This window comes from Pelodiscus sinensis, chromosome 4, assembly GCF_049634645.1.
Source record: "Pelodiscus sinensis isolate JC-2024 chromosome 4, ASM4963464v1, whole genome shotgun sequence".
NCBI classification, from domain to species: Eukaryota; Metazoa; Chordata; order Testudines; family Trionychidae; genus Pelodiscus; species Pelodiscus sinensis.
In genome coordinates this window covers 126851928-126968846 of record NC_134714.1, presented here as the reverse complement: position 1 = coordinate 126968846, position 116919 = coordinate 126851928, and the positions used below count along the sequence as shown (strand labels likewise).

The 116919-nt window shown below is 56.0% G+C and overlaps 6 protein-coding genes and 1 pseudogene across 8 annotated transcripts; 2 read left to right on the top strand and 5 right to left on the bottom strand.

Moving 5' to 3' along the window:
* Nucleotides 1-10382: 10382 nt before the first annotated feature.
* On the top strand, nt 10383-34551 carry CARNS1 (carnosine synthase 1). The gene is made up of 10 exons (XM_075928525.1): nt 10383-10573; nt 17775-17793; nt 18835-19087; nt 19729-19818; nt 22294-22781; nt 23100-23298; nt 24169-24254; nt 25909-26140; nt 28366-28637; nt 31308-34551. The coding sequence occupies exons 2-10, from the start codon at nt 17791-17793 to the stop codon at nt 32541-32543; spliced, it is 2859 nt and encodes a 952-aa protein (XP_075784640.1). The 5' UTR covers nt 10383-10573; nt 17775-17790; the 3' UTR covers nt 32544-34551.
* A 9078-nt stretch (nt 34552-43629) lies between these two features.
* RPS6KB2 (ribosomal protein S6 kinase B2) lies at nt 43630-51544 on the top strand. 3 transcript variants are annotated; one of them, XM_075928518.1, is made up of 15 exons: nt 43634-43770; nt 44852-44886; nt 45134-45254; nt 45916-45984; nt 46078-46225; nt 46458-46515; nt 47442-47542; nt 47639-47729; nt 47876-47966; nt 48262-48369; nt 48695-48757; nt 49116-49193; nt 49575-49682; nt 50192-50304; nt 50686-51544. In XM_075928518.1, the coding sequence occupies exons 1-15, from the start codon at nt 43699-43701 to the stop codon at nt 50855-50857; spliced, it is 1428 nt and encodes a 475-aa protein (XP_075784633.1). In that variant the 5' UTR covers nt 43634-43698; the 3' UTR covers nt 50858-51544. The 3 variants fall into 3 exon arrangements, with proteins under 3 accessions (XP_075784634.1, XP_075784633.1, XP_075784635.1); XM_075928519.1 differs by lacking the exon at nt 49116-49193 and having other exon boundaries at nt 43630-43770; XM_075928520.1 differs by lacking the exons at nt 43634-43770; nt 44852-44886; nt 45134-45254; ... (1 more) ...; nt 46078-46225; nt 46458-46515 and adding an exon at nt 46652-46916.
* Nucleotides 51545-51803: 259 nt separating this feature from the next.
* Nucleotides 51804-69267, bottom strand: PTPRCAP (protein tyrosine phosphatase receptor type C associated protein). The gene is made up of 2 exons (XM_075928522.1): nt 69080-69267; nt 51804-52774 (listed from the first exon to the last, which is right to left on the bottom strand). The coding sequence occupies exons 1-2, from the start codon at nt 69080-69082 to the stop codon at nt 52172-52174; spliced, it is 606 nt and encodes a 201-aa protein (XP_075784637.1). The 5' UTR covers nt 69083-69267; the 3' UTR covers nt 51804-52171.
* A 1365-nt stretch (nt 69268-70632) lies between these two features.
* On the bottom strand, nt 70633-80139 carry CORO1B (coronin 1B). Its single transcript, XM_075928517.1, has 11 exons — nt 79997-80139; nt 77384-77586; nt 76786-76908; nt 76387-76516; nt 74575-74756; nt 73983-74102; nt 73410-73514; nt 73068-73213; nt 72749-72806; nt 72166-72444; nt 70633-71586 (listed from the first exon to the last, which is right to left on the bottom strand). The coding sequence occupies exons 2-11, from the start codon at nt 77582-77584 to the stop codon at nt 71461-71463; spliced, it is 1470 nt and encodes a 489-aa protein (XP_075784632.1). The 5' UTR covers nt 77585-77586; nt 79997-80139; the 3' UTR covers nt 70633-71460.
* A 150-nt stretch (nt 80140-80289) lies between these two features.
* On the bottom strand, nt 80290-88550 carry LOC102461810 (putative G-protein coupled receptor 152). Its single transcript, XM_014576622.3, has 2 exons — nt 88450-88550; nt 80290-83419 (listed from the first exon to the last, which is right to left on the bottom strand). Exon 2 carries the CDS (start codon nt 83385-83387, stop codon nt 82425-82427), a length of 963 nt encoding a protein of 320 aa, XP_014432108.2. The 5' UTR covers nt 83388-83419; nt 88450-88550; the 3' UTR covers nt 80290-82424.
* Nucleotides 88551-96971: 8421 nt separating this feature from the next.
* Nucleotides 96972-103264, bottom strand: LOC142829015 (coronin-1B-like; annotated as a pseudogene).
* A 1114-nt stretch (nt 103265-104378) lies between these two features.
* LOC112546840 (putative G-protein coupled receptor 152) lies at nt 104379-106914 on the bottom strand. Its single transcript, XM_025187819.2, has one exon. It carries the CDS (start codon nt 106883-106885, stop codon nt 105923-105925), a length of 963 nt encoding a protein of 320 aa, XP_025043604.2. The 5' UTR covers nt 106886-106914; the 3' UTR covers nt 104379-105922.
* Nucleotides 106915-116919: the final 10005 nt, after the last annotated feature.

Here is a 116919-nt window from a genome sequence, read left to right as displayed (position 1 = left end):
TTTGTCCATTATTTAACTGTACTGTAGTGTCCAGGAAGTGGATTTCTCATGTGGACTGGTCCAGGCTGAGGCTGATGGTGGGGTGGAAGTTGTTGAAATCCTTGTGGAATTCTTCAAGAGTCTCTTTTCCGTGGGTTCATGATGACGATGTCATCGATGTAGCGTAAGTACAGTAAGAGTGTTAGGGGGCTGAGGAAACGTTGTTCAAGGTCAGCCATAAAGATGTTGGCATATTGTGGTGCCATGCGTGTGCCCATGACTGTGTTGCTGACTTGGAGATAGAAATTGTCTCCGAATCGGAAGTAGTTGTGGGTGAGGAAAAGTCGCAGAGCTCTGTAACTAGGTGTGCAGTGCTGTCATCGGGGATGGTGTTCTTGATGGTCTGTAATCCATCTTCATGTGGAATGTTGGTGTAAAGGGCTTCTACATTCATGGTGGCCAGGATGGTATTTTCAGGAAGATAACTGATGTTTTGAAGTTTCCTCAGGGACTCAATGGTGTCACAGAGGTAGCTAGGAATGCTGGTAGCATAAGGTCTGAGGAAAGAGTCGATATAGCCAGATAATCCTGTTGTAAGTGTGCCAATGCTTGAGATGATGGGCTGTCCAGGATTACCAGGTTTGTGTCTCTTGGGGTATGTCTACACTACCCTCCTAGTTCGAACTAGGAGGGTAATGTATGCATACCGCACTTGCAAATGAAGCCCGGGATTTGAATTTCTCGGGCTTCATTTGCATAAGCAGGGAGCCGCCATTTTTAAATCCCCGCTAGTTCGAACCCCGTGCAGCGTGGCTACCCGGGGCTCGAACTAGGTAGTTCGGACTAGGGTGCCTATTCCGAACTACCAGTACACCCCCCAGGGTGTTTATCCTGCCTGGCTCTGAAAGCCACGCCTCTCCCCTCCAGTCCCGATGCCTTCCCACTGCTGGTGTCTTTCTCCTGAGGATCTGGGTCTCTGATTGCCCCCTGCCCCAGCCCCTTGCAGCAGTGAGCCCTGGGATTAAGGCTGGGAGGGTTTGATGCTTTGCAAAGCACAGGAAGGGGAGAGTGGGGGATATGCTGGGGGAAAGCTCCATAGTCACAGAGAGCTACTCTCGCCTTGGCCTGGGCCGGTGGGGAAGGGGCTGGATTTGTGAAATTCAATTCCCTGTTCTGCTGCTGTCTCCCTGGGGAAAGTCACCTGTTTCCCTAGCACTCCATGCCCAGCTGGCAGCTGCATGCAGTGCCCAGCGCCTGGAGGCTCCTGGTGCTAGTGTTGTACCAAATAAAAGCAAGCAGGATCTTATGAGGGGGATGAGGCAAAAAGTCATATTGATTGTAAAGATAATAATAAAAAAATAAAGAAAAGATAGAAGCAAACAACGTTGTTTAACTACTTAACCCTTATACATATAAACATTCATTCATCCATTCATTCAGGTTCTGTGTAGTTGTTATAGTTACCAGCCTGGAAGTTGCTTGTGACAGGATACTGGCCAGGTATTCTGTACACAAGTGATGGTAGTGGGGAGCGAAGTCCTGATCAGATGCGCATCTGAAGATCCTGGTAGGCTGGCAGCAGAACCTTGGTTCCATAGTTTTTTAGTCCAGTTCTTATAGGAATTTCTTCCTATGCCAGTCTATGGAAATTGCTGCATCATGCTGATGTCTGCCCCAGGCGTCCCCAAGTTAGCCGCTGCTGAAACTGACCAGCGGCTGATTACAGGAAGCCCCAGGCAGAGTTGCTCTGCCCCGGGCTTCCTGGAATCAGCTGCTGATCAGTTTCAGCAGCAGCTGACTTGGGGACGCCTGGGGTTCTTAAGTTGAATCTGTATGTAAGTCAGAACTGGTGTCCAGATTCAGCGGCTGAATCTGGATGCCAGTTCCGACTTACATACAGATTCAACTTAAGAACAAACCTACGGTCCCTATCTTGTACGTAACCCGGGGACTGCCTGTATTCAGTTAATTTGAGGAACACCTCATTACAGGTTTCATAGGAGCCAAACTGAATCTGTGTTTTCTTTTCCCTTTTTCTTTTGGGTTTAGCTTTTCCTGCAGAGAGAGATTTTTTTTTCTTCTTTGCAGGTAGCTAAGTGGAGGTAACTGTCATTACATACTTCCCATAATAGCCAAATTGCTGCTGCATATCCTTTGGCAGCATTAGAAGGTTTGTACATGAGGATATACTGTGCCAATCTATCCTCTAGGTCCAAAATATTACAAACATCTTCAATGGCTTGTCCAGTCCAAAGACTGTGCCCATATCTCTGAAGGATTTGTTGAAAGGGTGTTATTTCTTTATGAAAGGTGAGGTTAGAGCTCCTTCAAACTCTATTCCTCCCTCTGAGACTGCTTTCCCTGGACTTTTCTTAAACATCTTTAATACTTGTGTAGTTTCCTTTATCACCCCTGAACCCTTGCAGCGAGTGACACAGCCTAGACTATCAATTAATAATCGTAGCTTCTTTTTACAGCCTAAATTATTTTAATAATTGTAGCTTCTAGTTACACAGCCTAGATTATTTTAATACAGGCAGTCCCCGGGTTACGTACAAGATAGGGACTGTAGGTTTGTTCTTAAGTTGAATCTGTATGTAAGTCGGAACTGGCGTCCAGATTCAGACACTGCTGAAACTGACCGCCAGTTCTGACTTACATACAGAATCAACTTAAGAACCCCAGGCGTCCCCAAGTCAGCTGCTGCTGAAACTGATCAGCAGCTGATTCCAGGAAGCCCGGGGCAGAGCAACTCTGCCTGGGGCTTCCTGTAGTCAGCGCTGGTCAGTTTCAGCAGAAGCTGACTTGGGGACGCCTGGGGCAGAGCAGCTGGGGTGCTTCTGGGTTGCTCCAGTAGCGCCGCTCCTGGGTGCTACTGGACCAACCTAGCAGCACCCCATCTGCTCTGCCCCAGGCGTCCTGATTCAGCCGCTGCTGAAACTGACCAGCAGCGGCTGAATCAGGACCTGGGGTAGAGCAGATGGGGTGCTGCTAGGTTGGTCCAGTAGTGCCCAGAGCGGGCGCTGCAGGACCAATCGGCAGCACCCCAGCTGCTCTGCCCCAGAGTCCAAAACAAAAGCCTGGTCTGCTGGGGGGGGGGGAGCACACTAGCTGCCCCCCCCTCCCCAGCAGACCAGGGACACGGGGAGCAGAGCCTCTGAGGCTTTGCCAGAGCAAAGCCTCAGAGGCGTGGGGAACCGCCGCTGCTGCCGCTTCAATCTGGGTGCCTGTGGTCTGCTGGGGACCGTCCCCAGCAGACCACAGGCTCCCGGACTGAAGCCGCAGCCGTGGGGGGGTCCCGCGCCTCTGAGGCTTTGCCAGAGCAAAGCCTCAGAGGCGCGGGAACCCGCCCGGTGCCCCTGGTCTGCTGGAGACGGTCTCCAGCAGACCAGGGGCACCGAAGCAGCTTACGAACGGGGCTTTCTCGCCCCGACTTTCGGGGCGAGAAAGCCCCGTTCGTAAGTGCGGATCCGACGTAAGTCGGATCCGCGTAAGTCGGGGACTGCCTGTAGTCGTAGCTTCTATTTACAGCCTAAATTATTTCAATAATTCTAGCTTCTCTTTATTATGAGCTCTTTTGTGAAGCCTCTACCCTCTGGAGGTCAGCAGGCTTTGATTAACCAAAAAAAAAAAAAAAAAGAGAAAAAAAATAGAACTGCTCTCTGTAGAGTCAGCTGTGTGCACACTAATGTCCACAATACCTGAGGCTCTTTACCAATATTCCCTCTTTCGCATTCTCCACCAAAATGTTCTTACACTACCCTCCTAGTTCGAACTAGCGGGGTAATGTAGGCATACTGCACTTGCAAATGAAGCCCGGGATTTGAATTTCCCGGGCTTCATTTGTATAAGCGGGGAGCCGCCATTTTTAAAACCCCGCTGGTTCGAACCCCGTGCAGCGCGGCTACACGGGGCACGAACTAGGTAGTTCGAACTAGGCTTCCTATTCCGAACTACCGTTACTCCTCGTGGAATGAGGCGTAACGGGAGTTCGAACTAGGAAGCCTAGTTCGAACTACCTAGTTCGTGCCCCGTGTAGCCGCGCTGCACGGGGTTCGAACCAGCGGGGTTTTAAAAATGGCGGCTCCCCGCTTGTACAAATGAAACCCGGGAAATTCAAATCCCGGGCTTCATTTGCAAGTGCGGTATGCATACATTACCCCGCTAGTTCGAACTAGGAGGGTAGTGTAGACATACCCTTAGTGGCTTGACAATGCATTGTTACAATGTATCTCTGCAATGTCAATTTCAAGCAGCCCCTTGCACAAGCTTGAGCATGCCCTGGAGCACAGAGGGGGGGCTGTTTCTGGCTACATAGGATTATATTCTTAACAGTTCTAAGTTACATGACCTAATACATTATATTCTAAAGGGACAATAATAATAATAAATCTAAACATTTAACAATCTTAACAAATAATAATAATAAGAAGAATTAATAATAAATCTAAACACTTTAAGTTATGGGGAACAAATTATGGGGAGTCACTTCCATTTGGAGGAACCATTTTCAGTACATTAATATGTTATCCCTACATACTCCCCCTTTTGACACTACGATATCTGGTATACTCGTAGTGTCACTTTCTATTTAATTTGTTTAAGAGAAGGTATTGTGAGGCAACATGTGTTTGTGATTGTAATGTAACAAATATTCTCTTTATCCAGGTCAGGTGACTTTGCCCAGAGCGAGAGAAAATAGTGATTTTATCCAGGGCAGCTTGGGCAACAGTCTGAAACCCAATTAACAGTGCATGAATGTATGTACACTCATCCCACATAGTGTAGGCATCTTTGCATCTAGCCCTGAAAACAAAATTGGTGGTGTGCCTCAGTTTCCCTTTTCACACCACACACCAATTTTGGATTCCCCTTTCTCAGGTGAGAACCTCCAACACTAATTACAAGTATAAACAGTAAAATACCAGTCACAAAGCTTTTGAACATACAATGTGTCCTTGGGTACATTTCTTAACCATTTCCAGGGTTTTGGTACAAAATCCTGCACATTGAACATTGTTACATTCTTAGTAACTGCAGTACTGCGGTTATGAAAGTTAGCATAAGTAGCAGGAACAAATCCATCCCAAATGTACGCTGACAATTTTGGGTTTTTAGGTTGAAAAATCTGCAGCCTTCCTTGGCCACATAGGTCTTGCCCCATTGCCCTGTGGTTTCAAATGCAAAACTCCCTCTTCCAAAGACAAAAGGCCTGACTGGGTGTGCCTCCCCTGGGAACACTCCTGTCCCAAACACACTGACTTCCTAGCAAGCTGGTCATACCCAGTCACTTGGTTGCCAGACTGCTCCAATTCCCTGGCTGATTCTGCCTCTTCTGAAACAACCCTCAGTCCCTCTGAGATCTCTCCACAGCCGTCCACACTGGGTTTCTTTAAATACAGTTAAAATGTTTAATGCTTATTGAACCTTTCCTGCCTAGTGCAGTATCATCTTTAACACAGTATACTAGTCAGTCAGACAGACAGACATGAGACAAACACAAAACATTCTTTGTTGCAACAATACATCCATGGTGTTGTAGGGTATTTAGCTGGTACCAGCTTGTCCTGATTTTCTGAAAGACAAAAAAAAAAAAAAATAAACAAAAAAAACCCATACTTCTACCCCTTTTGGGGTGGCATTATTTACATACTTTCTCTTTTACAAATATGTTTTTATTCCTTTCTGCTTACACTTACTCCTATAGTTAAATATTTTTGTTTTGTAGGCAAAACAGGTTTCAATGGTTTTTACCCCTTCTTGTGGGTGAATTACCCCACTGTGTAATTATTAAATTTAGGAGGTGTACTTTAGTTTTCCTCTTATACAGCAGACTAAGTTAGTAAGTTTCTGCTGTGTTAGGTTTATGAATAGAGAGTAGCCAAGAAGCATTATTACTATAATGCTGGGAGGGTTTTAAGTGTGAGATGTGTTTCCAATGATTATTTTAACATTTTAAAGGTTTTTCTTTTTTTTAAAAGAAAATCATGTACATATTACAGGGTTACTTATGAACATTAGCATCAAATAACAAGTAGCCCTGTGGATCTTACCAATAGGTGTTTAAGTATCCTGTGATAGCATGCCTTTTATTTAGACAACTTAGCTTTGAGGCCAGTGTGTTCAAAACCATTTTGAAATCTTTCCATATGCAGACCCCTTTTTGTTCTGATCTCAGGTAGTTTGCTAATCAAACTATCTATTTACCTGCAAACCTTTTTTGTGCTGCCAGCTAGGGCATTTGCACCACAGACACTTTCTGGCTTGCTTTTAGATTAAAAGCTGTTTGTAGCTTTGTCTTAAAAAGGGACACAATAACTTTTGCCAGAGATTTACAGTTTTGAGTTTTTACTTTAAGTCCTGCTCTCTCTCACAGCAACCTGAAAAGGAAATTACATCCTGTTGTGGCTCCTGGAGCCCTCCCAGGATTTTAATTTGTTTGCAGTTTTTACCTCCTTCTACAATATACATTGCATGTCACAGGAAAATGTGCATTCTTTGTTTATAATGTTATTTAGCCATATTAATTTTTGCATCGGGTGTAACTATTTCTTTTATGCTCACTGAGTTTTCCTATACTTTTATTAAACAACTTGGTATGAAATGGCTTTACTGAAAACAAAACAAACCAATTTGTTTTAAGCATACAAAACAGTTTACTAACCTACAAAACAGGAGTTCTGGATCTTAAAACCCTTACCTACTATTTACATTGTATTTACACACAGATACATGCATATATTCTCTGAATATTTCTAACACTATTTTTACATACCTGTACAAAGATTACATTCACTTTTATTCATTTGGGGGTAGTTAAGTTCCCAATAGAACCCCCTTGAAGTTCTTTAGTTAAATTTGCCTGGATTATTTACAGACACTCTTTTGGAAAAGGGCCCATTTTTCCTTCAGAATGGCTGCAAAGAAACCAAGAAATCTTTTCCTATAACATTTTAGCATTTTCACAACTGCTCAATTCCTTCCATACTCTGTAGAGTTAACTTCTGCTTGTCTGGGCCTGATCCTGTTTTTCTTGCTGAATGGCCCTTTTCCATGGACACAGACTTTGTCCCATTACCAGTTTAGCAAGGAGGGTGGCCTTGTTCACTAAACCCCACACCTCCTGGTCCTTTTTCTTAAGCATATCCCTGAAAACTTTGAGAGTGCTACTTTAACTCTCAGTACTCATCCTTAAGGGAATCTAGCTGTGTCTGGGTACTGAGGGACAGACATTTCCACCTTTTTGCTTCTGCAGCAGAGGCTTTTACATTTTGCAGTTTCATATCTGAATTCTTATACAGGCAGTCCCCGAGTTACGCGGATCCGACTTACGTCAGATCCGCACATACGAACGGGGATTTTCTCACCCCAGAGGACTGGAGCCACCCGCCTCCTCCGGGGCGAGAAAAGCTGCTCCCTGTCTCCCTGGTCTGCTGCCAGGGAGACGGGGAGCAAAGCGGCCCAGGACCCGGGGCCGGACCCGCGGCCGCTTCCAGATCAGCTGGAAGCACCGCGGGTCCAGCCCCGGGTCCTGCGCCGCTTTGCTCAGCGTCTCTCTGGTCTGCAGACCAGGGAGACACTGAACAAAGCCGCGCAGGACCCGGGGCCGGACCCCCGGCGCTTCCAGCTGATCTGGAAGCGCAGCGGGTCCAGCCCGGGTCCTCTGCCGCTTTGCTCTGCGTCTCTCTGGTCTGCTGGGGGGGACGCAGCTAGTGCCCCCATCAGCAGACCAGGGAGATGTGGAGCAAAGCCCGGGGCCTGTGGTAGAGCAGGTGGGGCGCTGCCGGTTGGTCCCACAGCACCGCTCCTTGGCGCTACTGGACCAACCCGGCAGCACCCCAGCTACTCTTCCCCAGGGGTCCTGATTCAGCCCCTGCTGATCAGTTTCAGCAGTGGATGAATCAGGACGCCTGGGGCAGAGCAGCTGGGGTGCTGCTGGGTTGGTCCAGTAGCGCCGAGGAGTGGCCGCGCTACTGGACCAACCCAGCAGCACGAGCTGCTCTGCCCCAGGCATCCCCAAGTTAGCCGCTGCTGAAACTGACCAGCGGCTGATTACAGGAAGCCCCAGGCAGAGTTGCTCTGCCCCGGGCTTCCTGGAATCAGCTGCTGATCAGTTTCAGCAGCAGCTGACTTGGGGACGCCTGGGGTTCTTAAGTTGAATCTGTATTTAAGTCAGAACTGGTGTCCAGATTCAGCGGCTGAATCTGGATGCCAGTTCCGACTTACATACAGATTCAACTTAAGAACAAACCTACAGTCCCTATCTTGTACGTAACCCGGGGACTGCCTCTATTCAGTTAATTTGAGGAACACCTCATTACAGGTTTCATAGGAGCCAAACTGAATCTGTGTTTTCTTTTCCCTTTTTCTTTTGGGTTTAGCTTTTCCTGCAGAGAGAGATTTTTTTTTCTTCTTTGCAGGTAGCTAAGTGGAGGTAACTGTCATTACATACCTCCCATAATAGCCAAATTGCTGCTGCATATCCTTTGGCAGCATTAGAAGGTTTGTACATGAGGATATACTGTGCCAATCTATCCTCTAGGTCCAAAATATTACAAACATCTTCAATGGCTTGTCCAGTCCAAAGACTGTGCCCATATCTCTGAAGGATTTGTTGAAAGGGTGTTATTTCTTTATGAAAGGTGAGGTTAGAGCTCCTTCAAACTCTATTCCTCCCTCTGAGACTGCTTTCCCTGGACTTTTCTTAAACATCTTTAATACTTGTGTAGTTTCCTTTATCACCCCTGAACCCTTGCAGCGAGTGACACAGCCTAGACTATCAATTAATAATCGTAGCTTCTTTTTACAGCCTAAATTATTTTAATAATTGTAGCTTCTAGTTACACAGCCTAGATTATTTTAATAGTCGTAGCTTCTATTTACTGCCTAAATTATTTCAATAATTCTAGCTTCTCTTTATTATGAGCTCTTTTGTGAAGCCTCTACCCTCTGGAGGTCAGCAGGCTTTGATTAACCAAAAAAAAAAAAAAAAAAGAGAAAAAAAATAGAACTGCTCTCTGTAGAGTCAGCTGTGTGCACACTAATGTCCACAATACCTGAGGCTCTTTACCAATATTCCCCCTTTCGCATTCTCCACCAAAATGTTCTTACACTACCCTCCTAGATTGAACTAGCGGGGTAATGTAGGCAAACCGCACTTGCAAATGAAGCCCGGGATTTGAATTTCCCGGGCTTCATTTGTAGAAGCGGGGAGCCGCCATTTTTAAAACCCCACTGGTTCGAACCTCGTGCAGCGCGGCTACACGGGGCACGAACTAGGTAGTTCGAACTAGGCTTCCTATTCCGAAATACCGTTACTCCTCGTGGAATGAGGAGTAACGGTAGTTCGAACTAGGAAGCCTAGTTCGAACTACCTAGTTCGTGCCCCGTGTAGCCGCGCTGCACGGGGTTCGAACCAGCGGGGTTTTAAAAATGGCGGCTCCCCGCTTGTACAAATGAAGCCCGGGAAATTCAAATCCCGGGCTTCATTTGCAAGTGCGGTATGCCTACATTACCCCGCTAGTTCGAACTAGGAGGGTAGTGTAGACATACCCTTAGTGGCTTGACAATGCATTGTTACAATGTATCTCTGCAATGTCAATTTCAAGCAGCCCCTTGCACAAGCTTGAGCATGCCCTGGAGCACAGAGGGGGGGGCTGTTTCTGGCTACATAGGATTATATTCTTAACAGTTCTAAGTTACATGACCTAATACATTATATTCCAAAGGGACAATAATAATAATAAATCTAAACATTTAACAATCTTAACAAATAATAATAATAAGAAGAATTAATAATAATAATAATAATAAATCTAAACACTTTAAGTTGTGGGGAACAAATTATGGGGAGTCACTTCCATTTGGAGGAATCATTTTCAATACATTAATGTGCTATCCCTACACTAGAAGGGGACAGAGGACCTTAGGACAAGTCTGGTCGTTTCCAGGTTGGGGGGAGGGGGATTTTGCACAGAAGAAGGGGAAAGGCACAGCAAGCCCCTCAACTCTTCTTCCCTGGGGATCACACTCCCAGCAGTCCCCAGACGTGCAGAATCCATGTCCCTCACCCACGTGCTGCCCCGGACTCCTGCCTCCCTTTTGCACTCGTTCCCAGGGACTCACATGCTGCCCCCTTGCACACTCATTCCCAGGAACACACACTGCCCCCTTGCACACTCATTCCCAGGAACACACACTGCCCCCTTGCACACGTGTTCCCAGGAACTCACACACTGCCCCCTTGCACATTCGTTCCCAGGGACTCACACACTGCCCCCTTGCACACTCATTCCCAGGAACACACACTGCCCCCTTGCACACGTGTTCCCAGGAACTCACACTTTGTCCCTTGCACGCGCGGTTCCCTGCCGGCCCCGCACCCCCAGGCTCACAGCCCCCGCTCCCTGGCACTAGCAGCCGCGGCCCTGGACACTGGTTCCCCAGCCCGGCCGGGCGCGGCGCACTGGGCATGCCCCGGCTGGGTTTCTATATAAAGCCGCCTGCCTTAATCCCGGGACATTCCCGGCCGCCTCTTTCTTACCCGGCGCCTGCCAGAAGCTACCGAGCGGGACCCGCGGCTGCACCGGGGAAGGTCTGAGCCTCCGGCCGGGCCCGCTTTGTCCGCGGATGGCGAGGCGGGGGCGCTGGGCGGGGGGTTGCGGAGGGGATGGGGGGCGCTGGGATGCGGGGGCGGGGGCGTTGGCTGGAGGTTCAGGGGAGCCGCTGGGGGCGGAGGTGGCTCGTGGTAGCTCTCGGGGGCCGCCCCGCCCCGCTGACCCCCTCCCACAGGCACCAGTCGCCTGGCTGGAGGGGTTGGGGGCGGGGGGCTGCCGGGAGGGGAGTGTCGAGGGTCCCTACACGGGGTGGGAGCTGCGGGGGCCGCTGGGAGGGGTCTGGGTGAGGGCCGGGGGGACGCGGGGTCCGGGGGGGGGGGGGGACGCGGGGTGGGGAGCTACTGGGGGGTCGGGGCTGTGCGGAGCCGGGAGATGCTGCGTTGGGTTTCCACACTTTCCACAACCCGCCGCGCTGCGCCCCTGGCCAGGCTGTGGGGAGGGGGGGAGGCCTGCTGGGGGCCGCAGTCTCAGGCAGAATCCATGCTAATTCGAACTAACGCGTCTAGAACTAAAAACTAGTTCGAACTAGCGTTTTGCTAATTCGAACTAGCAAGTCCACATTAAGTGGACCCTGAACCGGGGTTAAGGCTGGCCGGAAGCAGTGCCGGCAGGGCATCAGAGGAGGACTTAGAGCGTGGAGCTGCTGTCTCAGGCTAGCCGAGGGCTGCGCTTAAAGGGTCCCGACCCCCACCCCGGACAGACAGTTCTCAGGGGTGCCCCGCTTGCAAAGCAGTCCTGGCTTGGATTGCCCGGAGTACCCACACTGGGCACATCACAGCACTCGGCCATCTGGGGAGAGGGGGCAATCGGGGGGCTGCAGGAGAGCTTCCACCCCCAGAAGCCCGCAGAGCCAGCCCAGTCCTCCCCATCGGGGGCTCGTACCCCATTCCTCCCTCACCTCCTTCCACTTACCCTTCCCTAGCCCCCCTTCTTATTGATGTACAAAATAAAGATAACGTTTCTTCCAACATTGACTCTGTCTTTATTGAACAAAACTGGGGGAGACTGGGAAAAGGAGGTGGGAGAGGGGAAGAGAAAGGCTGGGAGAGGGGAGGGCAACTAACATGATCAGGGGTTGGGAACAGGTCCCATATGAAGAGAGGCTAAAGAGACTGGGACTGTTCAGCTTAGAAAAGAGGAGATGGAGCGGGGACAGGATAGAGGTCTCTAAAAGCAGGGGTTGGGTGGAGAGGGTGCATTCAGAAAAGTTCTTCCTGAGTTCCCATAAAGAAGGACTAGAGGACACCAAAGGAAAGGAATGGGTAGCAGGCTTGAAACTAGTAACAGAAAGTTGTTCTTCACAAAGCAAAGAGTCAACCTGTGGAACTCCGTGCTGCAGGAGGCTGTGAAGGCTACAACTAGAACAGAGTTTAAAGGGAAGTGAGATCAAGTCATGGAGGTTGGGTCCATGGAGTAGTCTTAGCCAGGGGGTAGGAGTGGTGTCCCTGCCCAAAGTTTGTGGAAGACTGGAGAGGGATGGCACGAGACAAATGGCTTGGTCACTGTCTTCGGTCCATCCCCTCCAGGGTCCCTAGGGTTGGCCGCTGTTGGCAGACAGGCTACTGGGCTAGATGGACCTTTGGTCTGACCCAGGACGGCCATTGTAAGCTCAGGGCTCAGGGTCGGGGGTCTCAGCGGACCCCCTTGATTTTCATGCACAACTGCTCCTGGGTGGCCAGGCTGGCAGCTCTCCTGCCCTACACGGACACTTTCCTGTGCCTAGTGCGGAGAACGTGGACGAGGTCCACGATGTCTGCACTAGCCCAGGAAGGTGCCCGCCTCTTGCGGTCCCGGGCAAGCTCCCGGGAGCCGCCAGCCTGGTCCCGGGAAGAGGGGGTGGGCTGGGGGACATCGGGTGGGTGGCTCTGTGCCGTGCCAGGTGCAGGATCTGCTGGCTGGGTGCTGGCAGGCTTGCACCTGGCATGGGCACCGTAGCCAGCCCGTGCCCCTTTAAGGGGTCCGGGGCCGGGAGGGGGGCATAGAGTTTCCCTGGTGTTGGCCAGAGTGGCCACCAGGGAAAGCTGGGGAGGGCTAGCCTCCCACTAGTTCGAATTAAGGGGCTACACACCCCTTAATTCGAACTAGTAAGTTCGAACTAGGCTTAATCCTCGTAAAATGAGGTTTTCCTAGTTCGAACTAAGCGCTCTGCTAGTTCGATTCAAATTCGAACTAGCGGAGCGCTAGTGTAGCGGCTATGAATGTTAGTTCGAACTAACGTCCGTTAGTTCGAACTAACATTGCAGTGTAGACAGACCCTCGGAGAGGCTGGAAGGCAGATGGGCCGTGGGTGGGAAACAAATCAACAGAGCTACCAGCACAGCCCCTTGTCTTGAGCCAGCGTTCCCCAGATGCTGCCAGCTGTGTCCCAGAGTCCCACAGAAGTGCCAGCACTGAGCTGTGTCTTCTCAGATAGTACCCCATGAAATGAGTGGGACGGGTCATGTCTGCCAGGCTGGTTACGCTGGGGGCGGTTCACACTGCTTAGGGCGGTGGTCTCAGGCTCTCTGCAGACTCAGGGAGGCACAGCTGTACTGGTCACGCTGTGTTCCTTGTAAGCCGAGCACTTGGATGGCCACCCAGGAGAGATTCAGGTGCCACCCAGCTGATTAGCAGAGTGCCCACAGCTGGCAGCATGTGTTTCCATTGGTGGTGCACATCTACATGTGTGTCAGTGCACAGAACAACATTTATTCTTCACACAAATGGAAAAAATTAAAGGGAACATTGCTCACACTGGGGAGGTGGGTTGCAGCTCCCAGTTCTTCCATCTGAGTCTCTGTGTAGACTCAGGTAGCTGATGATGTGACTCTTTGGGTCACATTTTAGAGCCTTTCTCCTCACCCTACCAGCAGGAGACTTATCTTCTCAATGAATTTTGGGACACTGGGGAACAATCCCACATTCCTGGTTGATTCTCTGTGCCACGATAGAGTGAGTTCCTGTCTGTGAGAAATACTGCTTTATTTTATGATCCCTAAGCAATCTCCCGTCTGGTGGAGTTGGGGAAATTATTATCGCCCGTTAGGATTATGGAATCAGCCATTTCTTCCTAGCCCTTGGCATCAAGGTTTATGCTAATAACTGAGTCTGTTTTGAAGTCAAGGTTGTAATTTCCAAAGCTGACTAATACCTCTTAACTATCCATCTCCTAAGGAAAATATCCATGGAGTCCTGCAAATCCATGGATATCTGCTTTATATCTGTGGGTATCCGCATCTGTGGATGTCAGTGCGAATATTGGTGGCTCCCATTTGCAGATGCAGATGCAATTTTTGTATCTGTGCAGGGCTCTAACTATCAGAAGTTATGGAACCAAGCCTGGCCTTTGAGCAAGGCGGTTGCCTTGGGCCCCCCACATTCAGGGCCCCACGCTGCCCAGATCCCAGCCTTGCTCACCCAACCGCTTACTCGCTGCCCTGGCTGGGGGCCGTGCGGCTCAGCCAAACACAGCATGCTGCCTTGGGCCCCGCAAACTCTTCGGCCAGGCCTGTATGAAACTTATTCCTGACTTGAGTGTGAATATCTCAAACTCCAGTCTAAACTGGGTTCTCTTTAAAGTGAAGTGTTGGTGCCATTTTGACACCTCTCCTCTTCTCCACACACACACCCCCGCCTCCTCCTTCCCGCCTCCCAGTGTAAATTTTCTTTACAGAACAAACAGCGCTCTTCTAGGTCAACGTATGCGTTGTGTGATGGGAGCATGTATGTGCTCTAGGGATGTAAGATCCCTTTTAATTGGTTAGCTGGTTAAACATAATGTTTACTGTATATGGTTAACTGATTAAAGAGGGACAGGTGGGGGGGTGTTCCAGCCAAGCTGGGGCATGCGTAGGCCAGGCCCACCATGGACAGGGGATGCTCCATCCGGGCTGGTATGCCTTCCACCAGCGTTGGGCCCTGGGGGGCTGAAGCAGCCCCCTGCCAGTGGCAATCAGGGTGGTGCTCCAGCCCCCACTGGTTAATTGGAACTGGACAACATCACCTGGTAAGGTGATGCTTATGGTTAACTGGTTAGACGTTCACATCCCTAGTGTGCTCCAGCTGAGATCAGGGCCCTGTCACACCAAGTGCTGCAGACACAGACTCACACCAAGGCTAGGGCCTGTTGTCACACCAGGCCCTGCACAGACACACAGTGAGACAGTCCCTGCCCTGAAGTGTTTACTATCAAAATGGCCAAAGGCTCATTATTGCTCTGTTGCGGGAAACTGAGGCAGGGCTATGTAAGGGGCTTGCCCAGGGTCATACAGGGAGGCTGCGTGGCAGAACTCAGCATTGGAGCCAGGTGTCCTGCATCCGAACCCCTTCAGCGCAAGCCCCTCCTGCCCCGCTGGAATAATGGGAACTCCAGTTCCACCAGTGCTGTGAGCTGGACCCCAGCCCATCTGCTCCCTCGTGTGGAGACGCTGGGGGGGATTGTAAACAGGGGAAAGGGAGCTCGCTGTATGTCATTGTCCCAGCACTGGGGGATGGGTGAGGGGGGCTTGCTCACTTGCGCCCCGGCAGTGACACCAGGTGGCCTGGGGTTGGTTTGTTTGTAACATGTGGGGCTGGAGTCACAGCTGCTACAAGCAGGCACAGACTCAAGTGGAGTGATGCTGGTTTTGATTACAGCCGGGGACATGGTGGCTGGCTCCATTGACTCCCATGGACTGATGTGGGCTGGCACCAGACCATCACTGGCTCACGGGGTAGGGCAGAAATCAAAGCTGCCCAGGACGCTGATACTAGCGACAGAGGCACCTTCCTGCAGAGCCCCATGTGGGACCCAAGTGTCACCCAGTCAGGCCCCCCTCCCGCAGGGGAGGATACAACCTGCCCAGGAGGGGGCGTCATCGGTCCCAGTGATCCACTTAGCGGTGGTACCCACTCACTGGCCTGCCAGGGACCTCCTGGCAGCACCATGGCGCTTGGCATAGGAGCGGCCGGAACGGAGGGACTGGCACCGCATAGCGCGAGGGGGTGGCATCGGCAGAGGGGCAGACAACAACCAGCTGATGGGAATTCTCCAGCTTAGCAGCCCCTGTCCAGTGCCCATCCTGCCTGCACAGACACTGTGTGGAGGTGCCACGGCCCTGCCTTTTACTCTGATGGAAGCCAGGTGGGGTGGAGCCAGTGCGTGCTGCTTCCCGTGGCCTGAGGGCAATCCTGGCTCATGGGGCACTTTGCCTGAAGCTCGCCACAAAGCCCTGGCCTCTCACAGGCCCCAGGGGGTGGGGAGGGGAACGCAGGGCTTGGCTAGGGACGCACAGCCTTTGCTGCGCTGGCTGACTGGCTGCATATGGGCCCTATAGTGACGATCTCTCTCCCCAGACCTCTCCTGTCCAGTCCCACCAGGGAGGGGCTGCCCCCAGCCTGTCCCTGGGGACGAACTGTCTCTGCCCCTCATTTAATTTCACTTAATCCAGTTTTTCATCCCTGTGCCCAATGATTGTTTTTGGGGGCTGGGAGCCAGGGAATGAGACAGATGGAGGGCGGGAGGGAAGGGCGCCCAGTAAGGAGATTCCCACCCTCCCCTGCCAGAGCTGCACATCCCTGTTAATCCCACAGGGGAGGGGGGCAGAGAAGAGAGGGGTTCACCTCGTGTATGCCTATCCCTGTGCCCCTCTGGGAAGCTCAGGCCTAACCCCCTCTGAGTTCTGCTATGAGCATGGCAAGGGTCTCTCACTAGGTGCTGTGATGCAGCCATCTCTGGGGTGGAGCCTGGCTTTGTGTATATAGGGAATTCCTCACCCCGTGCCAAGATGCTGCTGCTTCTGGGGTGGGGTCTGGAGTGGATTAACCCCTCGCCGTGCGGCTGCACGCCTGTGCGGGAGAGGCAGTGGGAAGACGTCTGAGGAGGCAGAATGGAATTGCCTAGGACACCTCAACTCCTGTCCAAATGGGACCCTTGACGCCAAAGGACAGGGCTGCCGTGTCTGTCCAACAGGCGGCATCTTGTGGCACGGCGCCTCCTAGTGCTGCCCTGGGGTGTGGCGGGTAGCACTGACTGCGAGGGGAGAGCGCCCCCTACTGGGCTCCCCACCTCGCTCTCTGGAGCACAGCACTCCACAGTGTCCCAGCTCCAGTCCAAAGGCCCTGGGCATGGTCCCTGGCAGGTGAAGGGCAGGGACTGGCTGAGAAGAGCCCCCCACAACTGGCCCAGGAGCAGCCCACCTGACCCTCCCCAGTGGGGGCGGAGGAGAGTGGGGAGACGTTTGCCTGGCATCGCTCTGCTGGGCACGGCAGCTGCCGGGGAACAGACCAGACAGGAGGGAGCTGCTGGTGGCCATGGCTCAGGACTCCTGGGTCCTGTGCCCAGCTCAGGGAATGAGGAATGTGCCAGAGATGCAGCCTCTTGCTCTCAAGGCTCCTTCACCCTGTTCCAAGGATAGAGGCCACAGCCCTGCCCCCTGGGGATGATCCTGCTTCACCAGCTGGGTGTGACACCAGCCTCAGACTCCTGGGTTCTTGGGATGCTGGGGTTGGGGGAGCTCTGGTTCCTCAGCTGCATCCCGGGGAGAGTTCAGAGCCAGTGGGGCGGGGAGGGGCCCTGCAGCCCCTGCTGAGCCAGCAAGAGGGGGTTGGGAATTAGCTTAATCCGCCTCTGCCTGAGGCGCTGGGGATGTCGCAGCTCAGTGGCTGTGAGGAGCAGCTGGGACATGGGCCCAGACAGGAAAGCAGCCCCCTGGCCAAAATGCCCCATCACTGACCCTCAGAACAGGGGCAACGTACCCAAAATGCCATGGGGCAGTGTTCCCTGTAAGCTGTATGCTTGTGCGGTTTCTTGGGAAAGATTCAAATGCTGCCTGGCTGATTAGCAGAGCACCCACAGCTAGGGGTTTGTTTCTGCTGGTGGTGCACATCCGCACATGCCTCAGTGCACACAATAACATTTATTCCGCGCATGGATGAAAATCAGAGGGAGCATTGCTGGCGGGGAGGGTCACAGCTCTGCCAATGCCTCTCTTCCCTGATCCATGGCACAGCTGTCCCAGTCCTGGAATTCAGTAGTGGGTGCGGGGGGCTGATGCTGGATCTGCCCCAACTGAGTGGGTGAGGTGCAGTGTATGCTGGGGAGCGGTGAACAGCACATGCAGTTGGCGCCTGCTGGCAATGGGTGACAGGCTGTACCTCATTGTCCATGGAAACATGAGACTGGTCCCAATCTCTCTCTCTCTCTCTCTCTTTCTTTTGCAGCCTCTTTGCTGGCAAGATGGTGAGTTTGTCCCACTCATTTCATTATCAGTGGGAAATAGGTCAATGGAGGGATGATAGGAGTTACTATAGAGAACTTTCTGGGTGTCTGGCTGATGAGTCTTGCCCACATGCTCAGGGTTTAGCTGATCGCCATATTTGGGGTCGGGAAGGAATTTTCCTCCAGGGTAGATTGGCAGAGGCCCTGGAGGTTTTTCGCCTTCCTCTGTAGCATGGGGTACAGATCACAGCTAGAGGATCTCTGCATCTCGGGGTCTTCAAAGTATTTGAAGGCTTCAATATCTGAGATATAGGTGAGAGGATTATTCTAGGAGGGGTGGGTGAGATTTTGTGGCCTGCACTGTGCAGGGGGTCGGACCAGATGATCATAATGGTCCCTTCTGACCCTGGAGTCTATGAGTCTGAGTCTCCCCCAGCCAGCCCCCCTGCCCTTCCCCACGTCACCAGCCACCCCCTCTGGGCCCTCTAGTCCTGACTGGGATCCAGTAACCTTAGCACCATGAGCAACATCAGTCTTCTGGCCCTAGGGCTGCCAGGGCACTGCTGTGGGGAAGCTCACAGCACCGGAGCCCCAGCTGTGCAGGGCCAGGGGGCTGTTGCACAACAGCTCTGGCAAGGCCTTGCGTTGGGTGTGTGGTGGAGAAGAAGACGCGTGGGGGGTGCCAGCGTGAGGCAAAAATCTCTCCCCCCCCACCATCCCTTCGTTTCTGTTCCTACCCTCCCAGCTCACTGACCCTGGTGGATTGCTCTATTTACAGCCTTGCTCCTCAAGCTGCTTAGCTCGGGCTCCACGTGACCCGCCCCCTTTGGGGAGGAGAAGAGATGCTTTGTTTGAAAACCAGCTCCTGCCCTGGCCTCTGCTGCCCCCAGGCAGCTGGCACATGCCTCACCCTGTGGGGATTCACCCCCAGCCAGATCCATAGTGCCCCTAAGTTGGATCCACTTCTTGGGCACGGGCGCTCACCCTCCCAGCACTGCCCCCAGGGAGAGCCGTGCCCTGAAGCACCAGGGCTCGCCCTCCCAGCCCCCATCTCCGTTGCAGCTGTCTCTGGATCAGATCAATGTGGATCAACCCCTGACCCTGAAGGAGCTGGACTGGGCTGAGCAGGGTTCCCTGATGTCTCTCAACCTTCCACGCCCCTCCTGGCGCCAGGATGTGTCTCTGAACTGCAAGTGCTCGCCGGAGGACACCCAGGTGCACGCCTGGACCACCTACTACTACGACCTGCTGCAATGCACCCTGCAGCAGGAGGGGCTGCCAGAGACAGTCGACCGCACCAAGGAGCCCCGAACAGGTGCATGCCAGCTCTCCCAGGGGTGCCACCATTCCTGGGTGGGGGTCACAAGGCTGGGGGCAGAGCCCTCTCCTGTGGCCCCAACCCAGGGGGATCTGGGAGCACAGCGCCCCCTAGTGCTGGGCTGGGAGGTGGGGCATGGCTAGGTGAGGCAAGCAGAGCATAGCGCCCTCTAGTGCTGGGCTGGGAGGTGGGGCGCGTCTAGGTGAGGCAAGCAGCAGCATAGCGCCCCCTAGTGCTGGGCTGGGAAGTGGGGTGTGTCTAGGTGAGGCGAGCAGCAGCATAGCACCCCCTAGTGCTGGACTGGGAGACGGGGCATAGCTAGGTGAGGAGAGCAGCAGCATAGCGCCCCCTAGTGCTGGGCTGGGAGGTGGGGCATGGCTAGGTGAGGTGAGCAGCAGCATAGCGCCCCCTAGTGCTGGGCTGGGAGGTGGGGCATAGCTAGGTGAGGAGAGCAGCAGCATAGCGCCCCCTAGTGCTGGGCTTGTAGACTGGGCACAGCTGAGCTATGGAGGACAGGTGCATGACATCCCTTAGCACCAGGCTGGGAGACGGGGCTGGGTTATGGAGGACAATCACATGGCACCCCTTAGCGCCAGGGTGCAGCGGCAGGACGCTAATTCCTCCCCTGTCTCTCTTAGGGTTCAGCTCAGTGGATGTGACCATCTGCATCTTGGGATCCCCAACCTCGTACCTGTCTGTGCTGCTGGAGGGCAGCTCTCAGTGCCCAGGTGAGGGCCACAGCCTCTATCCCTGCAGTGCCCATGGGCTGCAAGTTTCTCCTGCCCAGGAATGGCTGGGAATTCGGTGCCACTTGCCCTGAATGCCTGGGCTGACGGGCTCAGTTGGGGTCACCCCGGGACAGCTGAGGGGACTGTAATAAAATGTAGAATGTTAGTGTTACCTCAGACACCCCACCCCCAAAGAGACGGGACGGGACCTCACTAGGCCATCTAGCCCAGGCCCCGACACTCAAGGCAGGACTAAGACATAACTAGACGATCCCTGACAGCTGTTTGTCTAAACTGTGCCTGACAATTAGACAGTTTTTCTAATGTCCAACCTAAACTGCCGTTAGTGTGATTTAAGGCTATCGTGTCTTGCTCTATCCAAGAACAATTTTTCACCCTCTTCCTTGCAGCAGTCTTTTATGTACTTGAATTCAGCATATGTTTTAGCATTCCACCCTGGCCACCATCCTCTGATCGTTAAGCCAGCCTGCCAAGCCCCAGTCTTCACTGGGAGCAGAGTTAAGGTTGGGCAGCAGCAGAGCAGTGACTAAATGCAAGCGTTTATTAATTGACTTTCTGACGTGTTTCTTAAGTCTTCCAATTCCTCACTCCAGCTGGAAGAAAAAAAATTGACTTATGGTTTTCTAACAACACCCATTCAAGTGGCTCTATACCATCCACATTCTGGGTTAACAACATTTTTAATCTAGGAATTTCCTTCCTTTTTTGGTTTACAAAAAGGAAACATAAGTCTCTTCATTAGAGCTGTGTGACTAACAAATGTTTCTGTTCGCTGTTGGCTCTGGAAAAACACATTCAAGGAACCAAAATGTAAAAAAAAATGAGTTTGGGGCCCAATGAAACACTTACATATATTACACTTTTCGATTCTGCACGTAAACCAATATGGACAAGTACGCACACACACAGAGTAAGGTACAAAAATCAGTTTAGAAAAACATCACGTACAGAGTGTTTGAGAGGGGAGGAGTTTTAGGGAAATCCATGCAGGAGAGGTATGCAAAAACATCAGGCAGGAAATTTGCTGCTGAGGAGCATCTTGGCTTTGTTAGATGCTTGGCCCCTTAACTGCAATTCGTCAGGGATTTGCCTTTTGCTGGCCCTATGGAAATGCAGCCAAATTTGGTCAGGTTGTCAGCCTTTGAAAAATTGGACTGTGCACAGACTCAGGAAGGATTTGGGCAGCTACGTGCTCTGAGGGCTCTGCCCTCGCTGAGCGCCCCGTCCCCTCTGCTCTGAGAGGAGGCCAAGTGCCAGCTCCACAGAGTGATGGACTTACTCCAGCCTGGGACTGCAGGGGCTGAACAGGACTTCCCCACTCATGGCTGATCCTGGCTGCGGTGGTGCCAGGCACCGGCGCTGAGAGCAGGGGCACTCGGTCTCCTGTGCTCTCAATGACCTGCCTCCCTACCCCCGGGCCCAAGCAGAGAGGGGAGGAGGCCTGAGGAACCAGAGGGTGTCTAGGATCAGAGGGGCTGGAGGGTATGTAGGCCAGAGGAGGGTGGATAAGACAAAGAGCAGTAGGGGAGGGATATGGAGAGGGTTGGATAAAGGTAGACGGGGAGTGTGTGGGACGAACTGCCAGGAAGTGGGTGTGGGGTGTGGGCTGAAGTGACGGTGCAGGAGCGTGTTGGGGGATTGGTGTGTCCAGGAGGGTGGTAGGGTGCAGGAGTGGAGTGGGGCTGCAGGAGCAGGCTGGGGTGGAGGAAGTGTTGCCTCTAAGATTTTCCAACCATGAACGGTGTGAGTTTTGGCTTGTGCACCAATATTGAGGTCATGTGCACTGGTTTGGATGCGTGCCACCGTGGCACCCAATTTATCAACACACACACCTTCCTAGCCACCGGAGCAGAGCTCCTTCCCCCCACCCTGTCATGCAGCAAGTCCCATTCCCACCCTCAGCTGCCAAACCAGGCCCCGGCTCCCTCTGTCACATAGCAGCCAGACCAGGCCTCCCCACCAGCCACATGGCAGGTCCCAGTGGCTCTCCCTCACATGCTGTCTCAGCCGGCCCCACCCGCCGGAGCAGCCGTGCGAGTGCTGCTGTGCAGCTCTCCAGAGGAGGTGGGCGGGGGAAGAATTTTTTGTGCGTGGCTGCACAGGTGCACACCTTAGCGGGAACTCGGGGGGGTCGGGGCAGGAAGTAGGGGGCTGGTGCTCCAGCCCTGCGGAGGAGGTCCACTGGGGTGGGGGAACAACAGGCTTGAGCACCAGCCCGTGCTCCCCAATGCTGGGGGGGGGGCATCCCTTAGCCTCAGGGGCTGGATCCAGGTGAGTTGGGGGATGGATCTGGTCCCCGGGACGTAAGTTCCCCACCCCTGCGTAAAGGAAGGTCAATTCATAGCTGTATAAATCGCAGCTCCCTGCCTTTCTGCTGGCGATGTAATGGAACAGGCTGTCTTCCTCTCTGCTCCCCCATCCTTCACCATCACCCCCTTTCCCTTCTCCCCCCAGGGAACATGCTGCTCTGCCTGTCGCCCAGCTGGCTGGCCAAGGTGCCCTCAGAGCAGCACCCCGGCGAGTCCTCCCTGCTGGTGTCCAAGGCCGTCTCCTTCGAGCTGGGCGGGCGCACCTACCTGGACGAGTTCTCGCCCCCGCGCCGCGTCACCTACTTCCTGGGCTCCTTCGGGCTGTGCAAGGAGCACAGGCAGTCGGTGGGGGAGCTGGCTCGTGACCTGGACTGCCCCACGGGGGGTTCGGGGGAGCTGGCCCGCCTGCTGGAGGACAAGCTGCTGACGCGCCAGTTGCTGGACCAGCGGGCCCGGGTGGGGGTGCCGCCCACACTGGCCTTCACCTTCAAGCGGCCGCGCCCACTGCGGGACGTGACCGACGAGCGCTCTGTCCGCATGGTGGAGCTCAGCGGCAAGGAGGGCCAAGAGAACCTCATCCAGGAGGAGATCGAGGGCTTCCTACAGGGCCGTGCCATGGAGCCCTACAGCCGGGTGAGCCTGCAGGAGAGAAGGGGGGGCCAGGGCCCTGCAGCCAGGTGAACCAGCTGGAGTGGAGCATAGATCCAGCAATGGGAGTGGACCCCCGAGAAGTAGGTGAGCCTGTGGAGGGGGGGGCCCACATCCAGCAGCGGGAATTAAAAGGGGTCCTACATCTGAGGAAGGGGCCCCTCTCGAAGGGAAGATCCAAGGGGAAAGGAGAGATCCTGTGGGTAGGGATCGGGATGGGAGGGGTCCCCCGGGGCAGGGAGGCTCTATTGTGGGGCTGGGTATGGTTGGCCCCACTGAACGGTGCACTGTCACCCCCTGCAGGTAGTGGTGAAGCCTTCGGGCTGGCGCTGGAGCGGGGCCCACGCCGTGACCTTCCACCCCAAGACGGAGGAGGCTGCTGTGCTGCAGGCCATGCTGGTGCTGCTGGAGACCCTGGAAGAGGAGGAGAGTGCCCTGCTGGAGGCCTTCATCCCCACCGCCCGGCTCACCCAACTCGAGTCCCCTGGCAGCTCCTCGCCAAGTAAGGGTATTTCCCGGGCTTCATTTGCATAAGCGGGGAACCGCCATTTTTAAAACCCCGCTGGTTCGAACCCCGTGCAGCGTGGCTACACGGGGTGTACCGGTAGTTCGGAATAGGAATCCTAGTCCGAACTACCTAGTTCGTGCCCCGTGTAGCCGCGCTGCACGGGGTTCGAAACAGCGGGGTATGCCTACATTACCCTCCTAGTTCGAACTAGCGGGGTAGTGTAGACATACCCTTACTTGGGGTCCCCTGGCTGGAGAGGCTCTCGCCTCGTCACCTGCCCCAGCAGCTGCCACGAGGCACGGCGCTCCCCCCCGCCCTGGCCTGGCCTTTGGAGATGGCGCCATGTCGAGATCTGGAGGGAAAAATCAGGATGCAGCTGGTGTTAGCCTGGGACATGGGGAAGGAAGGGGGGCTGCCATATTGGAATTCCCACAATCCCCTGGGCTGGCTGCCACTGCCCTATTGCGCCGGGGGGCACAAGCTGTCGTACTGAAATCCCAGAGTCCCCTGGGGCCGTGGGGGACAGCTGCCGTGTGTTCAGGGAGTGGTGGCCCTACCAGAATCCCTCAGGACAGAGGGCACCACTCTGTGCAGCTGATTTGCATGAATCCCGATGCCATTTCTTTCTCTGCCCCCCCTTGCTGCTGCTTTCCATCTCTTTCTGCTTCCCGCCTCTGCCCTGCTGCGTTCCTCCACCCCTCATTTGTGACTCATCTCTCCCTTCCATGCCTTCCCTTTGTTTTCTCCACCTCGTCTCTTTTTCTCCTCCCCTTTTTATCCTCCACCTCGCGCTCTCTCTGTCCCGTTTCCCCCTCTTTCCTTTCCGGTCCTTCTGACCCTTCCTCCCCACCTCGCCCCTCCCAGGCAGCACATCTCCGAGGCCTGACCTGGCGATCCGGATCTGCACTGTCGTCTGCAGATCCTGGGGTGACCAGCCTCTGCTGAGCAAGGTAACGGGGCACCCGTGAATACGTGCCCCTCAGCCCGCCCTGCCAATGCAGCTGGCTGGGCCCCAAGCCCCATTGTAATCAAGGTGGTCTCCTGGGGATAGGGTAGTATTGCTAATGGTGCTTGCATACCTAGAATTTTGTAGGATGCGCCAACTGCGGGCCTGCTGACGGGGGTGGGGGAGCAGGGGGAACAAATGGGGCAGTTGCCCCAGGACCTGGCAATTCAAAGGGTCCTGGGGCTCCCAACTGCTACTGTGGTGACTGGAGCCCGGGACCTTTAAATCACCACCTGAAGGCTCTAAGGGCCGGGGGTGGGGGCTCGCCCTGGCTCCACCCCTTACACTTGAGGCCACGCCCCTTGCAAACATGTGGCACTGCCCCCCTCTTTGCCCAGGGGCCTCTGGAGGCTGTTGGCGGCCTGGCCAACTGAACCATGGCAGCACCTTGAATGGAGAATGTAGGAAGTGCACAGCTCTCAGATGGTGTCTAGACTACAGGGTTTTGTCGACAAAAGTGGAGGGACAAAATTATACCTACGTCTACACTACCGCCGAATTTTGTCAACAGCGGTAAACCTCATTCTACGAGGAATAACGCCTTTTGTCAGCAGAGTTCTGTCGACAGACGGCGTTATTGCAGCTACACTGTCCTTTATGTCTACACTCTCATGTCGACAAAGTGGCTTGCTTTGTTGACAGAACTGGATGTAGTCTAGATGCTCTTTGTCAACAGTATCTGTCAACAAAGCCTCTGTCAACAAAAGCCTGTAGTCTAGATGTACCCTCACAGTCGTCGTGTGCAGTCAGCACGCACCTCACTTCACGTGCCCTTGCTTTACGTGTGTGTCACCTTAGTAATGCTCGTTAAGAAAACAACTAGGCAGACGGAAACCAGCAGAATCGTAGGCAAGAGTAAATAAAATGTCTTCTGGGCTGCATGTAGAACCCCATGGGCCGCATGCTTTGCCCACCACTGCTCTACCGGGTGCCAGCTCTGGCCAAGCAGGGTGCAACTGGCTGGCTGAGGAGGGCCAGGAATGCGATGTGAGACTTTTCTTCTCAAGGGGGCACCATCTCCAGTCGGGTTCAAGGGTGCGGGGAGTGTCTGGCTCAGGGAGGCAGTGAGTGGGGCATGGGGGTCTTTCCTCTCTAGGGGGTGCTGGCTCCGATCTGACCCAGATGGGCGACTGGCTGGCTCAGGGCAATGGGTAGTTAGAGCGAACTTTACATTGGTTTTTGTACCACATTAGTCATGGATGTCAAATGAATGATGAGCAAAAATGTCATCATGGAAAAACCTCATCACCATTGTTACCTGTGACCTTTGAACCCAGGCCAGGTGGAGGTCAAAGGTCATAAAATCACCTTTGCCCTTCTGTCTGCAATGTGTGCCGCTGACCTTAGGCTGGGGTTATTTTTTGTCTCACGTTTTCCCTCTGTCCACCTTTGCATATGGTACGTTCCATTTCTTGAGCGGGAGGTAAGAACCTCAGCCAATCAGGGCTCGTGGAACAGTGTGGCAAGGGAAGGACTGATTGGCTAGCATGCAGCTTGCTCGCTAGATGACCTCATAGGCAGTTCCAAGTGCATGTGGTGGCAGGGGTGTGTGTGGAGGTGGGGGGTTTTCATGGTGCCTGCTTTTCTCCCTCCCCCAGGTGGTTTGCAGTGTGGGGCGGGCTGATAAGCCCCTGAAGCACCAGGCCACGGTGCCCCAGAGTCTGGAGAGCAGCCTGCGGCAGCAGGGAATGACAGATAAGGCCCAACTTGCGGCCATCCACGCCCAGGTCAAGCATAAGGCTGAGGCCGCTATGACGGCCTTCCTGGAGATGGAGGCGGGGCTGTCAGTGGAACAGCGGGGAGGCCGCCAGGCCCAGACTGACATGATTGGTGAGCTGCCCTGTCAATCATTGCCATTAACTATTTAGGGGAAGTCACAGATTCACAGGGAGAATTCGGAGCAGAGGCTCCTCCTGTTCGTCCTCTGGGAGGGATGGGGCAGAGCTGGCTGTGTTGCCTCAGCCCCATAGAGACCCCTTGCTACAGGCGAAAGGAGCCCTCTGCTGGCCCAGCATAAAGGACCTGGCCCTAGTTTTTTGGCCACGTGGTCTGGTAAAGGATCAGGGTGCTGCTGCCCTTGGTAGAGACAGGGAAGGACGGCACCTTCACAGGGAGGGCTTCCCTGGCCAGCTGGGCTCCTCAGAAAGACCTGTAGCTACTAGGGTTGTCAGATGGTTTCCCAAAAAATACCGAACACACATGCTAAAAATTTGAAGAGCAAAAATAAAATAAAAAAAAAACTCACCCACCGCAACTATGCTTAACACTGAATGGAAACTTTATAATAAAACAATCAACTGCTGCCCCGCCTCCTCCGCCACTCCCTCCGCCCCCACCAGGCTTCCGTCGGGCGCCCAGCCAGAAGAGCAGAAAATACAGGGTATTGCACATGTCCGGTATTTTCTGCATTTTTTTTTACTGGACAGAGGGCACAAAAAAAGAACTGTCCGGTTGAACACCGGACACCTGGCAACCCTAATAGCTACACAGGCATGCCCAGAGCCCAGTATCCCATTGCTGACAGTAACCGCCCACCTTATTATGAACTAGTTGGGCAAGGAGCCCCCTACTTGGTAGTTCTGGAATAAATCACCCATGTGAATCTTTTTAAGGTGTTAGACAGGGAAAAGTCTAACATAATTTGGAATAATTTCTTCAGCTGGGTGAATGTCCAGGCCTCTTTCAAAAGCTCCTGCTAAGCTTTTGGATTCACTGAGATCTTGGGGCAGTGAGTTCCACAGAGCAACTGAGAATAAGTATTTCCTTGTATCAGTTATGGATTTGCCAATTTTCAGGTTCACTGACCTGTTCCTGTATTATGAGAGACTACGTCTACACTATATGAGTTTTGCCAGAAGAGGCAATGTAAATGAAGAATGGATTAGCATTTTCTTGTGCTTCATTTGCATACTCTCTTCCGATCTGCTTTTGCGCAAAACCAAGCAGTGTGGACTTTTCCTTTTTGCGCAAAACCCCCTTTTTTGAGGATGGATATACAAGCAGTGGATATATAAGCAGTGGATATGATATACCTTGACTTTAGTAAAGCTTTTGATTAAAGAATACCATGGTATTCTTTAACTTGCTGATAAGAAGTATGGATTGGATGAATGGATTAGATGATAGATGGAAAGCTGGCTGGATTGTCGGCTCGATGGGTAGTGATCAACAGCCTGATGTCTAGTTGGCAATTGGTATCAAGTGGAATGTCCCTGGGTTGGTCCTGGGGCTAGTTTTGTTCAACATCTCCATTAATGACCTGGATGATGGGTTGGTTTGCACCCTCAGCAAATTCGTGGATGACACTAAACTGTGGCACGAGGGTAGGGATAAGGTCCAGGGTGATATAGACAAGGTGGAGGATTGGGTCAAAAGATTTATGATGAGGTTCAACAAGGACAAGTGCAGAGTCCTGCCCTTAGGCTGGAAGAATCCCAAGCATTGTTACAGGCTGGGGAGTGACTGGCTTAGCAGCAGTTGTGCAGAAAAAGACCTGGGGATTATAGTGGACGAGCAGCTGGATATGACCATGTGCCCTTGTTGCCAAGAAGGGTAATGAAGACCATTAGTAAGAACGTTGCCAGCAGGTTGAGGGAAGTGACTATTCCCCTTTATTCGGCACTGGTGAGGCCACAACTGAAGTGTTTCATCCAGAAAGGATGTGGACAAATTGGAATGGCTTGTCAAGGGAGGTGGTGGAATCTCCGTTGTTAGAGGTTTTTAAGTCCTGGCTTGACAAAGCCCTGGCTGGGATGATTGAGTTGGGGTTGGTCCTGCTTTGAGCGGGGGTTGGACTAGATGACCTCCTGCGGTCTCTTCCATCCCTTCGTTTTTAATATTCTATGAAGTTCTGTGGCCTCTCCTCTACTGGTGGTCAGACTAGATGATCACAGGGATCCCTTTTGACCTTGGAATCCATAAATGTGCTTGATCTAACTCCTCCTGCAATTCCCATGGTCAGGGTCTCTGAATTTGTGTCTTGCTGTCTAGTTGGACCTGGCTGCTATTGTGTGCCCATCCTGGCCATTCCCTGGATTTGGCTATTCCTATTGCAGGCGTGGATTTCCTCCTGACTTCATCAGAGCAGATGCTGCAGCTGGTGGCCCTGGAGATGAATTCTCAGCTGTGCCTGGAGACCTGCGCTCTCTTAGAGTCCATGGGCCAGGCAGTGGGGATGCCGGCAGGCGAGTCCTCGCGCCCCCTGGTGGAGACAATGTTGCGACGTGCGCAGTGCCACATCATGGAGGGGAAGCATGTGTTGGTGATCGGGGCCGGAGGAGTCAGCAAAAAGTTCGTCTGGGAGGCTGCCAGGGCCTACGGGCTAAAAGTAAGATGCAGAAACTGGGCCCTGTGCTGCCCAGCGCAGCCCCCGCCCCCTGCCATGGAGCAAGGCTAAAGGAGATGGCTCTCCATAGCAATGTGTCTGAGCCACCAAGGCATGGCCTGCACTGGGAAAGACAAAGCCAACTGAGGAGAGTGGGAATTCATCCGCACACACTTTCCAGCCGCTGTGGGTGTCCTCTCAGCCTCCTCCCCCAACATCCTAGCTAGCTCCCAGCATCCCAACCACAGAATTGCTTCCCCCTGCATCTCAGCCAGCCCCTTCTGACATATCAGCCATGGGGATATCTCCTGACTACCCGCCCCCACATTCCAAGCACAAAGGGGCTGGCCCTGCATCCCAGTTGAAAAGAAACTGCACCCAACCTCTGCGATGGGGCTGTCCAAGCACAGCCCAGGGGGAGGGGAAAATTCTTATATAATAATAGAGATTGCCTATCTCCTAGAGCTGGAAGGGACCTTGAGTCCAGTCCCCTGCCTTCACAGCAGGACCAAGTACCATCCCTGACAAATTTTTGCTCCAAATCCCTAAATGGCCTCTGGAAGGATTGAACTTACAACCCTAGATTTAGCAGGCCAATGCTCAAACCACTGAGCTATCCCACCCCCCAGGGTAAGGAAGTCCTTCTCCTATGGTGAACCAGGGATTATCTGTGCTGACTCCTTGGCAGAGTAGGTGCTGGGGCTCTGGCAGTGGTACAATATGGAGAGTAATTGGGGGCAGGCTCTGTGGGGTGCTGAACTGGAAAGGACATCTGCCAGAGTATTAACCATGGTTACTTTTATGCAGGTGGCTGCTCCAGCTCTATTTCTTAGGGCTACAGTTCAGACCCTCATTGCTGAGGGGGTGGAAATGCATCATGGGGCACAATGGGGAGCCCTATAACGTCTCTGGATGAGAAAATCACCTTTACTCTGACCCCTGGCTGTCCATCCATCATCGGATCCATTATCAGCCTCGCCTGCAGCCCCAGGGTCACTGGGCCATGTGTGCCTTTCAGAGGCACAAACCCCTCTCAGTTTCAAATCAATGGAACAGTTCATGCAGCCTGCAGCTCTCGCTGTCACTTCCTTTGAGACCATACCCCCCATTGCTCTGCTTGGAGGCAGTCTGGGTACAGGGAAGGGTGGAACTGAGTGTTAGCCAGGGAAGAAGTACTAGGGCAGGGGCTGGGGGAGAGGAGATAAGTGCTTGATCCCAGACAGAAAAAAATTAGGTTCCAGCCCAAATACTGAACTGATGCAAGTACAGTCGGATGGTTGCTGCAGTCGGTGTAATGGAACAGTCTGTATCCCACAGCCCAGCACCAAGCCACTGTGGGAGCCAGGGGCAAGTAGCTTGGCCCATCCTCAGTCCTAGTGGCAGGAGAAGGAAGGGGGAGGTGGGAAATTCTGCCCACAGCCTGGAATGGTAGGACATTCCTACAAAAGTGATCAGCAGTGAAATAGTTAATAGCGTTGCTGTCTTTGGGCTCCAGAGTGGACCCTTCGTGCAAGGGTAATTAAATGTCCACACCGATATCATTAGGATCCAGAGTCAACACGCTCAAGCCTTGATGTTGACAGCTCCTGAAGTTGATGATCTCCTGAGGCCAGCGCAGAGCTGACTCGGCCCACTCCCCAAAAGCCCAGGCACACTGGCTGCGAGGAAGGCACAGCCCCGCATCCCTGCACTGATGCTGCGTGTGGTTTGCTAGGCTGCAGGCACTCCCGTGTACTATCCCAACCCATCTACTCTCTTGGCAGCAGCCCCAAGCTGCTTCTGTGGGGTTTGACCCCCTGTGCCAGGGTGGTGCCCAGCAGCCAGGTTGAGCACCCTTCTGTCTCAGTGCTGGCCCCTTCCCAAAGCTCCTCATACAACTAGAGGCAGACATGAACAGGGGCTTTCTCATGCTTCCCCCTCCCCCCGGGGCCTGAATGGAACGTCCCATCTCCTATTGCCTTGGGATCCAGGAATACCCCATGTGGGGGGCACGAGTCCATCTTCTTGCCACAATGCCTATGACCACACAATCTTCTCTCCCCCCCCGCTTCCATGGGGCCTGGGCGCAAGTGGACCATTCCCAGTGTACTCCATCCCTCCTGGGCACGAGTAGACCATTCCATCTTCTCACCTCACCCCATGACACAAGGGGACCATTCCCCATTCTCCATCCCCCACCCTTCCTGGGTGTCAATTGACTGTTCCATTTTCTCACCACTGAACTGGGCCTGGGCATTAGTGGATCGTCCCATTTCCTGCCTTCTACCGTAGGAGGCCTGGCTGTAAGTCAGTGGACCATTCTGTTTCTGCCCCCCCTCCCCACTCTACACGTGGCACGGGTGTGAGTGAACTATTCCATCTCCTTCCCTGGACACGTGACACACCATCACCTCCCCAGGCCCTTCGGGGGCAGGGGCACACACGGACCCATCCCTCTTTAGACATGTGTGGATCCTTCCTCCTTCTCCCCCATTCCTGAGTTCTGGACACAGTTCGTTTGCATCCTGCTATAGGCTGTGGCTCCATCCTCAAGGACGATCCCATATTTGCAGCTCCTGGAGGGGGGCGTGGAGCCCTTCCTGCCCCAGGCCTTAATAACCCATGTTTGGTCTCTCTCTCCTCTCTACATCTTTTCCCCTATCCCTTCTCTGTGTCCCCCTCCCTCTGCTCCAGATCCACCTGGTGGAGTCGGACCCCAACCACTTTGCCTCGCAGCTGGTGCAGACTTTCATCCACTACGACACCAAGGACCACAAGCGGGACGAGGAGCATGCCCAGAGGCTGGTGGCGCTGGTGCGGGAGCGGGGCCTGCACCTGGACGGCTGCCTCTCCTATTGGGACGACTGCATGGTGCTGACTGCCCTGGTATGTGAGCAGCTGGGCCTGCGCTGTAGCCCGGTGGCCGCCATGCGGGTGGCCAAGCAGAAGAGCCGCACCCACCAACACCTGCTGCGCCGACGCAAGGAAGTCCCACCTGGCTGGGCCTCAGCGGCGCTCTATGCCGTGCCCTGCTGCCACCTGGAGAGCCACGCGGACGTGGAGCGGGCCGCCCGCCACCTCTCCTTCCCCGGGGTCATGAAGCTGGAGTACGGGGCGGGCGCCGTGGGGGTGAAGCTGGTGGAGGACGTGCAGCAGTGTCACCTGCACTTCGAGAAGATCTCCCAGGACTTGCGGGAGGACACCGATCACCCGGGCATTGGGCTGGGCTGGGGCAACGCCATGCTGCTGATGGAGTACATCTCTGGCACAGAGCACGACGTGGACATTGTGATCTATGACGGGCGCATGCTGGCCGCCTTCGTCTCCGACAACGGGCCCACCTGCGTGCCCCGCTTCACCGAGACGGCGGCCAGCATGCCCACCTGCCTGGCACCCGACCGCGAGGCCCAGCTCGTGCGCGCTGCCTACCAGTGCTGCCTGGGCTGCGGCCTCACCGACGGCGTCTTCAACGTGGAGCTCAAGCTGACGGCAGCCGGGCCCAAGCTCATCGAGATCAACCCCCGCATGGGCGGCTTCTACCTGCGCGACTGGATCCAGGCGATCTACGGGGTGGACATCATGCTCGCCTCGGTCATGGTGGCCTGCGGGGTGGCCCCGCGGCTGCCTGCCCGGACCCAGCCCCACACCCACCTGGTGGGCGTCATGTGTGTGGTGTCACAGCATCTGCAGGCCCTCAAGTCCACCGCCAGCGTGGAGACGCTGCAGGCGCTGCACGAGTGCGGCGTCATCCGCCTCAACCTGCTGGAGGACAAGCTCGTCGCCCGGGAGTACGAAGAGCCCTTCTGCAATGTGGCCTGTGCTAGTGCCAGCCGCCAGGAGGCCTGCCTGAAGGTGCTGGGTGTCTGCCAAGTGCTGGGCATCGACTCGCCCCACTACCCCGTCTCCCACTTCCTCTCCCACTTCAAATAGCACCCAGGGAGCCCCCCGGGGAGGGGGCCACCCCCGCTGCCTCTGTCCTGTTCCCCCAACTTCCCCTCGGGCCTGCTGGGCTCAGATCCGGCCCCCTGCCTCCCCTTTCCAGGTGTGACCCCATCAGCTGGGGCACTGGCCTTTGCTTTATGTGGCTCCTCTGTATCCCAGTGGCTTTGGGGGCTTTTCCAGTGCTTGCCCCTTCCCCCCAAAAGGGAGCTCGGTGCCCCCCGGTGTCATTCTCTAGTAGGATCCATGCCTGTGTATGTGTGACGTGGGATTTCATCAGCATGAGGTGAGTCCTACTCCGTTTGGGGCTCCTCAAGCTCCCCCCCCCCCCCCGTTTCAGTTCCCTCCCGTAGCTGCCTCGTTCCCTGCCTGGGATCTGTTCCATTTGTCTCCCGGCCTTGCAGCAGACCTCCCCGACTCCTGCCCCAGCAAGGTGTCCCCCCGCCCCCACCCATTGGCTCCTGCAATCAAGCCAAGCATCCCCAGCAACTGCATGAACTCAGCTCGGGAGCCTGTTCAGCCATGGAGGGAGGGGGCAGAGTGGAAGGATTGAGGATCTGGGCCTTCCACTGTCCACGTGCTCCGTGCTCCCTGCCTTGCGCTCTCCCCTCCCTCCCCGCATGCTCCGCAGCTGCCCTGCCTTACCAAGGCACTGTTTGCTACCCCCTCCCTCCCTGCTCACCCGTAACCCTACAGAAACAAACGACTCTCCGCAATCCCTCTGGCGCTTACCAGCAACCCAACTGCCATACCGCCTGCCCATGTGCTTGTCAGCAATCCTACCCTAACAAAAGCTCAGCATGCAACCCCCCTGCTTTGTCAGCAACCCACCCGGTTACAAACCACCGCATGCAACCCCGCCCATGCTCAGCAGCTCTACAATAACCAACAACTGTGGGCAAAGTCCTAGCCCTGACCGTGTAATAACACACCCGATGCAAACTCCTCCTCAGGAAACCTACTAACCCCCTGCATCCGACACTGATTTGCAGCCCCAGTGTTTGAACTGCTGCAGAGTGAAGGGAGTCCTAGCCATGCTAATGAGCAATAACAGGGCTCCAAAGCAGCCCTATGCTAATGAACCAGCAGACCTGGCCCCAGAGAAGGATAAAGACCATATACTAACAAGCCTGACCCCCCAGGAGCTTGGAAGGATGCTGATGCACAACCCCAGTGCCTCTGAGTGATCCTGCAACAACAAACCAGCATGGAGCTCCAGTGCCTGGGAGTGATCCTACAATAATTAACCGTTGGGCTAATTAGCCCTTAGCACTCCTAAGTGACCCTCTAATAATCAAGCCAGTGCCCTAAGAGACTCCACAATAACAACAAGCCAGTGCACATAGTCCTAGTGTCCCAGAGTGATCCTACAGTAACAAACCAGAAAGCACAGCTGAAATGACCCTGTAATAAGTAAATCAATCTGCAGCGCCATGAGAGACCCTACAATAATATACCAGTGTGCATAGCGCTAGTGTCCCCGAGTAATCCTACAATACCAGAGAGATCTTTCCATAATAACACACCAGTGTGTGCAGCCCCTGTCACCCACTATTAACAAACTAGCAAAAGTAGAAGGAAGCGAGACTCAGAGGTAAAGGATGGTGGGTCAAGTTCTCTTTCTCTTTAAGGGCTCATGGATTCCTTCTGCTTCCTCCCTGACTGATGTCATTGCTGTTACAGCAAGAGATTGTGAGGTCACTGAGGTGATGACATCATCAGTGAGAGAAGGAGCATCTGGAAAGTTGGTGTTTTAAAGGGGCAGAGGCCCTGAACCAGGGAGGAAGGTAGGAGACACGAAGTGACATCACCATGGCGCCTGTATCCATGGCACCCCATGTCAGGGTACCCAAGGATGGGGGCATAAGCAAGCCCGTCCCCCTGTCAACATGGGCTGGAGTGCCTCATGACACTCCCCACCTATGTGTCTTTCTGCCGCCTCTGTAACTGGCAGCAGACAGAGAAAGTAGTCCCACCCCAATAAAATGCCATGTGCAAATATGTGGGTCCCTGAGGCATTATTGGCACCCTGAGCCACAACAGGGTTGGAAGAAGATTCAGCAGCCAAAGAAGAATGGGACGCAGAGCGAGCCAGTAGCTGCAGAGAAATGAGAAGAAATCGCCAGCTGCCTCCCTGTGCTCTTCCTGCAACTCCTGCACCATGGGAGCCACGGTACAGTTCCTCTGGGGCTACCTGGGCCCCAGCTCCCTCCGTCCCAGAGCCTCCTCTTCCTGGGCCTCAACCGGAGGAGCTGCAGCAAAGAAGAGGATTGCCAGCCTTCTCCAGGCCAGCGCTGCCACGAGGGTCACGTGCTTGGCCTTCTGTAGGGCCCTGAATTTCCAGCAGCTTCTGGGGCTGGACAGAGCCTATAGTGCCCTTCCACCTCCTGGGCCGCCCCTCTGTCTCAGCACTCCTCTCAGAGCCCACTCCAAAATCGGGGGCAGCCTGGGATGCCCCAGCTCCAGTGCCATTCTGGACAACGAGCAGGTCACCTGATGCCTTAGGCTCCTTCACCAGGCCCCTTCTCTACCCTCAAGCTTTCCCGGCTCCCTTTGCAGAGGCTAAGACCTTGGCACAGGAGGCACAAACAGCATTTGGGGCCAGGGGAGCATTCAGCCTGTCCAGACCCCTCCCCCCCGGCCCCAAGCTGTTACTCAGAGGGGACTAAGGGAGGACTTCGGGGTTCTGACTCAACTGCCTAATGCACTGGGGTTCTGCCCCAGCTGGGAGTGAAGCTGTTGCTGCCCCAGCTCAGACTGATGGGCCCCTGCAGCTCAATATCCTGGCTCTGATGGGGGCAGGGTGGGAGGACAGTGCAAAGTCTTGCAGTGGAGAACTGGGCTAGTCTCAACTCCCAAGCACTGGCCTTGGATGGGGAGCTACTGCTAGCTCTGGTGTCCGTCTCCCCAGTGCCTGCATGGCACCTAATCCCCACATCTCTGTGCGCCCCAGGCCAGCAAGCAGCTCTGCCTACGTACTTTTGGCCTTCACCAATCACAGGCAGAGAGGCCAGACCATGCCAGTTCCATCTCCATACCCAGGCATTGCCAGGTTCCCCTGGGCATGGGGTCTGCAATGCCATCAGTTCAACTCCGGGGAGCGCCCGCAAGCAGGATGGAAGTGGAGGTGCGGGTATGCAGGGTGGGGGGTGGGGAATCCCAACCTGACCTAATCCCATCCTGCATGATTGCTGCTCTGGGGGTCCCCCCAGCCTGGACCCCTCCTGCATTAGTGTCCTGCCCCGGTGAGTGTTAAGGGCAGGCTGCCTCGACCACATTTGAAGGGGAAGCTCTTAGGCAGCTGTCTCCCCAGCCCTGACCAGCGGGTGGGGAAGGATGTATGGGAGCCTGCTGCTTTGAGAACGCCCTTCACAAGCCAGCAGGGCCATGACAGGAGCAGGGGACCACCCAGCCATCCTGTCCCCTGCTTCCCTGAGGACACCCCTCAAAGGGGCAAGCAGGGTAGATCTGGCTGGTGACACTGCTGATAACAGGACCCAGGCTTGGGAGCTGTGGAACAGAGGCTCCCTAGTCCTGGTGGGGGAGAGGCAGGTGTGGCTGAGATTTGGCTGTGAATTGTAGATTGCTCCTTCCCATCTCAGCTCAGATTCTCCCCCCCCCCCCACCTTCTGCTGCTGAAGCATGGTGCTAGTGGGCACTGCACTGCAGGGAGGGCTCAGCGGGGGGCGCTGTCCACCAAAGTCTGTGCTGACCCCGATGCTCCCGTGTGGCACTGCAATGCAGGGAGCAGGGTGGGGGCGCCGTAGGGGGTGTTCTCCCCAGCAGCATGTGCTGACCCCGATGCTCCCGTGTGGCACTGCAGGCAGGGAGGGGCGGCACGGTGCTCCGGAGAGAGGGAGGGGGCTCAACACCGGATGTTCTTCCCTACTAGTCAGTGCTCAGGCTAGTTCCCACCCTAACATGCCCTGCTCTTTCCCAGCCACAAATCCTCTAAAGGTCAACAGTGCTACTGTGGCATTTCTGCCCTTTCTGACATCAGTGACCTTGTAGCCCTGGCACCAGCATAGCCCTCTTGCCAGGGGCAGCAAACCTCTGGGACCTTGCAGCTCATCTTCCCAGCTGAAGAAAATGGGTGCTGGATTGTGGACAGAGTCTAAGGTAACGTTCTTTATTCGCATATGAGAGTTCTGCATCGGCTCACAGCAACCTGCTTCCATGTGGCTCAGCCCAACAACCCCTGGTTCCCAAGGACCAACTCCGCCTCCAGAAGGCACGCTAGTCCAAGCCCAAGGCAGACGGGAAACTTTCCCACTGCCAAGCCAGCTCCCTCATCCCTAGGCTCACTGCCTACCAGAGCATCACAGAACCTGGAACGACCTACCAACCAGAATGTCTTCCCAAGAGTCAAAACTTGCTCGCATGCTGAATGGTGCCACCTGGTGGCATCGGCTGGAGAGCAAGGCCAGGTCGGAGTCAGTGTCATAACGCAGAGCTGTGAGTGATATGAGCATGCTGGTAATTCTAATCTCCCCATGGCCCACAAGGGAAGGGGATGAGTAGGGGTAACCACAGACTGAGGCCAGAATGGGCCATCTTGCTTAACACCTCTGCCCCAAAACAGTCTCTAGATCATGTATAAGCTGGTTTACAACATACCTTTTAGATAGATTGCGAGTCTTTTAAAAGGGGGCAAATCCACCAGCTTCTCTAGAAAACATCCCTCCTGTGCCAGGGGAAGGGTTAAAGAGAGGAGTACATTCCCCCTGCCTCCACAGGCAGCTGGACCCTCTGCTCTGAACGGTTCTGTTCAGTGGATTCCTGCAGACACCAGTTTTTCTTGCCAGCAGCCCCACAGTATCATGTGGCTGGCTCTCCCGTGCCCTTGCCAGGCTGAGATCCAGTTACAGGCTCTCAGCAGGGAGAGGCAGGAGGAGATAGGTCAGATTAAAGATCAGGGATAGGAAGGAGCCAGTGAGGAAGGGTGCCAGAGGAGGGACAGAGAACAGCACAGAACAAACTGAGCTCTGATCATTCTCCGTGAAATTCTTGGCCAACAAATGGCTAACGGTGCCCTGGGATTAGCAATGCATTCTGGAGCCAGGAAGAGGGACGGGAGATTTCTTGGGCGCTGTGGTCTCCCTGGGAAGATGTGTTATTTTATGAATACTGTACGTTCACCTGCTCGCTCAGCTGCATGTTACTTGCTGTGGTCACAGAGATGGTTCATTCCAAGGGAAGCAAATGCGCATCATCACCCTGGCGAATTGCCAGGAATGTGGCTGCCTTGCAGAGCACGTGCCACCCAGATGCATCTCTAGCCAGCTCCTTAAGATGGTCTGGCTGGATATGGGAGTTCTGGTGACCGCCGGCAATCCTGTCATACCTCCAAAGTTTTTGGCACCCATGAGATCACTGGCATCATAGGAGCACGCTGTGGTAAACACGCCTTGTAATGTGTTTGTCCTCCCTGGTAACATGTCCACACAAGGAAAGCTGCTGCTGGGTTTGATTATGAATCTCCTTCTTGCCCAGTTGTCCTGCCTCTTGACATGGAGCAGCTGATGGAGACAATGAAAACCCCCAACCCTCCTGCTGCTCTTCAGCCTTCCTCAGTGCCCACGTTTCACAGCCGTAGAGCAGAGCTGGCATAGCTGGGGTTCTACAGAGCCACAGCGTTATAGCAAGCGTGGTGTCCCACTGAAGAGCCTGCAACATGGAGGTGGCTGCTATTCTGTGGGCGGCCATGTCTTTCGAGCATCGTGCGGCACTGGCCGTGGCACTGCCCAAGTATTTGTCAGTTGTTACCTGCTCATTGTCCCATCCCAGCAGGTAAATTCTGAGCTGGAGAGAGCCCCTCATTTACCAATACTTAAAAGACAATGCAGAGTACAGCTGCTGGGAAGCCCATGCCCAACCCCCTGGGATTGATTGTTTGGGATGCCTGGGACAGACAATGGAACTTGGCAAGGGGTGACAAATCTGCCTCCGGAAAAGAGAAAGAGATGACAGAGAAATGGACTGCCCCCTGTCTAAGGTTGGGGTGTCTGCTGATGCTAAACCTCATAAAGCTGGTCTCCTCTAAAAAGCTGACTTGGATTAAGGTAAGGTGTGACGGTAAAGTGCAATATCCATGTCTGATCAACTCCCCACGTGGGGGAACCAAGCAGGACCAAATTCAGTTGTTCCAGCACATGAACATTCGCACATGGAGTCCATCAAAGGCAGACCTGTTCCTGATTCATGCCACAGACAAGCCCTTCATCTGGCTATGGGGAGGGCGTGCGTAGCTTTAACCCTTCTCTCTTGTCACGCAGGGTTCCTGCTGTTGAGATGAAGTGGTGCTGTGTTTCGAGAAGGCCGGGTTAGATCCCACAGGCCTGAAGCCAGTTGGGCCTACTGGGAAATCAAAGCTGGTACAGGGGACTACCACCTCATGGCTCTGTTCAGAGGACGGTGCAATTTGACCCCAGGGAATTGGAGGCGAGGGAATAGTGTAGGGTAATGTGTGCAGCCTCAGCAAGGCGGGATGAGCAACCCATTGTTCCTGTGGGTCTATCCTCGTGTCAGCATGGCCCTCCACGTGGCCACTCTGTGTTCCCAGGCAGCGGAATGAACAAAGTCCTTCCAAAGGCTCCCCCCTCCCCGCAGCAAGGGGACTATGCTCAGGGGTCGAAGGAAAGCTGAGGGTAGTAGGGGCGATGGGGAGGGCTGGACGGACAGACCCATTCTCCCCAGCTCTGAGAGTCAGTCAAAGAGAGTGGGAGTCAAGTGGAGCTGGGAGATCCATGATGCTCATAGAGGAAGTCAGTCCCCAAGCCACATGCAGCCCCAAGCTGGGTGTCTTACTGTGGCAGTCTGCGCCCTTTTGTTCACCCCTGTTACAGGACTATGATCAATCTTGTATGACGCACACCTTGTGAGGTCTTGGGATGGCACCCTTGTGGTACAACCTGGGACTGCGGCACCACGGTGCCCCGTTAACTCCCCAGTCTGGGCTGTCTCTCACAATGCTTTGCCAGTGAGAAGCAGCAAACCCCTCCAGGCACTGTGGTTACTCAGTCACCCCCATGTGGAGACCCACACCCAGCTAAATTGCATGGAGGCTGTCCGAGCCAATCACGAATTGCTCGGAGAGAGATATCACTAGTCACCCCAGCCTTGCACCCCAGTAATAGAGCATTTTACACTGCTCAACACTCCCTTGGACTGTGTGAGCTCATTAATTAGTTCACCATTTTCACAAAGGTTGGTTGACATGCACCAGCTCTTGTTAACTTGAGCTGAGATTCTCGGAGCACTTCAACCAAAACCACACTGTTTTAGTTAAAATAGGGAACAGACACATCTCTTCATTGGGGAAGGCAGAGGCCAAGCGATGATATAATTTATTTACTGGAAAGATCCTTACTGAGACATTGTGTACATACTCCTCTGAGGATCTTCTGGGAGAATGGATTCTTCTCGATAGGCATCAGCATGTCTGGTTGGTCCTGATGTAAATCTGTCTTACTAGCTGCTCATTTGTTGCAACTGAAAGGCTGGTATTAGGCATCTTCTGGCCTCACAACATATTCCAGTAGCACACACAGAGCAAAACTTCATACCACCACATACAGTAATGGTAGACATGATTGAAAAGGTTAGTAATGCTCAACAAATTCAAGGCTTAAATTATACTTCATAAGGCACACTTTGTACAAAACATATTACAATCATATCATAGGATATGTCCACACTGCAGAGTTTTTCTGGAAAAAATACACTTATATCCACATTGCTATTATGTTCTTTTGCCAGAAAGCTGACAGTCGAAAGAATGGAGGGGTTTTTCCAACAGCAATAAACCTCTTTCTATGAGGAAGAAGCCTTTCCCCGAAAAAGCTTTTTTGGAAAAAGGCGCGTGTGGAAGAGTGTTTTTTCAAAACAAGGAGCCTCTAGGAAAAAGCACAGGTGCCCTAGTGGCCACTCCATTCACAGTAATCACAACTATCAACGTGGACACTATCTTTCGAAAAAACAGATTGCTTTCTCGTTGTGCTTTTGCTGTGTAGATGCTCTCTTTTGAAAGAAGTTTTTCCAGAAGATTTCTTCCAGAAAAGCTTCTTCCAAAAGAAACTTGCATTCTAGACGTAACCAGTGGTAGATATGGTGGTTCCAGGGTGCTCTTTTGAGATACAGAGCATTACAGGTGTAATTTGAAAACTCATAATTCACTGATCATTATTCTGGTAAAAGGTGCCAGAGTTGATACATTGTATATAAAGTTATAAGATTCTACAGTATGACACTGCTGAGGAATGCTCCAAGTTAGAGAAATAGGCACAGACCAGTTCTACAGAGACAAAAGGCAAACTGTCAGCTCAGCCAGGGGACTGCATAGTCAAATGGAGTATCACCTAGTTAAACCAGCCATTCTTTGGTAGGAAGGAGGGTGTGGGAGAGAAATGTACATCCTGACAAACTGGCTGTCATTTGAACCACAGCTGGGGATGATTCTCAAAGAGGAGGAAAAGATATAAAAATGAGGAACAGAAGCCCCAATCACCTATAAGACGAAAAGAAGTGTCACTGAACTGGGGGAGGGTCCCTGCTGAAGGCATCCAGCCAGACTGCTGTAATGCTATGGTGAGAAAAACCTTTTGCTTTACATTCATGTAGCTTGCTAGGTATTAGTTTGTATTTTGCCTTTTATTATTTTTTGACATGCTTTGACCTTTATGCCTCATTGCTTGTAAATGATAATCTATCTTCCCGTAGTGAATAAACTTATTTTATTGTTTTATCTAAATCAGCATGTGTTTGAAGTGTCTGGGGAACTCTATTTGAGATAAGAGGATTTGAACGTATCACTTTCTATGAATGAAATGTCAGACTTTCTATGAAAGCAATGAGCAGTCCTGTGGCCCCTTAGAGATGAACAAATACATGATATCATGATCTTTTGTGGGTAAAACCCACTTACCCATGAAAGCTCATGATATACTTGTTAACGTCTAAGGTGCCACAGGATTGCTCATTGCTTTTAAAGTTACAGACTAACACAGCTACCCCGAGAATTTAGACCTTCTACAAGCTTGACCGCACAGAAGAAAGAGCTGGACAGTACAAGATGTACATTTTCAGGGAGAAATCTAGGACTGGGAATTTACTGGTGTCAATCTGTACTATAATTCCAGGGTGGCTGGCTAGAAGCCCTCCTGTTATTCAGTGGGGAAAGATTTTACATGCTAGAGGCAGTGTGTGAGCAAGCCAGGAATGGTTGTTCTCATAGCCAAGCAGTATCAAAGGCATCCCATGTTGGAGAGTTGAGGAGAGGACACAGCTGTTCACTATCCAGAAGGTACTGCGTGGAAAGTCTCAGTTATGCCCTGGATCACACAGCCAAGGACCTTGGCCTTTGCCTGGCTAGACTGTGAGGCCGGCAAAGCCACATAGCAGGAGTGCTCAGGCCGCCTGCTGTTGTTGCATGTGGGGAATTGGGTGCTGGGGGACCGTGCACGGGGTAGGGATATCAATGTGTAGACAACTAACTGCACCATTAACCAATAAGCCTATCGCTTATCTGTTAATCCTGTTGACTACAGGCATTCCACACCTCCTTGCTGCCTCTGTACAAGAGGCAGCAAGGGATGGGGAGAGGCGGGTGCTGGTGGCAGTGGGAAACCAGCTTTAAACAGGCTCCCCACAAGCACCAAATCCGCCTGCCCCCCACCCAGTGTTCCTCTGAAGATATTCTATCCATAAGCAGAATGAGTTTTGTCTTGTGCACCAATATTGAGGTCACATGTGCTTATACGGATGTGTGCCACTGTGGCACTCAAGTTATTAAGAAATATTTTATAAATATCTCATAAACCTCTGCCTTTTCCCCTCTGCTACCATTTCTCCCACCTCCTCCTTGCCCCATTTGCTCTCCTGGTGCCTCCTCCCATCCCTCACACCGTCCTCCACTGTCTTAGCTCCTGCCCTTCTCCCTCCCCTAAGCCCTCTTGGGACTTGTCCCACCTCCCCATTCTCTCTGACCCATGCACCTACTCTTCCCTTCCTCCCTATGCCCACCCCTCCTCATCTGTAGTTGCCCATCCTCCTCTCCTAACACCTCCCTCTACCCACCTGCCCTGCCTCTCTCCTCTGCCCGCTCATGCCCATCCCTCCCCTCCACTTTCCTCCCTGTGACTGCCCTTCTGCTTCACCCCCACAATCCTCCTGGCACCTGCACACTCCTGATGCCTCCCCCTTTGCTCACTGCTCCTGCCCTCCCAACACCTGCCCTCCCTTGCCCTCTTCCTCCCTGGTGCCAACCCCCTCACCATCCTCTGCACCCTTGCACATGACTTGCTCCATCCCCTGCCTTCCTCATGTCCACCCCTCTAGTCCTTTCACCCCCTCTTCACCTGGCACCCACTCCTCCCCTCTTGCCCCCACTGCCCCACCTCTCTACCCATCCCCTTTCCTCTCCCAGCATCACCCTGTCCCCTCCCATTTCCCACCCCCACTGACACCTTTCCATCCTCCCTCACCCCTCCTCCTGCCCTTTCCCCTCATGATCTCATCTTGGCCCCCTGGCATTTGTCTCTCCTCCGCCCTGCCCCTTTCTGCTCTTGGCCTGGCCCCTTCCTCTCCTCACCCCCTTCCCCTTAGTTCTCTCCTCACCCCTTTCACCACCTTCTGCCACCCGCACCCCCCTTAGCTCCCTGGTGCTGGGGCGGGGCAGCATGGCCGGCGGCTGCTGCGACTGGAGCGGAGGCCGCGGTGCTATTTTTAGTACCCTGGGCCCGGCCCCGGCGACGCTCCACCCCGGCCCGGCTCCAGCCCCGGCACGTGACATGGGGCGCGGCCACGTGGCGGCAGCTGCCCCGCGTGCCGGGAGTGGAGCCGAGCCGCGGGCCAAGCGGCTCTCCGTCCGCGCCGGCTCCGCCTGCCCCCTCCCCCCCAGAGGTGGGGAGCAGGGGCCGAGGCTCGCGGGAAGTGGGGGGAGGGGGATCTTGGGGTCATGTTTCCCAGAAGCCCCCGCGGCCGGGCCTCTTCCTCTCCCCCCCCCCGGGCACCAGGACTCCATTTCCCAGAAGCGCCTCGTTTCGTGACGTCATCACGCCGCGCCCGGGACGTGGCGGGCGCAGGGTTGTGACGTGAAGCTGGCGGGGCCCGGCCGGGGGGGGGGATTCCCGGGGCCGCCGCCGCCGCCATGGCCGGGGTGTTCGACATCGACCTGGAGACCGAGGAGGGGAGCGACGGGGACGAGCCCGATCTGGGGGCGGTGAGACCCGGGGGGAGGGGGGCAGAGCCTCGGGGCCCCCCAGCCAGTCCCCCTAGGGCCCCCCTAAGCAGCCCCCCTCAACGCCGCCCCCCAGCCAGCCCCCCAGGGCCTCCCTAAGCAGCCCCCCTAAGCAGCCCCCCCAGGGCCTCCCTAAGCAGCCCCCCCAGCCAGTCCCCCCAGGACCCCCCTAAGCAGCCCCCCTAGGGCCCCCCAGCCAGTCCCCCCAGGGCCCCCCTAAGCAGCCCCCCCAGGGCCCTCCTAAGCAGCCCCCCCAGCCAATCCCCCCAGGACCCCCCTAAGCAGCCCCCCTAGGGCCCCCCAGCCAGTCCCCCCAGGGCCCCCCAAGCAGCCCTCCTAAGCAGCCCCCCCAGGGCCCTCCTAAGCAGCCCCCCTAGGGCCCCCCAGCCAGTCCCCCCAGGGCCCTCCTAAGCAGCCCCCCCAGGGCCCCCCAGCCAGTCCCCCCAGGGCCCCCCAAGCAGCCCCCCTAGGGCCCCCCAGCCAGTCCCCCCAGGGCCCCCCTAAGCAGCCCCCCTCAACGCTGCCCCTCAATAACCCTAATCTGCCTCAACCCTGCCCCCGACGGGCCCCCGCCCCCCAGTGTCGAGGCAGCATGTGACTTTCTGGCCCCCCCCCCCCCATGGTTTCCCTGCCCCCCCCCCAGCCGGTCTCTGGGCAGCGCGATGAGCAATGTCCTTGGAAGGCAGCTGCACCCCGCTCCCGGAGCCGCCGCCTCACCTGTGACTAACCCCCTAGCCAAGCCAGCACCTCGCCCTGTCCCCGGGGTGCTGTCACCTGTCATCTCCCCCAGCTGTGCGGCAGCCTGACCCTGGCACCTCCCGGCAGCCAGGCCCCAAACCTGGTGCCACCAACACCTTGGCCCGCTCGGTCAGCCTGGTACGCCCCTCTGCCCCATGCCTAACCCCTGGCTGCCTGTTCCTAGCCCTGGGGTCCCCTTCCACTCCGAGTGCCTGATTCTAGTTCAGGTGTGTCCCTTGGCAGTCTGCCCCAAGCCCTTGTGCCCCCTTGTCCTTGTAGGGGTTGCCCAGTGTGCGCTGGTCTGATTTCCCTTCCTCTGCCCTAGGAGATGGATTTGGAGCTGCGGGGGAGTGGCCTGGAGTAAGTAGTGCAGGGAAGAGGCTGGGTGGGTGCAGGGGCTTTGGACAAATGTCGTTCTTTCTTTGGGGAACTGATGTGTCAAAACAGCCTCCCTGGGGTGGAGGAAGCAGGCACCCAGGGGCCAGAGCCTAGCTTATTCCCTGGGGCTTTGCCCCAGCTGTTTACTGGCCCAGTACGCCAAGTCCCTGGGTGGCTCTTCCTCCCCCTTCCTTGTGGTGTCTCCAGCGTGTGCTCCCTGTTCTTTTAGGCCAGTGGGGCACTACGAAGAGATCGAGATCTCAGAGAGCAGCGTCAATAACGGTCCTGAGCGTATCGGGCCCCACTGTTTCGAGCTGCTGCGTGTCCTGGGCAAGGGTGGCTACGGCAAGGTAGGGAAGGGCCGGGGCATGGGACTGATGGGGCCAGCTAGGGGGCAAGGGTGTGTGCCTCCCTATGCACATGTCAATATTACCCACCTCTACTAGGGGATGCCACTGTGGGACTGACTCACCCCTGTTTCTCTCCTGGACCCTCGCTGGCCAGAAACCTCTATGGAGGAGAATGTAGAGGGTGGCAGGAGGAGAGGGGTGCTGGGATCTTTGCCAGAGCATGTTCTAGGGCTGTGTTGGGGGCATCTTGTCTGATGGAGAGAAATTTCAGTTCTTGAATGTCATCATGGTTCCACTTGGGAGGAGTGGTTCCGACACCTCTTGGCCCTTTTCTTCATGGACCTTGCTCCTTAGCTGGTCTACCTCTCCCAGGATGCACCATTAACTCAGGTCTTGCAGAGGAGAGGTGATGTAATGTGACTCTTGCATGGCCATAGTACATCCTGGGAAATGGAGTCTGGTTGGGGTGCTTGGTTTATAGAGGGACTACCTCATGTGAGACCTCCTGGCTGCATTTCTGCATCCTGTTGTTTCTATTGGGGCATCTCCTCCCAGATGGTCCCCTGAGTTGCTGGACAAAGCTGCCTTCCTGCTATTGGCACTGCTCTGGGGGTGCAGCTGTACAGCCACCTGCCCTAATGGACCCTCTCTTGCCTCGCAGGTGTTCCAGGTGCGGAAGGTGCAGGGAACCAACGCCGGGAATATCTTTGCCATGAAAGTCCTGAAGAAGGTAACAAGTTGGCCAGGCCGTCCTGGTGCTGAGCTCAGAGGCACCCCCTGCTGGCAACCTACTCCCCCCTCTCTCTCCCTCCCCACCCTCCAGGCCAAGATCGCCTGCAACGCCAAGGACACAGCTCACACCAAGGCTGAGAGGAACATCCTGGAGGCCATCAAACACCCCTTCATCGTGGACCTGATCTATGCCTTCCAGACGGGTGGCAAGCTTTACCTCATCCTGGAGTGCTTGAGTGGTACGGACCAGGGCTGGCTTGGTGGGGTGGGGATCGACCCTGTTAAGGGCCTGGGGGGGACCAGGCTGCATGTGAGGGACCCTGTGAGCACGATATTCTCTCAGACTGTTGTCGTGTCATCGGCCTGCAATCTGCCCCTACTCTCCTGACCCCTCTGGGTGGGGGGTATGTGGGGCAGGATGCAGGACCTGTGTGGGGGTGGCACTCAGGGACCTCTGTTTTGGCTCCGCAGGTGGAGAGCTCTTCATGCAGCTGGAGCGTGAGGGCATTTTCCTGGAGGACACGGCCTGGTCAGTGTCTGGTGTAGCCGGGAGCCACCTTCCTGCTGCGTTGTGATTGTTTTTGTAGCCTTCCGCTCTCCAGCCCGGTGCCCCTCCCACCCTCGCAGTGTTGGTCAAAGTCTGTGGGGAAAGGAGCCGCTCTCCTTCTGCAAACACACCCGGGGCTGGGGCCCTTGAGAGGGAATGCTGAGCGGGTGCCCAGTGCCGAGCCGTGTTGAAAGCCAGCGGGGGCCTCCTTCGCTGGAGAACCAGGGCAGAGCCAACCTGCTGGCATCCGAGGGAGGCAGGGCTGGTGTGCAGCAGGGAGCAGAGGCTGGTCGGAATACGTGGGAACTGGCATGGCTCAGTGTCCCATGTTGTGTGCACTGCCACAGGCAGCCCGGGGCTCACCATGATCCGCTGGCCCCATGGTCAGTAGGGCAGTCCTTAGCTACACGTTGCCACGGGTTCACAGGGCAGCCTGTCTCCTCTGGGGGGGACAGTTAGGGGCTGGGAGGAGCATGGGGGTCCCATCAAGGGAGGCAGGTGGATGGGAGCTGGAGGGAGCGCAGAGCAAAGGGTGGGTAGTGATGGGCCTGGGGGAGCAGAGGTGCCAGCTGCGGGCCAGTACAGAGTGGGAGGAACTGGGACGAGCAGGAGGGATGGTGCAGGAAGGCAGAGGGGCCGAGCCAGCTTGGGGGCAGGGCTATACGGGTGTGTGAAGGGGTTCTTATGCCAGGGGAAGGTGCACAGCAGTTCCCAGGGCCTAACAGGCTTCCGGGGGCAGTGCCCAGTCCTTCCACCAGCTTGTCCTGGCCTGTGGGCGGGTGCTCCTGCGGGCACATTGGGGACCAGCACTTGCGCCTGGGAACTCTCAGCAGCGCCCCCATGAGCTGGGGACTGGGGCTGCGGGTGTCGGGGTGCTACTGACGGCCTCTTTCCTGCTTGTGCCATAGCTTCTACCTGAGTGAGATCACGCTGGCCCTGGGCCATCTGCACTGCAATGGTATCATATACCGGGACCTCAAGCCGGAGAACATTATGTTGAACAGCCAAGGTACAGAGCCCACGGCCGACGGGGAGGGGGCTGGGCGCTTCGGGCCCCTGACGCCTGGCTGGGGGAGTCTGACCCATGGAGTCTCCTTTCTCTCAGGGCACATCAAGCTGACCGACTTTGGACTGTGCAAGGAATCGATCCACGAGGGAGCTGTCACCCACACCTTCTGTGGGACCATTGAATACATGTAGGTGCCCTGGAGATACCTTTCCCCACACACACATACTGCTTCTCCTGGGGGGCCCTGCCCCCCCTTCCCTCACTGCTCCCCTGGGGAGCCCGGTCATAGTAAGTGGCTGGCCCAGCAGCTATGGGTGTCTGTGCTGTCCCTAGGGCTCCAGAGATCCTGATGCGGAGTGGACACAACCGGGCCGTGGACTGGTGGAGCCTCGGGGCCTTGATGTACGACATGCTCACTGGATCGGCAAGTCCTGCTCGTGCTGTTAACACGGGGGTGGGAAGACCGGAGTTGCAGGCCAAGTTTCCCTTTTCCCTAGGGCTGTTGCTTTGTCCCATGAGTCTTTGCACCAAGTGGCACCTTCCCCCCCCCCCCCCGCCCCGACTCCAATGCAGTGCCTCACTCTGCCTCAGCATAGACCCTTGCTCTGCTCAGCCCCCCTCCCCCACGCTGAGCTCCCACTTATCTCTGGAGCCCCCTTTGCTGATGCTCACCCCTCCCCCCGGCCCTGCGCTCAGCCCCCTCTGCGCTTCCTTTGCAGCCGCCCTTCACGGCTGAGAACCGGAAGAAAACCATCGACAAGATCCTCAAGGGGAAGCTGGTGCTGCCTCCTTACCTGACCCCCGACGCCCGTGACCTGCTCAAGAAGGTACCGCTTACACCCCCTCCCAGCTCAGATACCACCCCACGCTCCTGACCTGTGCGAGGAGGTGCCACTCCCCACGGTAGGTTACCCGCATCTGCCCCTGTCTGACACTGTTCCCATCTCCTTCACTTCCGCTCCTCAAAGCTGCTGACCTGTCAGCCTTGGAGCCAGCAGGGCGTGATCCTGGATTGGGGCTTTTGTGTGGGTCTCACCAAAATGGCTGCCTCTTGCTGTGGAATCGGGGGGGGAGGGTATGCGAGCAGCCCCCCTACCCCATGTCCACCAGGCTGTGCTTTCCAAGGGCCCCCTAACTCCATTCTCTCTTCAGTTCCTCAAAAGAAACCCCAACCAGAGGATTGGGGGCGGGGCAGGCGACGCGGCCGACGTGCAGGTAGGTATGTGGGGTGGGGTGCGCACAAGGGAGGGTGGAGGAGGGGCAGGATGTAGCACCCTGAAAGGGGGGTTCTCTCCCCTAGCTGTACCCATGGGCACCATGGAGTCAGTGGCAGGAGGCAGCTCCCTTCCATGTGCCATGGCCCTGGGCATGGGGCGGAGCCTCTTCTCCATGTGGGCAGAGGCTGGTGCCCAGCCTTGTCATGGCCTTCCTAGGCCCAGGGCTCCCTGCCCCCCCAGGGCGCCTGCATGGGGAGCCTGGGCAGGGCACAAGCCTGCGTTGGTTGGGTGCCCCTGCGGGGCACAGGGAGCAGCTGCTGGCTGCTGACCTCCTGCCTGTGTGTCTGTCCCTGCAGAAGCAGCCGTTTTTCCGCCATGTCAACTGGGACGAGCTGCTGGCGCGCAAGCTGGACCCGCCCTTCAGGCCCTGCCTGGTACTGCCCTGCTCCCGCATCCAGTCGTCCCTCCCCTCTCCCTCCCCCCATGGCAGGAGAGAGCCAGCCCATCGCTCCCTGCTTGCCCGGCCCAGCTATCCCGCAACAGGCCTGCCCTGCTATCCATTGCTGTGGGGGGGAGCACTCGCCCACAGGTGCCCTCGCAGCTCCCAGTGCGCCCCCACCCCCGTAGGGCACTGCACAGGGGAGGGGAGACTGAGATGGCGATGGACCCGGGCGTCCGGGACGGGTGCACTATGCTCAGCCTCCATGGGCCCCATAGCTCCCGCCCCCTTGTGGGAGGTCAGCCTGGATGGAAGCTAGATCCTTTAGGCAAGATTCTGTGCCGACCCCCTCAGTCCCCTCCCTCCTGCCCCGCAGCAATCCGATGACGACGTCAGCCAGTTCGACACCCGCTTCACGCGGCAGACGCCCGTGGACAGCCCTGACGATGCCACCATTAGCGAGAGTGCCAACCAGGCCTTCCTGGTAAGGACCCCCAGCAGGGGGCGCTGTGACACCTGGGCGAGGGGGAAGCTTGCATTGCCCAGTCCCGCCCTCCCCAGACAGGGGCCCTGTGACAGCTCAGAGGGGGCGGAGCTTGCATTGCCCAGTCCCGCCCTCCCCAGACAGGGGCCCTGTGACAGCTCAGAGGGGGCGGAGCTTGCATTGCCCAGTCCCGCCCTCCCCAGACAGGGGCCCTGTGACAACTCAGAGGGGGCGGAGCTTGCATTGCCCAGTCCCGCCCTCCCCAGACAGGGGCCCTGTGACAGCTCAGAGGGGGCGGAGCTTGCACGGCCCGGTCCCGCCCTCCCCAGACAGGGGCCCTGTGACAACTCAAAGGGGATGGAGTGTGCACTGGTCAGCCCTGCCCTCTCCAACCAGGGGCCCTATGACAGCTCAGAGGGGGTGGAGCTTGCACGGGGGGGGGGGTGCCGTGGCCCTGGGGAGGGATTTACGTGGCATCCCTGCTGCTCTGACCTCCGTGCTCTCTGCAGGGCTTCACGTATGTGGCCCCGTCGGTGCTGGAAAGCATTAAGGAGGGCTTCTCCTTCCAGCCAAAGGTGCGCTCCCCTCGCCGCCTCAACAGCAGCCCCAGGACGCCCGTCAGGTACGGCGAGGGGCACCTCCCAGCTTTTCCCTCTGTGGGCGCTGCCTCCGGTCCAGTGCCAGGCTGGGGGAACTGTCCACTCTGGGGGAAGGGATTGGGGAGTGGGCCTTTCCCACCGAGGGAGCAGTGGCTGTAGCATCCCGTTCTTTGGGGTTTCCCAGTTCTGCCTCTCTGTGTGGTGCTGCCACGTGGGCCCGGGGAGGCAGAGCCAAGGCAGGGGGCTGCTGCTCACAGGGTGTGGTGGCGGGGGTAGGATGGGGGCTGTGGACTGAGCCTTGGGGGTGGGGAGTGCCGAGGTGTGGGCTGTGGCTCACGGGGTTCCCAGGCCGGCTCACTCCCTGTCTGGGGGCGTCTGATTTTCCATTTCCTCCTTGCTTTCAGCCCAGTGAAGTTCTGTCCCTTCGAGGCCTTCAAGCCCAGCCTGGTGGTGGAGCCCATGGAGCTGGGGCCACCCCTGGTGCTGCCCCCACCAGAAGGCACGGCCCCCCTGCCCATCAAGACGCCGACGGGCACCAAGAAGCAGAAGGGGAGCCGGGGGCGGGCAGCAAGGTAGCCTGAGGTGGGCGTGGTGCCCCTGCCTGGGCAGGAGGCTCAGCTTGGGCCAGCCAGAGGCTCCCGTGGAGGTGCCCAGCCTGTCGGTGACCCATGGGGTGGACATAGCCCCATGGCAGTTGAGTGGGGCTAGGGGGCATCGGGGCCCCCAGCCCGGATGGACTCAGGAGGAGATGCTCTGTCAGGGCCGCACTTCCAGCGGGCAGAGCAGTCCCAGCTAGGGAGGGCAGGGGGTGCTGGGTACGTCCTGAAAGGCCTCATGGCCCTGGGCTACAGCTCCCACCCAGGGAGCGTTTAACCCTTTCCTTGGTGCTCAGTATTATTGGTACAAATCATGTTTGCGATTCAGGGGGCAGAGCCCTGTGGGAGTGATGGTGGGGGGAGGGGTCGGTGCCAGAGGGGAGCAGGGCGTGCGGGGTAGAGTACGGCGTGGGGCTCCGCGTGTGCTGGGGAGGAAGCAGAGTGTGGCTGGGGGAGCTGGGAGGGAAGGGTGGGGGGAGCGGGTGTATGTGGAAGGGTTGAAGCTGGAGGGGGTGCAGTGTGTGAGGGGGAAGCCGGGGAACTCAGCAACAGAGAAGTGACCCCTGTTTGTCTCACTTGGGAGGGAGGGTTACTGGCTTGTCTGCTGTATCCTTTGGGGAGTGGGCAGCCCCTCTCAGTGCCAATTAAAGCCTGTATATGGCTGTGCTGTGGCCGTCCCTTCTTGCTGCTGGGGGAATGAGGGGGGTGTTTGCTGCCGCCCCCTTGCCAGCTGCACCACAGTGTTGGGAGGGTTGTCACTCCAGTTGGTGAGTCACTCCAAGAGGAGTCTCCAATGGGGGAGCCTCAGACTCCAGGTGGGGCCTGGAGAACTTTCCTTAAGCCCCTCCCTTCTTCCAGGGGTGTGGGTCCCAGCCGGCCCGGCCCCTTGCGTTCCCCCTCTGGAGGAAATGAAGCTGCAGACTGTGTCCAGCTGTGAGCAATGCCGCCCCTTTATTGGTGCCTGTAGCGCTGCCTGTAGGCCAATCAGCAGCTCCCCAGTGGGAGCAGAGCCCCGCCCCCCGATGCGGGGTTCTGCCCCGTCGCCTGGTGCAGGCAGCAGGGGGCGCTAGAGTCAATGCAGAGTCTGGGGTGCAGGAGTGCTACTTGCCCTGCTTGGGCTGGCGCTCTTGGCATAGGGGTAGGGGGCCACCATTGCAGCTTCATGGTGTGGGAGGGGAGAGCTTTGCAGGGAGGGGGGAGGTTGAGGAAGAGGGCTGGGAGCAGGTGTTCCGCCCCATGAGCAAGTGGGGGGATGCTGTCCCCCTGTAGTCTGTGTGTCCTTCCCTTCACTGCCCTAGAGAGCAGTGATATGCTGGCGGCTGCCTCCCTCCACGGCGCTGTCCTCCCAGGTGGCTGTCCCGGAGAAGGCATGCAGGTCACTAAGCAGGCCTCCGGCACCAGTGCCCTCTGCCTCCCGGGCCTCCTCCTGGGCTCCATCGGGGGCATCACGGGGTGGGGTCCCCTCTGGCGTATCAGTGGCCTCCTCTTGGTGCTGCTGCTCCTGCCCTCCTCCACCTTCCTCCTCGTCTCGCTGAAGGTTCTCCTCTTCCTCCTCCTCCTCCTCCTCGTTTTCCTCGTCCTCATCCTCGTCCTCTTCCTTGCCTGGCCGGTATCTCTCAGGGGCCACTTGTCCCCACCACTCACGCCAGCGCGTGGCCAGGGATGCCAGCAGGCGATGTGGCTGGCACAGGCGGCGTGGGTGGTATTTGCCGTCCGAATCACGGCTCAGCTTGTGCCAGGCCAGGGCCAGCACCAGGAGCAACAGCAGAAGCAGAAAGACCAAGATGACTTCTGTCACGGCGGAGTGGCTGGTGCCTGATCCCAGGGCAGCTCCCGGAAGAAGCAGCAAGACCAGCCCTGCGGAGACCAGCCCCCACGGGGCATGGATGGTGGAGTGCTGGGGAGGAGAGAAAGAGGCTGAGGTTAATGGCCACCGGCAGAGGTGCTAGCTTGTGGGCATGCCTTGGCACTGCCTGATACCCCCCTCCCAAGGCTCCTCATAACCGCCTTGCCTGGCTGTAGCACTGCACCTCAAAGGAGCACCCTGGCGATCCGATTGTGGTGGTGTGCAAAGTACACCTCGTGAGGAGATAGCTCTGAGCCACACGACATGGCCCTCTTGGCTTGTCTCTGCTGTCACTGTGAAGTCTGGCTGTATCATTGGCTCCGAGACACTCGGTAAGTGGGACGGGCCCACAGCCAGCCCTTCTGTGGTAACGGAGCAATTGATAAGACTGATTTGTATCTGGCCATCAAAGCGCGTCTAGCTGGTCCTCTCAAAAGAATTCACTCTCACAGAGATGTGAGGCAGGTAGGCCGGGTAGGCCGGGGAGCTGCCTACCCTCCTGTGTCACAGCAAGGATCTTTCTAGCACCTGGAGAGGGTGCAAGTGAGGGCTGATGACACTAGCACTAGGCCCTTGGGAGAGGGGTTGGAAGACAGTCTTTGAACTGGGGAGGTTGGTCCCAGGCTGGGAAGGAAATTCTGCCTGCCAAACAAGAACTGTGAACAAATGATTGGAGATTGCCTATCTCCTAGAGCTGGAAGGGACCTTGAAAGGTCATTGGAGTCCAGTCCCCTGCTTTCACAGCAGGGCCTAGTACCATCCCTGACAAATTTTTGCCCCAAATGGCCCCCGCAGGGATTGAACTCAGCACCCTGGGTTTAGCAGGCCAATGCTCAAACCGCTGAGCGATCCCTCCCCTCCGAAGCAACCTGTGGGGTGAGAGACCACTTGATTCAAATCTTGCTTGGCCTGTAGAATGTAGACGGTGGCGTTTTGTTTATTTTGTACGTAACCCACTTGGATTTCTGTGCCTGCCGCTTCTAATGGCTGAAACCCACCTGTAGTCAATAAATCTGTCTGATCTTTTCCCTCACGGTGTGGGGTTGGCTGAAGAGTCAGAGGATCCCAGCCTAACAAGGGCTGGGGCGTGGCCACGGCTCTTGGTTGGCATGGCAGACTACTTCATGGGGCAGTCCAAGGGAGCCTTGATCAGTGTAAAATGGTGCTTTTCGTGGGAGGGGAGCAGGCTGGGCATTGGGGTGATTGTACAACTCATGAGTGGCTTAAAGAGCCTTCCTGTAGTTTAGCTGGGTGTAGGTCTCCACATGCACTAGCCTGGAGGCATTTGCTGCTTGTCTGCATAGCAGTGAGAGCAACAGCCCAGCTGGCAGAGTTAAGAGGGCACAGTGGTCCCCACAGTTCCAGGGTGGTACCCCGGGAGTCCTGTCATGGGTACAATGAGCCGGGTGAAGTGAACAGCTTGTTCTGACCGGGATCAGCCCTGCTCACACGGACGTGGAGCTTGTTGGTGAGATGTTTACATGCGTGGCCTGAATGCAGTCAAGAACGAGCGGTTTATTCTCTGCTTGCTTATTTTGGGGAAGGGAAATAGAGCAGAAAGGCATGAAAATGAGTGATGCAGCTGCAAGCGCAGAGCTGCACAGGCTGCAGGCAACACAGACAGAAACAGGGTCAGCTGAAAACGGAAGAACTGGAGATCTAAGTTTACCCCCTAAGCTGTGTGGCTGCCCCATTAAGCCAGGCTCAGGGCTGCAGGGGGGAGGGAATCTGTCCCCAAGCCCTGAAGGTGCCAAGGCTGGTGGGAAGGAGCCCCTCCGTGCTGGCCCTAGCATGGAGCTTCTGTGGCCAGGGGAAAGCTACCCCTCCCCACATGCCCCAACAGAGAGCAGCCTGGATAAGCCCCAACCCACTGCCTCATCTTGAGCCTTCCCAGCCCTGAGCACCCTCCTGCACCCTATAGCCCCATTCCAGAGTCCACATCCCCAGTTCAGAGCTTGAACGCTTCTTGCTCCCCAGCCCGGAGCCCTTCCCCAAACCTGGGGTCCCTGCATCCCCAGCCCCACCCCAAAGCCTATATCCCTACCAAGAGTCTTCTCACCCCAGCCCTGAGCCCCCTCCCACACTCAGAACTCCTGGGCCCTATCCCTACCCCATGAATTCTGTTGTGAATATGAAGACGATGTGTCGCGCATCCTCTCCACGTAGATGCACATAAAATCCATTCTGCTCGGGGGTGAGAGAATGAGAAAGAACAGGGCAGGCGATGAGAGAGAGAAAAAAGGCTGCCGGAGAGGAGGCATCACCTCAAGGGGCCCTAGATCTGAAAACCAGAGAAGCGGAGGAAAAAGATCAAAGCCACCAACTGAACTTGCTCAAACAGCAGAACCAGAACTCCCCCCCCCCCCCTCTCACCGCTGGCCGCCTCTCCTGACCCCACAGACAGGAGCCATGATGCTCTGCACACGAGGAGATGGGTGAAATGGCAGAATATGTACCACGGGGGGCTGGGGGGAGCTGCAGTTAGTTCATGTGCTTCCTGATGACAAGCAAGTCCCCACCTGGACTGCAAAGTTAGCTGGCAAAGCTGTGCATGGCTCACAGAGCGGCCGATGCAGGATGCTTTAGAGCAGGGGTCTCCAAACTTTCTCACCACAAGATCGTGTTTTCAATTTAAGCTCAATGTAAGAGCTGCCTCAAACCCAAATTCCCTTGCCCCGCTTGCTTCCGTCAGGGTGTGCCCCTGCTCCGCCCCTTCTCCGTGGCCTCCCCCTGCTCACTCCATCCCCCTTCCTCCCCCATCCTCACGCACTTTCACCAGGCTGGGGTAGGGGGTTGGGGTGCAGGCTCTGGCCTTGGGCCAAGGAGTTTGGAGTGGGGAAGGGGCTCCGGGCTTAGCCCAGGGTGAGGGATGGGGGTCCAGGAGGGGTTCAGGGCGCAAGCTCTGGGAAGGGGAGTTCAGGTGCAGGGGGATTCATGTCTGGGGCAGGAGGTGGGTGCAGGAGGAGGTTCAGGGCTGGGACAGGGATTCAGGGAGCAGGCTCTGGCTGGACACGGTTTAACTGAGATGGTTTCCAGGTGGTGGAGCAGTGGGGGTAAGACAGGCTTACTCCACCCCTGGCCTGCCCCACTCCTGACAGCAGCTGGCATGTACAGCAATGGCACCATGTGCTGCCCCTCATCTACAGGCACTCAGCCCACAGCTTCTACAGGCTGCGGTTCCCTGTGACTGATCAATGGGAGCTGCAGGAGCGGTGTCTGCAGGCAAGGACAGCCTGTGGAGACCCTCTGCTCTGCCTCTCTCAGGGGCTGCAGGGACATGCCAGCCACTTCCAGGAATAGCAGTTACCATGGGGATAATTACTCAGCCACGGCAGGTTCTGCATTTTAGAACTCGCTGCTCAAAGAATTACACTTAAGCGTAAGAGAAGTGAAAATGATGAAATGCACAGACCAGCCAAACACCCAAACGTACCTACCTTGCAAGCAGTACAAGAAGTAACAATAACCCCCCACGTGTGTGTTGGGTCGGGAGATGAGAGAAGGACAGTGTGTGTTTGTGAGAGTGACAGAGACACACGTACCATGTGGGAGTGACACAGATTTGCATTGTCAAGCTCCCTCCATCTCCTTATCTGTGTGGAGACAGGGTACAAGAGCGGGGGGAGGAGGGACACCCTGACATCAGTCCCCGTCCCCCCTCACACACACACCCTGCACAGCAAGCAGGAGGCTCCCGGGGGCAGCATGACAGTGGGTGGAAGGGAACCTGAAGCGCCAACAGTTGAGAGCTTCCTGCCCAAACCAGTCAGGATCCTCTGTCAGAGGCTCTGAGATCTACTAGTAGATCCTGATCGACTGGTTGGTGACCACTGCTTAAGAGTATGGTACATGGTTTCAGGGGTGATCTACACAGGGGATGGCAGGGGATTGGCAGGGGTGTTCTACACAGGGGGTGGCAGAGGTGACCTACATATGGGGGCAGAGGACTGGACTCGATGACCTCTCGCGGTCCCTTCCAGTCCTAGTATTCTATGAATACTGCTGTGAATAATGGGGAATATGCAAACAGGGTCTCATGGGGAAAATGGATGAACGGAGAAGGTGTCTGGAACAAGTGTTTGACCTTGTTGCTCAGGAGCATTCCCTAAGCCTATGCAAAGTCGATGTCAAACAGCACCTGAGGGGTAAAATGTGAAAACTGGAGGAGAAGGTGTCCCTGATGCCTTTAAAAGTTTCAGAGGGGCAGCCGTGTTAGTCTGTAAGGGCATGTCTAAACGACAGCCCTCTTTCGAAAGAGGGATGTAAATTAGACAGATTGAAATTGCGAATGAAGCCAGGATTTGAATTTCCTGTGCTTCGTTTGCATAACGGCGGCCGTGTGTTCTTTTGAAAATGGGTATTTTGAAAGTGAAACCCACCTTTTTTGAAAGAACCGTGATGCCTGAAAAAAAATGAGGTTTACTGGTTCTTTCAAAAAAGGGTTTTTTTCCCCGAAAACTGTGTCTAGATGGCGGTTTTACTTTTGAAAAGCCCTTTTTCGAAAGAACACGTGGCCGCCATTATGCAAATGAAGTGCGGGAAATTCAAATCCCGGCTTCATTTGCAATTTCAATCTGTCTAATTGACATTCCTCTTTTTAAGACATAGCCTAATAGAAAAAACTTAAAAAACAACGCCTAGTCCTGCAGCACTGTAGAGACTAACAAAATATGTAGAGCTTTTGTGGGCATAACCCACTTCTTCAGATGCAACCTTTAAGCCTCTAAGGGGTTTAAATTCTCTGGCGGGGGCAGATCCTGTTTTATTCCTGGGAAGAAAGAGAGTGGCTGGGAGGCTGGACACACATCACCCCAAAACGCTCATCCCCATCCCAGACTTGGTAAAACAAGAGCTCCAAAGGTGCGATCTCTATAAATCCACCGATCCCCTGAGAAATAAACGCCCTATTGTGGGAGGAAGCAGGCCAGGAACAGCCTATGTTACTCAGAGTAGCCTCTGAGCCCCAGAGTGGTTTTTTGGGATTAGCCTCTGCAGAGCCAGAGATGACCATGTTAATTTTGACAGACTTCCTGGCGGGGAGCTACGGGGCAGAATTTCTGGGGTTAAGCAGTAAGCGGAAGAAGAAAGCGACAGTGTCAGGACTGGGGGGCAGAGCTTTTATTCAGAGGAGGCTTCAGGATTCTGGGACCAGTGGCCAGACTGTGCATAGAAACTGATGGGTTAGCAAGTGAATCAAACATGGGGGCATTCGACAACCTCTTCATTGACCTGCTTGTTGGGGATGATTTTCCCCAGGTCGCTCAGACTGTAATGGGCTACACTGGCAGCTTCTTGTGCAAGAACTGTTTTGCAGAAGCGTTTTTGTACAAAAAGTCTTCCACAAGAGCGCGTCTACACTGCCTTGTGCTTTTGCGCAAGAGCGTCGATGGCCGTGTGGATGCTCTCTTGTGCAAGAAAGCTCTGATGGCCATTTTAGCCATAGGGGTTTCTTGCGCACGAAATTCATGTTGCCTGTCTACACTGCCCTCTTGTGGAAGAGCTCTTGCGCAAGACGGCTTATGCCTCGTGGGGAGAGGAATAACACTTCCGGAAGAAGCCCTGTTTTCCGACACTGTCCTGTAAATTGACTTGCGCAAGAACGCGTGGGCAGTGTAGACACCTCGCAAGTTTTTGCGCAAGAACAGTTGTTCTTGCGCAAGAAGCTGCCAGTGTAGACGTAGCCATAGTGTTTGCAGGCTGCAGGGAGTATTATACTAGGGACCCAGAGGGAAAGGATAAAGTCCCAGCAATTGCTGAAGGAAAGGGGGAGAAAGGCTCTGAATCGTCTGCTGCAAAGGGGAGTGCAGGTGTGGGAGGGACAGACTCCTGCACCACTGCTAAAGGCAGCACCTATTCAGACGGGGAGGGAGATGATGCCAGTCACCGAGAAAAATGTTCCAGCCATTAGCTGTCACCCTTTGATAGGGGAACAAGGGATGGATCCTGCTCCAGGAAGCATAGAGAGTGTGCCCTAGAGGGGAGACCAGAGAAAGCAAATGGGGAAAGAATAGTAGGAGCACTCGGCTTTCTCCTCTCCGGTCACTTGGGAGAGGATGCCCAGGACCGAGTGGCTGATTCAGCGCTGTGCTCCCAAGCGTTCCGCCTGTAACTCCAGGTCAGAGAGGGGACCAACTGTAGCTGACCTTCCGGGGGGAGCAGTCACACAGCTAACGTCTCAGGGAAAGGGGTGATGGAGGGTACTCGGAGCTGTTTTTTAGGACTCTCAAAACACTTGTGAAAAGTCAAGATGCAGGCCCCATGCTTGTAAAAGCTTCCAGGAGACAGTTGCCGGTGAGCGTGTAACTCCCCCAGCTAGCAGAGGGGAAAGGCTGTTCCTCTGGGCGGAGCAGGCACAGAAGGAGGAGAGCTGCTGGAAGAAGGCATGGCCGTCCAAAGAGCAAGCACTCGTAACCCAGCAAGGACAAATCATAACCCTCTAAGGAAAGTAGGCAGGGCAGGTCCCAGTGCTGGGTGTGGGGAAAACAGGATAACCCCAAGAAGGGAGATGGATTTCCTGTCTAGGGACAGTCCTGGTGCTGGGAGACAGCCCCACAACCGACCAGTCAATATACGGAATCTCGTTACATCCTTTCCTCACCAGATCTTGGAGTACCAACGCCCCAGAGATACGAGTGGATTGAGACCCCATAGTGAAGGGAAAACAAAAGCAGTAGCTGAGCACATGCTAAGGCTCAGGAAGGAGCTGAAAGACACAACGGGTATTGAACATGTCTGATTGTCGAAACCAGTGGTCTCCAGCTTTTTTACACCGCAGATCACTTTTTTAATGTATGGGTAACCCAGGATGCACCCTGCCTCATTTGATCCCCCCTATCTCCATGGCTAGCTCCTCCCCACCTTTGCTTAGGGCAGGTGTTCAAGAAGGGAGTGCAGGCTCTGGACTGGGGCTGCGGTTCCGGGTATAGGAGGGGGGTGAGGGGCAGTGTTCGCTGTGAGCTGTGCGCTTGTGAGGCCGCTCAGGAGAGGTTCAAATGCTGCCTACCTGATTAGCAGAGCGCCCACAGCTAGGGGTTTGTTTCTGCTGCTGGTGCACATTCGCACGTGCGTCAATGCACACAGAAAATGTATTCCACACATGGATGGAAAAGATTAGAGGGAAGCTCTGAAAGGAATCTGAGTGCAGGATGGGACTCCAGTCTGGGGCGGGATGTTGGGGTGTAGGAGGGGTTACGAGCAGGGTGCTGGTCCAGAGGGGGGTCTGGGTTTCAGGAAGGGGTTTGGGAAGGACTTCAGGGAGGGGGTAGGGGGTGTCAGCTCCGAGAGGGGGTTAGAGAGGCCTCTCACCGATGGCACATACCATGGGCAGCTCCTGGCTATGCGGTGAGGCTAAGGCAGGTTTACAGCCTGCCTCGGCCCCATGCTGCTCCTGGAAGTGGCCAGTGTGCCCCTGTATCCCTCGGGAGGCACATAGCCCTGTGCACTGCCCCTCTCTGCTGGTACTATCCTCTCAGCTCCCATTGGCCACAGTTCTCTATTTCCAGCCAATGGCAGCTGCCAAGGCGGTGCTTGTAGGCTGGAGCAGTGAGCCCAGACCTCTGCCATACTAGCTGCTTCTGGGACCAGCGTTGGGCTGAGAAAGCTACTTGTGAACACCCAGCTGTGATACAGGGCTTGGTGCTACCGTGAAATCTCATGGTAAAAAATGTGATGGTATTGGTTACACCCCATGACACAGCTGGCTGGAAAGCCCTTGAAAAGGTGCAGTAGGCCCAATATTAGGGAAAAGCTTTTGCGCATGCTCAAAAGAGAAACAAGAACACACCGTGTGCTAGGACGCTCTCTGGTAACACTGCTTCTTGGCTAATCCCTATAGAGCGCCTTGCAGCTTGTCTTAGCAGGGAAACCCTAATAAACTTGGCCTGCTGTCTGGCTCACCACCTTATTGCTTTCATGGCTGCCTAGCTACGCTCTAGCAAATGTTACTAGCTGAGCTAGCCCCAGTGGCAGAAGCAGAAGGGTTAACAATGCAGCAAACACTCACAGCGATACTCTCCAGCAACTCAGAGAAGGCACACTTGCTAACGTTTGACATAGCCCAGTGTGTTAAAAGGTTCACAGAACTGTGCAAGAGCATATGTGGGTAACACCTCCAAGTTAGGAAACACGGGCGTGGAGGGTTGCATTGTCAAAACAGAATGAAGCTTTTGGCCACATGGTCTCTGAGTTCGGGTCTGACGCTCTTGCAGACAACTACGGGGCGAGGTGTGACACTGCACTGCCGAAAGCCATCCCGTGTGCGCCTTATTCATTGCTGCGCTGGGATTTGGCGATGTGTGCACAAAGCACACCTTATGAGGTAGCTAAAACACCTTGAGCCATGGAACAGGATTAGCCTGTGGACTTGTCTGTGCTATTGTCGTATAGCACTTTTAGGAAGTGCCCTAAAATATGGGTGGGACTTGCCCTGAGCAATGTTCCCGCTAATTTTCTCCATCCGTGTGTGGAATAAATTTTGTGATGTGCATCAATGCAAGTGCAGATGTGCACCACCAGTAAAAACACACGCTGCTGGCTGTGCATGCTCTGCTAATCAACGGGGCAGCTCCTGAATCTCTCCCGGGTAGCCATCCAAGTGCTCAGCTTACAGGGAACATGGGCCAGAGCCAGCCTTTCAGTGGCTACAAAGGAGCAGCAGAGGAGAGATTTACATCAGGACCAGCCAGACCTGTGGCTGGCCCATCAAGAAGAAGTTGCTCCCCAAAGAAGGCATGCTCGCAATGGGGGCTACGTAACCCCCCAGAAGTATCTGTCTAGCACTTGGAGAGAAAGTCCAAGTGAGGGTCAGGGATATCCACACCTGGCCTCTCTCGCTCCCCCATCTCAACAGCTGGAAGATCCTTCGGAAGAGACAGACTTTCCTTCCCAGCCTGGGAGGTTGGTACCATGCTGGGAAGGAAATTCCGCGTGTGTAATAACTGTGCACTGCCTGAACCATCCGGTGGGGGTGAGACACTGGCTGTACTTTTAGATTTATTTCTAGTGTAACCAGCTGTGGTCTTGCTGCCTGCTACTCCATCTGGTGAGCTGGAGTCTGTAAATCTGCTTTCTGTTTTACCTCGCACCCTGTGGTTTTGGTTGACGCGCTTGGGGACACTCGTCTCAGATTAACAAGGGCAGGGGGAGTTGCGTGAGGTGCTGGGGGGCGACCAGAGTAGAGTGCAGGGGGCTGCACGTTCTCATGGGGGGGGGGCATTAGACAGGGCTGCCCAAGGTGGGTGTAGGAGAGGTGGTAGGTTGGCATCAGAGGTGGGTGGGGTTAGGCTGGGCCTGTGTGGGGAGCCTGGATTTGGACGCAGGGGGCTGCAGGTTGGCAGTGATGGGGGTATTGGATCAGGCTGAGAGAGGAGCCCAAGGAGGATGCCAGGGGCTCTGTGGGTTGGCATGGGGTGGGAGCGTTAGGCTGGGCATGTGTGGGGAGCCGAGGGTCAGGTGCAGGGGCTGCGGGTCGGTGCTGGGGGAAGGCATTAGGCAGGCTGTGTGTGGTGCCCTTATCCCCCCCCAGGAGATGGGTGCGGGCTGGGCAGGTGCATTGTTGGGCCCTGTGACCCTCACACGCCATTGCCGGGCCGTGCGTACGGGGGAGGGGAGAAGTTTCCGCTCAGCTGGATCTCAGCCCCCCCAGGGGCTGTGTGTCGGGCAGGGGGGAGGCTGCTGGTGGTGTGTATGGCAGGTCTGCACGGCCGTGTGGGTGGCTCCCTGGGGCGCAGGCCTCGCCTGGCTGGCGAGGGCGACAGGAAGCTGCGGTCGAGCAGGTGACAGCAGCAGAGCGAGAGGTGGCTTTGCAGCCTAGGAGGAGCTGCAGGGCCCAGTCCCTGCTTGCTCCGACCACTGGCCCATTTGACTGGTGCTGGGCCCAGCTCTGCAATCCCCGCCCTCCACTGCCTGGCTCCCTGGGGCGGCAGGTCAGAGCCGTGAGCTGTGTGGGGTCCCTGCCCCAGACAGCCGCCCTACCCTGGGCTGTGGCCAGCCAGGCAAGGCCCTGCCAGGGGGCCCAGGTCACCCATGTTGCCAAGAATCCGTGAAGAGCAAGGAATAGGAACATGGCTGCCATAGTGGGTCAGGCCATGGCCCATCTAGCCCAGTGTCTTGTCAGTCAGCAGTGGCTGAGGGCCGGGCTTCAGAACAGATCAAGGAGACTAAGAGCCCACGCAATTCCTCCGCCCTCCAATCCCAGCGTCTGTTGGTTGATGGCTCGGGAACACCAGAGCACAGGGCCGGGTCCCTGGCTGGTTTGGCTAACAGTCACGGATGGAGCTAGTCGCCGTGACATGCTTTTTTGGGCCTGGTTGCTCTTTTGGCCTTTGCCGACAGCCCCCCTAGCAACGAGTTTGACAAGTCCATGGCGCGTTGCGTAAAAGCAGACTTCCTCTTCGTTTTAAATCATCTGCCTATTAAGTTCCTTCGGTGAACCCTGGTTCTTGGCTTGTGGGAAAAGGGAAATCACAAGTTTCTATTCACGTGTCAGAGGGGTAGCTGTGTCGCTTTGTTTCAGCCAAAACAAGGAATCTTGTGGCACCTTAAAGTAGGGCTACTCAACAGGCAGCCCATGTGCCGCCCTTTTGTTTGCAGTCCTCAGTGCGGCTTGGGGTTATGTGGGGCTCAACATACTGCCCACAGGTGGAAGCCAAAACAAAAAAGTAGTCAATATAATGGTCTTCTGTTGCGATGCGTTTTAGTAGTTAAAGTCCTGGACTGTCATTGCTCATTAAAAGTGCTGTCACATGAGTGGAAATCAGGGAAATATTGCATTTTATTATCAGCAGAATCGACTTAAATAGGGCCTGCATGTTGTGTAATCGTGCCTTAATCTTTGTATTCATGCCCATCAGTGTGAACGAAGCTATTTGCATATATCTTTGTATGTCTATGCAACCACACTTAAGTTGCAGCCCTCGGCATGTGCTCTGAGTATCATTGTGGGCCCCGGAGACTTCCAAAGTTGAGTAGCCCTGCCTTAAAGACTAACAATCTTATTTGGGCTTGAGCTTTCCTGGGCTGGAGCCCATTTGGTCAGATGCATGACATGGAAACGTCACTTTGGCAGGTGTATAGACAGGAGCAGCCTGAGGCTGGCTGCGGCAGCTGGCGACCCAGGCGGAAGGTGCGATCAGCGCCCCTGCCTGCATGGCCGTCAATGGCCGTGATGTAATCATCAGGCGCCCGGGCGCCCCGTGACGTCATCATCGGGCACCCCGGGCCGGCGGTGTCCTAGGGGACCGCAGAGTCTGCCTAGGCTCACGGGCCACCCCTGTGTATATACATATGGAAAGATGAGGGGTTTCCATTACTATGTAGAGGACCTGTGCTAACGAGTCAATTTAATCAGCATGGGTGTGGCTCATTCCTAACAACAGATTCTCTTCCAGAATATGATCCGAGGAACTGGATTTGGCCCACAAAATCTCATCACCTATTAAAACGTCTTGTTAGTCTTTAAAGTGCTACATAGTTTTTCCTTTTGTTTTAGCAAGATCAGACTAACATGGCTACCTCTCTATTACTATTCAACAGACGAGAAGGTGAGAATACCATGCGGAAGAAGGTGAGAATACCAAGAGCGTGACAATTACTTCTTGTTGTGAGCTAGCGGCTCCTAGCAACATTCAAAAACCAGTAGCAGAGCACTTCACTTAGCTTTACTTTCACAAAAAAAAAGCTTCAAAAACAGACTTGAGTTTGCATATGAATTCCAGCCCTGCAGTGTCATACTAAAACACTTTTAGCCTGGGTCCAAATAGCGAAACTGGGCATGACTAGCTCTCTATAAAAAACAGTTTCCCTGCCTTGCTATTTTTCTATTCCCCTTTCTCCACATCTTTCATTTTCTAGACTTCCATCATAGCCCTCTTAGCCTTCTCTTTTCTAAGCAAAAACATACTTGAGTTTGCATATGAATTCCAGCCCTGCAGTGTCACACTAAAACACTTTTAGCCTGGGTCCAAATAGCGAAACTGGGCATGACTAGCTCTCTACAAAAAACAGTTTCCCTGCCTTGCTATTTTTCTATTCCCTTTTCTCCACATCTTTCATTTTCTAGACTTCCATCATAGCCCTCTTAGCCTTCTCTTTTCTAAGCAAAACAGCCCCCATCTTTTTAGTCTGTTCCCCTTCTCTGAACGGTTCCAATTCCACCATATCATTTTTGAGACGCGGTGACCAGAACTGGACACAGTATTCATGGCGTGAGTGTATCATGGATTTATATTTTATATATCATATTTTCTGTCTTAATAGCTATTATCCTTTTCCTAATGGTTCCTAACCCCATTAGCCTTTTTGACCACTGCTGTGCATTGAGCAGATGTTTTCAGAGAACTGGCCACAATGGCTCCAAGATCATTTCTGAGAGCTAATTCATACCCTCTCATTTTGTACATCCAGGCAGGATTATGTTTTTCCAGTGTGCATTACTCTGCACTTGTCAATGTGAAAGTTCATCTGCCATTTTGTTGCACAGTCACTTTTGTGAGATCCCTTCGTAACGCTGCACAGTCAGCTTTGGACTCAACCATCTTGAATAATTTTGTAGTCTTTGCCACCTCCACTGTTTCTTTTTCAGATCACTTATGATTGAACACGTCTGGTTCCAATGTAAATCCCTCATTTTACCTCTCCTCATTCTGAAAACTACTTATTCTTACTCTTTGTTTCCTAGAAGTATCCCAAAATAGCTATTCCACATCTTTAAAGCCGCCTGCTATTTTGAAATAGAGTTTGAAATACCGGGCATGCTTGTTCCACAAGGGTTACAGGACGTTTCGGAATAGCGTTTTATTTCAAAATTTGGCGCTGTGTAGACAGCGCCAAATTTCAAAATTACCTCAAAATTACCTATGCAATTTGCGTAGTGTAAATTGTGTAGCTTATTTTGAGGTACGGGTGCTGTGTAGATGCACCTTCCTAATCGGCGAGAGGTCCTTCCCTTTTATCCCATGACTGCTTAGTTTGCTTAAGAGCCTATGGTGAGGGACCTTGTCAAAAACAGTCTGGCTATGTCTAGACTACATCCCTTTTTCGTAAAAGGGATGTAAATTGGACGTATCGCAATTGCTAATGAAGCGGGGATTTACATCTCCCCCGCTTCATTAGCATAAATATGCATAAAAATGCTTTCCCTTATTTCATAGAGGGATAAGGGATCTTTCGGAAAAGGCTTTATGTTCTGCAAGATCAGCGTCTAGACTGGCACTTTTTTCAGGCAAAGCTCCGTGCCAAAAAAAAAGTGGCAGCCATTTTTATGCTAATGAAGCGGGGGAGATTTAAATCCCCGCTTCATTAGCAATTGCGATACGTCTAATTTTTATGAAAAAGGGATGTAGTCTAGATGTAGCCTCTAAGTGCACTCTATTCTTTGGAAACCTTCCTTCATGTTTATTGACAGCCTCAAAGATTCTAATAGATTGGTGAGGTGTGATTTCTCCTTACAAAAGCCAAGTTGATTATCTCACCCCATAGTGTTCATCTATGTGGCGGATGAGTCTGTCCTTGGCTATGGTTTCAATTAATTTACTGAGGTTAGATTTGCTGGCCCATAATTGCCAGGATTGCCTCTGAAGCCCGTTTTAAAAAGCAACATGACATTAACTACTTTGCAGTCATCCGGCGCTGAGGCTGACCTAAGCGATCCCCGTTAGTCACTGTGCAATTTCACAGTTGAGCTCCTTCAGAAGTTGAGCTCTTGGGTGACTAGGACTTGGTCCCGGGGACATATTCCTGTTGAATTCATCCATTTGTTCCAAAGTCTCTTCTACCGACACATCGATTTGAGGCAGTACCTCAGATACCTCCCCCACCCGAAAAAAAAGGTTAGCTTCCAGGGCAAGATGGGGAGTTCTTCTCCCACATCCTCTGCCGTGGAGGCCAATGCATAGAATTCTTTTAGCGTCTCTGCAACGTCCTTGTCTTCCTTGAGTGTTCCTTTTGCATCTTTGCCATCTCCTGACTGTTTGGCAGGTTTCCTGCTTCTGGTGGACTTCAAAAATACGTGCGCTTTTTTTCCCCCTCTTTAAGCAAGCTGTGGCTCAGTTTTTGGCCCCCCTAGCCAGCTACACTTTCACACTTAATATTTTGCTCATTCCTCTTAGCCTCGCTAGCACTTGATGGAAAGGATGCCTTTTTGCTGATAACCACCTCCTTGACTCTGTGGTTTTGCAATGGGGGATGTTTAGCTGGGCCTGCCTGGCTTCATGGCACTGGGGCATATGTTTAGTCTAAGCTCCTCGTAGGGCAGGGGGGAGGCTGAAATAGTTTCCCTGCTGCTTGGGGAAAACTCCTTGTGATGTAACGTACTGGAGGAGGGTGGGTGTGAGCGCATAAGTGTGGATCCCATTCAGACCAGGTGTTGAGAGGCCTGGTGGGGCTGGGCAGTGCCCCATAACCAGCAATTGCTCTGCTCCCATGCCCATGGCACTGCCGGACGCCTAGGATCAACCAGCTGGCTGAGGGAGCAGGACCTAGAGCTGAGCTGGTCTGGGAAGGAGGTAGTTTCCCCCAGAGCAGGGCCAGGAGCCCCTAATCTTGGGGGCTGGGGCAAAAGCCAGGAGAAGAGGTGGGGCTGCCCCTGGAGAGCAGAATGGGCTTGCAGGGGGCCTACTGTAACAACTAGAGGCCTGTTGCTAAGGGGGCTTTACCTGAACTCCGACTGCCCCTACTCCCAGCCTGGGCAGCGTCCTGAGCATGGGGGGAGCCCAAGGGTGGGGGAGCAGGGACTTGATCAGAGCTAGGGCGAGAGATCGGGGTGGGGGGCACAGAGGGGCATCAATCTTTGCCCAGCCCTGCTGCCACTTCTGCTTTCAGCGAACAGCAGTGGTGTCCTCAGTGGGGCAGGTGCTTGACGGGGGCTCGGTCTGGCTCCAGCTAGTTCAGGCTGTTGCTGGGCCCGGTGCAGCCGTGTGCAGCCAGCCCGAGAACCAGGGGCAACATTGGCAGCGACTCACTGCAGCGCTGGGGGCAAGGGGAGTAGGAGAGCCGGGCCAGGCTGCTGAGAAATGGGTCTTTATAGACTATGGACCAGAAATGGCGAACGGGTCAGCAAGCTGCCGGCGGGGTGCTCCGAGCTGGCTCCAGCGCCTGTGTGGGAGGGAGAAGCTAAACTTCACGCCCTGCCCACCAGCACCAGAAGCGTGAAGATACCTGCCTCTCTGCACGGCCACTGCCCAGCCGCCGTGTGAGCAAAGCCCCAGCGTCACCGGCCCGGCGCTAGCCCCACCGAGCTGGGCGCACACAGAGCCCTATGCCAGCCGCTTCCCTTCGCTACCGCAGGAGCGGGGAGACAACCACTAGGAACCACGGCTCTGCTGCTGAACCATGCCAGGGCTGCCACCCACCCCCCACTCCCAGCCCTATGGCACCACAGCACGACCACGCCCCCGGGCAAGTCGCCCTCCTGACCGGTCTCTGCCAAACTCCAGTCAGCTTGGAGCCTTCCGTGTGCTGCAGGCACCTGTCCTGTGATCACACGCAGGGGGGAGGGTGTGTCTCTCATATCACAGCCTGCCACACTGCTCCAACCAGTCCCCCCACCCAAGACAACCCCCACCCCAGCAGACACTGCCTGCCAGCCCCTGCTCTGCACGAGCGGCGGGGGAGCCGTGAATAGGGCCAGGGAGAGGACGACAAGAAGAAACCAGAGTGAGGAATGGAGCAGGCAGGGAAGATGGGGGCAGGAGTTGGATGGGTGAGAGCCAAGCATCCCATGCTTTCTAGATGTGGATTTCCCAGTAGCCTCTGCCCACGTGCCCCTGGATTCGCTTGTGGTGAGGCGGAAGGGGCCAGGACACAGCTGTGTCCACAGATCCCAGACCGGGTCCCCTTCCTCTTGTACAGAGGGGAAACCGAGGCACTGCACCGCTGCAGGCACTTCAGCCCACCCGCTACATCGTCCCTTCGCCTAGGAGGGAAGACAGAAATTTTGGGCTGTGTGCTGGCAGCAGGGCCAGGTCGGGGTACTGCCCTACTCCACCCCACTGCCCTAGAGTCCTGGCTCTAGCCCAGCCTCTTCAGGATCTGTGCCCCTTTGCCAATGCTCCGGCATGGCGAGGGCCAGAGCCTGGGGCAATGTACATCCAGGCCGGTCCCCCAGTTCCTGCCCTGCTGTTTCCAGCTGGTTGAGGTGTACATGGGGAAGTGGGGGGGGGGCAGTCTTGTCCCTCCCCCCTAGGCCATTTCCATCCAGGATTGGAACCAGCCCCCAGACCTGATTCCCCCTCCCCAACATACCTGGTGCATGGGGGGGGGGAGCCCACTCACCTCATCTAACCCCCCCCCATCTCCTATGGCATTCCCTCCCTCCCACATTGGGGGGTAGCAGGGATCCAGCCCCCAAAGGATTCTTACCATTGTGAGGGGGCAGCAGCTGGCAGCTCCCGGCAGGGTGGGGGACGCCGATGTGACTGGTGGGGAGCAACACAGGCATGCGGGTGTGGGCGGGCGTTTCCTGCCCGCCCATCCAGCCCACAGCACCGGGGAGCAGCTGCAACAGCGGCCAAGGGCTGTGCAGGCCCCAGCGGGGCAGGGGGGGAGAACTGTATGCAAATGAGTCAGCTGAGCACGTGGCTGCTGGTAGATCAGGGCTTGGCCCCTCTGCCCATCCCACCCACTTGGGCCGTGCCCCAGGGTGCAGCCGAAGGAGAGGAAGCTCACGAAACTCACGGCAGCAGCGGGATAACTCCCCCCCTGCCCGAGCAGGGCCGGGTTCCAACGCGGGACAGGCAGGGCACCGGGGTACAGCTGGGGGAAGTTGGAGCCGCAGAAGGGCAGGTCGGGGAGGCAGCCCCCGTTTCTGCAGGGGCTGCCTCTGGGGACTGGGGCTCCCTTCCCTCAATCATCACATGAGCTCAGGCCCACCTGGCTGTCTCAAGGGGAGCACACGGCTGGGAGATTACGCTCATGTTTTTTCCCCCCCCTCCAAGGAGGGTCAACTCCCCACGACGCAGATCCTCCTCCGGGCACAGCACAAGGAGCGAGGAGCAGGCACAGGCGGAGAGGGGCCAACAGACTCAGGCCCTGGAGAGGGCCGGGCCAGGCGTGCCCAGCACAGGGGGGGGCTGAGCTCTGCCCTGCTGCCGCCAGGGAGACAGGGGCAAGTGCTCCGAGGCAGCGCTCAGGGCTGAGCAGACTGGCTCTGACTTCACCCTCCCAGCACCATGCTGTGCTCACTGCAGCCTCCTTTTCCTGCCCGCCTCGGCCCTGCAGCTCTATCGGCTCGTCAGCCCCAACCGCGGGTTTCCTGTCTTCCCCGCAGGGCCCCTGCCTGCGCCTGCGACAGGAAGGACCGTGAGCACAGCACATGGGTAGGAAACCATCTCCTCCCCTTTCCTCATGGCTCCCACGGCAGGGGGACGTCCCACTTGACCCAGCCCCTCTGGTGGGGGGCGCGCTGCCCCAGGGACTACCTCTGCCCCTGGGCTGGACTGGAGCTCTCTCTGCAACAGCCATGGGGGCAATGGGGCCAGAGCAGTCAGGCTCTGCAAATGGCCCAGCCAGAGCCACCAATGAAATCAGGAGGCACCTGCCATGGTCTCCAGGCTCAGGGCGATGGGGCTACTGGGGGGGGGCCAGCGAAGGGCACTACTGAGATAACCAGCCCCTGCAGGAGGGGGCTGCCTGGGGCCACACGCTGCCGGGTTGCACTCTCCTGGGGAGCAGCCCTTGCAGCGGGCTAAGCCCTGTTGTGCTGTGCAGAGGCAGGGAGATACACACTCCCCCAGGGCAAAGCCAACAGCTGTGTTTCAGCACCGCTATGTGGGTGCTGCCGGCCCAGGTCCCCCACCCCCCGAGCCAGCTCCGCTCCTAGCCCGGGTTCCATGCAGCTCTTGGGGCCCAGCCCCTAGCGCAGGGGCTGGAGCACGGGGCCCTCAGGGGCCCAGGAAGACAGCCTAGCCCACGCCTTTATTATAAAGACCTTTATTTGGAATGAAAATAGAGCTCTGGCCCTGCACAGGGCTGTGTGTTTCTCTCCTTACTTGCAGCGAGGCAGAAGCCACTTTGCCAGGTCTGAATGGTCCCTGTTGTGACTGGCCCCGGGGGCTATGAAAGAGGCCAGTCACATAAAAGCAAGGCTGGGCCCTGCTCCAGCCCGACTGCAGTGGCAGCGGTGGGGGAGGGAATGGGAGGGGGGGGGGAGGATGTGACGCTGCAGACCCACGTCTGATTTAACGGGGAGGGCAGCCGCCCCGCCCCCTGTGCTCCCACGGGCAGAGGAAGAGGGGGCGGGGCCAAGCTGCGCCCAGCCAGCGCCAGCAGTATGGGCATGGGGTGCGGCATAGTGTTTGGCGCCTCTAAAGCCAGGTGTGTGTTGGGGGAGGGGCAGTGCAGGCAGACAGGGGCCCCCAGGTGGGGCTGGGAAGAGGACAGAGCTACACCCAGCTGCAGCCCCCACCTTGGGGCAGAGGCAGGAACCATTCCCCCCCCCCCCCCCCAGCACATCGGCTTCTTGGGTGGCCCAGGAAAGGAGCCACCAGACAGCGATGTTACCTAAGGGTGGGGGGAGGGGGGAAGACCACCCACTCCATGCAGAGGCGGGTGTTTTGGTCAGGCATATGAAGGGGGGGGGGATTCCCAGCAGTAGCGGGAAGGGCGGGGGGGGTGAGTGGGACCAGGGCCCCCTCACCTCAGGGGGGGTTACTGGCAGCTCCGAGGTGAAGTCAGGACCCTGGTTTCTGCAATCCCTTGGGGGGGGGTGGGGGCACCGCGCTCGCCCTGCTCCCCACACCGCCCTACACGTCCCCGTTCTCAATGCGGCTCAGCTGCTCCTCCAGCCGGCTGATGCGTTCGCCCTGCTCCTTCACCTGCAGCCGCAGCGCCTGCAGCTCCTGCAACACCTCCTCCAGGCGCCCGCCGCCCTGCAGAGACAGACCCACCCCAGCCATCAGCCACCGGCCGGAGCCCAGCCCCCGCTCCCAGCTGCTTCCCCACACTTCCGGCTGGGGCGACTGGTGAGGGGGACCCCCGCAGGCCATGGTCCCAGGGAAGGTGTGGGACAACCCCCCTCCATCCCAGGTTCCAACTCTCCCCCAACCGAGGTGGGCCTGGGGAACAGCAGCACTGGGGGTGGCCTCCGCTCCCCTGACCCCCTCTCACCAGCAGGGGAGCTAAGCAAGGCAGCCTCAGCTTGCTCGCTCCACCTTCCCCATGGTCAGTACGTCTCCTGCTGTAAGGGCACAGCCCGGCTGCCAGGTTCTTCCCCCCCCATCCCTGTGTCAGGGGGCGGGGCCAGGCAGCACAGGCTCCTCCCCCCATCCCTGTGTCATGGGGCAGGGCAGCACAGGCTCCTCCCCCCATCCCTGTGTCATGGGGCCAGGCAGCACAGGCTCCTCCCCCCCATCCCTGTGTCATGGGGCGGGGCCGGGCAGCACAGGTGACGTCATTGGTCGGCACAGGCTGGAGCCCGGGTACAGCCAGCAGGGGGATGCTGTACCTACCCCAGGGGTGGCGCTGATGCTGATGCTGGGCACGGCGGCGGGCATGGCCGTGGCACTGAGGCGCGTGGCACTGCCGGTGCTGGGGGTGGGGGCCGAGCGGCTCTCGTGCAACATGTTCTTCTTGCTGACTTTCAGGTCCCGCTGCTTGCTGGGCACGTAGGCTTCGCGCAGCGAGATCAGTACAGGGCCTGCTGTCTTCCCGGCCACCCATTCTTCCGCCTCCATGGCTGCTTCTGGCCCAGCTGTGTCCGGGTACAGGTCATCCTGGAACAGGTCCGACTGCCAGGGAGAGACACATTCTGGGTCAGCCAGGCAGCACCCGCCAGCCGAACTCCCAGCCATGGGACAGGAGGCAGCCCCATGGCCAGCAAGAGCTGAGGTGGCGGGATCCTTCAGCTCCTTTCCAAGCCAGTATCCTGAAGCTTTGCTGGAGGAAGCTGCTGCCTTCCTCTGAGAGGCACCAGTGGCTTAGCAGCTGGACATGCCACCCAGCCCTGCTCCCAAGTGAGGGAACAGCACAGGGACGCCCCACACTCCAGATCTGCCCTCCCAAATGGTCCCCGCTCCTGTGCTAGGCACTCACCTTCCTTGGCACAGTCATGATGATGGGCTCGCACTTGCGCTCATGAAGCTTGTAAAACCTGCACAGTTGGGGGGCAGGGGAGTTAGAAGAGCCAGTCACCCCCACCCCAAATCCTCTCTACATGACACCTTCTCTCCAGAATCCCTGCCCCCCCCAGCCACCTCCCCCTAATCCCCCTGCTACATCCAGATCCCTGCCCCCCGACATCCCCTTACACCCTGGATCTCTGCCCCCTCCCCAACCACCTACATTCCAGATCCCTGCCCCCCAATTTCTCCTGCTGGCCCCGCCCCCCACGGCCCGGCTGGGAGCCCCGCACCTGGCGATCTCACACTTGTTGACATCCAGGCCCCGCTTGGGCATCCAGCCCATGCCTCGCTGGGGCTCCTTGCTGGTGAAGGTGTTCAGGAAATGGATGTAGGGTGGCTCCTCTGTGATCTCAAAGTACCGGATGCTTGAATCTCCCTGGGGGAAGAGGGAGTGGCCTATGGGCACCATCACATGGCCCATCCCCCTGGACACTGGTAGTGCCACCTGCCCCACCCCCACCCGAACGGACCAACACTAGCTGGTCCCAGGCTGTTATAAACAGCGTGGACCTGGGCTCCGTGGGGGGGGGGGGAGGACAATCCTCCACTGCCCCCGATGGCAGGACCCCTACCTTGCCGCAGACGTAGATGACGTTGGTGTCAGGGTCATAGAAGGGCAGCAGGGCTCCATTGCTGGAGTCCAGCTCCTGCAGCGCCATGGGCTCTTCCAGGTTCTCCTGCAGTGGGGCAGAGGAGAAGATGGTGATGGGGAGGAGACGCCGTCCCCCAGGCTCCTCCCTGCCCGAGGGCTTCCCACTAACGCTCAGCCAACTACAATCATGCTGCAGGGTCTGGGGTCAGGAAGGCTCCACCCTGGGATTTCATGCTCATGAGGATGGCTGGGGGAAGCCAGAAGAGGCATCAGCCACCAGGGAGCCCTCCTCAGCATGATCACCAGTACAGCTGCCTATGATAGATCCCTGGCCACAAGGGTGGGAAGGCAGGGCTGGGTTCCTGGGCTTGCTGATACCAGGAGAGGGGCATGTGCGGGGTGGTACAGGGCACTGCAGGGAGGCCAGGGCATCACACCTTTGCACTGGGAGGGCATGCAGCCCTCTTGTGGGCAGACAGGCACACTTCCCACCCCAGGGGACCGTCCTGGGCAGCCCAGCCCTCTGCATCCCCAACCCCCTGCCCCAGCTCACCCGGTCCCAGAGCGCCAGCTGCCGCTCACTCATGCGACTGAAGCCTGTGGTGAAGATCTTGCCGTCGGCCAGGAAGATGGCACGCATGGGCCGCGCCCCTTCGTGCGCCCGCTCCTTCTCCTGGGGGGGTGGAAAGGGGAGTGGTTGGACTGAAACACTGCCCGCCCCCCCCCCCCCAACCACGTGCTCTATGGAAAAAGGGTCCTGGGACCACTTCTCCCTGCTGCCCCCTCCAGGAACTTCAGCTCCATATGGATAAAGGCATCAGATTCACTCACCACCACCAGGGGACCCCTCAGCACTTACACCCCCTGCCCCACCTCAGCACTGATTGGAGCAGATGGAGTCTTTAAATACCCCTCCCCCCCACCTTCGAGATAAAGCTTAATTACCCCTCGGCCCCACCCCCACGGACACCTCTGGGCCCCACACTCAGGCAGGGGGCAGAAGGAGTCTGCAGAGCACAGGGAAGGGGAGGGAAATCCCCCAGGCAGCGCCGCCAGAGTGGGGGAGAACGCAGGGGCCAGCACATGGGAGCGGGAGGTGCGGGGTGGGGGTGTCCTGCCATCTCTAGCGCATGCAGGGTCCATACCGCCACGACCACCCCTCGGCGGGGATCCACGACGCGCACGCTCTTGTCCTTGCAGGCCGTGCAGAAGAGGCTGCCGTCGTGGCTCCAGCTGACGTTATAAATGAGGTCGGGGTGCATGCCGTCCAGGTGGTACAGCTCCTCGGCTGTGCCCACGTTCCACACGATCACCACGTTGTCACAGCCTGGGGGGGAGGGGGAGGGAGGGGAGAAGGAACAGGGCCATCACACATCCAACCCCAGCTCCCTCGACTCCCCTCTCCCCCAGCTCCTCGGCTATGCCCACGTTCCACCAATCACCATGCTGTCCTAGCTTGGGGGAGGGAACGCATCTCCTCCCCATGCTGTCCCCACTCCAGAAAGCACACTAGGTTCCACCAATGCTCTACCTAGCCCCAGTGCCCGCTGCTTCAGAGGGAAGGAGCAGAACAGGACAGCAATTATCAAGTGATCCTGTCATTCAGTCCCACATTCAAGCAGAGGTTTATAGACACCCAGAGCATGGGGTTGTGTCCCCGACTCTCTTAGCTAAAAGACACTGATGAACTTCTCCGCTTGGCCTTCCCCACATCCCCCAGCAAGGAGTTCCACAGGCCAACGGTGAGCACTTTCTTATGTCTGTTTTACATTTGCTGCTAGTAACTTAACCGGGTGACCCCTGGTTCTTGTGTAAGGTAAAGGAGTTAGCAACACTTCCTTATTTGCCACACCACAGACCACTATCATCCCCACAGTTGTCTTGTTTCTAAGCTGAGAAGTCCCAGCCTTTTTTAACTCTATTTATACAGAAGCTCATCCAGACCCCTCATTTTCTCAACCTGCGCTGTATCTTTCCCATTTCTAATACTTTAGAGGTGACCAGAACTGCACACACTATTCTCGGCATTATAGAACATGGATTTACAGCGTGGCAGTGTGATATTTCCTGTCTTCTTATCTATTCCTTTCCTAATGATTCCTAGCTTTTTTCCCCCCGCCCGACACTGTACATTGAATAAATGTTTTCGGAGAACTATCCACCATGACACCAAAAATCGCTATCTTGAGTGGTGGCTGCTAATTTAGCCCCCATAATTTTGCATGTATGGTTGGGATTATGTTTTCCATTGTGCATTGCTTTGCATTTACCGACATCTAATGCCATCAGCCATTTTGTGGCCAAGTCACCCTGTTCTGTGAGGTCCCTTTGAACTCTGCTTTGGACTAAATTATCTTGAGTCCGTTTGTATCATCTGCAAACTTTGCCGCCTCACGATTTACCCATTTCAAGATCACTTATGAACATGCTGACCACCACCAAATCCAGTAGAGATCCATGGCGACCTTGCTATTTACTGTTCTTCACTGTGAAAACTAAACATTTATTTCTGTCCTTTTGAACCTCATGAGAGGAACGTCCCTCTTATCCTATAGCTGCTTAAGAGCCTTTGCTGAAGGCTTTTGGAAAGTCCAAGTATACGATATGCACTGGACCATGCTTATCCACATTTTCCTGACCCACCCAAAGAATTCTAATCGATTAGTGACGTGTGAATTCCGTTTGCAAAATCCATGTTGATTCTCCCAAACGCAGTGTTCACCTACGTGTCGGATAATCCCACTTGGTACTAATTTGCTTAGGACTGAACTCTGGTTTTAAACAACTCTGAGGCAATAAACCTCAGAAAAAAGGCTTTACGTTAACTATCCATCGGTCTTCTGGTACAGAGACCACCACACATAGCCCCTCCCGCTACCCTTGTCCCCTGCAGCGACCTGCCCCACGCTACCTCGCCCCACCCCACTGAATCACAGGGGAAGGAGAGGCTGCCGCACCTGCGCTGAGGAGAACGTTGCGGGCGGTCGGATGCCAAGTGACGATGCCCACACGCTTCGAGTGCCCCTCCAGGATTACCACGGGCTCCGTCAGGGGCTGTGTCAGCCCATTCTCCGGAATCTGCCAGACCTGTCAGGGCAGAGAGGTTGGAAAGGCCTGTAGAAAGCCTGCAACCTCCCCCCCAACTCCCCACGCTGGAGAGCCCGACCCACTGAGCCCCCTCATGCCACCAGAGAGCCCTCTTGCCCAACACAGGGCAGCTGCTTCACCTGCCACCATGGGCATGGGACACACACACCTACCCAGGGAGCACAATGCCCATCCCACCCCATCCAGGAGCAGCTGGCTGCCCCAATTCCCTCCCCACATCGGGCCACCCCTGCCCCCAGCCCCCTCACCATCACAGTGCAGTCCTCAGAGCCGCTGGCGATGACATGGTCATTGTGTGGGCACCAGTCGATGTCCAGGACAGGCCCCGTGTGCCCACACACCGTGGGGTACGATTTATCGATTCGCCCTGTCTGGGGGAGAAGGGGGAGAGTCACAGGAGATTCCCCTTCAATCTGAAGCGAGAGCCCCTTAACCCTGATCTGCATCCTCCCTGCGATCCCAGCCCTGGGCTCCCCCCACAGCACTGCTGGTGCCCTTCTCTCTCCAGCTGCAGCCCTCTGCTATCCAGCCCTGGGCTCCACCTGCAACCCTGTTGATTTCCGGGCAGGGGAGAGCACACGTGACGCAGTTGAGACCAAAACTCATTACACTTGCGAGCTACAAAATTCCAGGACAGCGCCTCCCTCACCACACTGGCTCCTACCCTGCTTCCCCCAGCGTTAAGGGGAAAGTAGCCCCTCACAAACCTTGGTCCCACACAGACCCATTCTCCCTCCCCCACCACACCCCCATCTCTCCTGGGGCTCACAACACAGTCAATTCATTAGTGTCACCACTGCCAGGAGCTGGTAATACTCCACTGCTTTCCCCCACTGCCCCAGTCACCTTAAGCACGGGCAGCACCATGAAGGCCCCTCCCCCGCTGGCCTCCACAATCACGGCCACAAAGGTGGGGTTGACAGCGCAGAAGCCGCTGTCCCAGGTGACGCGGGAGACGCGGATGTCATCATAGCACTGGTCGTTCTTGACGGGCTGCCCGAAGACATGGCGGAACTTGCTCTGGCGCACGACCTTCCGGAACGACATGGCTGGGGCATAGGGGAGGGGGGAAGAGTCAGAGAGGCCAGGCCGGACAGAAATGCAGCCACTTCTGGGGTAGAACACGGCAGTCCATTTCTATGCACAGGAACGTTCGCCCCACGCTGCGTGACAGCTGTCTCTGAGGTGCAACGTGACTCATGTATATACAGGATCCCTTGCCCAACCCCCAAGGTGCAGCTGCTTCTGGGGTGGGGCATGGCAGCAGTAACAGCACAGCCATGTTATACAGGAGTTTAGGACAGGAAGGGAAGGAAGTCTCCATTGCCACAGAATGGGGGGATGGGGAAGCAGAAACAAGGTCCGCTAGAAACTGCTGCTAGAGCCTTGTGTGGGCAGTAGGGACAGACTGTGCCTCCCAGAGAGAGCTGTAAGATGGGAGGGGAGCATCAATCCTACTACTGGGGTGCAGGAAAATAACCCAGAATTGCTCCCTTATCAGCCCCATAGTTTTGCCGGGCAAAGGGCCTGTAGAGTCTGGGCTGAATCCCCATCTCCCAGTGGCTCCGGTTACTGGGGCGATGCCCTCAGCCAGCTCCCGCATCCAATGCGCCAAGCTCCTCGTCAGATTGGTGGACAAAAGGCTCAGGCCCTGCTCCCAGCACAAACTGACCCTGAGGTACCTTCATAGTCCCGTGATTAAATTCCACCCTGGTGAAGGAGGGTTTTTTCCTCCCTCTCCCCACCTGGCTAGATCCTTCCCTGCTGAAGGCGCCTCAACGAGATGCTGCTGCCAAGGAATATAGTGCAGGAAAAAACAGCATCTCCCCCATTTCAGATCGCACAAGCCAAGCATGCCTCTTGGACAGAGCCCCAACTAAACCAGGGTGCCCAATGGGCTATGGCAGGGGTGGGGAACCTTTTTTGGGCCAGGGGCCACTGACCTACAGAAGGGTCGGATGCTGCACACAAATGAGAAGCAAGAAAACCCAAACAAACCCTCACTGACGTGGCCCCTGCCTGAGAAGGGGAGCCACTCCCCATAGTCCCCTTGCATACCAGAGCCTGGAAAGGGGGGGGGGGGGGGCGCTCCGCCTAGTAGATTTTGTGTGCTTCAGCTCTGTGGTGGGGCAGCAGGGGACTGGAGCACCAGCACGTGCTGCCCAAAACTGGGTGGTGCCCTGAGCCTTGGAGGCCGCATCCCACCCCTGGGCTATGGGGATGGGAGCCCCTGTGCAGAGTATTGGGCTCAGAGCACTTGCGGGGGCAGGCTCAGGCAATGGCCTGAAGGCCTCCAAGCAGGGGCAGCCCAAGCAGCAATGACACAGGAGATGGACAAGGGTGGTAGGGATGGAGGGCCACTGGGCAGAGGGCACTTGATTGCAGGGGTAGGGGGATCAGCCATAGGGCGCAGGCAGCCACCCGAGAAGGGGGCAAATGCAGCTCAGGTCTGCTCTCCGCATTGAACAGCCCCCCAAAGGCAGCCCCTTTAAAGCTGAGCCACAGAACCACCTAGGGCCAAAGTCAGCTCCTGGGTGGGTCCAGGATGAGACCCCGGGCGGGATCACCCTGAAGCAGCCACGGGGCGGGGGGGGGGGGGGAGCTGGCACCTCCCAGACAGGGGGTGTCACTCCTGATGCCCACCCGCAGCACAAACCGAAGCCCAGGCAATCCCAGAGGTGCCTTGGGGGCAGCCAGACGAACAGCCCAGAGCCCGGGCGGAGACGCGCCCTAGTGATGGGAAGGGGAAGGGCCACAAACTCTGCCCGGGCAGAGGGATCGAAAGTGAAGGGGGAAGACCAGTGTGACCCGCCCCCGTTTCACCATTTTTCCGCAGGATTCTCCTTCCTTGTACCCCCGCCCGCCGCAGGGATCGCAGCCAGGCGCCCCACCCTCGAGCAGGGCCAGGAGCAACCCGCCCCCCCCCCCCCACAACCCGCCCGGGCAGGGCTAGGAGCAACCACCCCTCCATGCAACCCCCCCCGAGCAGAGCCAGAAGCAACCCGCCCCCCTCCATGCAACGCCCCCGAGCAGGGCCAGGAGCAACCCGCCCCCCCCCCACAACCCCTCCGAGCAGGACTAGGAGCAACCCCCCTCCATGCAACCCCCCCGAGCAGGGCCAGGAACAACCCGCTCCCACGCAACCCCCCTCCATGCAACCCCCCGAGCAGGGCCAGGAACAACCCGCTCCCACGCAACCCCCCTCCATGCAACCCCCCCGAGCAGGGCCAGGAACAACCCGCTCCCACGCAACCCCCCTCCATGCAACCCCCCGAGCAGGGCCAGGAGTTCAACCCCCCCCAACACACAACCCCCCGAGCAGGGCCAGGAACAACCCTTCCCCCAAACACAACCCCCCCCGCCAAGCAAGGCCAGGAGCAACCCGCCCCCCCGATCCGGGCCAGGGCTCCCCCCCAACCTCACCCCGGAGCGGGGCCAGGAGCCCCCCCGCGCACTCACCGGCCGGGCTGCGGCTGCGGCTGGGGACTGCGGCGGGCGCTCGGGCCGCTCCCTGGCGGATGGAGGCGCCGGGCCGGGCCGGCAGGAAGTGGCGGGGGAGGCCGCTCCCTTCACCTGCGTGGGCCGGGCCGGGCCTGGGACTGGCTGCGCCGAGATCGGCCCGCCCCGGGCAGCGTGGGGGCGGGCCAGTTCGGTCGGGGGGAGGGGCCGGCAGGGGGGGAGGGCCAGGGCTGGGGGGGCAGCTGGGACGCACCCGGGTGGGTGGCTCAGCAGGGGCCCGGCCACTGCAACCCCCTGGGTCCAAGGAAAGGCGCCTCCCCTTGGGGCCCTGGGCAGGAGCCCGGCTGTCCCGGGGTGCAGGGCACGGTCAGGGGACCCCGCTCCCAGGCACATGCTTGGCTCCCGCCCCTGGCAGCCCCCCACGCAGCACAGGACGCGTGGGCCAGGAAGACGTTTAATGCGCCCCGCAGGGCAAGTGACTTCACATGGACACGCGTGGGCTGGGGGGCGCCGCAGGGCATCAGGCCCCGGACCTGTCTCAGCTCAGCATCCCCCTCTGGTTCCCTCATTATAGACCTTTGACCGCACCCCTGACTCTTGTTTTCCATCTTTGCCCCTGTAATCATTTGAATCCTGGGTCCAGTTGTCCCTCCCGCAAGGCTGGCGGAGGGGCTTTTAGAAGTACCGGCCACGCCCTTGGGTTTCCAAAAATGCACAGGACGTCGGGCCTCGGGCCTGTCTCAGCTCACTGCGACCAGGGGCTGACACGGCAGGGGGAGGACAGGCCCATTGTGGGCGGCCAGAAATGGCCCGGGGCCAGGATGTATCTCCCTTGGCCGGCGCCGCGGCCTTAGAGCAGGGCTCGCTGGTGCAGCAGGTGGCAAAGCAGCATGTGTGCAGGTCACCCCGAGCCACAGGGCCACCAAATCCCCTGGCACTGGGCGACCCCCCGCCCTGCATATGATGGTCGCTCACACTCTCTTTGTAGCCCACACAGACGGGATCCGCACCCCAGCCTGGCATCGCTGGCGAAAAGGAGCCCTGAAGTGGGCACACGAAGCACCCGCCGCTGTGACTGCAGGAGATGCGGAAGGGGGGGAGGGCTGTAGGATGCGGGGGGGGGGGGAATGAGGCCCAAGCAGGAGGGGGGAATGTGATGACCCAGGCGGGTTCTGCATGGCACTCTGCCCCTGCTGGGTGGCCTGGACCATAGCTACAAGCTTGCTTGGGCCTGTTGCTAACAGAGGGGAAGAGGCATTAGCTCAAGCTGCAGAGGCCTGTGCTTGTAGCTGGAGGCTCCTGTTGGGTTTAATTTCTCCTCCCAGGTGCCTGTGTGGGACAAGGGGGCCCTGGCCCTGCACCCCCAGAATGAATAAATCCACAGCTCTTGTCTTATCCTGATGGAGGCACCAAGCAGATCCAGGCTGACTGGGTTCTGGATCCGAAGGGTAGGAGTTGGGCTGACAGGAGCACAGTGCATCTCTAGGGCACCGCTCTTACTCCGCTCCTGCTCGGGGGAGTAGGGAGGGTCACAGGTGGCTCTGAGTCCCTCGCAGGAGGTGCTGGTGGGCAGCCACTGGACGTCTTGCTGGGAGCAACTGACGGGGAGGGGCGGAAGAGGTCAGAATTAAAGGAGCACATGCCCAAGGGATCAGAATTAAAGCCAAGGGGCCTGGTTCTCTTTGGGGTGTCCTGCACCCATGGAATGATAGAGTGAGCTGTACCTGTCCCCTGGTGTGTGTGGGGAGAAGGGGATCCACAGGACAGCCCCAGGGCCTCAATTCTGACCTGCCTGGTGTGTCCCCGGGCTGCAGCTTCTGTGTCCCAACCTCGTGCGCTAAGAGGAGTCCGGGCCTGCTTTCTGCAGGTCAGGATGGTTAGACTGCAGGCGCCCAAGGAGGCAGACCTAGGGGGGCAGAGGTACCCCCAATGCTGGGTCTCTGGCAGTTGTGAGCAGAAGGCCACTGCATTAAAGCACCATGACCTTGGAGCCACCACTAACGTCAGGATTGCCGAACCCAGAAAGGCCTAAAGGGGCAGCAGGCCTTTGCCGCAGTGTCTGCTGGCCCTGTGGGTTGGCAGCTGCAGCCATGGCAGTGTTTGTATTGCCCTGCCTAGGGCCAGATGTTCTGGGAGCTTCACAGGCCCCGATCTGCAGGGAACTGGGCCGGTTTGCACCTACTGAGAACCTGTCCCCACAGGAGCATGACTAGGCTGGGCAAACAGGGCCCTGGCACTGGTCTGACTTCCCTGGTAGCTCACATCTTGCACCCATTTACACAAGGCCTTGCACTAGTGAACTCGTATTGTGCACATTCCCCCTCCATGCAGCCAGAGCCCGTCAGGGGAGCCAGCAACCCCTTGGTTGGTGACTGGAGCTGTGCCAGAGCACGGCCTGGGCCATGCAGGGGGAGGAGAGTGGGGACGGCTAGAGAGGGGAAGACGCCTCAGGCGTGTGTCCGGGGCTCTTCCTCACGTCCTCTGTGAGGGCTAAGGCAAGGTCGCAGGTCGTGGGGTGGCTGCAGCTTGTGCAGAGGTTGGAGCCGAAGATGAGGTAGATGTAGGGGTTGATGCTAGTGTTGAGGTTGATCAGGTAGCCGGTGTAGATAAGGAAGGGGATGAGGCGACTGTAGAGCTCCTGGTTCTCCAAGGCGACCAGGAAGAGCAGCTGGGTGATCTGGAACGGGAGGTTGAGCAGCACGTAGACGGTCAGGGTGGCAGCCACAATGCGGTAGAACTGGCTGGGGGCCCGGGTGTGGCGCCGCAAGGTGCGGGCCAAGGTGACAGCGTGGGTGGTCGCCATGACAACAAAGGGGAAGAATCCCTCCACCAGCACCTCCAGCAAGCGCAGGGGCCACTCGTACTTCCCCCGGTTGTTCTGACAGGCGAGCAGCCAGTCGTTCACCGGGACGAGGTCGGGGAAGACGAAGCCTTTGATGCTGAGCAGGGAAGCCGCCACCCAAGTGCCCAGGCAGATGTAGGTGGAGAGCCGCAGGGGGCGATGGCAGCGGTACCACAGGGGCAGCAGCACCAGCAGGCAGCGGTCCACGCTGAGGGCAGCCAGCAGGAAGAGGCTGCAGTGGTAGCTTAAATCCAAGAGGAAGTGGCGCAGGCGGCACATGAAGGCACCCAGCACCCAGTTGTCACCCTGCAGGGTCTCCATGATCTGCATGACCATGACGCAGAGGAAGAGGAAGTCGGAGCTGGCCAGGCTCAGGATGAAGACAGACAGGCCCCGGCGCTGCAGCCGCCACCCTATCAGCCAGATAATGAAGCCGTTGGCCGGCAGCCCGATGAGCAGTATGATGATCAGGAAGGCTCCTGGCCATATTGCGGACTGGTCGGGTGCTGTCCCATTAAAGGAGGAAAGTGAGGTGTTAAGTGACTCCATTTGCCTCTCCCAGCAGTGTCAGGTGAGCCGGCCTGCCAATGGAAACGATATGGAAGAAATCAAGGGAGGACTTCTCACCCACCTCTTACCCCAGGATACGGGCCCTGCCAGCTTCTTCTCCTCCAGGGGAAGTATAGCCTAGTGGTTAGAGCCTGAGGTGGTGACCAAGCTTTGCCACTGTTTAGGCAATCTTCAACTAGAGTAAGCGAGTTTCCCTCCCTTTGCTGCCTGTGTATCAGAGGCAGCAAGTGGGGCAAGCAGGAGCTGGTGTTGGGAGGAGCCAGCTTAAAAGCCAGTTCCCCCCAGTACTGTCTCCATGGTGCAGCCTGCCCCCCCATGTTGCTGCCTTTATCAGAGAGGATATAAGGGGGGCAAAGGAGGCTGCCATGAAGCAGCTCTTGTCCCCTGGAATCCCTGCTGCAGCAGCCTCCCCCACTCTCTGACCTCCTAGTGGTCTCTGTCCACGGGTAGCTTGGACCCCCTGTGGACAGGGGCTGCTGCCACCCTGCTGTGCTGTCTCTGTATCAGAGGTAGCAGAGAGAGGTGGCAGGGGACTCCCTGGGACGGGGGCTGGAGCGCACTTGCTGCTGGCTCGCCCCCAGGGACTATAGAATTCACGTGGTTAGTCGACTATTCTATTACCCGCTAGCTAACATCCCTACCCTGAACAAATACATTTCTCCTCTTGCCTCTGTTTCCCTTTCTCACACTGAGTCTATATTGTTACCTAACGTTTTACACAACATCCATCCACCTCGCAGCTCTTTGCAGGTGGGCCAGTCTATCCCAGGCTCTCCGAGTGCTACCAATAGTAATCGCATCCTGGCCTCCAGGTGGGATTTGCCCCAACTATTGTCAGGGAGAGGCTGGCACATGCCCTGAGAAGGGAGGTGTTGGGGGTCCTATTCCTGGCTGTCATGGATCCTGTGTTGCTTTGCAACAGCCCCACCTTTGGGCTCTGACCCCTGTGGGGTTAGCTGGTTTTCCAGCCACTTTGGGTTCCTACAGGATGGCGGTCAGTATTGGGAATGAGCGTTTCCCTTGCCGGTGGCATTGTGCTAGCACCCCAGCGAAGAGCTGCACCCCGCGGAACAAGACACTGTGCAACTGGACACCCCCTGCCCTTAGACACACTCAATTGAAACAACTGAGAGAGACAGTTTGAGAGGGGAAACCGAGTCACAGAGCAGTGGGAAACGACTTACCTGAGATCGCCACCGATCTGGCGGCTGAGATTTGAATGGAGCCCTGCTAGGCCGAGTCCCACTCTACTGGGCTACGCTGCCACCCCCAGAACCCTCTGGGTATGGTACTCGCAGTTAGTCAAGCAGGGGCCAGCTGCTCACAGTGCTCATGTCTGTACCAAACACTCCCTGGCCAGCAGAGTTCTACACAGGAAGCTCCAGGTTGGCTACTGGGGGGCAATGTTCCCTCTAATTATTTCCCTCCTTGTGTGGAATAAATTGTATTATGCACACTTAGGCATCTGTCGATGTGCACCACCAATAGAAACACAACACTCTGAGTGGCTCATCTCTGCTAATCAGCTGGGTATCACCTGTATCTCTCCTAGGCAGTCACTGTAATGCTCAGTTACAGGGAACACTGCCAGGGGTGTCTGTGTCAGACGGTACCATCTAAACAGCCCTTCTGTTCCTTTCTGTCCATGGATGCACAGGACCATGGGGGCCGAGAGCCTGTAGTCCTGCTAGGTGTCTGCCCCCTCCTTAGTTAACCTAGAGAAGGCTACATGTCAGGTAGCTGGTCATGTGGGCTTAGAAGCCGAATGGAGAAAGTAAAACAAAGCCATAGGAATTTTTTCCATCTTTTTGAACTCTGAAGAGCCAAAGAGTTTACACTGAAGCCAGAGAGCCCCTGGATCCATCCTGAAAGACACTTTGAAATGGCAACTCAAGGCAACTCAGTCACTCTTGAGATTTAGATGGTAACGGATTGGTACGTACGTGTTTGCTTTAAACGGTAAATAACTCTCTTCTTTCTCTTTCCTTATTAACAAAACTTTGGATAGTTCATTACAGGGCATTGACACTGGTGTAAAATCTAGAGTAGCAATTGATCTGGGGTAAGTGTCTGGTCTCTTAGGCTGTGTCTACACTGGCCCCTTCTTCGGAATAGCCATGCTAATTTAGAACTTTGGAATAGGGAAATCCGCGGGGGATTTAAATATCCCCCGCGGGATTTAAATAAACATGGCCACCGCTTTTTTTCCGGCTTGGGGAAAAGCCGGAAAAAAGCATCCAGACTGGTGTGATCCTCCGGAATAAAGCCCTATTCCGGAGGATCTCTTATTCCCAAATAGTCCCACAGAGTGCTTCTGGCCAGCCAGAAGCTTCATGAGCAAAACCTCTCCGACACCCCAGCGCTCTCCATGCCCCATATGGCCCCGGGCCTGCCCACAGGTGAGGGGTTTTAGAACCCAAACTCACCTACCCCAAACAAGTTCTGTCCAGTTCCAAGAAACCAGCCACAGATCCCAGGTCAATATACACTCTAGATCTTACCCACAAATCACGCTGAGCCAATCCTTTAGAATCTAACATCTAAAGGGTTATTACTATAAGAAAGAAAAGCATGAGAGTAAGGATGTTAACGTATCATACATTACATGCATCGAATCTCCCAGTTCTCCATGCAAGCTTGCAGCAGAGATGTTATAACTGCTGGCTTAAAAGTCCTTGGTGTACATCCTATGTCAGGATGGATCCACAGTTCTTTCCAGCTCATTGATCGCTGCAATCCTGTATCTGGGATGAAGAGCTGAGCTGAGCTCCAAGATGGAGTCGGCCACATGGCATATTTATATCCCCCCTGGCTTCTTCCACGCTGGGGACAGTCACATGGTCAGTGGCCAGGTATGTCTTTGGCCTTCAGAGGTCCATTGTTCCTGGGAGCTTTGCTCATTAGCATGTCTGTGGACTGAGCATTTCTTGTCTATTGCTCAGCCACAAACAGAGAAGTTTCCAGTATTGACGAAGAATATATATTCATAACTCCACACCCAGATACTATACAGATATATGAAGAGCATATACAGAATGAGTAGAAAGTAAGGTTTTGTTTGACACCTCACATGGCCCATTTGTACCCACTTTCGGGGCAAACACTTCCCCATGGGCGCAGCAGTGATCTGGCTGCTCCCCACAAAATCCAGTAACGTGACACTTGGTGAGTGAAATCTAGTTATAGGCCACGCTCCTGCCCCATGTTTGACAGCCTGTCCCAGCAGTCACGGTCATGGGCCAGTCCAGTGTGACAGGGGCAGGCTGGGCTTACAGCTGATGCACTGGGCTGTGACCCAGGAGATTTGGTTTCAATACCTGCCTCTTCCCCAGGCTCCCAATGGCTGCTCAAGGGAGATTAGACGTCCTTTGTCTAGTTAGATCGTGAGCACTTTGGAGCCAGGAGTTTCTCTCACTCTGTGCGGCCCCGAGCACAAGGGGGTCCTGATCTGAGCCGTGACCCAGGTGAGTGGGGCTGTGCAGCCTTGTGGTCTCTCTAATTAGCTCCCAGCTTGACAGCACAGGGTGTCTTTGAGCTGTGCTCTCTGTCCCACTAGGGGGCAGCAGAGACCTGCCGGCCAGGGAGGGGTGTCCAGGGCTGGGGAACAGAGGGAGCTAGTGAGCAAGCAGTGGTGTTAGGGGAGGGAGGACAGGGGGGTGGTGGTTCCTGGGTCCTACCCCCACTCTGCTGTTAAGTGGTTGGTACTCACCGTGCCTCAGTTTCCCCCACTGGGACTGCCCTGCTCCCTGTGCTGAGTGAGGTCTCCTGTGCGTGCAGGGGGAGGACTGCAGCACTGAGAGGACAAGCCCCAGTGGGGAGGGTGCCAAAGGGCGGCTCCCAGGGACGTCCCTTCTCAGAGGAGGACTCCCTTCCTAAGCCAGAGCTTCCCCTCCTCCCCCACTTCCCTCCCTCCCTCCAGCCACCGTCCCTTCCCTGAGGACTGTTGCTGGGTCCACTCTCCCCCGCACCGGCTCTCAGCCCATTCTGTTTCCCCCGCAGAGGGGGTGGGGAGGCTCTGAGGGGGAGGGCAGCTGCTGCGTCTGTTCTGCTGCTCGCAGGGCACCCGCCCTGGCACTGAGGCAGGGTTCAAGGCTACCCAGAGCCTGCGAGCCCTTCAGGCAGCACCGGAGCAGTTGGGGGCACCTAGTCCCTGCTGCCTGGCACGTCAGCCTCTGTCTGGGAGCAGGGCCCTGACACAGGCTCCCAGGCACAGGGACCCCTTCCTGCCATCCCATTAGCTGTGGGGCTGTCAGGATGCAGCTGCCCATCCACCTGCCCACCACCCCCAGCTCAGAGAACTTTCCCCATCAGAGCCGTGCCATGGAAAGGTCGTGGGGTTCATGTTCCCCAGCACCTCCCCAATACCCTTGCAGGAACTGAGACCTTAGTTCCCCCTCCCTTGGAAAGGGGGCTAGCTCAGAAGGGAGTCTACCCGGGAGGGCGGCTCCTATCCAACCCTGCACCCATGCCAGCCGGCCATTTTTCCACCCAGGCCCCCTTCCAGGCCCTTTAACTGCCCCCGGAGAGCGGTGATCTCCCCCTGGCGGGAACTCTCAGGACCAGAGGGGGTAGGGATGAGGGGCAGGGAGAGAGTCTCCCCCTAACTGTCCCAGCAGACGGCCACAGCCTGACGGGCACAGACGTTGGCAGGACATGCAGATCATGGCACTGAGGCTTGGGCGCTGCCCCCAACTCCCCTCTGCCCAGGCTGGCAGCAAGAGCAGGGACAAGGTGGCAGGCAACAGGCAGAGACCCAGCAGAACTTGTCTCCTGGTTCAGGGCTGTCCCAAGACCCAGTTCTCAGGCTGGGAAAAGACATTTACCCCTCAGGCCTGAGATGGAGCCCAGGGGCACTCCGGTCACCTGCTTCCTGCTGATTGCCAGCCCGTCAGCAGAGACAGCCAGCCAGGGTCTGGTGCCAGCTAATTAGTGCCCATCATGAAGAGCCAATTTCAGTCACCCCCTCTCCCCCTCCACCCCCCGCAACTCGCCACCAAAGGCTGGGAGCTCACCCACAGAAGGGGGATAAAGTAGGACCTACCGAAAGTGACCACAGCGAAAGTCAGGCAAGGGGTGGGATGAAGCGAGCCCCCAGCTGGTGTCCACTCCCTGGCCGGGCTCTGGGGGAGGACGAGAGGCAGCAGGGGCAGGAAGCTGATTTATATCGGTGGTGAGGGAGGAAGCAGATAGGGGGTGAGGTGGGGGTGGAGGCAAGTGGTGTAAGAGGGTGGGGCGGGGAGGCAGGAACCATTTAATGGGGAGCAGGCCAGCTAGTGCTTCCTGCAGACTCCACCCACAAGTTTCAGATCCCTTGGGAAGAGCTCACGTCAAGGCCAGGATCCTGCCCTCACCTGACCAGCCAGCTTCCCCTGTGGCTGCAGCCAGTCAAGGGACAGTCCAAGGCTGGCCCCTGTGGGCAGGGCAGGGCAGGGCAGGGCAGGGCAGGGCAGAGCACCAGCCCCTCCGGGCGAGGAACTCGTGGGGCTAGGAATGGGCATCAGCAGACACAGGCGTCTGGGACTGTGCCTTGGCTGGGAGGGTCAGGGAAGTACAAGAGTTAAGTGGCAGTGTGGCCTAGTGGATTGAGCACTGGCCTGGGCACCAGGAGACCTGCTGTGCCCTTGGCGTACTGAGTAACTGTGATCATGTCACATCACAGCCCTGTGCCTCTGTTTCCTCTCCCGCTCTTTCTGGCTGGTCAGTGTAGACCAAGGATGGGGAACCTCAGGACCGGGGGACCGGATCTGGCCCCTGGTTTGCCTGGATCTGGTCCCTGAGGCTCAGCGCTTCCCTCCCCTAACACTGGGGAGCCTGGGCTGGCACTCCAGCCCCCTGCCCTCTCCCCGAGGGTTTGGGGCACTGAAACTCTACTAGCTGAGGCCCCCAGGCTCTGGTGTGCGAGGGGAACGTGGGGAGTGCCTTTCTCCTTCTCAGTCGGGGGCCACCTCCGTGAGGCTTTGTGGGGTTTTCCTTGTGTCTCACTTGTGTGCGGCCCCCGACTGAATTTTCTGTGGGTCAGTGCCCCTCCCCCCAAAAAAGAGTTTCCCCACCCCCAGTGTAGACACTAGGCCCGTGGTCGCCAACATTTTTAAGCATGAGATCACTTATTGAATGTAAGTGCCATCCAAGATCTACCTCAAACCCAAATACCCTAGTCCCGCCTCCTTTGTGCCCCTCCTCCGAGGCCCCGCCCCTGCTCACTCCATCCTTCCTTCCTCCCCTTCCTCCCTCGCTTTCACCGGGGGGGGGGGGGGGGGCAAGAGGGTCGGGGCAGAGGCTCTGGTCTTGGGCTAAGGGATTTGGAGTGTGAGAGGGGCTCCGCTTACCTCAGTGGCTCCTGGGGGGTGGTGCAGTGGGGCTAAGGCAGCCTCACCCTGTCCTGGCTCTGCACCACTCCCAAAAGCAGCCAGCAAACTCCCCCCATCCCCAGTGCTGCTGTGCCCCCTGTCTGCTCTATGGAGATAGGATTCAGGGTGGGAGAGGGGGCAGCTTGACATCGGGGCCCCTCTTCTCCCTCCTGTGCCCCACACAGCAAGGGGGAGGCTCTGGGCATAGAGGGGGGGGGGCAGCTCCAAGGCAAAGGGCAGGAGGGGCGCAGTAGTAGGAGGAGGGGTAGTTGAAGTGCCCGCACTTGATAGGGTCTTGGCCAAACCGGTCAGGATCCCCTGTCAGAGGCGCCAAGATCTACCAGTAGAGCCCAATCGGCTGGTTGGTGACCACTCACCCTAAGCTCTTAGGGGCAGTGGGCGTCTCTCAGGATGGCTGAACCGTATCCAGCGCAGTGGGTGGGGAGGGGGGGGGGCTTTTCTCAGCTGGGTGCTGGAGGGGCTGCCAATCTGCTGCCCACTCTGTTCCCTTGGGGGCCGGAGGGAGGCGCCCGGCTCTGCCCGGGTTACACAACAGGCTTGTGGTTAGACAAAACTGCTGAGCCAGGGAGATGGAAACGGTGGCTGCAAATGCTGCCTGGCTACAAAGCCTGAGGCCAAGTCGTGGCAGGGAGGTTTGAGGCGCTGGCGGGGATGGCTCCAGGTGACTGGCATGGAGATAAACCAAGGAGTGGCCTGGCCCAGGGAATACACTGGTCTGGGCTGAACTCAGTGGCAGAAAAGGGGGAGGAAAAACGTGCTGCTTAGCAACCAGTGATGGAGAGAGGCAGGCTGTGGTGGGCTTATGGCGTGTGTGTGTGGAATGTGGGTTTGGGTCAAAGAAGTGTGTTTTTCAGAATCAGATCCCAGGATATGAGGAGTGGAGGGGGAGGGGGGCTGTTAACCGAGCAATGAAAAGGCAGTTCAGCCCATGGGATGGTCTATTAGTGCCTGTTGGTAACTGCAGCTGCAGGCAGGAGATCAGAAGTCCCAGGAGACCAGGTTTATCCCAGAGTTTGCTCCACCCCCAATATTTGGGGCTGTGTTGGGCCCTTTGCAATTGCATTTCCTTGCTGCAGTCTGGTCTATTTACTGACTAAATACACAGTCCGGTGCCCCTGCACCAGCAGGAACAAACAGCAGCAGCCCCTTTCCTTGCCCAGAAATCCCAAACCTGCCTCTCCAGCTGGTCCTGTGCCCCAGAGAACTCTGCTCCTCTAGGCCATGCTCACAACAACTTCTTTTGGGCTACATCTAGACTGCAAGCCTCTTTCGAAAGAGGCTTTTTGGAAAGTATCTTTCGAGAAAGCCACTTTCACAAAAGAGCGTCTAGACAACAAGATTTTTCAAAAAAGCGGCTTGCGTTTTCGAAAGAGAGTCTAGATGCTTTTTTGAAAAAGCCCTGTTTTCCTGCAATAGGGCCTTTATTCGAAAGAGGACTTTCAAAAAAAGGCATTATTCCTCCTAGAATGAGGTTTTCTGCCGTCGACAAAACCGCCATGTTCTGTCGGTTTACTGCTGGCAGAACGCGGCGGTAGTCTAGGTGCAGGAACAGTTTTTTCTAAAAAAGGCCACTGGTTTTGAAAAAACCCTGTAGTCTAGACACACCCTTGCTGTCTGCCACCTTACTGCCTTTCACAGAGTTTGCCAAGCAATCCCCTAACCCCTGCATGTGCTGCTAGAGGAGCCTGTCAAACTATATAGCTTAACTTATCATAGAATCATAGAATAGTAGGACAGAAAGGGACCTCGAGAAGTCATCAAGTCCAGTCCCCTGCTCCCATGGCAGGACCAAATACTGTCTAGACCATCCCTGATAGACATTTATCAAACCTACTCTTAAATATCTCCAGAGATGGGGATTCCACAACCTCCCTGGGCAATTTATTCCAGTGTTCAACCACCATGACAGTTAGGAACTTTTCCCTAATGTCCAACCTAAACCTCCCTTGCTGCAGTTTAAGCCCATTGCTTTTTGTTCTATTCTCAGAGGCCAGGATGAACAAGTTTTCTCCCTCCTCCTTATGACACCCTTTTAGATACCTGAAACAGGCTATCATGTCCCCCCTCAGTCTTCTCTTTTCTAAACTAAACAAACCCAATTCTTTCAGCCTTTCTTCATAGGTCATGTTCTCTAAACCTTTAATCATTCTTGTTGCTCTTCTCTGGATCCTCTCCAATTTGTCCATATCTTTCTTGAAATGCGGTGCCCAGAACTGGACAAAATACTCCAACTGAGGCCTAACTAGTGCAGAGTAGAGCGGAAGAATGACTTCTCGTGTCTTGCTCACAACACACCTGTTAATGCATTCCAGAATCATGTTTTCTTTTTTTGCAACAGCATCACACTGCTGACTCATATTCAGCTTGTGGTCCACTATAACCCCTAAATCCCTTTCTGCTGTACTCCTTCCTAGACAGTCGCTTCCCATTCTGTATATGTGAAACTGATTGTTCATTCCTAAGTAGAACACTTTGCATTTGTCTTTATTAAACTTCATCCTGTTTACCTCAGACCATTTCTCCAATTTTTCCAGATCATTTTGAATTTTGACCCTATCCTCCAGAGCAGTTGCAACTCTTCCCAGCTTGGTATCATCTGCAAACTTAATAAATGTCCTTTCTATGCCAATATCTAAATCGTTGATGAAGATATTGAACAGAGCCGGTCCCAGAACAGACTCCTGCGGAACCCCATTAGTTATACCTTTCCAGCAGGATTGTGAACCATTAATAACTACTCTCTGAGTATGGTTATCCAGCCAGTTATGAACCCACCTTATAGTAGCCCCATCTAAGTTGTATTTCCCTAGTTTATTGATAAGAATGTCATGTGAGACCGTATGAAATGCCTTACTAAAGTCTAGGTATACCACATCCACCGCTTCTCCTTTATCTACAAGACTCGTTATCCTATCAAAGAAAGCCATCAGATTGGTTTGACATGATTTGTTCTTTATTTAGTTCAGGCTTTCCTGGTGACGGAGTGCTTTGGGTGGTAGCTTCTGTTGTCTCCACCTATCTTGATCTAAAAGGATATGTGACAATCGGGGTGGGGACAATCAAGGGGGCTGTGTGTTTTCTTTTTTTCAGTTTCTTGATAACCAGCCCAGAGGAATCAGGAGCAGTTTGTGACTGGCTGGTGAATCTAACATCTGTGTTAACCATAAGTTTTGGGAGAATCTGTTCTCTTGGGAAGAATCTCTCCTTTTTGCCATCTGCCCTGTTCTTGGCATTTTCAATGTGGGCTACCTAGACACCACGGGTCACAGTGTGTCATAACCCCATGGAGACACTCAGACACGAAGCTTTAAAGAATGTGACCAAACAAAGAGAAACACAGATTTTCCCCAGACACACAGGGGAGGCAGCTGAATCTTGAATAGACACAGAGAATGTGGATCCTAAATACTGGAAGCCCCAACAACATACAAGTCAGCAGAGGCATGGGAAATCCACAGGAATACACACTGCAGGGGAGAAAGCTCTCCAAAGAATACGTGTAAAAGTTTTAGTGGGCTAGAAAAAGAAGGAAGGCAGGGTAAAGCGCTATCGGAGCCTGTGGAAGTTGAGGCGCCTACCTTGTGAGGCTAGAGATCATGGCAACCTGGTGTGAGTAAGAAATATGTTTAGGCAAAGGTTTGGATCCTAGCAAGTGGGTTTATTTTGGTTTTCTTTGTACCCATTCCCCGCCTTTTTCTCTTGTGTGGTATCACTAAAACCAGGGATTCCCAAACTTGTCCCTCAACCATAGGTTCTGACGTCCACTATAGCCAGGTGTCCGCAACCTGCTCCTTCACCCCAACTCCTGTCCCCGCTCCACCCCTTCCTGCAACCTCCTGCTCCACCCCACCGCTTGCTCCCCAGGTATCTCAAAGGTGCCAACGAAGCATTCTGAGGGGATCTCTGTTTTAGTCAGACTGCACTTAAAAAAAACCCTATTGAGTGCACAATGTGTTGTTTTAACAGGGGAAACACGAGTTTGCACCAAAGTGAGTAGTGAGCTACCAAACGCTATTAACGTGGCTAACAAACACTTGTGTTAATATTTGTTGCTTTTAAAACCAAAGTGTTGTCCAGCTCTGCCCATGGGATGGTGCGTTCACATATTGTTTATTAGTATATAAGTAAAGATCAGCTGCTCATGAGAAAAGAATCAAATATTGTCAATACAAGTGTAACAGAACTCACGGTGCAGGTGTCTTCTTAGCAGGATGGACGCACCTGCTTCTCCTGCTTCAGTTTTCCCAGCACGGGCTGTGTAAGTGAGGCGCAAACTGATCTCATCTTCAGGTCAGAGGAAGGAGGACAGGCCGAGGATGCTGCTGCTAGCAGCTTCGTGCCCCACCCTGGCCAGGGCTGGCTGGCTGTGGAGGGCATCAGGCAACATATGTGGAGAGTGGCTACTGTCTTAGGGTACGTCTACACTACAACGTTAATTCGAACTAACTTAGTTCGAATTAGTTAATTCGAACTAAGCTAATTCGAACTAACGCGTCTAGAACTAAAAACTAGTTGGAATTAGCGTTTTGCTAATTCGAACTAGCAAGTCCACATTGAGTGGACCCTGAACTGGGATTCAGGATGGCCGGAAGCAGTGCCGGCAGGGCATCAGAGGAGGATTTAGAGCGTGGAGATGCTGTCTCAGGTTAGCCGAGGGCTGCGCTTAAAGGGTCCCGACCCCCACCCCGGACATACAGTTCTAAGGGGTGCCCCGCTTGCAAAGCAGTCCTGGCTTGGATTACCCGGAGTACTCACACTGGGCACATCACAGCACTCGGCCATCAGCCCGGCTGCACTTGCCGCAGGCTGCCATCTGGGGAGAGGGGGCAATCGGGGGGCTGCAGGAGAGCTTCCACCCCCAGAAGCCCGCAGAGCCAGCCCAGTCCTCCCCATCGGGGGCTCGTACCCCATTCCTCCCTCACCTCCTTCCACTTACCCTTGCCTAGCCCCCCTTCTTATTGATGTACAAAATAAAGATAACATTTCTTCCAACATTGACTCTGTCTTTATTGAACAAAACTGGGGGAGAGTGGGAAAAGGAGGTGGGAGAGGGGAAGAGAAAGGCTGGGAGAGGGGAGGGCAACTAACATGATCAGGGGTTGGGAACAGGTCCCAGATGAAGAGAGGCTACAGAGACTGGGACTGTTCAGCTTAGAAAAGAGGAGACGGAGGGGGGACAGGATAGAGGTCTCTAAAAGCAGGGGTTGGGTGGGGAGGGTGCATTCAGAAAAGTTCTTCATGAGTTCCCCTAAAGAAGGACTAGAGGACAGCAAAGGAAAGGAATGGGTAGCAGGCTTGAAACTAGTAAGAGAAAGTTGTTGTTGTTCCCAAAGCAAATAGTTAACCTGTGGAACTCCTTGCTGCAGGAGGCTGTGAAGGCTACAACTAGAACAGAGTTGAAAGGGAAGTGAGATCAAGTCATGGAGGTTGGGTCCATGGTGTAGTCTTAGCCAGGGGGTAGGAGTGGTGTCCCTGCCCAAAGTTTGTGGAAGGCTGGAGAGGGATGGCACGAGACAAATGGCTTGGTCACTGTCTTCGGTCCATCCCCTCCAGGGTCCCTAGGGTTGGCCGCTGTCAGCAGACAGGCTACTGGGCTAGATGGACCTTTGGTCTGACCCAGGACGGCCATTGTAAGCTCAGGGCTCAGGGTCGGGGGTCTCAGTGGACCCCCTTGATTTTCATGCACACCTGCTCCTGGGTGGCCAGGCTGGCAGCTCTCCTGCCCTAGACGGCCACTTTCCTGTGCCTAGTGCGGAGATCGTGGACGAGGTCCACGATGTCCGCACTAGCCCAGGAAGGTGCCCGCCTCTTGCGGTCCAGGGCAAGCTCCCGGGAGCCGCCAGCCTGGTCCCGGGAAGAGGGGGTGGGCTGGGGGACATCGGGTGGGTGGCTCTGTGCCGTGCCAGGTGCAGGGTCTGCTGGCTGGGTGCTGGCAGGCTTGCACCTGGCACGGGCACCGTAGCCAGCCCGTGCCCCTTTAAGGGGTCCGGGGCCGGGAGGGGGGCATAGAGTTTCCCTGGTGTTGGCCAGAGTGGCCACCAGGGAAAGCTGGGGAGGGCTAGCCTCCCACTAGTTCGAATTAAGGGGCTACACAGCCTTTAATTCGAACTAGTAAGTTCGAACTAGGCTTAATCCTCGTAAAATGAGGTTTTCCTAGTTCGAACTAAGCGCTCCGCTAGTTCGATTCAAATTCGAACTAGCGGAGCGCTAGTGTAGTGGCTATGAATGTTAGTTCGAACTAACGTCCGTTAGTTCGAACTAACATTGCAGTGTAGACATACCCTTAGACAGCAGAGACCGGGGGGGGGGGGGGGGGGGGGGAGAAAAAAGCTCAGTGCCCTCAGGAGTGGGATCCCTGACCCCCCCCTCCACTGCAAAACATCATGTTACCCGCACAAATTTCTCTAACCCTTCCACACTGTAGGGACACACACCTCTACCCAGTTCCTAGGGCTCAAGGTGCAACCCTGTTAATTTACACACCCACCCTTACCCCATTCCTAGGGCTCAGGGTGCATCTTCCTGCAGGTTTTGCAGGATCTTTAGCCACTGAAAGAGTCTCACACAGTAATATCCTTATCCTCTATTTATTGACAATCCCCAAACAAGCAGAATACACAAGCTAAGCACACGGTGTCATACTCACCAATCCTGATACAGGCAGGCAGACTTCCCCTGTTGGCCAGGCAAGGTCAGTCTCTCTGGATCTTAGCTGCTGCACGTCATGGTTGTGCAGGAGAGTCTTGGCAGCTCTTATCTGTTTTGGGACGGGTTCTGTTCAATATCTTCACCAACGATTTAGATATTGGCATGGAGAGTACGTTTATTAAGTTTGCAGATAATACGAAACTGGGAGGGGTTGCAACTGCTTTGGAGGATAGGGTCCTAATTCAAAATGATCTGGACAAACAGGAGAAATGGTCTGAGGTAAACAGGAGGAAGTTTAATAAGGACAAATGCAAAGTGCTGCACTTAGGAAGAAACAATCCTAAGAGGAACAAGAATGATTAAAGGCAAGAGCGGCCCGAGGCCGGCTGCAGCAGCTGGCACCCTAGGCAGGGTGGTGCAATCGACGCCCCTGCCTGAATGGCCATCAATGGCCATGACATCATCACAAGGTGCTGTCATCATTGGGCGCCCGGCCAGCGGCGCCCAAGGCAGCTGCCTAGCTTGCCTAGGCACATGGGCTGCCCCTGATTAAAGGTCTAGAGAATATGACCTGTGAAGGAAGACTGAAGGAACTGGGCTTGTTTAGTTTGGAAAGGAGGAGCTGAGAGGGGACATGATAGTGGTCTTCAGGTATCTAAAAGGGTGTCAGAAGGAGGAGGGAGACAAATTGTTCTCCTTGGCCTCTGAGGATAGGACAAGAAGCAATGGGCTTAAACTGCAGCAAGGGAGGTTTAGCTTGGACATTAGGAAAACTTCCTGCCAGGGTGATGAAACACTGGAATAAATTGCCTAGGGAGGTTGTGGAATCTCCACCACTGGAGCTATTTAAGAGCAGGTTAGACAGACATCTATCAGGGATGGTCTAGGTGGTACTGGGTCCTGCCATGAGGGCAGGGGACTGGACTCGATGACCTCTCGAGGTCCCTTCCAGGGCTAGTGTTCTGTGAACCCCAAGCACTTAATACTGAAGAAGATGCAGCAGAAGCTAGGGAGGAGAAATCCCATTTGGTATCTCCTACCCCTGCCCAAAAAATTGCTCAGCTCAACAGAAAGAGCCAAGATCTGTTAAGGCCACATCGCCAGGGGCTGTCACTAACTTATCAAGGGCTCACGGGGTTTATCAGATGTGCTGGAGGAAGTCTCATGACACCCCCGGCTACTGGTTTTCTCTTATCACCCTCGCGGTTCAGAGATGAATTTGGTGAGCTCAGGAGAGAGGGTAGCTGCCCCTCTCTCCCCCCTCCTGCAAAGATAAAGAGCTGCTGTGTTGCTTCTCTGCAGAACTAGGGGCTCAGGCTCAGATGTCTCCGTGGCCACCAGCCCAGAAACCATGAGCACGACGAGAGTGGAGCAGGTGGCAAGGCCCTACTGCTGGGTATAGCCCTGTCCTAGCGGAAGGGTCAGGCTGAAAGTATCTAGTGCAGCGGTTCTCAACCCACGAGCCACTTGTGGTCCAATCAGCATGCAGCCACGGCCCATGTGACACCCGCCAGGCAGAATATATACTGTGTGGCTGCTGCCCACATAGGAGTACAGAGCTGCACTGCAGCCCACTCTGGTCAGTAGGCTGAGAACGGATCTCGTGAGATGAGGACCCCAGTGCACTATTGCCTTACCCACTGCAGCCCCAGCTCCCACCCTGTGGCTGGAGAAGCAAGGCCCAGAGAGATGCATGGACCTGCCACCGTCTCACAGGGAGTTTGTGGCTGAACTGAGCTTGAACCCTGGACTCCAGAGGCCCAGTCTAGTCCCATAACTCACAGGGCACTGCTGGATCCCAGCTGAGAGGATCTTGTAGGGCTGGTCCTATCACAGGCGTGGGCCCTGGAAGTGGGAGCTGCCCACCAATGAGCCAGAGAGCTGAAAGAGAAGGAAAGGGTTGGACCTGTCTTCAGGCACTGTCCTCCCCTCCCCCGCCATGGGACACCTGGCTGGAGCAAGCTGTATACAGAGGAGCAGACCATATTGAAGAATTCCTCAGCACTTTCGAAACACTCAGTGAGATCCACAAGGTGCCGGAGCAGAAGAACGATACAGAGTTGATGACTAAGCTGTGGGATAAAGGATTGAGCACATTTAATGAGATGACAGGCTTTGAAATATGATGAACTAGCAGATTTACTCAGGTCCGGAACTACTTTTTTTTTTTTTTTGGTGTGGAAAATAAAAGGAAAGGGTACATGCCCTACTGAGATGGTTGCATTTTTCAAACATATGGTGTTATTTTTATTAAGTTACTTTTAGCGCATTTTTTTCGATGGAAATTCCGTCAAGTGGGTTTTTTTCTTCTTCATCTCTGTTAACTCTTCTCATTCGCTATACGTTAACCAATATGGGCTATAGTCGATTTGGTTTCTAATAACATTGTATTCTAGTTTTCAAACCTTAAATATTGATTTAGCTGTGCCAAAAGAGAGCACTGCTCCATATTTCTCCGTTTGATCTCCTTGAGATTAGGTTTATTGAGAAGCAATCCTATTCCAGGTGCATCCTATATTTTTCTACCTCATCTTGGTTCAGTCTCTCAACATTTGCTCTGTCATGTCAATAGAGGGAAGTAACAACTTTCAGACTTTCTGCACAGGTACTATGGTGGAAAACACTTTGGCAGAGACTTCTGAGGGAAGGGATCTGATGGAGACCCCATCAACCAGAAGGCATGGGATGCTTAGTCCTAGGAATGGGGTTCCCATGATCAACATTCCCAAAAGAAAGAGATGGGGGGGGTCCAGGACTCCCCCCTAAGTGTGACAGGGTCATCCATCTGCCATTCTGACTGGGAAACTCGAGAAGTGTGCTGCTTACCTGGAGCTAGAATTCAGGATGTGGTCAAGAGTCTTCCAAGACTGATCAAGCCTTTGGATCGCTATCCTATCCTATTTCTCCATGTAGGAACTAATGATACTGTCAAGAAAGACCTTGAGCGGGACATTACAGATTATGTACCACTGGGAAGAATGATGAAGGAGTTTGAGGAGCAAGTTGTGTTCTCATCCATCCCCCCTGCTGAAAGAGAAGGTCTAGGTAGGGACTGCCGAATTTTGGAAGTAAATGCATGATTGCGCAGGTAGTGTCAGAGAGAGGGCTTTGGATTCTTCAACCATGAAATGTTGTTCCAGAAACAATCACAAGGAGGAAGATCAGGGGTAGCCCTAGACTAGCTGCCAGCAACCGGCGCCCTAGGCGAACCGTGCAATTGGCGCCCCCACCTCCAAACCCCTCAATGACATTGTGCAATCATTTGGCGCCCCATTTAACTTGACACCCTAGGCGACCACCTAGTTTGTTTATATGGATGGGCCGCCCCGAGGAAGGTAGAAGAGAGGAGGATCTGGCTTGTACTGAGAAGATATGGCAATCAGTTGGTTATCTAAGGCATCTGTACACAAATGTCAGAAGCCTGGGAAACAATCAGGAAGAATTAGAAGTCCTGGCACAATTAAAGAACTATGATTTGACGGGAATATTGGAGACTTGGTGGGATGACTCACATGAATGGAACCTTACCAAGGAAGGGTATAAACTGTTCAAGAAGGACAGGCAGGGGAGAAAAGGCGGAGGACTTGCACTGCATATAAGAGAGTAGTATGATTGCTCAGAGCTCCAGTATAAAGTGGAAGAAAAGCCTGTTGAGAGTCTTTGGGTTAAGTTTAGAGGCGGGAGCAACAGGGGATGATGTCATGGTTCATATCTGCCATAGACCACCAGATCAGGTGCATGAGGTAGACCAGGCTTTCTTTGGACAAGTAACAGAAGCTTCCAGATCACAGTCCCTGGTTCTCATGGGGGACTTTAATTGCCCTGACATCTGTTGGGAGACCAATGTAGCGGTACTCATACAATCCAGGAAGTTTATGGAGAATGTTGGGGCTAACTTCCTGGTACAAGTGTGGAAGGAACCAACCAGGGGCTTTGCGCAGTTTGACCTGCTGCTCACGAATCAGGGAGGAATTAGTTGAGGAAATAGATGTGGGTGACAACCTAGGCAGCAATGATCATGGGATGGTCAATTTCAGGATCCTGACTGAAGGAAGAAAGGAAAGTACAGCCCCTGGACTTCAGAAAAGTAGACTTTGACTTCCACAGAGAACTGAAGGGCAGGATCTCCTGGGATGCTAACATGAAGGGGAATGGAATCCAGGAGAGCTGGTTGTATTTTAAAGAAGCCTTAAAGGCAGAAGAAAAACATCCCGGTGAGCAGTAAGAGAAGCAAATAGGGTAGGCAACCAGCTTGGCTTAACAGAAATCCTTGGTGAGCTTTCACACAAAAAGGAAGCTTGCATGAAGTGGAAACTGGGACAGATGACTAGGGAGGAGTATAAATATATTGCTGGAGAATGCAGGGGTGCAATCAGGAAGGCAAAAGTGTGATTGGACTTGCAGCTAGCAAGGCATGTGAAGGGCAACAAGACAGGTTTCTACAGGCATGTGAGCACTAAGAGGGTGGTCAGGGGAGGTGTGGGTCCCTTACTGGATGAGGATGTTACCTTAGTGACAGACAATGTGGGAAAAGCTGAAGTTCTCAATAGGAATACAGGAAAATAAGAACATAAGCCCAGTATCCTATCGTCTGATAGTGGCCGATGCTAGATGCCCCAGAGAGAATGAACAGAACAGGTAATCAAATGGTTTCCCTGCTGTCATCCATTTCCAGCCCCTGACAAAGAGAGGCTAGGAACACCATTCCTACCCTTTCTGGCTAAAAAGTATTAATGGACTTAACCTCACTTAATGTATCTAGTTCTTTTTTTAACCCTGTGATGGGCCTGATATTCACAACATCCTCTGGCAAGGAGTTCCACAGGTTGACTGAGTGCTGCATGAAGAAAAAAGGCCTTTTGTTTGTTTTAAATCTGCTAATTATTAATGCCTTAATGCTTTTTTTGCCTCTGTCTTCACAGACAAGGATTACCATGGGCTCTGTCAGGGGCTGTGTCAGCCCATTCTCCAGGATCTGCCAGACCTGTCAGGGTACAGATGTTAGAGGGGCCTGTGGGAAGGCTGCAACCCCCCCCTGCTGGAGAGCCCGACCCACTGAGCCCCCTCGTGCCATCAGAGAGCCCTCTTGCTCAACGCATGGCAGCTGCTTCTCCTGCCACCATGGGCATGGGACACACACACCTACCCAGGAAGCACAATGCCCATCTCACCCCATCCAGGAGGAGCTGGCTGCCCCAATTCCCTCCCCACATTGGGCCACCCCTGCCCCCAGCCCTCTCACCATCACAGTGCAGTCCTCAGAGCCGCTGGCGATGTCATGGTCATTGTGTGGGCACCAGTCGATGTCCAGGACAGGCCCCGTGTGCCCACACACCGTGGGGTACGATTTATCAATTCGCCCTGTCTGGGGGAGAAGCGGGAGAGTCACAGGAGATTCCCCCTCAATCTGAAGCGAGAGCCCCTTAACCCTGATCTGCATCCTCCCTGCGATCCCAGCCCTAGGCTCCCCCCACAGCACTGCTGGTGCCCTTCTCTCTCCAGCTGCAGCCCCAGCTATCCAGCCCTGGGCTCCACCTGCAACCCTGTTGATTTCTGGGTAGGGGAGAGTATTTCAAGGATGCACACGTGACACAGCTGAGACCAAAACTCATTACACCTGCGAGCTACAAAATTATGGGACATCGTTTCCCTCACCACACTGTCCTCTTAACACTGGGGGAAGCAGGGTAGGAGCAAATAGCCCCTCACAAACCTTGGTCCCACACAGACCCATTCTCCCTCCCCCACCACACCCCCATCTCTCCTGGGGCTCACAACACAGTCAATTCATTAGGTCACCACTGCCAGGAGCTGGTAATACTCCACTGCTTTCCCCCACCACCCCAGTCACCTTAAGCACCGGCAGCACCATGAAGGCCCCTCACCCACTGGCCTCCACAGTCACGGCCACAAAGGTGGGGTTGACAGCACAGAAGCCACTATCCCAGGTGACGCGGGAGACGCGGATGTCATCATAGCACTGGTCGTTCTTGACGGGCTGCCCGAAGACATGGCGGAACTTGCTCTGGTGCACAACCTTCCAGAATAACATGGCTGGGGAATAGGGGAGGGAGAGAATCAGAGAGGCCAGACCAGAAATGCAGCCACTTCTGGGGTAGAACACAGCAGTCCATTTCTATGCACAGGAAGCAGAAACAAGGTCCCCTAGAAACTGCTGCTAGAGCCTTGTGTGGGCAGTAGGGACAGACTGTGCCTCCCAGAGAGAGCTGTAAGATGGGAGGGGAGCATCAATCCTACCACTGAGGCGCAGCTGGAGCAACGGACCCGTGGAAAAGGGCAAGAGGCGAAGACCTTCAGCAAAATAACCCAGAATTGCTCTATCATCAGCTGCAGAGCTTTGACGCGCCCTAGTGATGGGAAGGGGAATGGCCACGAACTCTGCCCGGGCAGAGGGATCGAAAGTGAAGGGGGAAGACCAGTGTGACCCGCCCCCGTTTCACCATTTTTACACAGGATTCCCCTTCCTTGTACCCCCGCCCGCCGCAGGGATCTCAGCCAGGCGCCCCACTCCCAAGCAGGGCCAGGAGCAACCTGCCCCACACACAACCCCCTGAGCATGGCCGGGAGCACCCCCATAATACCTCCCCCCCAAGCAGGGCCAAGAGCACCCCCTCCTTGATCCGGGCCAGGGCTCCCCCACAAAACCTCACCCCGGAGCGGGGCCAGGAGCCCCCCCCCCCCCCCCGCGCACTCACCGGCCGGGCTGCGGCTGCGGCTGGGGACTGCGGCGGGCGCTCGGGCCGCTCCCTGGCGGATGGAGGCGCCGGGCCGGGCTGGCAGGAAGTGGCGGGGGAGGCCGCTCCCTTCACCTGCGTGGGCCGGGCCGGGCCTGGGACTGGCTGCGCCGAGATCGGCCGGCCCCAGGCAGCGTAGGACCAGGGCCGGGCCAATTCGGTCGGGGTGGGGAGGGGGAGGAAAGGAAGGGGCTGGCAAGAGGGAAGGACCAGGGCAAGGGGGCTGGGCTGGCGAGGGGTGGGGGGGAGGACCAGGACGTAGGGTCTCCAGGTGTCTGGTATTCAACCAGACAGTCCAGTTTTTGGGCCTCTGTCTGGTAAAAAATATCAGAAAATACCGGACCCGTGCAATGTATTTTCTGGTTTTCCGGCGGCCTGGCGGGGTCGGGGGGAGCGGCGATCGGTGCTGGGAGCCCTCAGCTGGTTGCGTGCGACTTAGGAGTCACGCCGTGCTCCTGAGCGCTGTTCAAGCGCGTGGTGGAGTCACAGCCGGACTCACTCGAGCTTTGCTGGGACCGTGCACGGGATGGGCAGCGCCCTGGGATCTGCATGTGCCCGGGTTAGTCCTGCTGCCTGCTGGCCAGTTCTCTTCCCCCGCCAGCCCTGATTCCTACCGACCCGTTCTCCTCCTCCTGATCACCCCTGGCCAGCCCCGCTGCCCTCGACCCACCCCACCAGCCCTGCTTCCCGCCGGCTGCCCCCGCCCTGATCTCCCCAGCCAGCCCCTCTGCCTTCGACCCCCTCCCACACCAGCCCTGCTTCCACCCCGCCCAACCCCACTCCCATCCTGGCCAGTCCCTTCCCCACCCCCATCAAGTGTGTCCGGTATTTTTTTGAAGCTACCTGGTAACCCTACCATACCAAGGCAGGGGGGATGGATTCGGTGGGGGGCACCAGGATGAGGATCGGAAAGGGGCCAGACTGGGGGAGGGGAAGCTGGCAGGGCCAGGATTGATGGCTGAATATCGGGCCAGGATGGGGGAGCTGGGGATCCTGCCCGGGAATGGGGCCTGGCCACAGCAAACCCCCTGGATCCAAGGAAAGGTGCCTCCCCTTGGGGCCCTGGGCAGGAGCCCGGCTGTCCTGGGGTGCAGGGCACGGTTACTGGGTTTTTCTCTCCAGGGGACCCCGCTCCCAGGCACACGCGTGGCTCCCGCCCCTGGCAGCCCCCCAAGCAGCACAGGACGCGTTGGCTAGAAAGACGTTTAATGCACCCCACAGGGTGAGCGACTTCACATGGACATGTGTGGGCTGGAGGGAGGCAGCACAAGATGTCAGACCTCGGGCGTGTCTCAGCTCGCTGCATGAGGTCCGCACCCCAGCCTGGCATCGCTGGCGAAAAGGAGTCCTGAAGCGGGCACGCGAAGCACCTGAAGCTGTGACTGCAGGAGATGCGAGAGGAGGGGGGGGGGACCTGTAGGATACGGGGGGAGGGCAATGGGGGAATGTGGGGGGAGGGGGGAATGTGATGACCCAGCCTGGGCCATAGCTACAAGCTTGCTTGGGCCTGTTGCTTACAGAGGGGAAGAGGCATTAGCTCAGCTGCAGAGGCCTGTGCTTGTAGCTGGAGGCTCATGTTGGGTTTAATTTCTCCTGCCAGGTGCCTGTGTGGGACAAGGGGGCCCTGGCCCTGTACCCCCAGAATGAATAAATTCACAGCTCTTGTCTTATCCTGATGGAGGCACCAAGCAGATCCAGGCTCACTGGGTTCTGGATCTGAAGGGTCCCCTTTTGCCAGGTAGCCCCGAGACATGCCCCTGTCTGAAGGTAGGAGTTGGGCTGACAGGAGCTCTGTGCATCTCTAGGGCACCGCTCTTACTCCACTCCTGCTCGGGGGAGTGGGGAGGGGCACAGGTGGCTCTGAGTCCCTCGCAGGAGGTGCTGGTGGGCAGCCACTGGACATCTTGCTGGGAGCAACTGACGGGGAGGGGCGGAAGAGGTCAGAATTAAAGGAGCACATGCCCAAGGGATCAGAATTAAAGCCAGGGGGCTTGGTTCTCTTTGGGGTGTCCTACACCCATGGAATGATAGAGTGAGCTGTACCTGTCCCCTGGTGTGTGTGGGGAGAAGGGGATCCCCAGGACAGCCCCATGGCCTCAATTCTTACCCCCCCTTGGGTGTTCCTGCAGCTTCTGTGTCCCAACCTCGTGTCCTAAGAGGAGTCCGGGCCTGCTTTCTGTAGGTCAGGATGGTCAGACTGCAGGCGCCCAAGGAGGCAAAGCTAGGGGGGCAGAGGTACCCTCAATGCTGGGTCTCTGGCAGTTGTGAGCAGAAGGCCACTGCATTAAAGCACCATGACCTTGGAGCCACCACTAACGTCAGGATTGCCGAACCCAGAAAGGCCCAAAGGGGCAGCAGGCCTTTGCCGCAGTGTCTGCTGGACCTGGGGGTTGGCAGCTGCAGCCATGGCAGTGTTTGCATTGCCCTGCCTAGGGCCAGATGTTCTGGGAGCTTCACAGGCCCCGATCTGCAGGGAACTGGGCCGGTTTGCACCTACTGAGAACCTGTCCCCACAGGAGCCTGACTAGGCTGGGCAAACAGGGCCCTGGCACTGGTCTGACTTCCCTGGTAGCTCACATCTTGCACCTATTTACACAAGGCCTTGCACTAGTGAACTTGTATTGTGCACATTCCCCCTCCATGAAGCCAGAGCCCGTCAGGGGAGCCAGCAACCCCTCGGTTGGTGGCTGGAGCTGTGCAAGAGCAAGGGTTGGGCCATGCAGGGAGAGTAAAGTGGGCAGGTCTAGGCAGGGAAAGACACTTCAGGCGTGTGTCCCGGGCTCTTCCCCAGCTCCTCTGTGAGGGCTGAGGCAAGGGTGGAGGTCTTGGGGTGGCTGCAGCTTGTGCAGAGGTTGGAGCCGAAGATGAGGTAGATGTAGGGGTTGATGCTAGTGTTGAGGTTGATCAGGTAGCCGGTGTAGATAAGGAAGGGGATGAGGTGACTGTAGAGCTCCTGGTTCCCCAAGGCGACCAGGAAGAGCAGCTGGGTGATCTGGAAGGGGAGGTTGAGCAGCACATAGACAGTCAGGGTGGCAGCCACAATGCGGTAGAACTGGCTGGGGGCCCGGGTGTGGCGCCGCAAGGTGTGGGCCAAGGTGACAGCGTGAGTGGTCACCATGACAACAAAGGGGAAGAATCCCTCCAGCAGCACCTCCAGCAAGCGCAGGGGCCACTCGTACTTCCCCCGGTTGATCTGACAGGCGAGCACCCCGTCCTCAGTCAGGACGAGTTTGGGGAAGACAAAGCCTTTGATGCTGAGCAGGGAAGCCGCCACCCAGGTGCCCAGGCAGATGTAGGTGGAGAGCCGCAGGGGGCGATGGCAGTGGTACCACAGGGGCAGCAGCACCAGCAGGCAGCGGTCCACGCTGAGGGCGGCCAGCAGGAAGAGGCTGCAGTGGTAGCTTAAATCCAAGAGGAAGTGGCGCAGGCGGCACATGAAGGCACCCAGCACCCAGTTGTCACCCTGCAGGGTCTCTATGATCTGCATGACCATGACGCAGAGGAAGAGGAAGTCGGAGCTGGCCAGGCTCAGGATGAAGACAGACAGGCCCCGGCGCTGCAGCTGCCACCCTATCAGCCAGATAATGAAGCCGTTGGCCGGCAGCCCGATGAGCAGTATGATGATCAGGAAGGCTCCCCACCATGTTGCTGATGGGTCAGGTGCCGTCCCGTTGAAGGAAGAAAGTGAGGTGTTAAGTGACTCCATTTGCCCCTCCCAACAGCGTCAGGCGAGCCGGCCTGCCAATGGAAAGGACATGGAAGAAATCAGGGGAGGGTTTCTCACGAACACCATACTCCAGGCCAGCTTCTTCTCCTCCAGGGGAAGTATGGCCTAGTGGTTAGAGCCTGAGGTGGTGACCAAGCTTTGCCACTGTTCTAGGCAACCTTCAACTGTAGTAAGTGAGTCTCCCTCCCTTTGCTGTCTGTGTATCAGAGGCAGCAAGGGGGGGGACGCAAGAGCTGGTGTTGGGAGGAGCCAGCTTAAAAGCCAGTTCCCCCCAGTACTGTCTCCGTGGTGCAGCCTGCCCCCCCCCATGTTGCTGCCTCTATCAGAGAGGATATAAGGGGGGCAGAAGAGGCTGTTATGAAGTAGCCCTTGTCCCCTGGAATCCCTACAGCAGGCCCCCAGCCGCAGCAGCCTCCTCCACTCTCTGACCCCCCCAGTAGTCTCTGTCCACAGGTAGCTTGGACCCGCTGTGGACAGGGGCTGCTGCCACCCTGCTGTGCTGTCTGTGTATCAGAGGTAGCAGAGAGAGGTGGCAGGGGACTCCCCGGGATGGGGGCTGGAGCGCACTTGCTGCTGGCTCGCCCCCAGGGACTATAGAATAGTCCCCTAACCCCTAAGAATTCACGTGGTTAGTCGACTATTCTATTACCCGCTAGCTAACATCCCTACCTTGAACAAATACATTTCTCCTCTTGCCTCTGTTTCCCTTTCTCACACTGAGTCTATATTGTTACCTAACGTTTTACACAACATCCATCCACCTCGCAGCTCTTTGCAGGTGGGCCAGTCTATCCCAGGCTCTCCGAGTGCTACCAATAGAAATCACACCCTGGCCTCCAGGTGGGATTTGCCCCAATGGTTCTCAGGGAGAGGCTGGCACATGCCCTGAGAAGGGAGGTGTTGGGGGTGGAGGAGGTCAGGACTCCTGGGTCCTATTCCTGGCTGTCATGGATCCTGTGTTGCTTTGCAACAGCCCCACCTTTGGGCTCTGACCCCTGTGGGATTAGCTGGTTTTTCAGCCACTTTGGGTCCGTACAGGATGCTGGTCAGTATTGGGAATGAGCATTGCCCTTGCCGGTGGCATTGTGCTAGCACCCCAGCGAAGAGCTGCACCCGCGGAACAAGTCGCTGCGCAGCTGGACACCCCCTGCCCTTAAACATGCTCAATCGAAACAACCCAGATAGACACGGTTTGAGAGGGGAAACTGAGTCACAGAGCAGTGGGAAACGACTTACCTGAGACCACCCACCGATCTGGCGGCCGAGATTTGAATGGAGCCCTGCTAGGCCGAGTCCCACTCTACTGGGCTGCGCTGCCACCCCCACAACCCTCTGGGTATGGTACTCGCAGTTAGTCAAGCAGGGGCCAGCTGCTCACAGTGCTCATGTCTGCACCAAACACTCCTTGGCCAGCAGAGGTCGCCCTGTCCTAGGGAGGCGGATCTTAGTGCAGGCAGCGGGGACCCAGCCATCTGAGCCTGGCTTATCTTGGCTGGGAGCCTGTTTGAAAAGGTTCCAGCTGGAGCGCAGCTGCCTGGCTCTCCAGCCACACCAGGGCCGGCTCTAGGTTTTTTCCGCCCCCCCTGCACCTTGGCCCGCTGCTGCAGGACAGGCACCGAGGAGGAAAGCGCCCTTTTCACCTTGCGGCTCTGTGACTCCCACCATGCCCCCCGGCCAAACCGAGCCTTGTGTCTCCCCTCGGAAACGTCGGAGCGTCCTGGGGGAGGGTGAAAGTGGCCCGGGCCCCCCTGGGGATGCGCGCGGACACAGCCGGGCAAGGCCAGGGGTTCGCGGCGCAGCTTCCGGAGTGAGGCAGCGACCCCTCCCCTCCCCAAATCTCTGAGCCGGGGCAGGCGAGGCCCCTTCTCCCCCCTGCCCGCACGCAGGCCGCGCCAGCCAGTCCGCGCACAAGGGGTGGAGGCAGTGTTTGCAACTCGCCCCTCCACCCCACTGCTGGGGGGCACTGGGGGAGAGAGGGGGGCGGGCAGAGCCCATGGTGGCGAGTCCCTGCGGGAAAGCTCTGCCTGGGCCAGGGAAGCCCCTCCAGGCCGAGCCGGGCGGGGCCGGGCCAGAGCTGCACATCTACGCGTGGCGCAGCACTGGGAAGATGCGTGGGGCCAACGCGCCACTGAGAGCGCCGCCCGAGCGCCCAGCCTGCTCCTGGCTCGCCTGGGGCTCGGGCTGTCCCGCGCCGGCCCCCGGCCTCGCCTTGGCGTGGGAAAAGCCGGCCCGGGCTATGGGTGCCGGGCCGTGCGCCCAGGCAGACAGTGCAGGGGCCCCAGAGGGGCGCAGGACGGGGCCGCCCTCCCCCGAAGCTGGCCATGCAACGCCCAGGAACCCCGCTAATCCGAATTGCCGTGCGCCCTGCCGCTCGCTCTGGGCGGTGCAATGGGACCGGCTGCGCGCTCCCCGCCATGTGCATGCACCTGCCCGCTGCCGAGCCCCGCGGGCGATGGTAGCCTCCCTCCGCGCCCAGCACTGAGGCGCTGACCCTTCTTCCCAGGCGGCCGCGTGGGGCAGCGAGAGCGCCCGCTCCCCTTGCAGGCCGCCAGCTCCGCTGCCCCACCCATTGCCTTGGGCAGCCACAGACAGGCCCGCGTCGGGCCCTAAGGCTGGCTGGAATGCAGCCCCTGGTTTGCTGGTGCCTACAGCCGGCCCTGGGTCACACGCTTTGCTGTGAATGCATCAAAGTAGTTTCCCCAGGATACAGAGCCCCTGGGGCCTCAGAGAGAGATGCCCACCCAGACAGGCTCCTCTGGGACAAGGGCACTGGGAGTGGGTCCTGTGGAACCCCCTGATCATCTTGGTCCTTACTGTGTGCACAGCCTCCTTTGATACTCTTCTGCGTGCCCCTCCAAGCTCAGACCGACCCGTTCCTGCCCGTCCCGGGGGGGATCGAGCTGTTTCTCCCCAAGATTGCGGCGGATCGGTTCTGGTCTGAGTTTTTAGCCCTCCTCTCCAGCGGTCGTGGGGTCCTTGCCCAGCCTGTGATGGGGAGAGGAGGCTAATCTGGGCTGATCCTGGCCTCCTGCCATGGCTGCTTGCCATCTGCTACGATTCCCTGTTTCTCATTTGGATCAGAATGTGCTTCGTGAGCTGAGTCTGGGCAGGCTGCCCCCGAACAAGTGGCTTGGAAGCACTGGGGCTGGGGACCATGGGGAGCGGAAGAAGAGGCCAGTTGGGGGAAGAACCCCCAGAGTGCAGAGACAGCCTGGGGCATTTGCCATGGAGTTCTACGCAGGAAGCTCCAGGTTGGCTACTGGTAGGCAATGTTCCCTCTAATTATTTCCCTCCATGTGTGGAATACATTTTATTATCCTCACTTAGGCATGTGCTGATGTGCACCACCAAAAGAAACAACACTGTGAGTGGCTTGGGTCTGCTAATCAGCTGGGTGTCACGTGTATCTCTCTTGGGTGGTCACCCTAATGCTCAGTTACAGGGAACACTGCCAAGGGTGTCTGTGTCAGACTGGACTATCTAAAAACCCCTTCTGTTTCTTTCTGTCCATGGATGCATGAGACCATGGGGACCCAGCGCCTGAAGCCCTGCTAGGTGTTTGCTTTCTCCTTAGCTAACTGCCACAGACACTGATTGTCACACAGAAATGCCAGTGCTAAGGTAACGGGTGCGACCGTGGCAGGCTAAATGCCAGCTCTTGTGTAGGCTGCAGGAGTTAGCTAAGTGCTGCAACTTAGTAGCTGGAGCCCTCCTCTGAGACGGGACGTCCCTGGGATCCGCCCTTTGGCACCCTCCCTACTGGGTCTTGTCCTCTCAATGCTGCAGTCCTCCCACTGCACGCACAGGAGACCTCACTCAGCACAGGGAGCAGGGCAGTCCCAGTGGGGGAAACTGAGGCACGGTGAGCACTGCCCTGCTCCCTGTGCTGAGTGAGGTCTCCTGTGCGTGCAGTAGGACTGCAGCACTGAGAGGACAAGCTCCAGCAGGGAGGGTGCCAAAGGGTGGATCCCAGGGACGTCCCTTCTCAGAGGAGGACTCCCTTCCTAAGCCAGAGCTTCCCCTCGTCTCCCACTTCACTCCCTCCCTCCAGCCACCGTCCCTTCCCTGAGGACGGTTGCTGGGTCCACTCTCCCCGCACCTGTTCTCAGCCCGTCCTGTTTCCCCCGCAGAGGGGGTGGGGAGGGTTAGAGGGGGACAGCAGCTGCTGTGTCTGTTCTGCTGGTTGGAGGACACCCGCCCTGGCACTGAGGCAGGGTTCAAGGCTACCCAGAGCCTGCGAGCCCTTCAGGCATCACCAGAGCAGATGGGGGCACCTAGTCCCTGCTGCCTGGCACATCAGCCTCTGTCTGGGAGCAGGGCCCTGACATGGGCTCCCAGGCACAGGGACCCCTTCCTGCCATCCCGCTAGCCGTGGGGCTGTCAGGATGCAGCGCCCCATCGACCTGTCCACCCCCCCCAGCTCAGAGAACATTCCCCATGAGAGCCGAGCCATGGAAAGGTCGTGGGGTTCATGTTCCCCAGCACCTCCCCGATACCCTTGCAGGAACTGAGACCTTAGTTCCCCCTCCCTTGGAACGGGGGTCAGCTCAGAAGAGAGTCTGCCCGGGAGGGCGGCTCCTATCCAACCCTGCACCCATGCCAGCCGGCCATTTTTCCACCTGGGCCCCCTTCCAGGCCCTGTAACTGCCCCCAGAGAGCGGTGATCTCCCCCGGTGGGTACTCTCAGGACCAGAAGGGGTAGGGATGGGGAGCAGGGAGAGAGTCTTTGTCCAGAGTCAGAGTGGGGAGCGGTGATTTATATCCGTGGTGAGGGAGGAAGCAGATGTGTCGGGGGGGTGGTGAGGTGGGGGTGGAGGCATGTGGTGTAAGTAGGTGGGGTGGGGGAGGTAGGAACTATTTAATGTGGAGCCCCCCCGCCAAGTCTCAGATCCCTTGGGAAGAGCTCACATCCAACTCAGGATCCTGCCCATACCTGACCAGCCAGCTTCCCCTGTGGCTGTAGCCAGTCAAGTGACGGCCCAAGGACGGCCCCTGTGGGCAGGGCAGGGCACCAGCCCCTCGGGGCGAGGAACTCGTGGGGCTTGGAATGGGCATCAGCAGACAGAGGCTCTGGGACTGTGCCTTGGCTGAGAGGGTTGGGGAAGTACAAGAGTTAAGTGGCAGTGTGGTCTAGAGGATTGAGCACCGGCCTGGGCACCAGGGGAGACCTGCTGTGCCCTTGGCGTACTGAGTAACTGTGATCATGTCACATCACAGCCCTGTGCCTCTGTTTCCTCTCCCGCTCTTTCTGGCTGGTCAGTGTAGACCAAGAGTGGAGAACCTTGGGCCTGGGGGGGCCGGATGTGGCCCCAACATGCCTGGATCCAGCCCCTGAGGCTCAAGGCTTCCCTCACCTAGAACTGGGGAGCCTGGGCTGGCACTCCAGCCCCCTGCCCTCTCCCCGAGGGTTTGGGGCACTGAAACTCTACTAGCTGAGGCCCCCCAGGCTCTGGTGTGCGAGGGGAACGTGGGGAGTGCCTTTCTCCTTCTCAGTCGGGGGCCACCTCCGTGAGGTTTGTGGGGTTTTCCTTGTGTCTCACTTGTGTGCGGCCCCCGACTGAATTTTCTATGGGTCAGTGCCCCTCCCCCCAAAAAAGAGTTTCCCCACCCCCAGTGTAGACACTAGGCCTGTGGTCGCCAACATTTTTACACATGAGATCACTTATTGAATTAAGTACAATCCAAGATCTACCTCAAACCCAAATACCCTAGTCCCGCCTCCTTTGTGCCCCTTCTCTGAGACCCCGCCCCTGCTCACTCCATCCTTCCTCCCTCCCCTTCCTCCCTCGCTTTCACCAGGGGGGGCAAGAGGGTCGGGGCAGAGGCTCTGGTCTTGGGCTAAGGGATTTGGAGTGTGAGAGGGGCTCCGCTTACCTCAGTGGCTCCTGGGGGGTGGTGCAGTGGGGCTAAGGCAGCCTCACCCTGTCCTAGCTCTGCACCACTCCCAAAAGCAGCCAGCAAACTCCCCCCATCCCCAGTGCTGCTGTGCCCCCTGTCTGCTCTGTGGAGATAGGATACAGGGTGGGAGAGGGGGCAGCTTGACATCGGGGCCCCTCTTCTCCCTCCTCTGCCCCACACAGCAAGGGGGAGGCTCTGGGCATAGAGGGGGGTGGGGCAGCTCTAAGGCAAAGAGCAGGAGGGGCACAGTAGTAGGAGGAGGGGTAGTTGAAGTGCCCGCACTTGATAGGGTCTTGGCCAAACCAGTCAGGATCCCCTGTGAGAGGCGCCAAGATCTACCAGTAGAGCCCGATCGGCTGGTTGGTGACCACTCACCCTAAGCTCTTAGGGGCAGTGGGCGTCTCTCAGGATGGCTGAACCGTATCCAGCGCAGTGGGCGGGGGGGGGGGGCTTTTCTCAGCTGGGTGCTGGAGGGGCTGCCAATCTGCTGCCCACTCTGTTCCCTTAGGGGCCGGAGGGAGGCGCCCGGCTCTGCCCGGGTTACACAACAGGCTTGTGGTTAGACAAAACTGCTGAGCCAGGGAGATGGAAACGGTGGCTGCAAATGCTGCCTGGCTACAAAGCCTGAGGCCAAGTCGTGGCAGGGAGGTTTGAGGCGCTGGCGGGAATGGCTCCAGGTGACTGGCATGGGGTTAAACCAAGGAGTGGCCTGGCCCAGGGAATACACTGGTCTGGGCAGAGCTCAGTGGCAGGAAAGGAGAAGACAAAACGTGCTGCTTAGCTACCAGTGATGGAGAGAGGCAGGCTGGGATGGGCTTATTGGAGGAGAGCTGGAGGGGGACAGGGTAGAATGTGGGTTTGGGTCAAAGGAAGTGTAAGTGTTTCTGAGAATCAGATACCACGGGTGAGGGCGGGGGGGGGGGGCAGAGGAGGGAGAGGGAGGTTGTCAATTGAGCAATGAAAAGGCAGTTCAGCCCACAGGATTGTCTATTAGTACCTGTCAGTAACCACAGCTGCCAGAGTTGTTGACTCGAGTCCCACGACTTGAACTCGCGTCCGATTTAAATTGCCTGCGTGACTCTACTTGAGACTCGACTCGGGTTCATTGTTTGTGATTTGAGACTCGCTAATTTTGTTAAATCGACTTGGTGAAAAAATTGTCCGAAAATGCCAGTGTTGATGGCTTGTACAAAAGTGACTTGACATTTTTTAAATTAAAACTTGAGACTCGACCTGGGACTTGACTCAAAAGTGACTTTAGGGACTCGAGACTCGAACTGTAGTGACTTGAGACTCGACTTGGACTTGACAATGATGACCTGAAGACAACACTGGCAGCATCAGGCAGGAGGTTAGAAGTCCTAGGAGACCAGGTTTATCCCAGAGTTTGCTCCACCCCCACTATTTGGGGTTTGTTGGGTTGTTTGCAATTGCATTTCCTTGGTGTAATCTGGTCTATTTACTGACTAAATACACAGTCTGGTGCCCCTGCACCAGCAGGGACAAACAGCAGCAGCCCCTTTCTTTGCCCAGAAATCCCAAACGTGCCTCTCCAGCTGGTCTTGAGCCGCAAAGAACTCTGCTCCTCTTGGCCATGCTCACAGCTCCTTCTCTGGCTGCCTGCCACCTTAGTGCCATGCACAGAGCTTGCCAACCAATCCCCTGCATGTGCTGCTAGAGGAGCCTGTCAAACCACACAGCTTAACTTAGTTCAGGTTTTCCTGGTGACTGAGTTCCTTGGGTTGTGGCTTCTTTTGTCTCCACTTATCAGGAGATAAAGGGATATGTGAGAATCAGGGTGGAGACAACCAAGGGGGCTGTGTGTTTTCTTTTTTTCAGCTTCTTGATAACCAGCCCAGAGGAATCAGGAGCAGTTTGTGATTGGCTGGTGAATCTAACATTTGTTTTAACCATAAGTTTTGGGAGAATCTGTTCTCTTGGGGAGAATCTCTCCTTTTTGCCTCCTGCCCAATTCTTGGCATTTTCAGTGTGGGCTACCTAGACACCACGGGTCACAGGATGTCATAACCCCATGGAGACACTCAGGCTGTGTCTACATTGGCCCCTATTCCGTAATAGGGATGCAAATGTAGCACTTTGGAATAGGCAAATCTGCGGGGGATTTAAATATCCCCCGTGGCATTTGCATTAACATGGCTGCCGCTTTTTTCTGGCTTGTATATAAGCCGGAGAAAAGCGCCAGTCTGGACGCGATCCTGTGGAAAATAAGCTCTTTTCCGGAGGAGCTCTTATTCCTACTTGAAAGTAGGAATAAGAGATCCTCCGGAAAAGAGCTTATTTTCCGGAGGATCGCGTCAAGACTGGCGCTTTTCTCCGGCTTATCTACAAGCCGGAAAAAAGCGGCAGCCATGTTAATGCAAATGCCACGGGGGATATTTAAATCCCCCGCAGATTTGCCTATTCCAAAGTGCTACATTTGCATCCCTATTACGGAATAGGGGCCAATGTAGACACAGCCTCAGGGTATGTCTACACTACAACGCTAATTCGAACTTAGTTAATTAGTTAATTCGAACTAAGCTAATTTGAATTAGCGCATATAGACTTAAAAACTAGTTCGAATTAGCGTTTTGCAAATTCGAACTAGCGCGTCCACACCGATTGGACGCTGGGGCGCATTTAAGGGCAGCTGAAACTGGTTCCGGCAGGGCATCAGGTCAGTAGTTGCTTTGTGTGGCTGATGTCTGAGGCTATCTGAGGCTCGTGCTTAAAGGGACCCCCCTGGACAGCTGGTTCTCAGCTTTTCCGCTTGCTTGCCTACCTCACCAAGGGACAGCAAAGTGTTTTTCTCTGCGCCTGTCTGTGTCGGTGCTTCCCTTTGGGGATACCGCCGCAGTTGGCAACATGGAGCCAGAGCTTGCCCTGGGCTTTCTGGTGCAGTTTTTGGACTTGCTGCTGCAAGCCTGCCAGCAATGCCTTGGACTCTGCCATGGGGCGCCATGATGACTCCAGCTTCTCGGGCTCCGACTCTGAGCTGAATGGGGCTGCCCCCTATCACCAGATGGACCGTTACGGCTTCCTAGGGGGCAACAGTGCCCAGGATGGGTGAGTGGGACACATCTGAGCATCGGAGCACTAAAAGGGGGGCATTGTGGGGGCGGGAGGTGCTGTGAAGGGCATTGCTGGGGTGATTCAGATGCTTGGGTTCCATTCCAAGTCCTGATTTCTTGCACCCTGGATCCATTGTGGGTACTGGACTGATACCCACATTGCCAGGCCTGCAGGACAATCTCTTGGGTTCTGTGCCAGAATCCAGCATCCCGCCCCTTCTGTGCACTGAGGCTATGGGGTGTTCAAGCCCAAAGAATGGACATACACGGAGAAGCTGAGCCCGTGGCCTGGGGATGAATCAGCCCACGCCCCAAGCTAAGAGGAGTAGCTTGTGGTTGTTGCCCTGCCCCCTGCCTCTTTCCAAGTCTTGCTGCTCCTAGGGGTGGGACAGAAGCAGAGAGGGGTGGAGCGAGAGCTCATGATACCTTCTACATGTTTTATTAGTCTTTAAGTTGCTACTAGACTACATGTTGTTTTTAAAGTTTTTCTCATCTTATGTTAGTGAAGGAAAAGATAACATTTCCTTATTCTATTTTTCCACCCCATTCGTGATTTTCTAGACATCTAACATATTCCCCCACTCTACAGTCATTTCTTTTCCAAGCTGAGATGTCCCATTCTGGTTAATCTCTCCTCATATGGAAGCTGTTCCTTACCCCGTATCATTTCTGTTCCCCTTTCTGTACCTTTTCCAAATCCCGCAGAACTTTTTTTGATGGGGTGGCCAAATCTGCATACAGTATTCACGATGTGAGTGTGCCATGATTTTATATAGAGGAGCTATGATATTTTCTGCCATTTTCTTGATTCCTTTCTAATGATTCCCAACATTCTCTTTATTTTTGAGTCTGTGGCTACACATTGAGCAGATGTTTTCGGGGAGCAGCAAGGATTCCAAGATCTCTTTCTTCAGTGGTAGCTGCTATTTTAGACCCCCTCCCCCCATCATTCTTATCTCTAGAGTTGGGGTTATATTTTGCTATGTGCATTACTTTGCATTTATCAACATTGACTTCCATTTGCCCTTGTGTTGCCCAAGCACC

What these genes read in the sequence shown, in the direction of transcription:
- CARNS1 (XM_075928525.1), top strand. An exon ending in ACCAGCCTCTGCTGAGCAAG is followed by an intron (nt 24,255 to 25,908) that starts GTAACGGGGCAC and finishes TCCCTCCCCCAG; the next exon opens with GTGGTTTGCAGTGTGGGGCG. An exon ending in CCAGGGCCTACGGGCTAAAA is followed by an intron (nt 28,638 to 31,307) that starts GTAAGATGCAGA and finishes CCTCTGCTCCAG; the next exon opens with ATCCACCTGGTGGAGTCGGA.
- RPS6KB2 (XM_075928518.1), top strand. Translation starts at nt 43,699, where the DNA reads ATGGCCGGGGTGTTCGACATCGACCTGGAGACCGAGGAGGGGAGCGAC. An exon ending in GCAAGGGTGGCTACGGCAAG is followed by an intron (nt 45,255 to 45,915) that starts GTAGGGAAGGGC and finishes CTTGCCTCGCAG; the next exon opens with GTGTTCCAGGTGCGGAAGGT. An exon ending in TGTGGGACCATTGAATACAT is followed by an intron (nt 47,730 to 47,875) that starts GTAGGTGCCCTG and finishes TGCTGTCCCTAG; the next exon opens with GGCTCCAGAGATCCTGATGC.
- CORO1B (XM_075928517.1), bottom strand. Translation starts at nt 77,584, where the DNA reads ATGTCGTTCCGGAAGGTCGTGCGCCAGAGCAAGTTCCGCCATGTCTTC. An exon ending in CAACGTTCTCCTCAGCGCAG is followed by an intron (nt 74,757 to 76,386) that starts GTGCGGCAGCCT and finishes CCTCCCCCCCAG; the next exon opens with GCTGTGACAACGTGGTGATC. An exon ending in GCCGAGGGGTGGTCGTGGCG is followed by an intron (nt 74,103 to 74,574) that starts GTATGGACCCTG and finishes CCACCCCCCCAG; the next exon opens with GAGAAGGAGCGGGCGCACGA.
- LOC102461810 (XM_014576622.3), bottom strand. Translation starts at nt 83,387, where the DNA reads ATGGAGTCACTTAACACCTCACTTTCCTCCTTTAATGGGACAGCACCC.
- LOC112546840 (XM_025187819.2), bottom strand. Translation starts at nt 106,885, where the DNA reads ATGGAGTCACTTAACACCTCACTTTCTTCCTTCAACGGGACGGCACCT.